General features: G+C 40.2%; 3 protein-coding genes, 1 non-coding gene and 1 pseudogene across 4 annotated transcripts; 3 read left to right on the forward strand and 2 right to left on the reverse strand.

Moving 5' to 3' along the window:
- The first annotated feature begins 16,034 nt into the window (after positions 1-16,034).
- LOC122055815 (intermediate cleaving peptidase 55, mitochondrial-like) lies at positions 16,035-39,265 on the forward strand. The gene is made up of 14 exons (XM_042617453.1): positions 16,035-16,185; positions 18,700-18,807; positions 19,849-20,112; positions 20,730-20,822; positions 21,360-21,566; positions 24,191-24,294; positions 25,053-25,119; positions 25,206-25,313; positions 36,383-36,475; positions 37,134-37,224; positions 38,039-38,109; positions 38,650-38,705; positions 38,787-38,847; positions 38,944-39,265. Exons 1-14 carry the CDS (start codon positions 16,156-16,158, stop codon positions 39,055-39,057), a joined length of 1,467 nt encoding a protein of 488 aa, XP_042473387.1. The 5' UTR covers positions 16,035-16,155; the 3' UTR covers positions 39,058-39,265.
- LOC122054657 lies at positions 38,714-55,055 on the reverse strand (annotated as a pseudogene).
- A 498-nt stretch (positions 55,056-55,553) lies between these two features.
- On the reverse strand, positions 55,554-58,198 carry LOC122054658 (cation/H(+) antiporter 15-like). Its single transcript, XM_042616102.1, has 2 exons — positions 57,850-58,198; positions 55,554-57,782 (listed from the first exon to the last, which is right to left on the reverse strand). The coding sequence occupies exons 1-2, from the start codon at positions 58,069-58,071 to the stop codon at positions 55,554-55,556; spliced, it is 2,451 nt and encodes an 816-aa protein (XP_042472036.1). The 5' UTR covers positions 58,072-58,198.
- A 660-nt stretch (positions 58,199-58,858) lies between these two features.
- LOC122055817 (S-adenosylmethionine synthase-like) lies at positions 58,859-60,456 on the forward strand. The gene is made up of 2 exons (XM_042617454.1): positions 58,859-58,934; positions 59,125-60,456. Exon 2 carries the CDS (start codon positions 59,135-59,137, stop codon positions 60,305-60,307), a length of 1,173 nt encoding a protein of 390 aa, XP_042473388.1. The 5' UTR covers positions 58,859-58,934; positions 59,125-59,134; the 3' UTR covers positions 60,308-60,456.
- A 46,528-nt stretch (positions 60,457-106,984) lies between these two features.
- Positions 106,985-107,056, forward strand: TRNAP-CGG. The gene has a single exon. It is a non-coding gene; the product is annotated as a tRNA-Pro (tRNA).
- The last annotated feature ends 37,123 nt before the right edge of the window (positions 107,057-144,179 follow it).

Genomic DNA, 144,179 nt, shown 5'->3' on the forward strand with positions numbered 1-144,179 from the left:
AAAGGACACTTATAGATACTTTCTATTTTAGCTTTCTATTTTTGTGTTCTCATTGCTGTAAAGAGGCTTTTTAGCCTGAAGGAGAAATTAGTGCGGTTTACTTCCTTGGATTAATAACCTCCTCGGTTGTAACAAAGTAAATTCTCGGTGCCTCTGTCTTTTAGTTTCTTTATCCTTTTTGTGTAAGTGTTCTTTAATTAAGTTATAAGTCCGAGAAAGGTTTTGTTTTGTTTTTGTGCAGGGGCTATTCACCCCCTTTAGTCGGCCGTCAAGGGTCCTAACAAAACTTTTTTCCCCATCGCAACGAAATGTGTCACTTCACGTTCCGGATAATTTTCTGCTCTAGGCGCTTGGGAGGGTTTCGGGCACCCGGAGTCTGGGCGCCTGAACTAGGTCCGGGCGCCCCGAACTAGCTCGGGGCGTCCTAGATTGAAAAATTAGCTTTTGTTAATTTTTCGATCCCGGTCTTCCGCTTTGGCTTCGCTCGCATTGGTCCGGGTCTTCCACTCCAGCTCCGCTCGTTTGGGTGATCTTGGCCATCCGGAATAGAGCTCACTCGAACCCAACTTCCGGCCTTCTCGAACAATCTTCCGCTCCAGCTTCTCGTCCTTTGAAAACGCAACGCGCCTCCTTCTCGTACGCTAGTATACTCTTCTGCAGGACCTCGTCCCTCATACGCACCGAGCCCGTTGCCTCTCTTTCGTGTCGTCCTTCTCTCTAGCTGCGTCTTTCGCTCAACTTCCTGTGCCCCTAAGTTTTTGCACATTTAGGCACAGGGGTTAAATACCAATAGGATCTAACCTAACTTGGTTGATCACATCAAAACTACTTTGGGGTACTAACAAAAAAAAGATGAAGTATTATGTTCCCCTTATTTGGGAGAGAAATAATATTTATCAATGTAATATATGTTATTCTGTTTGGGAGTAAATGGTGGAGAATGAAAATAAAATATATAAATTTATAAAAATACTCTAACTTTTTAAATTAAAATTAATTTGATTTTTTTATATTAATATTCTTATAAATACAAATTAAATATTTTTGAATAAAAATATTAATTATTTTATATTACCATTTAAAATGAATAATTCTACAGTATGTTATATCACTTCATATTTACTTCTGTTATACTTCAATAATATTCAAAAATCCTACCAATAATAATCGAATAAGTTATTAAAGCTCTTTCTATCCATTTATCATCTATTTGGCAGAAAAAATCTACTGGTGTGCCAAACCATCTTGCAACTATATATACTCTGAATTAATTCTCATAAAAAAATATTGTCAATTCATTTTCCGTTAGGTTTCAATGCCCTTTGCCAGCTTAGATCCCTCACTTCATGTAGCAATTAAAAAGAGTAAAAATGCACCATCTTAAAAGCAATATCCATTCCACCATAATAAAAACAAAGTATACACAATTATTAAGCAACAAATCTTATATTAAATAGTAATAGTGTAACAAACATCTAAAATCATCAAGTACATCACATCCAAATACATAATACATAGCATATTAGCATCCAAATATTATCATCTAATTATATATCGCATAACAAGCAACAAACTAATCATGCGGTGGATTCTATCCATCCATCATTTGGAATAAGTTTTTGCGATATTCATAAGGACATCCAAGTAACACTCGCAACATCTTCGGGCATTGAATAATATACAAATAGCATGTAGAAATTTTATGTTGCTCAACACCTAAACTATCAGGACCGAAGGAATTTAGGGAGTGTTTGGTTTAGAGAAATAGGAGTGGGGAATGAGAATGAGAATCATTGATTGTCATTGTTAATGTTTGATTATAGGAATAGAAATACAAATAAGGAAATGAATCCTTGAAATTGGGTAATAACTCATTCCCATATACCTCCCCTTCAATGAGCCATTACTCTATTTTCATCAATCAAAATATTCCCTTATTCCAAAAATACCCTTGACTTAAAACAAAAATTTTCTCCCTTAATATCAAATATCAAAATATATTTTTTTATTTTTTCTTTCATATCACTTCTCTCTCATTGTTCTCTCTCATCATATTTTCTCTCTTATCATATTTTCTTGCTCATTATTTTATCACACACTTTCTCTCTCCTTAATCTCCTCTATCACACTATCTTTTTTCTTTTTTTCTCATTACACTTTCTCTCTCATCATACTTTTGTTGGAACCCCAAGATGTTTTGATGTGATTAAACAAGTTAAGTTAGGTCCTATTTTGTCTAACCCTTGTGTCTAAGTGTGCAGGAGCTTAGGAACACAGGAATTCGAGCGGAAGACGAGGCTAACGAGAAGGACGACACGAGGAGAGAGCTGACAGGCTCGGTGCGTCCGAGGGACGAGGTGACCGTGGAAGAGTACACCGGTGGACGAGAAGAACGTACGCGACGTTCGAGGGACGAGAAATCGGGAAGGAAGGCTGCTCGAGGAGAAGGCCGGAACTTGGGTTCGGGTGAGCCCTATTCCGGATGGCCGAGATCACCCAAGCTAGCGGAGCCGGAGTTGAAGACCCGGACCGAGACGAGCTGAACCGAAGCAGAGCTACCGGACGAAAAAAGTCAACTAGAGTTGACTTTTGGGTTCGGGGCGCCCAGACCGAAGATTTTGACCAGATCGAGTTTTGACTCGATCTGAACGTTGGGGGATAAAATTTTATCCCCCCAGGGCGCCCGGACTCTTCAGGGCGCCCCGAACAGTGTTATAAATATAGCACTGATCTGCACAGTCTTGTTTAATCAACTTGTAATCCATTTTCTCTGTGCTTTACTATTCTTTTGTGCTGTCAACGCTGTAAGAGGCTACTCCGTCCAGAGGAGATCATCAGATAGTGTGCCGTCTTTTCCTTGGATTAGCAATTCTCTGATTGCAAACCAACTAAACCCTCTGTGTCTGATTTCTTTTAATTAGTCTCTTTATTTAAAGTTACAAGTTTTATTATTAAGTTGAAAATCCGAGAAAGGTGTAATTTATTTTTGTAGGGAAATTCACCCCTCCCCTCTTGGCGGCCTCCAGAGGGACCAACAAGTGGTATTAGAGCAAGGCGCTTCAGGAGGACTAACCGCCGATTGAAGCAACGAGATGACTGGACCAAACATTGTTCCACCAAAATTCGAGGGGGACTTCACACACTGGAAGAGTCGTATGGAGGTATTTCTGAAAACTGATTTCGAAATTCGGTTAATTATAAAGTATGGCTTTGTAGCTCCGATGAATCAGAATGGAGAAGAAAAAGAAGAGAGTCAGTGGACAAAGAAGGAGCAGAATGATTCCGTAGCGAACAACCGTGCGAAATATCACCTGCTGAGCGTGTTGCCGTCTCAAGAAGTCAACCGCATCGGAAGCTACTCGTCAGCCAAAGAACTCTGGGAGAAGTTCCTGGAACTCCACGAAGGAACATCCGAAGCCAAGCTAGCAAGGAGAGACATCCTTCGGAACAGACTGACGAACATCCGTATGGAAAAAGGTGAGAAGGTAGTCGATCTACACGCGATGGTAAAGGAATTGATTACTGGTCTTGAGAATCTCAGTGAAACGGTAACAAACCGGGACACCATACGCTACACACTCAATGCGTTTCCCAGAACTCCAGAATGGACATCAATCGTCGATGCCTACTATATTTCAAAAGACCTGGAGGTAAGTACTTTAGAAGAATTGTTCTCTACTCTTGAATTACATGAAACCAGGTGTACAGGAACAACAAAGGAATCAAGCCAGATGATCGCACTAAACGCAACCAAGAAGGATGAACCCGAGTCAGATTCAGAAGAGGATCAGGAAGCATATATGGTAAGAAATTTTAAAAAGTTTTTTAGATCTAATAAATTTAAAGAAATGCAGAACAAAAAGAATCCAAGAAATAGAAGAAGGATGCGTTGCTACCAGTGTCAAAGGGAAGGACACTTAAAAGAAGACTGCCCAGAACTAAAGAAGGACAAAGTCAAGATACCCAAGAAGCACAAGAATCTAAAAGCAACTTGGGACGATAGTTCATCATCTGAGTTCGAGGTTCAAGAATATGCCGGGATAGCACTAATGGTAAGCTATGAAGGGCAAAGTACATTAGAATCCAGCATCGATGAAGGGGGAGGGACGTCAGATGAATGCAACGAAGCAGGGGGAGAATCAATCTTCAAGTCTGATATGGTAAGTGATGTATGCCTCTTACCTCCTGATCAACTTTACTTTGGTATTAAAGTTATGGCAAAATCCATGTATAAATTAGAAAATAAAAATATCAAATTAAAAAATAAAATTTTAGAAACAAAAAGAATTTGGGCAAAATCATGTCTAATAGAGGATTTTGATAAATTGAAACTTGAAAATGAAAAATTAAAAGAAGAAATAGAAAGATTGAGAAAGTCTAACGGTTCAAATATTTCTGATTTTAAAAATTATAGAGGACTAAACTGGTACTATAGGTTTCACCAAAGTGAAATTAGAAAATATCTAAAGCCTATGTACCTAGAAAATACTTGATTAACCCTGTAGGTAGGAATCTCTATGTAGGATCGAAAAGAATTTAGATATCTCAATAATGACATGATATTGTCCACTTTGGGCCTAAGCCCTCATGGTTTTGCTCTTGGGCTCTACCCAAAAGGCCTCATGTCAATGGAGATATCTTTTTCTTATAAACCCATAATCTTTTCCATGTGTTTTCAATATGGGACTATGTTTGCAACCTTGCAACCCCAACAATTCCCCCCTCAAACAAAGGACCATGGGCTTCCCACGTCCGATCCTCGACCCACCAGGTCTTCCTGCCCCTCGGTCTACCCGACCTACTAGGACTTCCTTGCCTAGCCGCAACTAGGACTTCCTGCCCCTCGGTCCACCCGACCTACTAGGACTTCCTGCCTGGTGTCTGGTCCTCTTGATCCGAACATAGGAGCCCCCACTTTCTTTGTTCGAGGTCAATATTGTACTCACATGGTTCAATCAGACCATAGCTCTTGTGCACAGTCGGCGGTTAAACCTTCTGGCAGTCCGGGCTCTGATACCAATTGTAGGATCGAAAAGAATTTAGATATCTCCATAATGACATGATATTGTCCACTTTGGGCCTAAGCCCTCATGGTTTTTCTCTTGGGCTCTACCCAAAAGGCCTCATGTCAATGGAGATATCTTTTTCTTATAAACCCATAATCTTTTCCATGTGTTTTCAATATGGGACTATGTTTGCAACCTTGCAACCCCAACACTCTATTGGGTTCCGAAAACATGTTTAACTTGAGTTTAAAAATTAAACTTAACATTTTCAGCGAAAAAGTTAAACAGATAGTTTCTTTATGAGGCTTTGTCTAAGGAATTGGTTGTTGCTCCAATAACCAAGAAGGCCTAGTGCCTCGCCACTATCTGGAAGTCAAAATATTGAAATCAAATGTTTAATTAACTTTCTGGAAAAAGTATTAAAATTAGAATCAAATAATGCTTAAAAGTTTGTAAATATTTGTTTTGAAAATTTTGTATAACTTAGAAAATGTTTCTGTTGCAAATTAAAAAAAATTAGAAAATTATTTTTGGAAATTAGAAATTTTTTTCCTATGTTTTTAACTTAGAAACTTTAAAAGTTACTTATTCCATTGCATAAAAATTATTTTTAAGTTTTTGCTTAGAATTTTTTTAACTTAAATTGAATTTTTTTGAAACTTAAAAATTATGTTTTCAAAGACTTTGAAAATTATTTCTTAGAAATTTTCTAACTTAAATTTTTTTTTTAAGTTAGAATTTACCTTAGACTTGTTAAAAAAAACCCCAATTTTTTATGTGATCAAAGGGGGAAAAGTATGTTAAGTCTAGGGGGTGGTATAAAATAAACTGAAAATCTATTTTGGGCTTATTTGCAAAATCAGTTATTTTTATTGCATTTGTTTACCCTAGCTCAACTTGAGTTGCTCACATCAAAAAGGGAGAGATTGTTGGAACCCCAAGGTATTTTGATGTGATCAAACAAGTTAAGTTAGGTCATGTTTTGTCTAATCCTTGTGTCTAAGTGTGCAGGAGTTTAGAAACACAGGAAGTCGAGCAGAAGACGCGACTAACGAGAAGGACGACACGGGGAGAGAGCCGACGGGCTCGATGCATCCGAGGGATGAGTTGACCGCGGAAGAGTACACCAGTGGACGAGAAGAACGTACGCGACGTTCGAGGGACGAGAAATCGGGAAGGAAGGCTGCTCGAGGAGAAGGCCGGAACTTGGGTTCGGGTGAGCCCTATTCCGGATGGTCGAGATCACCCAAGCTAGCGGATCCGGAGTTGAAGACCCGGACTGAGACGAGCTGAACCGAAGCAGAGCTACTGGACGGAAAAGTCAACTAGAGTTGACTTTGGGTCCGGGGTGCCTGGAGCGTACCGGGGCGCCCGGACCGAAGATTTTGACCAGATCGAGTTTTGACTCAATCTGAACGTTGGGGGATAAAATTTTATCCCCCCCAGGGCGCCTGGACCCTTCAGAGCACCCCGAACAGTGTTATAAATATAGTACTTATATGCACATTCTTGTTCAATCAACTTGTAATCCATTTTCTCTGTGCTTTACTATTCTTTTGTGCTGTCAACGCTGTAAGAGGTTACTCCGCCCATAGGAGGTCATCAGATAGTGCGTCGTCTTTTCCTTGGATTAGCAATCCTCTGATTGCAAACCAAGTAAACCCTCTGTGTCTGATTTCTTTTAATTAGTCTCTTTTATTTAAAGTTATAAGTTTTATTATTAAGTTGAAAATCCGAGAAAGGTGTAATTTATTTTTATAGGGCAATTCACCTCTCCCCTCTTGCCGGCCTCCAGAGGGACCAACAACTTTCTCTCTCCTCAATCTCTTCCATCGCACTCTCTTCCTTCTTTTTTCCTCATCATACTTTCTCTTTCATCATATTTTCTCTCTCCTCAATCTCTCTCATCACACTCTCTTTTTCCTCATCACACTTTCTCTCTCCTCAATCTCTCTTGTCACACTCCCTCCATTTTTCCTCAACCCACTTTCTCTGTCATCATACTTTATCCCTCATCATACTTTCTCTGTTCTCAATCTCTCCCATCACACTCACTGTTCTCTTTTTTTTTCTCATCATACTTTCTCTCTCACCATACTTTCTCTCTCCTCAATTTATCTCATCACACTCTCTCTCTTCTTATTTTTTCGCATTACATTTTCTCTCACTTCATTCACTCCCATCATACTTTCTCCCACATCATATTTTCTCTCTCATCATGCTCTCTCCTATCACACTCTCTTTTTTCATTTTCTCTCATCACACTTTCTCTCTCTTCATTCTTTCTCATAACACTTTCTCTCTCATCATTATCTTTCATCATATTTTTCTCTCACATTCATCTTTCTCTCACATCTAATTTTTTCTCTTATTTTCCTTTAAGAGTAAAAAAAAATTTGATTTATTCCGATAGAAAATATGTAACTAACCAAACATTACTTATTCTCAGAATTATGAATTTATTTGACTTAACTATTTCACATGTTGAACTTATAATGACTTGAGTTACTTATTCAATTGCATTGCTTATACCGTCATGATCAATTACCTTTCTTTACACTTGTTCTTGGATGATACTCCAACAAAGAGTTAGCTTGTGATTTAGTTAGTTTAGAATTAGGAGTTGAAATTTGGGTATTCTCATTAACTGCATCCGAATTATCCAAATAATTTTCTTATTGAGATATCATAAATTCAACTTCATCATTAACTGCATCTGAATTGTTAAAATAGATTTCCTTTTGAGATATCATAAACTCAACTTCATCATGATTTCAAAATGATTTTCACCAATATGATTCTCCACTTCCATGTTAGTTTTTCTCTTTCGCATTTCTTACGCCATTTTAGCATGTTGCCCTATAGCCCCATCTTTTTCATATGATTGAACTAACTTCTCATAATTTCGAATAGGCTCACTCTTCCATTCGACAACTTCTGATTTTATTTATAAGTTATAATATAATTGCATCAAACATTTATTCATAGATAATATTATAAGAGAAAATCATATATAGTTTTCAAATGTATATTATGAAACACACCTCTATTAGTTGTTGCCAAACTTAAGGTTCAACAATGAACATTTCTGTGGTGGGATTAGGCGTGCCAAAAATTAACCCGACCCGACGACCTAACCTGAGTCGACCCGAAAAAAAATCAGGTTCGGGTTGGGTATTTTTGGGTTCGGGTCAGGTTCGGGTTGACCCGAGTTGACCTAAATATAGGGTTTAGTAGATTTTTTTAGGGTAAAATCGAATTTTATTTTAAAAATTAAGATATTTTTATGTATATTAATATCATGTTTGTATGATAATGATATAGTATTGAGATAAAAGTGAAGAATTATAGGACAAATAGTCAAAAAAAAAAAAGTTATTTTGAATTTGATTTTGGGGTTATCCGGGTTGGGTTAAAAAAAAACTCAACCCGACCCACCCGAATTGACACCCTTAGGTGAGATTCCATGCAAAACCATTGATACCATTCTTGAATAGATCATAATATGAAACCAACATCTTTTAATATGTTTCATGTGATTTTGAATCTTGCCCTTATCGATAGTTTTGTTGGGAAATTTTACTTTCAATTCATTCACAATATTTTCAAATGTATGTGTAGTAAAGGTGTTGGTCCCGTGCGACCGACAAGAGGGGTGAATTCCCTGCAAAATAAAAATAACCTCTTTCTCGATCTTTTAACTTAGTTAGATAACACAATTAATTTAAACAAAAATGAAGTGCATAAAAATGAACAACTAAAGAAAGAAAGTAAGAAGACTATATTTACTTGGTTACAACTTAGATAATTGTTAATCCAAGGCATTGAAAAACTTTATTAGAAATACTTTTTCATTGAAGACGGAGTAGCCTCTTACAAACGTTGACAACTCAAGAAAAAGACTAGAAAAGATTACAGTAGTTGTTATTCAAGTCGTGTTCTAATTCCTAACTCCAGGAGTCTTTTTATAGCTCCTAGAAACGTTAATCAAAACTTGAAGGCGCCTTTAAGGTGGTCCAAGGTGCTTTCAACGAGACAAGTTTTATTGCCAAAGATAAAACTTTATCTTCGTCTAACAGTCATCTGAAGGCGGCTTCAACAGGCTGGAATGCGCCTTCGATACTATTCATATGAGGCGCCTTCCAATCCATTGAAGACATCTTCCATGAGGTAGATCAGCTTTATAGCTGATCTTCTTCTTGTGGGTGATACTCTAGTTATCCGGAGTTGAGATATTCCAAACCAAACTCTGACCTTCTTCTCGAGCAGACTTCCTCTTCAATTTCTTGTCCCTCGAACATTGTGCACATCCTTCTCGTCCATCGATGTACTGTAGCTCATCGTCCCTCGGATGCACCAAGCTCATCGACTTCTTTATCATGTCATCCTTCTCGTCCTTTGCATCTTCTGCTAGACTTCTTGTACTCCTAAGTTTCTGCACACTTAGACACAATGCACCAAATACAAATAGTACCTAACTTAACTTAGTTGACCATATCAAAACTATCACGGAGTACTTACAAAAGGTTCCACCAACCCTATTACCTATATTATGTTGGTTCAAATATGCATCAATAAGAGCATCATCAATTACTTTATTCCAAACACATTGATTATTCGCCTTACTTGCATCTACATTTTCACTTTATAAGTCCTTTTTTGGCATCTTTAAAAATAAAAATATAGTAACAATCAAAATACACAATCACATAAACAACCATATGACATAAAATTCAAATAACATAATCAATTAAAATGTTAACATTCACAATCATCCAATTATAAGAGAATTTGTCCAAAACCACAAGATAAATAGATAAACATAAATATCACATATTATAATCTAACCACATAACAACAATTATGAAATCCCTAAACAATTCTCCCCTTCTTGCATCTTCATGGTTATCTCTATTACTATGATTTTTTTTCTTGATGTTCACTATTATTATTAAGTTCGGCATCAACCTCGGCAATTAATCCCTCATTTGGATAGACATTAATTAAATAATTATAAAATATAACAACATAGAATAATTTCTTTTTGAGTTTCAATGTTATCCCCTCGGGGTCGTGCTGTGGTTAAGGTATGGGGTGTTGCCACATTAGATCATGAGGTCGAAACTCGACGAGTCTGAACATGCCTTCCTCATGTCTTAACCACTGCACTAATGACTAGTAATCACTCGTGATTTACCTCATTCGTGTTGGCCTAGAGACAGATTAGCTGGGGGCACTGGAGGCGAGCAAATCCTTTTGCCATATTTTTGAGTTTCAATGCTTTAATTTGGCTCCATTTAATTGCTTATAATAGAAAATTTCTTCTTAAGGACTTCAAAAGCTCTTTTAATTACAATGAACAAAGAAGAATGTTGAAGATTAAATAACTCCTGAGCATTTCATTGTAGATTACGACTATATTCATTCAAATGATAATGTTCTCCTTGATATAGTGTAATAAAACCGCTTTTCAACTTAAATCTAACATCAACAAGATAATATTTTCCTAAAAAAAAAGTATGTGCTATTAAATTGTAAAAGCAAGAAAAGCCCAATCACAATATAAGTCATTTAATTTACCTTTTATAATTTTAAGTTACTCTTGTTTAGTTAATATATTTTTGAATCGGATGTTGTCCCTTCCCACCCTATTAAGACATAAGTAAATTTGAGATCATATAGATATATATACACACACACATTAAAGAGACTAAAATTCAATAAAACAACACCAAATGATAATGCATTACAGATTGATTGTACTCTAAACCCAAAATAATATGAGTTTGAACAACATAATAGTGAATAAAATCTTCAAAAGAATAGAAAGTGCAATTAACTAGTGAGATGAATTCAACTGACTATTAAAACAAATAATTCAATTCCGACTAGAGGACCCAACATCATAATGCAAGTAGAAAAATATACTAATAAAACAGGTAATCGGGTGTGCACTGCCAGGTACAAGAAAGCTCATTCGTAAAGTGCTTCCGTCTTCTCATTACATGCACCATATGGATCTAGTGAGTCTAAAGACACAACAAATTCAATCTTTATATAAATAGTATCTATTCACATTTAAGAGGAATATTTGATAAATTACCATGTTAAATACCAACGAAGAATAACCTCCGACTTCATTTTCATGAACCTCCAAATTATCTTAAATTAACATTCAATTTTTAAAACTTCGTTAACTTTTATTTTACTTGTAAGACTTATAAATTACAAGAATTCATATTATTAAGTGTATCTCCTTTATACCTTAATCTCTAATCGTTAGGCCAAACGTTTATCCTAGTACTAGGTTGGTAAGGTTCACCAGACCCTTCTTAAGCTGACTTCCCAACCCTCTTTGTTTTGATAAGGTTCACCGAACTCTTTTTAAGCCAGATTCTCAAACCTCTTTAGTTTTAGTAAGGTTTATCAAACCTTTTTAAGACAGATTCCCAAATCTCTTTTGTTTTGATAAGGTTCAATGGACCCTTCTTAGGTCGGATTCCTAAATCTCTTTTATTTTTTCAAGGTTCACCGGACCCTTCTTAAGCTGGATTCTCAAACCTCTTTTATTTTGGTACAACACTTAAATAAATCTACCCTTTACAATTTAATTCCTCAACTATCCATATAGAGCACAAAAATAGTTATTTCAAATAACATGGTAGAATAGTTAAACCTATCAGTTAATCAAAACAATACTAGAATTGAACAAATTTATAACCAGATGGATGTTTCAATATTCTTGCACAAGTTTGAGGGAAGTGTTAAAGAACTAATTGTAAATGGACGAGGGTCTACTTCTAAATATAAAAATCATAAGGATGTAACAGTAAAGATGATAATAAAACAATAATTAGGTAGAGGGGACTACCTAAGGGGGTGTCAAATAATAATTCCCCTTTTAAGATAACCTATTAAATTATTAGATTCTCTAATGATTCATTATTTACACAGGAAGAGTGTCTGAGAGAGTTGCAAAATATTAAGCATAGTTGATTGCAGTGATCAATAAGTTATACTAAACTGGAAGGTAGTTAGAAAATATGATTTACATGTCAAACCATTCATGAACAAACTTAAGCCGGTGAATGTTCAGGCATCATCAAAGCAAAACTATATTACCAAATAATATGTTGATGATAGAAGTAAATTCACTCCAGCTTCAAGCCAATCCTTAAATAACAATAGCTCTTATGGTATTCATTGAGGAAACAATTTCTGATGCAACTGCTAAAAGAAACAAATAAATATGATGTATTGCCCTTTGACAGCACTGGATAAAGATGGACCTTTATAAAATTGTTCACATGGTATCACGTAAAGCCTAACACAATACTGACTCAATTATTTATTTTCCTCTAATCAATAATCAAGAACCGATTAATCTCTTACCCATTGAATCAGCTATAATTTAAACCTAACTAACCTTTTACGAGACAACCAAGCACAACTAACCTGGCCCACATCGAATGGTCATTAAAACTTCATTGATCATCAAAAAAAACAAGCAACATATTCGTTACCAACAATCATGTTTCCTACCTCAAGACACCTAGCATAATCCATATAGTATCAAAATTATATGTATTAACTTGCGACATAGATCAAAATATTATACCACAATCCATATGGCACAGTAAATATCAAAACCCATAAAAAAGGAAACTTTGCCTTGGTGTTTCATGTATGAGAGATCACCCATGAGACATAGGGAAAGATGACCATAAACGTTTCGATGAGATTCTTCCTCTATCTTTTCTAAAGTCACTAGGGTTTGGATGGAGGTGTGGGGAGGCCGATGGCTTGAAAGGTGAGGGGAGGGAAAAAATAAAACTTATATTTAAAAGGGTAAGCCAAGTAGGATTGCTAGCAAATTAAATCGGGTTCGTTAACCTATTAATACATTAATTACTTAAACCCTTTAGTATTAAACCATAACATAAATCTTGGTTTGTTTAAGTGAACTGATTTTTTTTAAACATTATATACATGCTGCTAAAACATTTTGTGTTAGAAATCTTTTCTACTGTGAATTTTAGAGCGTCAAAGGGAGAAACTTCAACATGAATATGTATTCCATCTATTGCTCTAACACAATCTTGATATAACCATATCTAAATTATTAATAATTATAAACATATAGGCATGAATTTATACTAGTCAAAAGATAAGAATAATATTTTTATCTTAAAAAATGGGTAGAATCAATTGCTATTAAAGATTTTTAAAGAAACTTGTAACCCATTCAGTTATTTGATAAATTTATCTTCTTACTTTATTATAATTCTTAAAACATTATGGAAATGACGACTCACTGTTTCTCTCAATTGATAAAAAAAAAAGCCAAGCTCACGATTTATAATATTATGACCTAGCAAATAGAGTGACTTTGCTACTTGTTCTTCTATAGTGATCCTTGTTGTAGGTCGGAAACTACCTTCTTTGACTAAAAATTACATAATCCCACAAACGCAGAAGAACACTTTCTAATTATATTACAATATTAATCATTAGTTAGAAGGGGAGCCTTGGCGCAACGGTAAAGTTGTTACTTTGTGATCAAAAGGTCATGGGTTCAAATCCTAAAAATAGTCTCTTGCAAAAAGTAGGGTAAGACTGTGTACAATGGATCTTTCCCCGGGACCCCGCATGGCGGGAGCTTCGTGCACTGTATTACCCTTTTTTTTAATCATTAGTTAGCACTTTTGTTATTAATTCATTTTATTCACGTTCCCCTTCAATCATACAACATGAGGAATTTGATTATTTTATTTGTGCTTACTTTGCTCATACCAAGTTGCAACCAACCAAACAACTTGGGTCGATGTGAATTGATGCAAAAGATGCAACTTAATTAAATCATTTACATTTACCATTTTGATCACCCATCTATAATCAAATAAATAAAAAAAATAAATTATGAGTAAAAACAAATAATTAAATGAGAAACAATTAGGAAAATAATTTTACTAAAGAAAAAAAAATTAAGCAGAAGATGGGCAAATGTGATAAGCGAATAGTGATGACCTGATATTTTTTTATTATTTTTTTCCAAACAAAACGAAAGAGAGAGTGACAGATGTGTATGCCTAATGTCTTCTTCTTACTTTTTCTGGGTGGTCAGATAGGGAAATGGAATGAAAATTTTCATGGAATAATGATAGTATGACAATTGACCTTAAAAAAAGAAGTACGAGAGGATTGCTTACTGGTGGTTCCTAGTTCACTTCTTTAGTTTTGTCATCTTAATTTACAACATGACAAAAAATTCACATCCATAATTCAACCTATAGTTCAACATGAACGTGTAAGCACACAACACAATCTTTGATTCAACAAACCAAATTATAGAACACAATCCTAAATTCGAACAAACTCACAAGCTCAGCTAAAAAATTAACCTCTAATTAAACTAAGAACACCAAATGACATTAATAAAACAAAGTGAATCAATAAAAGTTGCAACCAAACAAGTGGAACTGAGAACCTTAGAATAAAAAAAATCCAAAAGGAATATGGGTGGAAATACACCTTACTTGTGTGGCTGCAGAACTAGTTCTGACCTCCGAGAAGACAATGAAGTGACCGTGAGAAGAGGAAGACACAATCGATAATAGCAAAAAGAGGAGCAGCTTGTGTCCTGAGAAAAAAGGAAAAATACAAAAAAGGGGAACACTTTAGCAGAAAGAATAAAAGAGCGTAAAACTGGAACAAAGATAATTTTGAAATTAATATTTTAAAATAAGGATAAGATTGAAACAAAAATTATTTTGGGTTTCCTTCCCCTTTTTTACATCCCAAATTGCACTATGTTTGGGAGGAGGTGAGGGAAGGGTAAATAAGGGGAAAGAGAATTGTTTGGGATATAGCAAGTTAAGGAGGGGAAAGGAAGAGAAGGGCAAGCTTTACCCTTGCATGTTCATGAAACGACATAATTTCTTACACCTCGATTAGAGTGTATGGAAGGAGAACTCAAAAATATTTTGTTCTAATTTTATCCTTATTTTAAAATATTATTTTCCAAATTAACTCATCTATTTAGGTATATCGTCTTTGTGTCGTCGCTCCTCACACATCGTGTGTCATCACTGCCTAGTGTCTAACCGCTCACACTCCATGACGTTGACATTGTCACCACCTAGCATCTAACTGCTTGAACTCAATGACGTTAGCTTTGGCCCATTTTTTTTTTCACATATAGGTTTATTTAAAAAAAAATGAGAGTATTTTTATAACTTTATATATTTAACTTTCATTTCTCTTCTGTCTTTCCTCCAAACAAAGTAAACATATTATGTTAATAAACCTTCTCTCTTCCAAATATCAAAATAAGAGAAATATAAATATTTTACTTTTCCTCTCTTTCCCTTCCTTTCTCTCTCTTCCCTTTCCGTTAAGAAAAGGAAAAACACATGTTTTTTCAAAAAAATGAAAATAGAAACGAATTGCTTTGTTAGCTTTACAATTCCTACCTGTCCTTCTCTTTAGCTCACTCCTTTCCAACAAGGTTCAAAGTTTCCTTTCCTCTTATTTATCCTTTCCTCCCATTTCCTCATATCTTCCTTTTTTTTTAGTAAAAAGTTGATTACGTTCACCCAATGACGAATCCAGGAATTTAAGCATGGAGGGACAATCACGATATGAGCTGAGCGTGATCAATTTTTATACGAAACAAGGACAATATCCTCCATCTCTAATAGTGGAATGCCATAATACTACTGGTTACACCGCCGACAAGGGGGGCAACCGCCGATGCCACCCCCTGTTGGATCCACCCCTGTGTTTACCTGAGACTTCTTTCACAATTCGTCTTTAAGTTATGTGAAGAGAGATAAATCATGAAATCAATTTATAACCGATCATAAAATTAACTAAGAGATAGAAGTTTGTTTTTCTCCGATGACATACACCTATCCCTCACCTCCTGGTACGTTGAAATATAATTTCCATTAAAAATAGTATATAAAATATATTTTTCAACACAAAATATAAAAGATGTCTTAATTTTGTTTCGATAATAATGCCATTTATTTGACGGCAAGATCAGATCTTTTTCTGTCTCGCACACGCCGTTGGATGTTACAATCCCTGCGCGGAGTGCGGAGGCAGGCGGCGGCGATACCTGCGCGCGAGGGAAGAGCGTTTCAACATGGCGATGCTACTTCTCCGAAGAAGAAAGGTGGAAAAATCCTCAATTCTCTGCTCTATTTTACTTCTTCCATCTTCTTTGATACTCTTTCCGGGTATTTTGTCACTCGACGATGACTGTGAAACCCACCCTTCAAGATCCTTTTTTTTATTTTTTGGCTATTGCCGGTTCTAGGGCCGGTCGTGATTTTCTTATCACGAAGATAAAAGGTGGAAAATTGCCAATCCTATATTTTGTTATTTTTAGCGCCTTAGTGATGATTTCTGAAGCCTTTTTTATTTTTTTAGTTCTCGCTGTTTGCGAAACCCTCCAAGATCAGTTTTTTTTGCCATCGTTTGTTATTAATCCTCTTAAGAACCCTATAGGCAATTATTATCTCTCGTCTTTGGAGTCTTTGTCTTTTGACAAACCACGAGATAATAATTTGGCGTTGGCGTCACTGGTTAGCCTATAGGAGACCGCTAATAGTTTACTCAGGGAATGGCAAGTTACCAATCTTAAAAAGATAGCAAAATTGATCACCTGGCGATTGACATCCTCAAAAGGATTCTTAGTTGAATCATTATATAGAATTTTTAAAGGACAATAGGATCACACAAGAAAGAGATAAAGTCATATGGAAATTTTCAAAGCAGGAACTTTTGTATTGAATATTATCTGCCCACCGCCTGTCCAGGAGTTATACTGATCAGAAAAAGACAGCAATAGCCCCTTAATGTGCTTTCTGTAACATAGCTGCGGAAACAGAAGAATTCCTCTTTACTATCAGATACAAACAAGACATTAGGCAAAGTCGGGATGAAGAAATAATGAAGGGAAGACAATTAAAGGCTTCTTTGTTTCAATTCTTATCACAATCGAACAGTGCTAGCAAGGAATAGACAACTGATTCGTAAAATGCTATGCAAATGGACTACTTGGTACTTCAATAATTACAAAATTTTCAAAGCTGAGGTGGGTATCTATAATTACTCAGTCTCTTTATGTATCATCTGATCAGATTATTCTGAAAAACTAGATAATTATTTCACTTATTTTACATTCCTTATTGCCTATTTTGAATCCTTCCCTTCTCCATTCTTATATTCATTTCATTCTTGTGTTGAAAATGGATACTTTGGCATCCACTAGATTGCGAAAAAAATGAGGACCCAACCTTTACATCAGGCAATCACTCTCTTTCTCTTCTTAGGTATCTTCTTTGGAAAATCTCCTTTTCCCTTATGTGCTAATGTTCAAGATTGCTGCTTTATAACATTGCAAGTGGGGAGTTTGATCATCATTAATTTTGTTTTATCTGAATCCTTGGGATAAATTCTCTTGTCATTGATGATTCCTTGTACTATTTTCTCTTCCCTTTAATCTGATTCACCTTAAGACTTGCAACAATCTTTGACCAATCACATTGATAGATTATTTGGCTTACTCAAATTAGTTACAACTGTCGTCTTTCTCTATTGTTTTCACCAAGTGTTGCAGTTGTGTAATTCTTCATGTTGTCTTAATGTTTGTCTCATAGGAATACAAATTCTTTTGGGCAAAAATCAAAAGGGTGCCCCTTTTTATTGGAATCGTCAAAAGGGCACTCGCTTTTCATTTATCATCACAACAACACCCCATCTCATCTCACCCTATATTTGTTCCCGAAAATCCCCTTGTTTTTAACACTGTTGTAGCGTTTATAATTCATAGCTACTACAACATGGACACCTCAACTCTGGTCAACACTAGTAATATTATGTAGTAGCAGCTATGAACTATAGTTACCACAAGATTACACTTCATCTTGGTCAACGCTAGTCAACATTATGTTATGGCAGTTATGTACTGTAGCTACTACAATTGTGTAACAGATATGATCCATAGCTGCTACAACTATGTTTAAGTCAATTTTTTTCTATGTTGTAGCAACTATGGCTTTTTTACTGCTACAATATTGCTGAAAACAAGCATATCTTCGGGAACAAAAATGGGGTGAGGTGGGGTGGACCGCTATTTTGATGATAAATGAAAAAGAAGTGTCCTTTTGACAATTCCAATAAAAAGGCTATTTTTGCTCAATTTTTATTGGTAATTGTCTACATTTTTTCTATAACTCTTTCTCCTCTTTTTTAATTTCAGTTTTCAACTAGTAGATGTCTTGATTGCAATACTCAATTTAGTTTCACGTGGATTTATTCATTAATAAGGGGATTTAATTATCGTTATCTTGAGTATAAACGTTTTGAGCTAGAGTTGGATACAGGCTTTGGCAATTATTGTATGAAAGCATGCATATATGTAGTCTTGGTGAGGTGGTTTGGCCTATCAAGTTAATGAATTGGTTCTTTCATTTCAACTTGTTGTGACATTTAGATTTGTTTTATTCTTGATATCCCTGTCTAATTATTTGAGTCCATGTTCTTTCTATTTGCTAATTTGATAGAGAACTAATCAGTACAAATAGCAAATGGGCATTATGTTCCCTTTCTTCTTTTAAGTTAGCTATGATGTTATACATGATAGTTTTTTGCTAACCTTTTAGTGGATTGCACTCTGTTTAAGGCCATTTTTCAAGCTTCCAGCTGTCTACATGTTTTAGTTGGATTTGCGTCATATGGTTCTCAAAGAACTATCAACGTGGGACAGCCAACATCACTATCTCACCCTGAGGTATTAAGCTAAGCGTGTGCTGATTTTTTTCTCTTAGTTTTGCACTTTGGTGACCTCCATCCTCTTATTTTTACTTGTAGTTGCATGTCATTTTTAAGATTTTACTCTTTATTCTTGTGAATGTGATTCTCTTTTCATTATATTATTGTTCTTGTCTTCTTGAGTTGAAAAGCTGTATTGAATTCCAACATATATCAATGTTTCATTGCTATCCTTTTCTCTGCTAACTTTAGTTGCATGAAATGAGCAGAATTCTATAAGAAATAATAAAATATTTAGGCATTGAACTTTTGATGCATTTTTTTGAAAGAAGTTATTATCTAACATTTAAAATTTAATTGACATTTTTTTTAATGTTCCATTTGTATTGAAGAAAATTCCACTTTTAAAGCCTTTATTCATCTTTAGCATCTTTATAACTATATACTGTGTCTTCTCTTTTGGAATACGCTGTTCCTAATGTACCCAAGAATAATAATTTAGGTGTTTCTTTGGGTAGTGCCATGGTCACTTCAGAAAGCAATTTTTTTTTCCGATTAATTTTCGATGTAGTCTATTATGCCTACAGATGAAGGGGAGCCTTGGCGCAACGGTAAAGTTGTTGCTTTGTGACCAAAAGGTCACGGGTTCGAATCCTGGAAACAACCTCTTGCAAAAAACAGGGTAAGGCTGCATACAATGGATCCTTCCCCGGGACCCCGCATAGCGGGAGCTTCGTGCACCGGGCTGTCCTTTTTTCTATTATGCCTACAGACACTTATGAACATATGTAGAATGGTTAAATAGAGGAGAACTTCCCACTTCTAGGTTTGGAGTGGTTCTGGGATGGACCCAAAGGTTCTTAAATCCTCATCCTATGCAACATGCCTAGATCAACTAAGCCAGCCTAATGGAGATATACACGTTGTTTTTATGCTACATTGTAAATTTCAAAATAATTCATTTAAAGTCTAGTTTCAACTATCGTTTGTTCGTTCTTTAGTAATGAGAATGATTCTTTTCTTAGTAGTTATAAATTGGTAACTCCTTTCTCTTTACAAGTTACTAGGTGAAGATGAAATCACACCAGGGATTGCAACCGATGAGTATATTTCAAGAAGAAAAAAACTTGTGGAGTTGCTTCCAGAAAAGAGCTTGGCTATAATTGCCTCTGCTCCTGTGAAAATGATGACGGATGTGGTGCCATATCCATTTAGACAAGATGCTGATTACCTTTATATTACAGGCTGCTTGCAACCTGGTGGCATCGCAGTGTTAGGTGAAGAATGTGGCCTATGTATGTTTATGCCTGATCCAGATCCAGATGTAAGATTTAATATATCTTTCATCATTTTATTCCCATCTTTGGTAGCTCCTTTGGTGCTTTTAACAGAGGTATCTTTTATTGTGCTGTCTAGAGTCATCAACTTTTTGCTGGGTAGTGTGTTGTCAATTGCTCAGGCGCAGAGCTTGTTTGTAATGTAGCTAAGATATTCTTTATTGTATTTGATACATTAGTTCACAATGAAACTGTAAATTTGTCTGATAATTCCACGTTGTATTGTCCAATATATAGCTAGATAGGGTGTAGAGAATTATGTTATGGAGCTAACAAACAGTTTGTTACCTTTAGATTGCAATAGACAAGTTGTAATATTACCTTCTTTTGCTGAATTAATGTTTTCAATGTGTTTCCAATGTTTAGCATTGTTTCCTTATTGAATTTGTCCATTTCAAAGATATGAAATCGATCCATGTGTTTCCTTGTTCAGTTGCAATTGAATCTTTTGTTCATGTCTTGTCACCTGGATGTATGTGTCTAATTGGAAGTTTCCTTGTACCTTGTATTAGAGATTCCATCTATTTTCTGCAGATACAATTATCTGACCTCATTTTCTGGGTTCCTTTTTTGCTTGGTGAAAAATGTATTCAATATTCAACAGGATGCTGCTTGGCAAGGTCCTGTTTCTGGAGTGGAAGCCGCCTTTGAATTTTTTAAGGCTGATAAAGCATTTCCATTGAGTCAGATGCACAAGGTCTGTTCTGCATTGTGTACATATATATTTGTATGATAGCATCTGATAGAATCTATGAATGTATAACATAGAAAGTCACAATTGCTTTACTCTGTTTGGAACATTTGTGAGAAATTATACTGTTTTCTTTGACAGCATCTTCTAGTAAATTTTGTACTTTACCATCCACTAAAGTATTGATGGAGAGCAAATAGTAGTGCATTGTTTGATCCATTCCATATCATAGGAGATTGGAAAATTCCAATAATAGTAATAAAAATCCTGTTGGCATCAATGTCAATTGTATTGTAGTTTTTTTCTCTTGGCATGGAGGCTCAATCTGCCAGAAAAGAGGTTAATGCAGTATGATGCCTTGTGCATTCTGATAAAACTTCTATATTTCCTCTTTTCTCTTTTAGCTTATCTGGTAAATTGAGAAAATGAATTGATGAGGCTATGCATATCCTTGCCTCAAAAGCAACTTCTTCAATATATACATTTACTTAACTGTTAATCACGACAGGGAATCTTTATAAACTTATTGCTTCTTGGTAGCAGATTCTTCCTCAAATGATGGGACGTGCATCAAGATTGTTCCATAACGTGAAGACAGCATCCCCATCTTATATGCATCTGGAGCCCTTCCATAGAGCAACTTCAGAAAACAAAGTTAAAGATCTTTCATTTTATACTCATGAAATACGATGGATAAAGTCTTCATCCGAGCTCAAGTTGATGAGGGCATCAGCCTCGATTGCATGCCAGGTATCCTTTTTTACTTGTATAGATTGATCTTTCAGCAACTTGATTGAGATATGAGCCCAATAACTCTTTTTTTTTATGCGACTTTTTTAACAGTAAGTTCAACAAGTTAATCCATTTGTTTTTTAGTCTATATATTCTGCAACATAGAATCAGTGTGATAGCGGTGACAAGTAATGCAGCAGCTTGTGCAGTGTGGAGATATGCTAGTTTCGGGCCATTGCCAAAGATATAATTTATTTTAGTTTAGAATAACAACCCATCCAAGATCTATATGATCCACTAATCACAATTCATTTTTCTCCATGTGACTATCTTAGATAAGGGTGAGCAAAAATTCCGTTAAACTGACTGAACCGACTGAATTTAAAAATTCAGTTAGGTTATTTCAGAATTTTATTTTATTTTAAAAAAATCAATTATTTCAGGTTATTTAGTTCAGTTTCGGCTTTAAAGTTTCTTATTTGGTTAGACCGAATAAACTGAACTAAGCCTTTAAAATCCCTAATTTGCTAATCCCGTCACCCATTCGCTTGTGATTCCCCTGATCACGACTCCCAACTCCCCTCATCTTCTCTCCCGACCCCCTCCTCTTTGTCTTTCTCGTCGCCCTCCCCTCCTCTCCGCCACTCTCGTCGACAGTCCTAGCGTGTTCGCCTCTTGAAGTCGAAGCGCCCGCCCCTCCCCTCCTCAGCTTGGACTTGATAGCATCGGCGATGCTTGTGCCGCAGGTTCTGCGGTTGAGCTCAAGGTAGTTAGCAGTCGCCCCAGCATAGACTAGCACTGACATCTCCCCTTGTTCAAGCAATCCTCCCAGTAGGGCAGTGCCAGATTCTTTCCATCTTCCCAAACCCTAATCTCATTCTCCCCTCCCCTCACGCTATTTGGTCAGAAGGGATTGTTTGATTGATTAATTTGTTAGTCTTGGTTCTGATTTGTGTGGAAAAAAAATCTTTTGATGATTGTAGTTTTGATCAAAACCGAAATCGATTAGTTCAGAAAAATTTTGGTTTGTTCGATTTTGATTAATTCGGTTCGGTCGGTTTGATTTTGAACCGAATGCTCAGTCCTAATCTTAGAAACCAAAGAATTGCCGTGAATACATGATTGGTTTAAGTTCACTCTGATAATAATTATCATGATCCACTTGGATGAGAGAATCACCCATTAACTTCTTAGGTCTAACTATTAGCACAAAATTCTTAAACCCAAGTTAATAGTAGCTATTCATGTAAACTTATAAAATCTCTTTATTACCTCCACAACTCACCATACAACATCAACAATCAAGCCTTTTCCCACTAGGTGGGGTCGGCACCCCCACAACTCACCATATAAAACTAAATTGAGGTCACAAAATTCAAGCAAGACATGTATCATTTTTTATTTAGTTATAAAGTTCATGTATAGAAAAAGGGTTGATTTGCTGCAAAAGTTTGAAAACAGTAATGGACCAAGGAATTTTTATTAGGAGGTGATTTTTTTTTTTACTATTTATTTTTTTGTTAAACATAAAGTTCATGTATAGGAAGGGGAGCCTTGTGCAACGGTAAAGTTGTTGCCATGTGACCAAAAGGTTTTAGGGTTCGAATCCTGTAAACAGCCTCTTGCAAAAAGCAGGGTAAGACTGCGTACAATGAATCCTTCCCCGGGACTCCGCATGACTGGAGCTTCGTGCACCGGACTGCCTTTTTTTTTTTTTATAAAGTTCATGTATAGAAAGGGGGTAATTTGCAGCAAAAGCTTGAAAACAGTAATTGACCAAGGAATTTTTATTAGGAGGTGAACTTTTTTTACTATTTATTTTTTTTGTTAAACATAAAGTTAGGTTTCTTTTTAATCCTTGCGATCTACTTGATTTGGTCCTAAAAGATTGTTATAGGTAAAAAAAAGTTAACATAAGAAATTCTGTATTTTGTAAATTTATTTATTTATAGTTCACAAACCACATCAAATAATTAAAGAATATTAATCTTCCACTAACTACAACCATATTTTGGTAGCAAAGAATTTTGAAAGTGAGTCTCTCTATTGCATAACGCTTAAGAAAAATTATAATATTAAAAAAATAGGCTTTCAGGCGTCTTTCATTTTTGAGGAGACAAAAATAGAATTATACTAGAATCAATTATCAGAGTTGGAAACAGTGCGGGTCCAAGTTCATGGAATATAAATTAATGGATTAAAACATGTATGCTGAATGTAGTGCAAATATGAATTCTTTTAGAATATGATGACTTCAGTGCCTATTTTACAGATTTGATCTTATGCTTGATGTGCTTTGTGCTATTGTGCAATTTTATAATCTATTTAGGAATGAATTGAACATAATGTTTTAAAGCTTATCTTATTTAATAAGCAAGATTGATGTCTCATTGTGCTACAAATTCTATTTCCAGAATGGATTAATCTAAACTCTGGTCCACTCTAAATTTAATACTATATTCTCTTTTCTGTGAAATGCTTGAGAGAAAAATGTATGATTGCATTATATTATGATCGTTGTTTTAAATCCTTTATCATGACTACTCTGATTGAAGAATGGTTTTCTTCTTGAAACATGTTGACTTGATCTCCAAAAAAAATTGTCCGTCGTCATTATATAAGTATTTTTCATTTTTCTCTAGTCATTATTGCAAACTATGTTGCTTTCAAGAGTATTTCCAGAAGAGAGCAAGTTGTCAGCCAAAGTTGAATATGAGTGCAAGATAAGAGGCGCCCAAAGAATGGCGTAAGCTTTCTTTTTACTAAATTTTCTCGAGATCCATTTATGATTTGCATGAGTGTTAGTGATTATTCATGGAACCCTTTCGAGAAACTAATCTTAGTGCTGATATATCTTGTAGTTATATTATTGCCAATTTGAATTCCTATAATAGCTAGAAAGTTTCTGGTTCTTCTGACTGACGGTTCCTTGTCATATTATTGCAAACTGTCCAATGGTTTCTTTGCTGCTCGTCATGATATCCATTTTAGGAAGATGCAGCAAACTAGGATCTATTGTTTCAAAAGCATGCTCTGTGAATTCTTTTATCTACAAAGTACAAACTAATGCACATTAATCATTCAATCCTATCATTAAGAAGTGAAAGACACCTTTCTCACTCATTTCTATATGTAAGCAAACTGCAGCTTATGCTAAATTAGGATTTTCTACTTTTCAGTCTCTTGAACACATGTAAGATCCAAACTCTCCAGATGTTTAGGCCTATCTATTTAGGGTGAAAGACACCATTGTTTCTCATTTATGTACCTAACAAACTGTAGCTTGTACTAGTTTATGATTTACTAGTTCCATTGGTTTTCAGATAGTTGATGTTTTAGGAAGATGCCTCCTATTCCAGGTGTATTTAGATCTAGAGACTTGTTCTGTATTCATGTTTAGGTACTAGAGGTCTTTACTGCATGATCACATACATCATCATACATGCATAAATGCCTTTTGTTTTCTGGACAGTACTCATGTTTTGTTGTTTCACTATTCTTCAGGTTCCATCCTGTAGTAGGTGGTGGTGCAAATGGAAGCATTATACACTACTCACGAAATGACCAAAAAGTAAGGTTACTTTATTCTCATTCATTGAATATCCACCTGTGTTTCTAATCTTAGTGAACAGAGCTTTAATGTTTAAAGATTGACAGATTAGAGCTGGGGATTTTGTACTAATGGATATTGGTTGTGAATTACATGGTTACTTAAGTGACTTAACTCGCACCTGGCCTACTTGTGGTAGCTTTAATTCTGCTCAGGTAACACTGCATGTACTTTCTAATAATTTAGAAATTGTCTTTATTGCCATTTCTTCTTCCTTCTGGTTTTAATTGTTTATCTTTCTGCATTGATTGGATCTTGTGAGCTTTTATTACTGATATTGTTTCTAGTTGGTGAGTTAGAAGCATCATATCATGACAATAATGATAAGCCATGTTATGGTCAGCTGCATGGACATTTTTCTATGATTAAACTCGTTCTAAGGTCATATTTGTAGTTATGCTGGATTCATTTTAATGGCATCTCTTTATCCTTGTATCTCTATCTCTGATTAACATCATCTATGCACATTTGATTGTTTTCCTTTTCAGTTTGTAGTTGATTTTTTTTACTGCAAATTGAATGTTTTTAAATGATCTTGTGAATCTTTATTACTAAATGTTGCTTATAATGAGTTAAAATTATCATGTCATGACAGTAATGATAAGCCATGTTATGGTCTGCTACATGGACATTATTCTGCAATTTAGCTCAATATAAGGTCATATTGGTAGTTTTACTGGATTCATTTTAACGGCCTCTCTTGACCCTTGTATCTTTGTCTAACTAGTATAAATCTATTCATATTTGGTTGCTTTTCAATATGCCTATTCCATTTAATTGTTGGAGGTGCCTTCTACCGAGATGGTAATCTAACTCAGTATTTTTATTCTGCTACGCTGTTATTATTTATGTCTTTACTACCCACTCACATAAAGCATGGTTGGCCAAAATAATTTTTGTAAAATTGCTTTGGACCCTCAGGATCAGAGGTGATTGCAAATGGCTCCAAATCATTTTTCATTTTAATCATCCACTTCTTGTCTGAGGAATGATATATTTAGTAAAATCCTTTACCATCAAAAGTTTCTAATTTTTTTTTTACTTGCAATGTGTAGGATTGTAGACGTGCTAGAGGAGAGAGGGGTGAATAACACTCGTGGCTAATTCGTTCGTTTTGTAAAATACACATAATACACAGTGGAATAAAGAGACAAAGCGCACAATCGTAAACACCAAGAGTTACTTGGTTCGGAGCATGCGGGGATTCTTACTCCAAGGCCTGCACGTAAGACTGCTTTCGATGGGCAATCGCTATAAGTTCGGAAAGCTTTACAAAGAAATAATACAAGTACGAAGCTTTACAAATATGAATTACAACTTGTTACCGACGACTTGGTGAAATCAATCTTCTGGCTTTGATCGTCGTCGGAGCAGCGTTTAGACGTTCCAGAGTGCGCACAGTTGTTTGTTCTTGATCTCAGAAAGGTGTTCTCAGTGTTGTTCTCGAAGCTGCTAGTCGACCCTCCTTTTATAGCCGAGGTAGACCTGATCCAGATCCACTGATCTTGGGATCAGTCTTTGACCCGACTATGATCGGTCGACCGATCCAGGTGTTCGGTCGACTGAACCCTCTGAACCTGCCCAGCCTCTCGTCCACATGCTTCTGCCGCCTGAATAAATCTTCGTTCGGTTGACCGATCCCGCTTACCTCGCTAGTCTATCTGATTTTATCCACCCAGCTCGACCAGGTCACAACTTATCCTCAGTTCGGTCGACTGATCCCTCGATCGAACTCAGTCTGCTATAATGAGGTTCGGTCGACCGATCAAGGTTGAATCTAACCCTACATAAAATGTTAGTTTTCTGTAAAACAGAGTTAGCACATAGCAGATAATATGTAAATAAATTTTTTTGATAACCTTCGGACTGTCCGGTTTTGACTTTGGATTTTCTCTGGAAATCCTAGGTCTAACCGACGCTTACTGTTCTCTCACAGGGGAACGTGTCCTCACCTACTCCTCTCAGGAGAAGTTACCTGTTGCCAGACCGGTCCTCCAGACCAATTGGACTTTCCGCCTAGGGTTACTACCCCCTAGGACCTAGGGTTATCACCTCTAGGATTTTTCATAACCTAGGGTTACCACCCCTAGGACTTAGGGTTACCACCCCTAGGGTTTCCACCTGCCTAACCGCAGCTAGGACTTTTCATCATCTAGGGTTACCGCCCCCTAGGACCTAGGGTTACCTCATCTAGGGTTTTCCACCTGCCTAGAATCCACTAGGACTTTTGCCTAAGACAACTTAAGGCTTTCCTGCAAGCTCAATCAATCTTATTAGATCACAATACAACTTAACTTTGGACCCTTTGACATAATCAAAACCCAGGTTCGATCGTCTGATGCTTCTCGCACCAACAATCTCTCCCTTTTTGATTATGGCAACACGGTTCAAAGTTAAGTAAAACATAATAATAAATAAAGGAATTTAAGCATGAGCATAAATATAATAATTTGAAAAAAACCTCCCTTATGCTCCCCCTTTCATAAAAATTATGTTTAACTTTTAACTTTTAACTTTTAACTTTTCTCTTCTCGTTTGACATATATCAAAAAGGAGAGAAGGTTGTTTGAAAACAAAGTTTTTTACTTTTAAGCTCCCTTGAAGGGTAGCATTTAAAAAACTTAGTTAAACTTAGCTTTGAAAATAATTGCTTTGAAAAAATACTTAGCTAAATTAGAAATGCTTTGAAAATACTTACATTTTTAACAAAGACTTAGCTAAACTTAAGCTTTGAAAATTACTTAACCAAAAAAAACTTAGCTAATCTCAAGCTTTGAAACTGTCTTAGCCTTTTCCAAAAAATAACTTAGCTACATTTTAGCTTTGAAAATAATTGTTTTAAAAAACACTTAGCTAAAGTAAAAACGCTTTATTAAATATTTAGCTTTTTAAAAAGAAATTTGATAAACACTTAGCTTAAAAACAATTTTGATAAACATTAGCTTTAAAAAGATTTTGTTAAACTAAAAAAAATTGTCTTTTCAAAAGTAAATAAATATTCAAAAATTAGTTAAAAAAAACTGAATTTTCTTTTTCAAAAATATTTTAACTTTTAATGGAAAAATTTAACTTGGAAATTTTGAAAAAGAAATATTTTAATGGAACAATTTAACTTTGAAATTTTGAAAAAGAATACTTTAACTTTCAAAGATATTTAATCCTTAACTTGGCTCCTTTCACTCCCCCTTGATTAATGCCAAAAATTTCTTTTAAGCTTTAGAGTCCTAGAATCCAAGCATGAGTGTTAGAAAGAAATTCAACATAAACATCTTTCTTAATAAAATGTCTAACCTTTAGCTACTAGTTATTTACCATGAGGTAGTAGCTTTCACTAGGTTAGTCAAATTAAGTAGATGGTCCAGTTAGTTTGACTAAACATGGATAACTTAACTTGATTGATTTAACTTGGTATTTATCGTCCAGACTTATGTTGATGCATAGATATAAATATTCTGAAGTTTAGGCAGTACCCTATGCATTTCACACCATTCTAAATGTTTTTCATACACAAGGAAGGTAATCTTAGTGTGCTTGTGAGATACTCTTGCTGAGACTTAGGGGAACTTGCAAAAAATTAGAATTTCGAAAATATTTTTCCTAGAATTTTAAAATCAAACAAAAAAAAAAATATAACTATTGAAATAACAATAGTATAGAGGAATATTTTTGAAAGTAAACTCTATTCTACTAAACACATCCCTATTTGTCTTCTAAGTGCTTTGAACTCAAGTTCAGGTAAGGGTTTTGTGAAAATGTCAGCCAGGTTTGACTTGAACTTAACATAGTTAAGTACAATGTCACCTTTAGCTACATGATTCCTTACAAAGTGATGATTTACTTCTATGTGTTTAGTCCTTGAGTGGTGGATTGGATTTTTGGTTAAGTTAATTGAATTTATATTATCAATTGAATTTTTTGTATTTTTATATTCTAATTGATAGTCCTTTAAGGTATGCATCATCCATAATAGTTGAGATGCACATTCCCTCATGCCTATGTACTCTGCTTTAGTAGTCGATAAAGCAACACAGTGTTGTTTTCTGCTTGACCAATTTACTAAGCACTGACCTAGAAATTGACAGCTTCCACTTGTGCTTTTTCTATCTAGTTTGCACCCGGTATAGTCTGAGTCAGAATAGCCAACTAGGTCAAAAGTGCTAGTCCTAGGGTACCAAAGTCCTACATTTAGGGTTCCCTTAATGTATCTAAGTATTCTTTTAACATTTGTTAGGTGTGATTCTTTTAGACAAGATTGCTACCTTGCACACATACCTACTGTAAATAGAATATCAGGTCGACTTGCAGTTAGGTATAGTAGACTCCCTATTGCACTTCGATAATATTTTAAATCTACTGGTTTTCCTTCTAAATGAGAGTCAATTTTGACATTAGTTGCCATTGGAGTATTTATATTTTTAGAATTTTCCATGCTAAACTTTTTAATTAATTCCTTAGCATATTTATTTGAAAAATATATATTCCTTCTTTTGTTTAATTTGTAAGTCTAAGAAAAAGTTAAGTTCTCCTACTAAGCTCATTTCAAATTCACTTTCCATTAATTTAGTAAAATCTTTTAAAAACTTAGTATTGGTTGAGCAAAAAATTATGTCATCTACATAAATTTGAGCTATAAAGATATCTTTTTCTAAGGTTTTAACAAATAAAGTTTGATCTATATGTCCTTGGTTAAATCCTTTGGATATTAGATAAGTTGATAGATGTTCATACTAAGCCCTAGGTGTTTGTTTTAGTCCATATAAGACTTTCTTTAACCTAAAGACATGGTTTGGGCGGTCCAAATCCTCAAATTCTGGGAGTTGATTTACATACACTTTTTCCTTGATGAACCCATTTAAGAATGCAGATTTTACATCCATTTGGTATAACTTGAATCCTTTATGTGTTGCATAGGCAAACTGCATCCTTATAGATTCAAGTCTGGCTATGGGTGCATAGGTTTCATAATAATCTAATCATTCTACTTGGCTGAACCCTTTTGATACTAGCCTTGCTTTATTTCTTACTATTTCGCCCTTGTCATCCAATTTATTTCTAAATACCCATTTAGTGTTAACTATGGATTTATTTATGGGTTTAGGTACCAGTTTCCAAACTTGGTTTCTTTCAAATGGGGCTAACTCCTCTTGCATTGCTAATATCCAGTCTGGGTCAGGTAAGGTTTCTTTTATAGTCTTGGTTTCAATTTTAGAAATAAGGGCTATTTTACTTAGGTTTTTATAGGATGATCTAGTTCGAACTCTTAGGGTTGGGTCACCCAAAATTTGGTCAGATGGGTGGTTGGAACTTATTCTTGAAGGTCTTATATCAGGATCAACAACTGATTCTTATGATTCTTTAGGTTTAATTTTAATATCTTCATCATGTTCTATGTTTCTTGTATTAATATTTTCTGTATTTTGATTGATATTTTCATTTATTGAATTAGGTAAGTTATTTTCTTTATCAAAAATCACATTAGTTGTTTCTTCAACTTTTAGGGTATCTTTGTTATAGACTCTATAAGTACTACTTGTTGCGGAGTACCCTAAAAAGATTTCTGTTGTTGATTTTGATGTAAATTTTTCTAAGTAGTCCTTAGTGTTTAAAATGTGGACTTTACATCCAAACACCTTTAAATAATTTAAGTTAGGGATTTTATTATAATATATTTTATATGGAGTTTTATTTTGAAATTTATTTATTAATATTTTATTTTGAATGTAACATGCCGTATTTATTGCTTCGGTCCAGAATTGATTATTTAGGTTGTATTCGTTTAACATAGTTCTAGCGGCTTGTAGTGTTCTGTTTTTTCGTTCTACTAGACCATTTTGTTGGGGGGTTTTAGGACATGAAAATTTATGATTGTAGCCATTTGTTTGGCACAATTCATTAAACCTATGATTGTCAAATTCCCCTCCATGGTCACTTCTAATTCTTTTAATTTTAGTATCTTTTTCATTTTCTATTAACTTGCAAAAAGATTTAAAGATTTCGTAAGTTTTATCTTTTGTTTTTAGAAATTTTACTCAAGTAAATATTGAGTAATCATCAATTATAACTAAGCAATATTGGTTTTTGCTTAGTGACTTGGCTCCATGTGAATCAAATAGGTCTAAGTGTAGGAGCTCAAGTATTGAGTTAGTTCTATTTAGGTTGGTTAACTTGTGGGTTGACTTAGTTTGTTTACCCTGTTGACAAGCATTACAGATTGTATTTTCTAAATTTTTTAATTTGGGTAAACCTCTAATTACGTCATTTTGACTTATTTTTGAAATGAGTCTGATATGAGTGTGACCCAGTCTTCTGTGCCACAACTTAGTTTCCTCTTGTTGTGTCAATAGACACTTGAGTGAGGAAGTTGGTAGATTAATTGTGTAGATGTTCTTTTTCCTAATTCCTTTAAGGGTAATTTCAGGATTTTTGACAGTTTTAATTAAATACTCAGAGTTTGAAAACGTTACTAAGTACCTAGAGTCACACAGTTGACTAATGCTAAGTTAAAATTCAATTTATCGACCAATAGAACTTTTCGAATAAAAAAATCAGAACTCAGTTTGATATTACCTGTTCCGATTACCTTAAGTGTTCCGTCGTTGCCGAATGCAACAAATCCTAGATTTTTGAATTTTAAGTTGGTGAACTTCAATCGATCATGTGCCTCGAGCATCCACTATCCAACATCCATTGGTCCAAATCGTTATGTTCCTACACATAAAGTATTTGATTTGGATCCAACTTTAAGGGATTGTAAGATAGATTGATTGAGTTTAGCCCTTTATTTTCTATCTCACTCAATCTATTTTGTCAATCATGTTATACCTATGGGTGATTATGAGATGGTTAATTAAATTAGATTAAGTTTAAATTAAGTTTAAGTTTAGTTAAATTTTAATTTAGTTTAAGTTTAGTTTAATTTTGGTTTAGTTTAAGTTCAGTTTAATTTAAATTTAGTTTAAGTTTAGTTTAATTTAAATTTAGTTTTAATGCAGTTTAAGTTTAATTTTAATGTAGTTTAAGTTTAGCTTAATTTTAATTTAGGTTATGTTTAATTTTAATTTTAATTTTAAGTTAGTTTTAGTTTAATTTTAATTTTGATTTAGTTTTAGTTTAATTTAGTTTAATTTTAATTTAATTTGAGTTTAGTTTAATTTTAATTTGATTTTACTAATTGAAACCTAGATCCATTTCACCCTTTTTCTAAATTATCAATCAAGGAACCATATAGGATTTTGTGAGATGGTTAATGTTATCATCAATTTAGATTACAATTTAAGGATTGATTTATAATTGAGTTAGAATAAGGTTTTACAGTTAGTCAATTAAATATTTATTTCAATGATTGACTCCAGGCTGTGGCGAGACATTAAGCCTTCTTGGGTATGAGATTCTCCACCACTTCTAGACAAAGTCTTTTAAAGAAATTGGATATTTAATTTCCTTTCTGAAACTCCTTGGTCTAACTAGTCAAGTGTGAATCAAGCCTAGGTCCTTATCTACTCTAGTCTAAGCATGTATAGTGAAAGTAGTAAAACAAGCATCAAACAAATCTATCTATCGATAAAAATGGTCTTTTTATCGGCTTTCCCTGGATCATAGCCTCGATAGGGTCTATCAAAGTAGTGGATTTGATCCTTGGAGACCCAATATTGACCAAGTCCAACTTGATTAATTAAGTTTGACTGGGGGACCCATGCTTGGACTAATTTTCTATTTGTTCTATTTACAAGTGATAAGTAAGATCTGTATTTTTGTTTAGCCTTAAATCCAAGTCCAGATCGGTTGTAAATGACTCATTGTTTTTCAAGAATCAGATCAAGATTCTTGGAACCCAAGGTGAACCGTTCCAATGTGTCCTTAAGTCCTTTAACTTGAGTTTTCAAATTGAAATTTTCTTCCTCAAGTTGTTGGACCTGAGTTGAACTTCCATTTTGAACTGACTCAGTCAAAGGACTTAGGTTAGTCTCCTCCTTAAGGATTGTTACCTCCTTTTGGAGTAACTTGACTCGGAGGTTGGATTTGGCTAACTTACGCATGAGATAGTTAACTAAGTTATGAAATTTATCTATCTGAGAAGTTTTTATAGCGGGGTTAGACCATTCGGAAACGGATCCGGATCTGTGACTTCTCTCGGATTCTGTTTCCGACTCTCTCAGTTTCAGATTCATCGACTTGTTCCCGGGCCGTAAGCGTGAGGAAGTTCGTCTGTTTGAACTCTTCGTCAGAGTCCTCTGAAGAAGACTCATCCCATGTCGCCTGCAGTGCTTTCTTCTTCCTTTGCTTCTTCGTTTCCTTTTGGTTCGGATAGTTGGTTTTAATGTGCCCCTTTTTGTTGCAGCCGTAGCAAGGTTACTTCGGATTTCACTTTTGGATTTGATTGCACCGTCTTGGATTGAATCACTTTCTTGATGTCTTTTTTGGTGAATCCTTTCTTCTTTTTGTAGAGTTTTCGTACAAGGTTGACGAGTTCGGCTGTAATTTTATCGTCGTCGTCCGGTTTATCTTCGGACTCGGGTTCAGTTCTGCGCTTTGCTTTTGATTATCGCGTTCTGCTCGTTCCTGCAATCAAAGCAATACTTTTCTCCACCCGAGTAGTATTAATTTGTTCGTGAAGCTCGAATTCAAAAAATAATTCATCTAATTTTATTAAGGAGAGGTCCTTGGATACTTTGTAAGCATCTACCATGGATGCCCACAAAGTGTTCCTCGGGAATGCATTGAGTGCATACCTGATTATATCGCGGTTTTCCACTTTCTGACTGATTGCATGAAGGCCGTTCAGCAGTTCTGAATCCGCGCGTGAAGTTGGCTTGCTGACTCACCTTCCTCCATTTTGCGCTCGATCAACTTCTCCCATAGTTCTTTTACGCTTGAAAACGGGCTGACTCGGTTCAGCTCTTCTTTTGTTAGACCACATTGGAGAGTGCATGCCGCTTTAGCATTGGCTTCGATTTTCTTCATCAAGGTTGTGTCCTAGTTCTAGCATGACACTGACTTTCTAGTGTTGTCGAGTGGGAGTTCGAAGCCAGTTTAGATGATTATCCATATCTCGACTTGCGTCTTAAGATGATACTCCATTCGTCTCTTCCAATAGCTAAAATCCTCGCCGGAGAAAAGAGGCGGGCAGACTGTGCTATAGGCTTCTTGGTGGGCCATTATAGTAGTAAATCTCGCACACAAAAAGAAGCAAATGTCCCGAGACTTGGTCTTGGATTAGTAGTGCGGTAGAAAAATAAAACTAGCAATTCACTAATTTCAAAAAAATAATAAAATATTAATAAAATATTTTTTAAAAAATATTACTGTTAATTTTAGTTTTTCAAAAAGAACCCCCTCTGCTCGATTGATGGTTTTACAAATTCAGAGCATCCTGACTTTGATACCAATTGTAGGATCGTAGACGTGCTAGGGGGATGAATAACACTCGTGGATAATTCGTTCGTTTCGTAAAATACACGGTGGAATAAAGAGACAAAGAGCACAATTGCAAACATCAAGAGTTACTTGGTTCGGAGCTTGTGACGACTCCTACTCCAAGGCCCGTACGAGAGAGTGCTTTCGATGGGCAATCACTATAAGTTCGGAAAGCTTTACGAAGAAACAATGCAAGTACGAAGCTTTACAAATATAAATTATAACTTGTTACCGACGACTTGGTGAAATCAATCTTCTAGCTTTGATCGTCATCAGAGCAGCATTTAGACGTTCCAGAGTGCGCGCAGTTTGTTCTTGATCTCAGAAAGGTGTTCTCAGTGTTGTTCTCGGAGCTGCTGGTCGACCCTCCCTTTATAGCCGAGGTAGATCTGATCCAGATCCATTGATCTCGGGATCAGTTTTTGACCCGACTATGATCGGTCGACAGATCCAGGTGTTCGGTCGACCGAACCCTCTAAACTTGCTCAGCTTCTCGTCCACATGCTTCTGCCGCCTGGATAAGTCTTCGTTCGATCGATCGATCTTGCCGTTCGGTCGATCGATCCCGCTAACCTCGCTGGTCTATTGGATTCGATCCACCCAGCTCGACCAGGTCACGACTTATTCTCAGTTCGGTGGACCGATCCCTAGGTTCGGTCGACCGATCCCTCGATCGAACTCAGTCTACTATACTGGGGTTCGGTCGACTGATCAAGGTCGAATCTAATCCTGCACAAAATGTTAGTCTCCTACAAAATAGAGTTAGCACATAGCAAATAATATATAAATAAAAAGTTTTGACAGCCTTCGGACCGTTCGGTTATGACTTCGGATTTCCTCCAGAAATCCTAGGTCGAACCGACGCCTACTATTCCCTCATAGGGGAACACGTCCTCACCTACTACTCTTAGGAGAAGTTACCGGTCCTCCAGATCGATTGGACTTTCTGCCTAGGGTTACCACCCCCTAGGGTTTAAGATTATCACCCCCTAGGACCTAGGATTACCACCCCCTAGGGTTTCCACCTGCCTAACCGCAGTTAGGACTTTCCATCACCTAGGGTTACCGCCTTCTAGGACTTAGGATTACCTCCTCCTAGGGTTTTCCACCTGCCTAGAATCCACTAGGATTTTTGTCTAAGACAACTTAAGACTTTCCTGCAAACTCAATCAATCTTGTTAGATCACAAGACAACTTAACTTTGGATCCTTTGACATAATCAAAACCCAGATTCAATTATCTTATTTTTCGTTTCGCACCAACACAATGATCTCTTGGTCAAACCAACTTAATAGCCATTCATTTTTTTTTTCTTTTTGAAGGAGCCCAGACCAAAAACTACTAAATGCTTTTCAAACTATAGTGCAGTGTATGTAGAACTTTTCTTTAACTTTTTCTATGACATCGACATCGCACTTGACATAAGGAGGAAAGAACCCAACAAGAAATCTTAGACAGTGCCACTTTGGCGCATCTTGAACAGGCAGTACTTCCTGCTCAAATATTGTTACGCAAAGCTGATTTGGCTGTCATTATTTCATGTTTCTCGGTGGTCATATATCTCATTCTTTTTTTTTTTTAAAAACAGTTATCTATGTCATGTTCTCTCAAGTTTCCTTCTGAACCCTGATATATTTAACTCTGTATAGCAATCTTTGTGCCACTTCCACAATTTATTTTGTGATAAAGCTAGTTCCGATGAGAAAGGAAATCTGATAATTCTCAGCAACTATATTTATGCTAGTTCTTATGTAATTGGACACATTTGGCAGTCAAAATATTCATAAATTCTAGTTTTTCATCTGATCAGGAAACATTGTATAGTCTTATTTTGGAGACGAACAAAGAATGTGTGAAGCTATGCAAACCAGGTGTCAGTCTTCAACAAATCCATAACCATTCGGTATGATTCATGAACCTAAGCATACAATCTATCTCTCAACCTGAGGTCGCTTGATATTGACTTCAGTTATAGTATCACAGTTTAGAACATTAATCAATTGTTTTTCATGGAAGGGAAGGCCCGACGCCTGCTCATATGTTTTGATAATACCACATTCTGTTACATGCATTAAGTGAATTCATCATAGGCATGTTGGATGAGTGACAGCATGGCTTAGTTAGTTTTAACTGATCCAAATTTAATTGAATAATAACTGACATTTATTGTGCCAATCCACCTAGTTGGGTAAAACTTAGTAGTTGTTGTTCTTGTTGTTGTTAACAATACTAAACAATGCCCAAAAAATTAATTCTCAAGTGCCCATCCACCTAGGAAATTTGGCCATAGAGTTTTTAGATTTGCATCACACGTTAATTTGCATTTTAACAAATTTTCTTTTGTGTATTTTTAATTAGTTTGTTCGGACTTCATTTTTCAACATGAATAAGGGGACTGGATAAGTGCTCTATGATCCGCCCAGACATGATCATGCATATTAAGTAATTAGGTGCATTATATCAGGATGTTCGATGTCTTTGGTAAATTTTTTTCCAGCCTCTAAAATGTCTGAGTCGGTCCAAACATTATTATTAAATTTTCCATATTGCAATGCCTACAGGTAAACATGCTCAGAAGAGGACTCAAGGAAATTGGGATTCTGAATGATGAAGCAAGTTACACATACCATCAACTTAATCCAACCTCAATAGGTTACATTCTTTCACCTATTTTTCTTAATGCTCCCATTTACTTTTTCCACCCCTTTGGCACGTATATATCCTCTAATGAAATAAGAGGAATGAAACTTAGGTGTATTTAGGCACAGGCCCTTCACTGAGCTCTCTGTGAAGGGATGCACCAACATTGAAGAACAAGTGCATCTGGTATTGAAGAACATGCACATCAACATGAAATAAGTGCACCTACCAAGTCTCAAAATTTTGTTCCTAGTCGGGGTTTTGGTTCTGACTGAAAGGAGACAATTCTATGTTGTACTGGAGTGTTTTGAGACACATTGCAGGAGGCATTGAGGAGGAGAAAGAAGTGGAGAAGAGGAGGAAAAGGGTGCAAATAGGGGTTAGGAAAAAACATTTACCTTTGAAAACCTATCCTTCGTTGCTTGACGTTGTCACTCAAGGAGGGACGAGAACTCGTGTTTGTTGACAAGAACAAGACAAATTGTGTTCTCAAAGGATTCAGGAGCAACACGGTAAGTATTGGTTGGCAGGGAGAATAGGAAATTTCATCCATGCCTCCTGGCACAGAACAGTTTTTTAAAGCAGTGGGTGCTACTAAAAGTGGTGCACTTAATATAATAAAGTGAGTGCACTTGGTACTGACCTAATATTTAAGAATGGATGAACTCAAACACTTTCCTGAATAGCTCCATGAAGAGGGTTTGCACAGAATTTTTGTTCAAATAAGAGCATATGAGCAATACTCTTGTTATCTTAGAACTTCATAAACTGTTATATATCTTCATAAACATCCTATGGTTTTGATTTATTCTTATTTATGTGCCAGGTCATTATCTTGGGATGGATGTCCATGACTGTTCTTTGATTAACATCGATCGGCCTTTGCAACCGGGTGTTGTAAGTCGCACAGAAAACCAAACTTTCTATACAGTTTCAATTTGTGTTTTCGTTGTTGTTTAAAAATGCTCTTCTAAAATCATATTTGCTAGCTTTCTCTATGATTGATTCATATTCTCACGAAGATTATAGCACCCCAGTTGTGTTTCCTTTTCTTTTCCATTTTGTGAATCATCATACTTTCTTCCTTCAAGTCCTCAATGCTGGCTTCAAAGTTACGAAACTTAGTCGGTGAACCAATTTTTAAATAACAAGTAACCTTGTAAAATTTCTGAACTGGTACTGTTAGCAAACCACACCTTGTCTATTTCAGTAGATATGCTTTGTAGTTTTACTCCTGAACTTGGGACAGTTATGCTCTACGACATTCCATGCCGTTATTCTAAAGTTCGAGTTGAAGTTTTTAGTTGCCCTCATTCTTGTCATTTGATATAATACGGGGCGATCTTCAAAATGACAAGGATTAATATTTAGAATCATACCCCATTGCCTTTCTCATGCTTTACGTGCGATGCAATAACAGTAGCCGCAACTTGTCAGGTAATTACGATTGAACCAGGAGTGTACATTCCTTCATCATATGATGCACCAAAAAGGTCTCATCTGAACTAAATATTCTTCACGATTCCTTTATGAATGTGAAGGATGCATTATTGACCTCTAACCGAACAATGCAGCTATCGGGGCATTGGAATAAGAATCGAAGATGAAGTCCTGATTACCGAAACTGGGCATGAGGTAATATCGATCCTGTCATTCTTCTCATTCGCATCTTCTTGATGTATTTCTACTCACTGTTTTGAGGTTGTTGTGTGGTAATGTGCATCGTAACAGGTGCTGACTGCATCAATGCCCAAAGAGATTCAGCATATCAAGTCTTTGCTAAACTTCAGTCGCGGAGAAGGATCAGAGGCCTCTGATTTGAGAACAGCTTGTACATGGGCATAACCGATACTTTTTATCGAAGAAGATTAGCATTTTTTCCAACGCGAGTCGTTCAAAATTGAATATACTGCATCATCAGCAATTTTGTCAGAAGAAAACTTGATCACCTGCTGAACAAATGTTGTAAAATGATTTCTTATTCCCCTAGTTATTGTTTCATATTTATGAAATCCAGAATTTTGATTGAACTAATCAACGCACTCTTTGCCCATCTTATGATTGCCAGCGGTCAAAATGTTTGTTTTTATTATTTATTCATTTAATTTTTTAATCAAGACACCTAACTCTTGAATTTGATTAATCAGATGATCGGTTTCATCTCATGAAAATTTCTCACCAATTATTAGGTGAAATCAAGAAGTGTTTGTAGATGTCCATTAACAACAGTTTCCATTGGAGAATTTTTACAATGTGCCATAGTTGGGATTTGTACCCTGGGACAAATGATTGTTTTTTTGCTTGATTCCACGGAAGTTTCTCACTAATTATCAGGATAAATCAGGAAGTGCATGTAAAAATTTATTCAAGCAAATCACGGGACCAGCTTATATCCAACCATGTATCAAGTGACTAAAGGGTGGAAGGTATTTTTTTCCCGAGGACATTTGTCGATCAAGAATGGATCCCTATCCTATTGTAATAAATTTGTCAATTTTTTAACCAACTGGATACATACATGCGGAGACATTAAAAGGTTGTTTTAAACTTATATTATTATTATTGTTTGTACAATTTTTATACTATTTTCTAAGTGAAAATGATTGAATTATTCCACGCTACGCAAGTTTTTCATGATCTAATTTGTCGGATGACAATAAATATTAGAATTAATTGTAAAATTTATCATGATTTTTGAATTAAAACTTACTATAATTTATTGGTTAAAAATGCATGCCTATATTTTTAATTTAACAATAAGCATAACATATTATTTGTCAAGATCAGATCCTCTTTCTTAAGATTTCTGTGTTCATCCTCTGTCCCTAAATTTCTGTGTTCTCATATCTCCTCGTTGATTGGACGAGCTAGATCATATTTTAAGGATACAGTGCACATCATGAAAATATCATGACCATTCGATTGACGAGAAAACACGGGGACTCAGGAATCTTGGGACAGAGGATCTGATTTCTTATTTGCCACTAGTTGACGTAGTATTATGTTCATCATGGTATGTTCATTTTATCATATTTAGTATAATTTGTTAAAATAATTTTCAAAAATAAATATTACTTAAATATTATTCGATGAAATCAAAATGGCATGATAGAAATATAAATTTTTAAAACTTGAATAGAAATATTTATAATTTTTTTATTAATTAGAATCTTGGGACAGAAAATCTGATTTCTTATTTGCCACTAGTTGACGTAGTATTATGTTCATCATGGTATGTTCATTTTATCATATTTAGTATAATTTATTAAAATAATTTTCAAAAATAAATATTACTTAAATATTATTCGATGAAATCAAAATGGCATGATAGAAATATAATTTTTTAAAACTTGAATAGAAATATTTATACTTTTTTTATTAATTTGAAATGTTAATTAACTAAAAAAATTTGTTATATGAAAACAAAATTTGAAATAAAAGTGTAATTAGGAGTGCAAAGGAGCCAGCTTAACTTTATTTATTTTTACCAAGCTTATACAAGTTATTTATTGAAAACCTAATTGAGGTTAAGCCAAGCTCTGTTTCCAACTCAACTAACATTTATTGAACACATGAAATAATTTATGATTATAAACATTTATAAATGACTATATAAAATATATAAATTTATACTTAAAGTTTAAATAAGATAACAAATAAGTTCATTTATAAATTATTCATAAATATTAAGTTAAAATTTATTTATTTTATATATTAATTTTTTATTAAACGAATATAAATAAATTTTATCAAATTAAATACTAAATTTGTTCATCAACCTTTTAATATTTCATTAGAGGTAACAATTCTCTAAGTTTTTATTTTTCTGTTAAAATATTTTATTTAAGATTAGAAAATCTATTTTTATTTCCCTTTTTAATTTTTTATTTAAATTATACTTAGTAGTGACTAGAGAATATTAAGACAACAACTAAAAAATTTTTAGCCAATATTTCATTTTTTGACAAATGCATTATTGCTATTAATGTTACGATAGATTTAACATACATATTATACATCATTAATCAGCATAATTTGTTAAAACAAATTCAAAACCAAATCATTATTTAAATATTTTTGATTTAATATATACCATATTTAAATAATTTTAATTAATAATATAAAAGATAAGTAGAGAATAAAATAAGATATCATATGATGTTAAGTAAAAAAATAAAATAAATATTCACCAGTTCTTTTCACTCAAATTTGTTTTAAGATTGAAAACATAAATTGATTACTAAAAACTTGATTTATCAAAACCTCAAAACTTATAGTGACCCAACTCAAGTAGATCTAATTTAAAATAATTTATGAAGATAATTTAATTATTTAGAGCCTTATAAAATTATTTTTTAAAGAAGATATAACTATTTTTGTATATCTATATTTATTAGCTCGAATGATAATTCACTTATAATACAATTTGTCAAGCTAACCTGTTTTGCTCTTCCTTTTCTTTTTTCCTCTTTGCACTGCTGTTCTTGGAGGAGCCATTGCCGCTGTCGGGCGAAGGGCTCTCGCTCTGAGTGGAGATGTTGGTTTCGAACCAAAAGGTTTAAGTTGTGAGATCATTTTGGTTGTGAAGCAATCTATGATATAAGCCAAGAAGCACTGCATCACATAAGAATATCTTTATCGTGTAGCAATGAAAACCAAATAACTCCAAGAAATCAAGCTTGCAGATTTGTATTGCTGAATCTGGAAGGATTTGGTGTGACCTTATACTATCTTATGCTATACACAGTTTAAAAGCTACTAACAATTTTGTTACCTGACAGACGAACCAATCCGTCACCTCGTAAATTTTGCTATTCGCGCACACATACGCTCTTGGAGGATCCACCTTGAAAAGGTCTCATCAGGATAATATGCACGAATTATAGTTAAAAAAAAAAACCAATATCACATGGCAATGAGACAAGGAAGCAAATGGGGAATGAGTTGCAGATACGTTCCGCAACAATCCTAACAAGAGGTTGGGAAGATTGTTCGACTCACCCATCGCCTTCTTTGGCTTGGTGGAGCTCTTTGCAATCCTATGATACAGATATCTGAGAGGCGTCAGAAAAAGAAGTGAGAGAGTACATTGGCCGAGTACAATTTCAAAACCTGGCACCATCTGGCTTGGGATTTAGATTTATCTGTGTGGAACCAGATGTGGAAATCATTGCATTTCTTGTAGGCTATATTCTTCTTGATTCTCCTTTGCACGGACCTTTGTATTCGGCTCCGGTATGACTAAATCCTGGTCTGAAAATACCATGTTTTCCTTTCTGCAGAGAGAATGATTGACAAAATCTTAACACCAACAGATAAGCAATTAATATCGTGACCAAGATTGCCAAACACACTTTCTTCAGATAGCCTAACTAAACCATAACAGATTCCATAAGCTCAGGATCCATAAATGTTAAACCCTACATAAAGCTAATCATGAATCATACATTGAATATTATCAGTCTCATATTAATACGTTCATAAATGTTAAACCTATACTGTAATATATAAGTTCAATTATAATTGCATCTCATGTTAATAAAAACTATAATAAATGTGGTAAAGATCATTTTGATTTGAGTTCATAAGTTACAGACTAAGCTGATTGATACATTATTTAAGATATTCAGAAACAAAATGGAAATATGCTCCTGTCAGTTTAATGCTCGATGAATGATTGTGAGAGTTCAATATGTTTTGTATACCACAGCCATGTCCAGTAACTCCAACTCCTTAATCACATAGTTTAAATTTTAAATAAAAAAGGAAATTAACACCATAGTTTACAGCATTGATATATGATGCTATATATGATATAAAAGTTTAAACCAAAGAATTCTTTTAGCATTCCAAGAAAAAAGCAGAAAACTACAAGAATAAGATGCTAATTTACTACTCACTGTATTTTGTGGAATGTACTATAGAGATGGAACAGATGAATACTAAGGCATATAATGTTGATCACTTTTCCCTAAGCCAAGAGCTCCACAACCTCCTCAGCTTTCATTTTGTACTTTGCCTAGCTAGCTACCTTCACAAGGCAATTTTGATTTAAGAATTACAGTGAATCAACTTGTGTGTTTGGCTGGAGTTTAACATATCCAACACAACTTGCAATCTAACCAGTTCAACTTAATCTTCGTCATAGAAAAGTGCAATCCTACAGTCTAAATAATCAGTCTGAAAAACCTTGGAACTTCATCTGAGAGGTCTGTGCATTGCTGAAACTATATGAACCTCATGCATTAATAATGATCTGCTCTAAACATAATGCCACTCCTTTTTCCTTCCTAAAATTTAAACCATTTTTTCACAAACTATTATGGTTTTTATAGTATAGCTAAGAATCCAACGCCTTGGAAATGAAACAAATACAGATGACCAAATATAGGACGTATTAGAAAGACGTGAACTTGGTCTTAATACTTGATATTTAATGGAATAGGAAAGATAATTAAACTTCTTATCTATTGGTTACTGCCACAGTTTTCAGGTAATTGAACTGCCCAGAAGTATTTCCATTATCCATTCCTTGCTTTACATCCATATTAGTATATTGACACGAAGCTTTTACTAGTGCAAGAGAAATTTCATTTTCACTAGCAACAAATACTTCTAATATGACAGCTGTGGAAATATGTAATCAATTTATGGAGCTAAAATGTTCAAAACTTATAAGCTAAAAATAAAAAATAGATAACCTGTTGGGGGAGATTCTGAAATCTTCGAAAATAGTTCAAGAACTCTTCCTTTCTCAACTCTTCATCATAGGTTTTCCGTTTTCCTCTTCAAAGAAGCTGGTGAGATAAAAATGAACAGGATAGTTTTTTGTTGTTTTTACATTAATGGTTGTTTAGAGAGACTGCTAAGAGGATGAAATATATAGATAATTTGCATTAAGGAAAAAAAGAAAAAGATTTCCACCTCGTATCCATTTTGAAGCTTCTTAAATGCTTCTGCAGCTTTGTCGTTGCCCATATTTTTATCAGGATGAACAAGCATTGCCTGCCAAAGTTTGTGGGCATTTTTAGCACTAATAATAGGATAGTAAATGCACTAGAGTCAGACTGGGTAAGCAGAAAACAATGATTATTGGATTGCAACTATCACCTTCTTTCTATACTCTATCTTGAGTTGAGTAACATCTACATTCTCATAGCACATGAAACCTAGAGCTGAATAGTGATCTGTGCATTTCAACAATCGAGCAACTTCATCTTCCGAGGTGAGTTCCTCAGTTCCACTAGTTGAAGGAAAGCCCAGGCCACAATCAGGTGGCATGTTAGATGCAGAATGAAAAGCATCACTCCCATGTGAAGAAGGAGAAGACTCCCCCATGAAAAAACCTGCCCGACTCTGATTTTGCCGAGTTTCCTCTGAAGGATTGCCAGATTTGTAGTCATTTATGTTATTCTTCAGAAAGTGAATAAGAAAATCACTGGAAATAAAAGAAGCATTGAGGCTGAAGAAGACCCCGAACCATCCTAAGTAGCATCTGGCACAGTGCATAGAATATATTGTGGTGATAAGGAGGGCAATTCGATCATGACGGAGTATAGATGTGACTCCTGTGTAAGAAAGCTAAGTGTAAATAGACAAATTTAACTTTTGCTATAGGCAAGGGTCTTAATATTATTATATGCACTAGAGGCTACCTGAAAGAATCGACACAAACACCGTTACCCAAAAGCTGCCATAGAACCACAAGATCCCTGATACAAAGGCAGTCATAATCAAAATTGTTAGTCCAATACCAATAAAAATAACCAAAGCAGTCGCAATGACCTGTTCATAAAGAATAATTAACATTCTATGATTATACACAATCAGCTACTAAACTCAAGTAAGCAAAAATCTTAAAAGAAACTAGAAAAACAAGGAACACTAAAAAATTTCACCAGTGAGGACAGTAAAGATGAAAAAAAAAACGTGAAGAAGGAACACTAAAAAATTTCAACCATAATAGCAAGAATTTTATGCACACGAACAAACATAAGAATGGTTTAGGCCAATGTTGTCTGGTTTAGATAAAAGGTATGTGGATCTTCCAGTTCTTGAATTTGATTTCTAACTTTGTTAGTTATACTTGATAGCTCATTGAATGTGCTACCCTTGAACTTGTGTCCATCAGGGAGTATAGCCATCATGAGGCAAGTCTAATTTCTGTCAAATTTTATGGATCAAAAAATTTCTGCAAACCTCTGTATCAAGGCAAGGAAACAAACAAAATCAAGGGAGTAGCAAGTAAGTCCCAGATGTGTAGCTAAACTATGCCAAAGGATATGGAGCAACCAGGATGCAGTGCACTGCAAAAAAATAAAACACTATCAATTAAGAGGAATGCAGCAAATATAAAAGGAATACGAAGTGGTGCATACTGTTGCATGCATAGAGTAAATGGATATATGTTTATAATGTAGTAGTTAGTCAAAAGAAGAATCAAATGAACTAACAGTCATATTTTTACCGTAATTATAAGCATTTTCATGAATCCAATCATTGCAGTAAAACAAAGTATGCTGCACCAAACTGTTGTAAGGACAGGTGTTGTTCCCAACCGTAATGGAGAATCAAGACCTCGAATACTGCAGTCTAGCCAAACCATGGATAGAAGCAAAACTAATTTACCACAAAACATAGCCCACATCAAAATGATAGGATAAGCATGTCAAAAGTTTAGCACGAGCATAGCACTGACTCTTGCACATAACAGAATTTATTGCTTTGAGCCATGGTTTCTGTCCTGCAAGCCAATGGGTAGATGCTGTAAAAACATATAAGGTCAAGTATCTTAAGTTCCTTGAAGCCACCACAATGAATGTTGCATTGTTATTTCCAACAGGAAGTTCATCAAAAATGTCTGAAAAAGTTCCATCAGTTCCTACTTTCTCAGAAACATCTGAAGAAGGCTTGCTCCTTCGAAGATCATGTAAATTGCCTGACTTATCCATTAGTTGCGGCAAACTTGGGTTTTCATCATCTGATTTATCTCTGGTAAGAGCATGCCCAGATGGTTGTCTGTTCTTTTTGCCATTTGCTTTGGTCTTATTTGTCTTTGCACCAGGACTACTTGAATGACAAACATTATCAGCATTTAAGTGATCAGTCTCAGCAGCCATTCCATTTTGCATCTCTGATTTTTCTCTAACTGAATCTGAAATTACAGCTTTATGGTCAGGTGCATTACAATTCAGCCCATCTCTTTGCTGGTATCCCTTTTTAGCCATAGAATTATGCTATTAGTGCAACACAAAGGTATACCAGCAGAATCAACAGATCCAACCAGGATCTCAAAATATCAAGTCATGTTTTTCACAAAAGTTAGCACCTGCAGGAGTAATGACAACAAGATTAGACCAAAAGAATACTTGCTCTGAATTAAGATTAAAAAAGAAATCGTGAGTATAGCTGGCTTGGAAAAACATGAAGTTAAGCAAATGAAGAAAAAAAACTAAACAGTGTGACACGATACCATACAATGCTTAAGAAGATCACCCAGAACATCTAAATTAGTGCATACAAGAGCTTCTTATAAACATCTTGAGCCAAACTCATTTAAATGTCAAAAATTTCTAACCTCAATGTTCATAAATAATGTTTCTAAATAAAAAAAAATCTTATTGCTATATTACGTAGAGCATAGCAACAGCAAGAACGAGTTAAGTTAAAAATATTGATAATATTGGGAGGAAATGTTGATGCCCCAAACAAAAACAGAACACATCATTCTATCTAGAGTCTAAGATATCAGCTTCAAGAGAGAGAAATAATTAATACATAAAAGGATGCATGATAACTGTTCCTGTCTGGAGGCTGAGGAGACGAACCTGCCGGTATGACGTGTCTGGAGGGTTGACCGCATCCTCTTGACCCGGTGGTGAGCTGTCCTCTACGTTGACCAGATCATCAGAAGTCCTCCTCCGGTCAACTGTACTTGTATCCAGCGACCGGGTTCCCCCGGTCTCTGGTACCTCGGTGCTCGAGGCGAATCCCACAGACATATAAGTAACCGCATAATAGTATAGCAATAAAATGAACAGATACCGAGTACGAGAACTTACCCTGGCCCAGGGGGGGCGCCCTCAGATGGATGAGTGAGCTGGTCGTGGTGCTGACCGAGTCGTCGCGGCTCTGAATAGTAGATAAATGTCCGCCTGGTGAGTAGCTGTCTCCAGTGGCTCTGAGCCGGACGCGATATAGGTCCGCAGGACGACGCACTGTCCGATTGCAACCTCGACTACAACCTCGGCTCGCAGGCCGGAATACAATAGCGGCTCGAAGGCCGGATACCATATCGGCTCGCAGGCCGGAACAGACAAATAGTACGATACCTGAGCACTCGAACGGTGGCTGCCCGGAGGGCGACGGAGGTTGTTGTCGGGGGGCGACACTCACCGGAGGCAATGCCAGTGGCCGCTGGAAATAGTAGCCGCCTAAGGCGGTGGCGACAGTAATCGCCGGAGGCGGCGAAACTGGACGCCTGAAGAGGCGGCGGCGCTAGACACCAAAAGAAGAGGCAGCGCTAGACGCCAAGAGGGGTTGCGGTGGTCGCTATACACAGCGACGATGGCCGCCGGACTCGGCAGCGACAAAGGCCGCTGGACGCTGCGGCTATGACCGCGAACGGAGGTAGCGGTGGCTGCCGTTGGCAGAACCCACAGCTGCTGAGGGCGGCAGTGGCGGCAGGAGGTACCGGCAACCGCTGGCGACTACAGCTCCCCACGGAGCAGAGCGTGGAGTGAGCTAGAGAGAGAGAGAGAGAGAGAGAGAGAGAGAGAGAGAGAGGTGGCTAGCTGGTGAGGAAGGAGAAGTCGGCGGCGGCGGCGTGGAGGATGGGGTGCTGGTCGTGGCTTTCGCGCGATCATGGCGGCGGAAAAACCCCTCTCTTATTCCTCCCCGGCGATGGCGGACACGCACCAAAGGAGCTCCCTCCTGTGCACAGCGGCCCCCTTCCTCTGCGTGAACCGTGCTCCCCTTATACTCAAAACCCTTAGCAAGTGAGATGACAATAATGCCCTTCGTCTTCCCTATTATCACACTTCGAGCCCTCCTCACATATCCGTATCACAAGCCTTCCCTTTAAGTTTAGTCGAAGGAGGCGCGAGTCCGACTGACTAGACAGTCCATCACCAAGGCTCAACCGTTCTCGATGCCAAAGTCAAATCGATGAACCCAATGTACAAGGTCACGCGAGCGGTCGCTATAATAATGGTGTCGCAGGAGATGGTAACGATACCGAGCGGACCAAGTCTGTAATCGGACCAATGCCGAGTGCGTAGCCGCGAAGATACTGACCGAACGATCGAAGTGCTGTCGATCAGATGGATAGATGCTAGACGAACGCTGTCGTGCGAGCGATCGAAATGATGCCGATCGGATGGATAGATGCTAGACGGACGCTGTCGTGCGTGCGATCGAAAGGATGCCGATCGGATGGATAGATGCTAGACGGACGCTGTCGTGCGTGCGATCGAAATGATGCCGATCGGATGGCTATGAAAGTGCTGACTGCGCAGCCTCAAGAATAGTCAACGGGCGATCGTAAGGTGCCACCCAGCAATCGAGTGAACTAAATGGAATGATGCTGAGTGACCGCATCACTCGTGAGTCGATCGGAAGTGTAGCCCGTGAATCGAAGGCTCGTGGAGGCGAAAGTCACGAGCCGAACGGGCGCATAGCGTATATTCTGGTTTGAAACCAGTAGAGATACTCTTTGTTCGCGACCATCGGAGGTAGCTCGACCCCGATCGGGGGAGATAAGAAATACGATATGCTGATAAACTGGCTCGAGGCCAGTGATAATCGCTCGACCCCGAATGGGGGAGATAGAATATCTGATAACTAGTCCATGCAGCGGTCTTCAAGCCGGGGTTTTTATAGTCGCCGGTTCGACTCTACGGTTTAACGTCTGGGCTAGACGGTCTTCAAGCCGGGGTTTTTATAGTCACCGGTTCGACTCTACGGTTTAACGTCTGGGCTAGACGGTCTTCAAGCCGGGGTTTTTATAGTCGCCGGTTCGACTCTACGGTTTAACGTCTGGGCTAGACGGTCTTCAAGCCGGAGTTTTTATAGTCGCCGGTTCGACTCTACGCGGTTCGACTCTACGGTTTAACGTCTGGGCTAGACGGTCTTCAAGCCGGGGTTTTTAAAGTCGCCGGTTCGACTCTACGGTTTAACGTCTGGGCTAGACGGTCTTCAAGCCGGGGTTTTTATAGTCGCCGGTTCGACTCTACGGTTTAACGTCTGGGCTAGACGGTCTTCAAGCCGGGGTTTTTATAGTCGCCGGTTCGACTCTACGGTTTAACGTCTGGGCTAGACGGCCCTGAGGGCTAATTCAAACCCGGGCGATCGACTCGGGGACTTCAGCGTCGAGTTAACCACTCGGATATAATCCGCCCGGCCGATCGGCTCGGGGGTCTTCGCCATCGAGCGTGTGGCTCGTATATAATCCGCCCGAGGTCTTCGCCATCGAGCCTGTGGCTCGTATATAATCCGCCCGGTCGATCGGCTCGGGGGTCTTCGCCATCGAGCGTGTGGCTCGTATATAATCCGCCCGGCCGATCGGCTCGGGGGTCTTCGCCATCGAGCCTGTGGCTCGTATATAATCCACCCGGCCGATCGGCTCGGGGGTCTTCTCCCGAGGAACTAATGCAAATCATATAACTGACAGAATAAATAACGGGAAAACTGACCGGGGTTATGAGAATGGCAGAACTCTCCGGCATCGTCCATCTTCACGTTCCAGATCAGGCACGTTCTCACAGACGGCGCCAAATTGTTCCTGTCTGGAGGCTGAGGAGACGAACCTGCCGGTATGACGTGTCTGGAGGGTTGACCGCATCCTCTTGACCCGGTGGTGAGCTGTCCTCTACGTTGACCAGATCGTCAGAAGTCCTCCTCCGGTCAACTATACTTGTATCCAGCGACCGGGTTCCCCCGGTCTCTGGTACCTCGGTGCTCGAGGCGAATCCCACAGACATATAAGTAACCGCATAATAGTATAGCAATAAAATGAACAGATACCGAGTACGAGAACTTACCCTGGCCCAGGGGGGCGCCCTCAGATGGATGAGTGAGCTGGTCGTGGTGCTGACCGAGTCGTCGCGGCTCTGAATAGTAGATAAATGTCCGCCTGGTGAGTAGCTGTCTCCAGTGGCTCTGAGCCGGACGCGATATAGGTCCGCAGGACGATGCACTATCCGATTACAACCTCGACTACAACCTCGGCTCGCAGGCCGGAATACAATAGCGGCTCGAAGGCCGGACACCATATCGGCTCGCAGGCCGGAACAGACAAATAGTACGATACCTGAGCACTCGAACGGTGGCTGCCCGGAGGGCGACGGAGGTTGTTGTCGGGGGGCGACACTCACCGGAGGCAATGCCGGTGGCCGCTGGAAATAGTAGCCACCTAAGGCGGTGGCGACACTAATCGCCGGAGGCGGCGAAACTGGACGCCTGAAGAGGCGGCGGCGCTAGACACCAAAAGAAGAGGCAGCGCTAGACGCCAAGAGGGGCTGCGGTGGTCGCTATACACAGCGACGGAGGAGGTTATGGGAAGAGAAGGAGACTGAAGGAGGGAGAGGGAGGCGGCAGCCTCCTCCCCTTAACGACGGCGCGACCATTGGCGGCGAAGAGCTCGCCTGAAGGTGTGCTCTCCCTGGCGGCGACTACAGCTCCCCACGGAGCAGAGCGTGGAGTGCGCTAGAGAGAGAGAGAGAGCGAGAGAGGTGGCTAGCTGGTGAGGAAGGAGAAGTCGGCGGCGGCGGCGTGGAGGATGGGGTGCTGGTCGTGGCTTTCGCGCGATCATGGCGGCAGAAAAACCCCTCTCCTATTCCTCCCCGGCGATGGCGGACACGCACCAAAGGAGCTCCCTCCTGTGCACAGCGGCCCCCTTCCTCTGCGTGAACCGTGCTCCCCTTATACTCAAAACCCTTAGCAAGTGAGATGACAATAATGCCCTTCGTCTTCCCTATTATCACACTTCGAGCCCTCCTCATATATCCGTATCAATAACTTTCATGAATGTCATTTTCACAATTTTGTGAATTATTTCATCAAGAACTAGAAAGGGTTTTCTATATTTAACCATTTAATACATGGAATTCACATATCGATTTTGAAAAGTTTTTTTGTAATTTAATTATTCACATATGCCATCTCTAACCATCTGCAAGTTGTTATTTATGAGGATCTTTACTATTCAAGGGCTTTCTTGTAGTCCATGCAGTCATTTCATTTCTCATGAATGGTTTTTGTTTTTTGGCCTCAACCACATTCCCTTAGAAAAAGAAAAAAAAAGAGAGTGACAGAAGTATATGAAACTTTCAAACATCGAAGCTATGCATAAGTTGTAGGACTCTTGGTGGCCGGCTAGAGGGGGGGGGGGAATAACTTTGCAAAGAAAAACAACCTTCCTCGAACTTTATAGGTTAATACTTATAAAATAATTAAAAGACTAAAAAAGACGAGGCACAAAGAAATTACTTGGTTATAACCGGGGAGGTTGTTATTTCAAGGAAGATGTAAAGCTCACTAAAATTCTCCTCTGGGCGGAGAAGCCTCTTCCAGTAGTTAGATCTCACAACTAGAAAGCTAAACAAAAGAAATCGTTTACAAGTATTCTATCTCTCTTTTGCTTATTGTTTTTAGCTTCTGGGAGCAGGGCTGCTTTTATAGCCCTGCTCGGGGCGCCTGGAACCCTGGAATGGGATAAAAGTTTATCTCTGATGCAGCGGGACGCGCCACGTCGCAAATGGCTAACTTTTGGTTCCGGGCGCTCGGGTCTTCCGCTCCGGTCCCGCTCGCATTGGTTCGAATCTTCTGCTCCGGCTCCGCTCACTTGGGTGATCTCGGCCATCCAGAATATGGCTCACCCGAACCCAACTCCCGACTTTCGAGCAATCTTTCGCTCCAGCTTCTCGTCCCTCGGAAACGCCACACGTCTCCTTCTCGTCCGCCCGTGTACTCTTCCGTGGCACCTCGTCCCTCAGACGCACCGAGCCTGTCGGCTCTCTTCCGTACCATCCTTCTTGCTAGCTGCGTTTTTTGCTCGACTTCCTGTGCTCCTAAGTTCCTGCACACTTAGACACAGGGTTAAAAACAACAGGACCTAACCTGACTTGGTTGATCACATCAAAACTACCATGGGGTACTAACATAAGCTAGATTTAATTTAGAGGAGCAAATACAAATTTATAAGTGGGGAGGATATCATTCCATTAGATTTTTTCTTTCCTTTCATCCATGGACCATGCTGCAATTTCCTACAAGACATGATGGTAGCACACTACCATGTAGTTGTTACATTCAACCAGCTAAAGATAATTTCTTACTAGAACTTTAAGATTTCCTCAAAAGTGAAGTAACAATGAATTACTTAATTTATTCACAAGGCAGTGATCAACATTCTATTCCAATCCTACTGGTAGATTTGTAACACAAGATAATGTAAAACTATGATCATTCTACTGAGGTTCAATGCTTCACTATAGAGTGGGGTTAACTGGGCAGCATGTCACATAAATACATAAATTGTATATATCAAGCAATAAGAGTTTACACTAGCTTGCCACCAAGTATACCCCAAATGCAATCATAACCAAGCAAATGAACTTTCATAGCATCAACAATATAACATATCAAGTTTATCTAATCATTAAATTTTATACAAAGCTGATCAACTACTGGGAGGAAAAAGGTGCAGCTATGACCAACTCAAATAATTAATTCAGAATTGGGCTGAGGCAAAGGAATTCAATTTTTTGTATGACTTCTCTCTGTGTGCCAAACCCATGGTGACAAAAGGCGATTCGTTCGCCTTCGCCCCTAGCGCCTCCGCCAGCCCATCCCCATGAGACCATTAAATGTCTTATGTGCCAAACCCAACAGCAGTAAGAGGTTGTTATGCACTATTATCTATCCCTGCATCTATTAACTCCCTTCAAAGTAAATCTATCATATTTCATGTAGATATGAGATGTAGAGATGCACCACGAGGATGCTCTAGTACATTTCATGCAATCATTCAATTTCTTAAGTGCATCACAATGTTCTGAAACACCTCCTTCATTAAATCATCCCCGTATGCTACTACTGGCACAATAATTCTTGTAAATTTTAACTGCTACCCAAAACAATTGCAATTTTCACATCCTCTCATCTAGATGCCCCAAAATCCTCTTCTCAACAAACAACCTGTTGGTTGCTAAATGGTTACTAAGAATCTCACGGTTTGCACACCATTCTCTCTTAATAAGGTGAACTTGATTCCAGATGAGTTGCTAGCTTCTTTCTTAGGACATCATTTTCAAGCATAAAGAGAAATTGCCTCACCAACTTTGGTTAGCATAGTTCCTTCATTATGCTTAGAAATAACAAGTGAAGAAAGAGGCCAACAAATCATTCAGAATTGAGTTCTCCTTGTTTGGAGAGAAAGATGCACAATCTGCAAGATTCTCAATAAGCATTCATCAATCACCAACTCAGATAATGATGTTTGTCATTTCTCCAACTATGAGGGTGTTGGTAGAGTAAAAATTTCTGGGGCATCCAAATGAGGATGTGAAGGTTGCAGTTGCTTTATGTACCAGCAAAATTACAAGAACTAGCAGCCCTTAGTACCATAAGGGATTATTTGATGGAAGAGGTGTTCCAGTTATTGTTGACACACTTCAAAAATTGGATGACATATCAAGTGGTATCAAAGTGTTCTTGTGTTGCATTATATAGTCCATAAAAGCACAAGTGCACCAAAGAAGTGCAATACCACATACCCAATCTTCCAGCAAAGTGTAGTAACTGTCTTCATCGGCATATATAACATGTGAAAAGTACTTCTCTATTGTTTCCTCAAGTTATATTGGAAACATGGCACCACTCTGTTAAAACTAATAGAAATCAATGTTTTGAAGGATGACAAATAATGTTGAATACTTAATGGAATAGACTATATTTTAGGTGCTATGCTTCATGTAGTTCCCTTCTTCCACATAGAAATAGGTGATTACTATTTCAACAATTAAACAATATAATAAAATTAACAAGATCACAAATTTGGCAATCACAATCATTTATATTAAATACTCCAATTAATGATCCTGCCTAAGTGACCATCCATGAAGCAAGTTTTTCATAAGTATCTTGTTTGAATATTTCTACTTGTAACTAACATCTAAAGAGCACAGAGACCCAACCTTATTAGATCACAGATTTAGACACTAATTTCTTCTACTTTGTACGTGCTCTAAAATTGCTAGACAAAGATAACCACGGAAAAACAAACAATCAGTTTGCTGTGACTTAGCAGACGATCAACTTATCTACAACACCATAAAGCCCGACATAAAAAAAACGGACAAATATATGTAAAAGACCCTAATCAATCAACTTGTAGTCGAATCAAAACTAACAAGCCCCTATCTATCAAGTGTGTCACTGCACAACAGAAGAAAAATATCAACAGACGTAAAAAACGAGAACCTCCACAATAATCTACCAATTCCATTCCAAGCTACAAGGGAAACCAATCAGACATGGAAGAAGGGCACCCCAAAACCGGAATTTGATCGTGAAAAGCAAATTATTTTAAGGTTCGATGATTCCCTGGCACGCTATAAGCAACGCATCCGACGAGAGCGATCGATTTATGACTATTTACCTTTATGAGGTGAACGAGGTGATTGTAGAGAAGATCCAGTGAGTGGAGACTGGGAGAAGAGAAGAAGAGCCGGATTGCGATTGCTGTACCCCTCCCGATTCCTCTGCCCTCGACGTCGTCTGGCGCGGGGAAAAACACTGAGCAACGACGGCGAAGAAAAAGTAAACGTTTAAAAAAAATTAATCTCCGCAAAATACATGGGAGGGGAACGAACCTTTGAACTCACGGGCCTTTTACACGCGTAAACCTTACGCGATGAGGTGGCAGTTCTTTTTCTTGAAACAGTGAGTCCTCACAGTTCATGGCGTAGGGAATACGCGTGTGAAAGACTAGTGAGTATTCACTGTGCGGCAGCGTTTTCGATCCGATGCCCTTTTCTATCACTTTTTTATTTATTAATAAATAAATAAATAAATAAATAAAAGAGTAACTTGATTTTCATAAATTTGATTTTAATTAAAAAATATATAAAATCAATCCTATTCGAAGGGTGGTAGCATGGTTCCCTCACCAATATTGTTTATATTGAGAAGAAATTTTAGAATTAGATGCAAATTGGGTACCTTCCTAACAACAGGGAGTACAATGATAATAGCTAAACTATACGGTTATATTTCAAAAAGGGTTAAAGTGTAGGGGTTAAATAAACTTTTGCCATGTCCATTCTTCCTTGTGGGGCCTCTCAAACTTCCGACTTCATGGCCGCCACCTTGTCCTGCTTCACTTGTTGCACCACCAGCACCGACGCGCTGCCTCCGAAGTCACTGGACGCCAGCATGTCCCCGACCGCCCCCAACTGCGGGCACTCACACCACTCCGTCAGCCCCGCCACCAACGCCGACGACGAGGATCCCTTCCCCACCACGTACAGCTCATGCCAACCCTCCATCCCTCTTATTACCTCCACTGTCTCCTCCGAGTTCCTCACCGCCTTCTCCTTGTACCCCACCGCGGAAGACACATCATGCTTCCGCCTAAACTCCTTCAAACACGCCTCGTCCGCCTCCGCCTCTCCGTGACAGAACTCATCGGCGTTGGTCTCCTGGTCCACTGTCAGCAACTTCTCCGACCCGTGGAAATTTTCAGTATGATGCTGAGTCGTCATCGGGATGAGTGGACAAGAATCGGAGACGAACCGGAAAATAGAGAGGCTGATGGATGGGTGGTCGGCCATCCGCGATGCCAGCGACAAGGCCTCCCTGTCGTCCGCGCCGCCGAAGAAGAGCACGGCGACGCGGTAGGCGGCGTTCTGGCCTTCTCCAGGCATGCGGTAGGGACCGCTGAAGCCGCGGTCGACGAGGATGGCCACGGAACAGGACGCGGTGTTGAGGACGCTCTCGTTGAGGGCGCGAACTGCGGGGTTGGTCACCTGCATGCCGCCGTCCACGGTGGGCTGCTTATGGAAAGGTAAAATGATGAAGGAGATGCAGTTGTCCTCGGCGACGCCGCACACGTCCTCGTGCATGGTGTCGTAGGCGGAGACGGCGGCGAGGGGTTGGATGGTGACCCCTGGTGTGCGTTGCGCGTACGAGTCCAGCGCCTGGATTATTCCCTGCGACCGGTCATCGAAGGAGGGTTTGTGGAGCTGCTTCTCGTCGCCATCGGCGCTGGCGGCATCGTGGACAACGAGCATAGCGGAGGCGCGGCCGGTGAGCTCGACCAGGTGGAGGGAGAAGACGAAGACAGGGGAGCGTCTGCTGGGGTGGGCGGCCTCGAGGAGGCCGAGCATGGACGGCACGTTGCGGACGTTGTGGATGCAGAGTAAAAGGCGGAGCTCTTCGCTATCGTCCGGCCACTGGATCGTCCGCCGCTCGTACGAAACTTGTCTTCTGTTGGTTGTCACCAGTAGCTTTAGAAACGGTGTCACCATCGCCGTCACCATTACCGACATTACCACCAAGATGGAGTACGCCTGCTCACTCAAGACCTCCGAGTCCCTTCCAATTTTGAGGATGACCATTTCAATGACCCCTTTGGTGGTCATTAGTAAGCCCATGGCAAACCCGTCGGCGAGCGGCATCTCGTACAAATGGCCGACGACCATGCAGGCCACCACCTTTGCGGCGGCGGCCAGCACTACCACCGTGGCTAGCACAACTGCCGACCAGAGATGGTTCACCGACCGGAGATCGGAGCGTAGACCACAAAGGGCGTAGAAGAGCGGAACGAGGAGGCCCTCCACTAAGTCGCCCACCCGCTCCACCAGCTCCACCCCCGTCGGGCGGTAAGGGATGATGAGCCCGTAGATGAAGGCGCCCAATATGGCGTTGATGCCTAGGGCATCCCCCACTAGCGCCCAAGACATTGCCCCGACGAGAACGATGCATACGGTCATTTCCTCTGCTTTCTCCTCGTCCCTCTGCGCGAACCAGAGCACCGCCGGCTTCGCCAGTTTGAAGCTACAGAGGAAGAAGACCAGCCCAGAGAGCAACGCCCAGATGGCGGCCGACGGCTTGCCGCTGGTCATGGAGAAGGCGATGGAGACGAGGATCCAGGCGTAGCTGTCGACGAAGACGGCGGATGAGAGGCTCGCGAGGCCGACGGCGGTTTTGATGAGCTTGAGCTCGGTGAGCGTGCGGGCGAGGACGGAGAATGAGGTGGTGGAGAGGGTGGCGCCGAGGAAGGTGAGGAAGGACATTCGGTTGGCCTCGATTTTGAGGTGAGCATGGACGAGGACGCCAGAGAAGGCGCCGACCGCAAAGGGGAAGACCATGCTCGCAGCGGCGAAGGCAGCATACTTGTGCGACCGCTTCAGCTTCGTTGGATCGATCTCGAGGCCGGTGATGAAGACAAAGTAAATGATTCCGAGGTAGGCGACGACCTCCAAGATGGGCAAACTCCGGTAGGGGAAGATGGTCCGGAGATAGCCGGGAATTTGTCCGAGCCCCATCGGACCGAGAACCAATCCACTCTGATCACATCAAAATCGAATCTTTAACAGAGAAATTTTCCAAAAATCGCATCTCGGATTAGCGTACCACGATTTCGGAGACGTGGCGAGGCTGGTGGAGGGGGAGGAGGATGAAAGCGACGAGACGGCTGGTGACGGCGATGACGAGGAGTTGGAGGAGGAAGAGGGGGAGGCTGTGGTCGAGGGGGTTGTCGCCGTCCATTCTGCCAATGGCGGTGCTGATGCCGGTGGAGTAGCAGACGATGGGCGTCGAGTTGACGCTCCTCCAGTGGTAGTCCATATTGCTCATCTTGATAGGTACGGCCAATGGACGACGTGTTTGCGGTGGCGATCGACGACGAGCGTATGTTGCAGAGGAGATTGACAACCGTCAAGGAAGAAGATGATGAGGTGGAGGATTTGGAATAAAAGGGCTGCTATTTTGAGACAATTTTTTTGGTCTAAATGTGGAAAGAATAATGGAAGAATAAGAAAACAAAAACCCCAACTTTTAGCAATTTTTTCTAATTTTTCTTTTAAATGATTCCTCGCTAGTTTATTTTTTTATTTTTTTTATAAAAAAAAATAGCCTTATATAAAATGTAAAACATACTTTTTCAATTTCAATTTTATATTTTATTTAGTTTGCTGTTATGTTTTTTTTTTAAAAAAAATTATTTTAAAAGAGACAAATAGTAATTATAAAATCCTATAAATTTTAATTTATTTTTATATTTTAAAAAATAAATATAAAAATATTATTATTATTTTAGAGGTGCGGTGGTAAAGTACATGCCTGTTCTGTGTTCTAAAACTCACAATGGATCCTTGCCTTTGCCGTGGGCCCCGATGGAGCCCCAGCAATTTGGGGTAGGTGAGGCTAGCCACTAGCTAACGACCCGACCCCTGGCAGTGATGACGCGTCGGCGTCGCTCTCGGCACCTGCCTCGGACGCCCGTCTACTGTCGGATCAGAGGAGTCCTAATCGGACGGTCTGGAGCAAATCTAGGATCGGCGTCAGAGATTGGTGGGCATTCCCGTCGGCACCTCCGTGCCTATAAATAGGCGTCGGGTCCGGCAACTGAGAAAACGCGACGGGAATCAGCGTATAGAGAAGAAGGCAGCGGATATCAGGCTTCAGGTATCTCCTCTCGCGTCGTATACTTCCTTCGGGTGAGTCGTCTCGCTTCCGATCTGAGTCCTCCCGGCGAACTTTTTTGAGTTTGATTTGGTTGGAAGTGATGGGGTTTTTTGGTTTTTCCAAATGAATGATTCGATCTAACCTATTTGGGGATTGATCTGATCTTGAATTCTTGCTTCTTGATGAAAAGTACTCTGATGGTTCTTTTCTTTGATGATTCAGCGAGTCCAAGATGGCGGATACCTTCCTTTTCACCTCTGAGTCTGTCAACGAGGGGCACCCCGATAAGCTCTGCGACCAGATCTCTGATGCAGTCCTCGACGCTTGTTTGGAGCAGGACCCAGACAGCAAGGTTGCCTGCGAAACCTGCACCAAGACCAATATGGTGATGGTCTTCGGCGAGATCACCACCAAGGCCGACGTTGACTATGAGAAAATCGTCCGTGCTACTTGCCGTTCCATCGGATTCACTTCCGATGAGGTCGGCCTCGACGCGGACCGCTGCAACGTGCTTATGTACATCGAGCGGCAATCCCCTGACATCGCTCAGGGGGTTCACGGCCACTTCACCAAGCGCCCGGAGGAGATCGGCGCCGGTGACCAGGGCCACATGTTTGGCTATGCGACCGATGAGACCCCTGAGTTGATGCCCCTCAGCCATGTCCTTGCTACGAAGCTGGGCGCTCGCCTCACCGAGGTCCGCAAGAATGGAACTTGCGCTTGGTTGAGGCCGGATGGTAAGACTCAAGTGACTGTGGAGTACCGCAATGACAACGGCGCCATGGTTCCCGTCCGTGTCCACACCGTCCTCATCTCCACCCAACACGATGAGACGGTGACTAATGATGAGATTGCGGCTGACCTCAAGGAGCACGTCATCAAGGCCGTCGTTCCCGAGCAATACCTCGATGAGAAGACCATCTTCCACCTTAACCCTTCTGGACGTTTCGTCATCGGAGGTCCTCATGGCGATGCTGGGCTCACCGGTCGCAAAATCATTATCGATACCTATGGCGGCTGGGGAGCACACGGTGGCGGTGCCTTCTCCGGGAAGGATCCTACCAAGGTTGATCGCAGTGGAGCTTACATTGCCAGGCAGGCAGCCAAGAGCATTGTGGCCAATGGGCTCGCCCGCCGTTGCATCGTGCAGGTCTCATACGCCATCGGCGTGCCCGAACCCCTCTCTGTTTTCGTTGATACCTACAGAACAGGGAAGATCCCTGATAAGGAGATACTGACAATCGTTAAGGAGAATTTCGACTTCAGGCCGGGAATGATCACCATTAACCTTGACCTAAAGAAGGGCGGCCACAGGTTCCTGAAGACAGCGGCTTATGGACATTTTGGCAGGGATGACCCAGACTTCACCTGGGAGGTAGTCAAGCCCCTCAAGTGGGAGAAATAATCTGCCTAAATTGGATCTTGACCTACTACTTCCGGTGATGTATCCAAACTATGATCTTTCTTTCGACTATGTTGCATGGGAAATAAGGACAAGGGAAATTTTGAATCTTGTTTGTTTGGGAAGGAGTGAGGGAAGGGAAGGGAAGGGAAGGAAGGGTAAGTTTTAACCTTTGTTTCATTTTCTTACACTTGGAATTGGGGTGTAAGGAAAAGGAAGAAAAAATAAAAGATTTTTTGTTTCAATTTTATCCCTATTCTTAATAATTTAAGAAATTTTTCAATTTCTAATTTTGCTATATCGCCGGAGTTCAATTTCCTCGTCTTCTTCTTTGCTGCCAAATCATCAAAGGAGGGATCCGACATGGTCTTTGTCGTCAAAATTTAAGAGCATATCTATTATTTTTTAAATTTTACCATCAAAATTTAATAAGATTTTAAAGAATATAAATTTTTGTTATCAACATTATTTTTCAATTTTTTTTTATTTAAGATTTTTAGAATCATTATTTTCATTATTTATCATTTAATTACTTAATTATCGGTAATTCATTATTTTATTATGAATGGTATAAAAAGATTAATTTTTTATTAAAAAAATAATTAATTTTAATGATAATATAAAAAATTAATTTTATTATTAAAAATATCTAATTTATATTTTAAAAAAATATTAATATTATGAAAAATATCTAATTTAAAAAGTAAAGGTATTTTTATAACTTTATCTATTTAACCTTCATTTCTCTTTCTTTACTCCCAAACAAAATAACATATTATGTTAATGAATCTTTCTCCCTCTCAAATAAGGAAAAGTTAAATACTTTACTTTCCCTCAATTCCCCTTCCTTCCTCTCCCTTCCCCTTCCGTTAATGAACCTTCTCTCACTCCATCTTAATCATTTTAGTTTAGCTTGCTACATGTTTGTACTAGAACGATAATTTGGAGTTTGAAACAAACTTAATAGCTGTAATTGTTGGATAGCTTGCTCTGTCTTCAGTTCATGCTGCCTTTCCAAGTCACGTTGAGAAAACTGATTTTTACATGTTTAATTCCTGCCAAAACTTGATTGCTAGTTCCATGCTGGAAATGAATATGAACGTGGCATAATCTACAAGTCTGGGCATGTCAGATTTGCCGAATCATCCTTTTGGTCCTTTACCCACGTCCTCTCTGAGAAACCTTTCTATCTCAATTTCTTGTTGTTTACTGGAAATTATTTGAAGGGTTTACAGCAGAGTAGAGGTTTTTGGCGTGAAATTTGTCTTCACATGCTCATACAAACATTTGGTGTCTAAAATTTCCACCTTGGCTACGAACAGTTAGGTTGTATGTGATGCAGGGCTCTGGGCTGATCCTAAATAGTCCCCATACAAATACGTTTAATTGAGATAATATTGTTTGTTGATGTGTATTAACTATTCAACCTGATTGATTATATACTCGAGCCTATTTATCTTGTAAATTCTGCAGAATGATAATTTTACTAGTTTCTGAATTATTTGGATCTTGTCAAACAAAAAATAATTGCACAAGACGGCATTTTTTTTTTCGTGTCGATGGATGGTTTGGAGTTTGTTTGATATGAATGATAGTGTATAAAGAATAGTTGCACTGTTTTACACACTGTTGTTACACATGGATTGTAGGGATACATTGATGAAGTGTTGATATGGTGTACCGTGAGTGATTGGGAAGGTAATATAGAATGGATAGTTAAAATAATATGATGATTATGTTAGAACTCCGTAGTATTTTTGATGTGATCAGTTAAATTAAAGTTAGATTTTGTTGTGTTTGAACCTTGTGTCTAAGTGTGCAGGAGCTTAGGAACACAAGAAGTCGAGCGGAAGAAGCAACTAGCGAGAAGGATGACACAGGAAGGGAGCCAATGAACTCGGTGCATCCGAGGGACGAGGTGTTGCGGAAGAGTACACCGGTGGACGAGAAGGACGTGTGTGACGTTCCGAGGGACGAAAAGCCGGAGCGGAAGCCTGCTCGAGGAGAAGGCCGGAAAATAGGTTCGAGTGAGCCTTATTTTGGTTGGTCAAAATCACCCAAGCGGAAGAGCCAGAGGAAGAGATTGCAGTTCGGTAACTGCTGAAGCCTTCTGCTGGAAGGCGTCTTCAAGTAGTTGAAGGTTTCCTTCAATATACATGGAAGGCGCCTTCGATAGGTAGAATTTAGCCATTGTTAAAGGATAAAGTTTTATGCTTTGGTGCCTCGCTAGAGACGCCTTTCAGCCACGGATAAGATTTTCCAAGGGTTATAAAAAGACTTTGGACCTAGGAAATAGATATCAACTCTTGTATTCTTTTCCTAGCAATATTCTGAGCAATTAATGAGTGTAAGAGACTTCTCTGCCTTCACCGAAGGAGAGTTTTAGAACTTTGTTTGTCCTTGGATTAACAATCACTTAGGTTGTAACCAAGTAAACCCAGCGCTTTTTTCTTTATTTTCTTGTTGTTTACTTTAATTATACTATTGCTACTAATCTGAGTTGAACGGACGAGAAAGGTGTTTGTTTTACTTTTTGACAGATAAACTCAACCCCCTCTTGCCGACCCTAATTGGTCCAACAAGTAGTATCAGAGTCAGGACACCTTGGAAGGACTAACCGCCGGTTGAAGAAACGAGACGATGGCCGGTGCAAGCATTCACCCACCAAAATTCGAGGGAGACTTCGCGCAATGGAAACGTCGGATGGAGGTATTCTTTAAAAAAGATTTTGAAATTCTATTAATTATGAAATATGAGTTTGTAGTTCCAAAAGATAAAGAAGAATATCAGTGGACAAAGAAGGAGCAAGCCGACTTCGTGGAGAATGGTAAAGCAGAGTTCCATCTGCTGAGCGTCCTTTTGCCCCAGGAAGTTAATCAAATCGGCAACAACAACTCCGCCAAAGAGCTATGGGAGAAATTCCTAGAACTCCACAAAGGCACTTCAGAAGCGAAGTTAGCAAGGCGAGATATCCTCCGAACTCAGCTAACAAACCTGCGGATGAACAATGGAGAAAAGGTAGCGCAACTCCAAGCACGAATCAAAGAATTGATCACTCAACTGAACAATCTTGGAGAATCAGTAACAAACCGAGATACAATCCGGTATACGCTCAACGCCTTCCCAAGAACTCTAAAATGATCATTCTTAGTAGATGCATACTACATCTCTAAGGATTTCGAGGTAAGTACACTAGAGAATTTGTTTCCTACTTTTGAACTTCATGAAACTCGACATACAGATTCTAAAGAAATTGAGAAGTCAAACTACAATCTTGCCTTGAAAGCTAAGAAGGAATATCCCGACTCCGAAACATCTATCGACGAAAATGAAGCAGCACTGCTGGTAAGGAAGTTTAATAAGTTTATTCAATCTAATAAATTTAAGTCGCAGACAAAAAGGGATTATCAAAACAAAAGGAAGGCCCGATGCTATAACTGCAACGAAGAAAGGCACATCAAAGATAAATGTCCTAAACTAAAGAAAAATGAGAAGGACAAGGGCAAAACACCAACAAGATCCAAGCACAAGAATTTAAAGGTCACATGAGATGAATCATCGTCCTCTAAGTCCGAGATTGAAGAATACGCTGGACTAGCCTTACTGGTCGACCATCGAAAAGAAGATGAAAGAAGCTCAGAAATGAACATCGATGAAGGGGGAGGATCATCAGAGGAAAGCTACGATGAAGGGGGAGCATTAGATCATGAGGTAAGTGAGGTACGTGCACTATCTCCCAAGAAATCTTTCAAATTTAGCAAAATACTTTCTAAAAATTTGTACAAATTAGAAAAAGAAAGCATTAATTTAAAAAGACAATTAGCTAAATCATGTCTCTTAGAAATGTATGATAATTTAAAATTATAAAAATGATAAATTAAAAATAGAAATTGAAAAGTTAAAAAATAAACAGGCATGTTTGAGTTTGAGCAAATCAAAATTTAGAAAGTATGGTAGACTAAACTGGTACATTAAAAAATACCAAGGACAGCTTAGAAAAATCCTCAGAAGTTATGTACCCCCTAAATTTTTAGTTACCCCAGTAGAAAAGAACCTATATTGGGTTCCAAAAACATATTTGAATTGAATTATTTTTTTGGCATTCAGATGAAATTAAATGTTTAATTTCTTTAAGAGACTTTGTGTAGAAAGTGATTGTTGCTACAATAATCAAGAAGGCCTAGTATCTCGCCACAACATAGAAGCCAATTATTAAAATAAAAGTTTAGTTGACTAACTGATTACTGTTATAATCTTTTAACAAGTTAAAGTTTTTTTTAATTAGTCAAAGTATGTTTTTATGGAATTTTTTTTACCTCCCCCCCAAACAAAAAAAACAAAAAAAAATTCAATTTTTTTTAACTTTTTTCCTTTATTGTTTGATGTGATCAAAGGGGAAGGAATAAGTACAAATTTAGGGGGAGTAAGAGACACTTTTTTAAATTGCATTTTATTACCTAATTTAGTTTGCAACTTAATACATGTTAATGCTTAACTTACTTTTGCAATTTCTTTATAAAACTTATGTTATTGCAATTTGTTTATTTTTTCCCTAACTTGAATTTGGGTTGATGCACATCAAAAAAGGAGAAATTGTTGGAATCCCGTGGTAGTTTTGATATGATCAACCAAGTTAAAGTTATGTCTTGTTGTGTTTGAACATTGTGTCTAAGTGTGCAGGAGCTTAGAAACATAAAAAGTCGAGTGGAAGATGCAGCTAGCGAGAAGGATGACACAGGAAGGGAGCCAACGGGCTCGGTACATCCAAGGGATGAGGTGTTGCGGAAGAGTACACCGGTAGACAAGAAGAACGTGCGCGACGTTCCGAGGGACGAGAAGCCGGAGCGGAAGCCTGCTTGAGGAGACGACCAAAAAATGGCTTCGGGTGAGCCCTATTTTAGTTGGCCAAAATCACCCAAGCGGAAGAGCCAAAGGAAGAGAGTGAAGCTCGGTAGTTGTTGAAGCCTTCTGCTGGAAGGCGCCTTTAAGAACTTGAAGGCGCCTTTAAGAGCTTGAAGGCGCCTTCAAGCCTTCATGGAAGGCGCCTTCAATGTACATGGAAGGCGCTTTCGACAGGTAGAAATTAGCCGTTGCCAAATGATAAAATTTTATCCTTTGGCGCCTCACTGGAGGCGCCTTCTAGCCCTCTGGAAGGCGCCTTCCAACCACGGATAAGATTTTTAGGGCTATAAAAAGACCCCTGGACCTAGGAAATAGATATCAACTCTTATATTCTTTTCCTAGCAATAGTCTGAGCAATTAACGAGTGTAAAAGGCTTCTCTATCTTCACCGAAGGAGAGTTTTAGAGCGTTCTTTGTCCTTGGATTAACATCCACCTAGGTTGTAACCAAGTAAATCCAGCGCCTTTTTCTTTATTTTCTTGTTGTTTATTTTAATTATACTATTGCTTCTAATTTAAGTTGAACGGACGAGAAAGGTATTTGTTTTACTTTTTGATAGATAAACTCAACTCGCTCTTGCCGGCCCTAACTGGTCCAATAGATTAAAGTTAAGGTAAGATAACAATCAAAGTTCGGGAATACATATCCGAACGAATCACTTCTTAGAAGTAGGGTTTCCAGCATAAACCCAGACGACCACACAGCCAGTCAAACTTACGGGGCCCGACTCCTGACTCTTCTAATATAAGGTTCTCAGCATAAACCCGGACAACCCTATAGCCGGTTGTGCATACGGGGCTTAGCTCCCCACTCTCCTATGCAAGTCTCTCAGTGTACAACCGGTCGAGCATACCGGGCTCAACTATCCACTTTCTTATACAAGTCTCTCAGCATAGAGCGATTGGGCCCTACAGTCGGTCGGATATACGAGGCTTAGTTCTCCACTTCTCTTATGTAAGTTTCTCGGCATACATCCGCTCGGACCTAGAACCGGTCAGATCTCTTCTAGAAGACAACATTACCAAGGAATCATAACAACTTGTCAAAGAATAGCAACTATCCATCAGAGAATATTCTCTTATTCTGGCATATACACGCATTTGAACCTTCTTATGAGGGTGGTTGTACATCTTCCATTATTTGATGATATGGCATATTGTAAGTGGATCTAGAGATAATGTGTCAGTCAAATTTAAGGTGAACTGGTGGTCAAAGTCATAGTGAGGTGACAGTCAGAGTTAGAATATAAGCAAGCTTCCTCTCGCGCCTTTATTCTAAACTCCCAAGCCATTTGACTGAGTTATAAGCGAACATGCTCTCGTGCTTATATTATAGATTCTGAAACCTCTCAATTGAATTATTCTGCTTGGTTGAAATATAAATGGAATAACTTACACATTTAAGTTCTTGATCTTCGAGGTATTGAACATTTCTTATTAAGAAGCGTTCATGTGGAGTTCATCTTAAACCCCAAAGGCTTTGAGAAAAGAAAGTTGGAGAGCCAGGTATGATATAATAACTGTTAATGCATATTTACAGTTTAGAGGGTTCAATGCATAAAATTATTTACATTACAAAATTAGTCAAGCTTACTAAAAAGGTCTTTCGGGAAACCCTCCAAAATTCACTGGCGATTTATAAATCATTTGGGCGACTCAGAGGTTAAGTATACAGCTTCGCATAATTTTGTGATGGCTCCCTTATCTCCAAGTGTGAGCATCCTTACGATCTATTGGCTAAATTTTAGGCCGAACTCACGAGAATGAAAATAGGCTTGCCGCCTAGTTTCAAAACGCTCATTTTCGCTTACCTTATAAGCTACTAGCTCGGATTTATTAGACTATAACTCGGTCTGCAAAGAATCTATTATGCTCTCTTGAATGTCTAAGTTCCGCTGTTGTTTTAGTATCAACAGATCCTTGATTAATAACTCCTTAGTTTTCTTAGTCAACTCTGAAGCATGAACAATCTTAAGTTCCTCTAGTGTGGCAGTCTTTCGTGCCAGGTTAGATACTATCTTAGTTTTCACTGTCATTTCTGCTCAGAGCTTGGTTTCACTATTTTTTCCAAATGACTCCAAGTTTCTTTTTTTCCACCTATTGGAGGTCTACCATCTTTTGAGACTCTTTTATAGCTCTCTCCATCTCCAACAGTAGCCTGGCCTAGAAGGCTACTTCTTTCTGCAGGCTGTCTATCTCGGGGTTTGGGGTAGACGTAGAGGGAGTTCTAGCTTCTCCACATATTCTTTCAAGATCTTGTTGGCTCGCACTAGATCCACCACCAAGTGACTCAGGTTTAAACCAGCAACACAAATGTAAGAAAGATCAGTGTTAGGAAGCACTCGGGGTAGGGTCAACTGGTTGGGGTAGACACATAGATGTTGACAGTCTCAGGATAGGCTTGATTAGCTTTGGAGGCTTTGTTGGGGTGGGGCACGTCGTCCTCATCGAGGCTTTTCCCCAAGGTGAAGTAGTAGGGGTCGCCGTGGCCCGTTCGACCTTTGCCCGATCGGACGGGTTAGGGGCACCTTAGCAACATCTTTTACTCCTAAAACTAAGAGGTACCTTCGAGTCAAAAGAGTCAGAGTGTGCTGCCGATAGTTGGGGACGACCATGTTGCGAAGTTTCTCGCATGACCTCTCACTTGTCTAGTATTGCCTTTCCTAACCGGTTTAACATGGCTTCATCCATACGAGCAGTCTGGGAGAGGAAAGCCTTAGAGACGATCTCCACTGTGAAAAGAAAAAGAAGGTTTTAGTTAGAAGTAAAAGGGAAAGGAAATTGAAGTTTTTTACTGAAGGAGGAGTCCAACCCAAATCGGATGACGCTCAGTCCGAAGATATATAACATCCCCTCTTAGAGTAGCCCAGGAATGACAAATTTTAGGCCAGACAATTTCTGTATCACTTTGTTAATGTCAGCTCCATTTGAAACTTGCTTAACTCAGGTGTAGGGGAAGAGACAACCGCCAATGGATCAACCAGGATATTGGAGCAGGGAATCGAAGGAAGAAGTACTTGTCCCTCCACTTAGTGCCCTGATAGGGGAGTTTATCGAATAGGGTAATTTTTGGATGGACACGAAAGCAAAAAATACCGTCAACTATTTGCTGGGGGTAGTAGAAATAGTGAAATGTGTGAGGAGTCAAGGGGATTCAAAGAAAATGAAACACGATGGCAATTCCACATAAACGATTAATAGAATTGGGAACCAGTTGTTGAAGTGGGATGCGAAAATACTGACTCCAGCAAAAAAAAGGTGGGAGGGGAAAGCGTAGGTCAGCAAGGATTTGATCCTTGAAAAAGGTTACGTAACCATCAGGAGAGCGATGGGGGCGATCTTAGTCAGTGGTCATGACTATCTGCATAGAAGAGGGAACTTCTTAAGTGAAACGGAGGTCGTCCAGATCCACCTTGGTAAAATCTGAGGTAAGGAAAGTGTACCACACACCCTAAATATTAGTGAAGACTCGAGAGGGACGACTGAAGGAAACTAAAGAGAAGAAGGGTTCAACGGGACTTACAAAAGTAGGAGAGTTGTTAGCCTCGTGGAGAAGAAAGAATTTAAAGAGACGGAGTTGCTAGGATTTTTAAAGAAAATCATTACGAACCCTTTTCAAAAGGAATTGTCGGATTAGGGGGTAGAGTGGGTTGATTACTATCACCATTGGATTATGAGAAAGGTGAACTATCTTGTGTATGAGGAAGTGTGTGTTGGTTGTCATGTTGGGGAAACCGAAGTTGTTAGACACGTGTTAAGATTGGGAAAGGAACATTTATGATCTCGATCAGCTTTTATTTCGGTCGGGCTTTTAGGGCTTCGTCCCCTCTCGTCTCCTAGATGCAGTCCTTGCCATACATTCAATCGGCAATAGAGTCGGCTTGACCTTTGATGTTTGTTAAGTATGTAAGAGCATGCCTAGTCTTCTGAGTTGTGCAACATATAAAGTGAGATTAAGAAACTTCCACTTAAACACATGGAATACTCATGAATACGAAGGAAAATTGGCAGCGAGAAAGGACCAAGTATGGAATTAGATCAAGCAAGAATCCAACATGGAACTTGATTAGACAAAAGCCTAAAGAAATTTGTTTGCATGAAGAAAGTTTTCTTTGCCCATTATAGGGGTTAACATACAATACATGCTATGAAAATTTAGGAAAAACATCAGGCGGAAGCTCCTTTAAATTTCTTCAGCGGTCTAGAAATCGGGTGGGAGGTTTAGAAGCCAGATAGTCACCCTTGCAAAATTGTACAATAACCCCCTTAGCTCCAACAAGAAATGCCTTGTTGATAAAGGTGACGATTGACATGTTGAACTCCCATGATTGGAGGTAGGGTGTTTTCTTTGTTTTAAAACGTTCGTCCTCTCCCACCTGGTAGGTGGTTAGTTGCGCCCGGGAGGCTATCATCTCAGATGTGAGTCCCTCCAGCTCAGATGTAGAGGTAGTGAGGGTGAATTTTGTAGCCTCTAATTCTGTTTGAAGGGACTTTAGTTCAATTCTTTGAGCGCCCACCCTTTGATGCTGCTTAGATAACAGATTGATTTTGGCTATCATCTCAACTTCTTTTGCACCCATCTTCGAGGCATAGATAGCTTTTAACTCCTCTAACTAGGTAGAGAGGCTCTGAACTTCAGCAAATTTTCATCTAGATCAGCCATCACCTTGGTTCACTTGGTTGTTTAGACCTCAATTCATCTTCAGTGGCCTTCAAGGCGGCTTCTGATGTTTCTGTTTTCTTTGCCTCAACAACCTTCACCGGTGCTTGAGCTTCTTGTAATTGCCTTTCTAGCTCACTCAGTCTATTAAGTTGAGCCTGGTTTTCCTATGGTGACCAGGTGGGGGCATAGATAGATCCTGCCTCTGCTAGTCGCCCTTTTAAGGCCTCATTTTTCTAAGCCAATTCCATCGCAGATCGAGATAGGTTTATCCCAACTCACTAAAGCTATAGAAAAAAACATGCTTAGGGGTGTTCTCGATAAAAGAAGATAAAGGAAAGAGGGTAAGGAACCTAAAACCTATCGTGGTCAAATTGTAAGTATACCCATCTGCTATCTCTGCCAGAGTGTGGTCCTCCGATCGAGTCATGGCCAACTCCCAAGCCTTGATTAACTGACCCTATAGTAATATCCAATCGCGGGCAAGTAGTGGAGCTAACAGAGAAGATATCACCTGGGCGGATGGCAAATCATAGACAACCAAAAATTGGTATCGACTTTCGGCTAGCTTGAAGAAGCTTCGACGGGTGGAGCTTCGGCGAATGGAGAAATTGGAAGGAAAAAGAGTGAGTGTGGAGCAGGTGTAATTGGAGAACTGCCCAAATGGAAGGTGGTTTCCTCTCGGGCCGGACTGATGGAAGGAAGAGAGGAAGGTGCCCGCTCGGAAGACGACCTCGGGGTTTCTTCTCGGACAAGTGTAAGACTGGAAGAGGACGCAATGATTGGGGATTCCTGTCACGTAGGAAGTTGAGCGGTAGGGACAAGGTGACACATCTTGCGTCTCCTCTTCAAGGAGACTTTGAGGGTAGAAGAAGAAGAGCCTTCTGGAGTCGGGAGAAGTCGGCAAGCAACTCCTCTGCCATGGTAGGTGCCGCATTGGTATCATCCGCCCGACTATTGGAAGCCTCTCTAGATGGGTCGACCAGTTGATCTCCTCGCTCAGTTAAAAGTGTTTGCTCTAGATTATCCATTTTATCCTCCTCCATTTGAAGAGACTTGGAAGCCAAAGTGGTGAGAAAAGTCTTCACTGCATAAAACAAAAAGGATCTTAGTCAGTGATAACATAATGACCAAGTTAATCAAGTTTTACTAAAAGAACACGGAAGTGCCGCTTGAATGAGGCTAAATCCGAATAAGTAGAGCATGGCTCTATGTAATAATTTTGGAGCCTTGAATTTTAAGCCAGCTAGCTTTCCCGAGGTAGAAATAAAGGTTGCATCATGCTTGTAGTTTCCAAGGTCAGGAATTTTTTTTTTTTTTTTTTTTTTTTGGGGGGGGGGGGGGGGTCAGATCTCCATTCAGTCAGCCAGGAAAAAGACTTAGGCATTTGAATAAAGAAGAAATGTAATTTTCATCCTTTATTCTAGGAAGGCAAGTCCTTAAAGAACACTATCATGGGATGCCACTGGAACAAAAAGACCCTCTACTTTGATTTCTTAAGGTAAGAAAAATAGTCGAAGCTATGGGGAGTCAGAAGAATATTTTACAGGCTTAACAAAATGAACATTCCATAAATAGTGCGGAAGGCGTTGAATATATATTGTTGGAGAGGAATATTGAAGTAGCAACTTATCTCGGACAAAAAATGGGGAATCAGAAAGTGTAAACCTGCGAGAAGTTGGTCTTTAAAGGAGGTAACATAACCAAGAGGGGACAATGAGGACGATCTTGGGAGCTTGGAATGCGAATGTGCAAGTTTTTAGGGATTTCTAAAGTAAGGAAAAACATTTCTAGGTCACAGTTATTAAGTTAGAATGGGTAAAGGTGTACCAAGAAGTGAAGGTTTCTTGAACCATGTATGGATGAAGGGAAGACAAAGGAAGATCGGAGAAGAAACTTACTACTACAGGTCGCAAGAAGGGGAAGAAGCATCATTGGTCCGTATGAAAAGACATGCGTCAACTGTCGTTTCAAAGTATGTGGTAGTAGGACACGTGGCGCTTATCTATAAATAGACATTTATGATGGACGAGACAACCCAAATTGTTTTGCTAAAAGTATTTTTCCATGTATCATCAGTGCATTGCTTAGCACGTGAAGCATTTGACACGCAGTTTTCCAAGGGAAATAATGTTCATTGTAGCATTAACGAGTGAGCAGAAGCACGACTAGCCAATTGAACCAACTAATTGGACGATTGGATGGAAATAAGACTTGAGTCTAGTCGGTCGGCTACAAACCTCCTTCGACTAGATTTTAGGGGAAGACTAGTGATATGGTATGTTGTAAGTAAACTCAGAGATAACGTGTCAGTCAAAGTGAAGGTAAAGTGGTGGTCAAAATCAGAGTGAGGTGATAGTGAGAGTCAGAATATATGCATCTGAACATGTTATTCTCTCTAAGACTCAACTCCTCACTCATCGCTATAGTTCTCAGAATAAAGCTAGTCTGACCAGTAGCTGGTCGGGCTCTTAGAATAAAGACGACCGGCTCAGTAGACTGTTAAACTTAAGGGACTCAGTTCCCCATTATTTGGGTACAAGCCTCTCTGTATATGATCGGTTGACCACAAGGCTCGGCTGGACTAGAAGGACTTATCGCTCCACTTGATGTTAGGATATACAAGATAAACCCGAATGACCCTAAGGTTGAACGGGCATACAGGGTAAAGCTCCCCATCCTCCTGAAGTATTCTATCAGTGTACAACAAAGGCAATCTCCTAGCATACAACCGACTAGGATGATATCCAGTCAGACTTCCAGATCCCAGCATAGCAGTTCAAGGGCAAGTCTTATTACATATGACCGCTTGGTCTAAAGTGCCGAACGCACCTAGGATTGATCTCCCCACTTCCCCGTAAAGCACTCTTAGTATACAACTGGTCAGACTCAGTGCCGTTCGGACTTAGAGGACAGCTCGTTTCTCACTACTATACTGAAGCTCAGCATATAGCCCGGTTGGCCTAATAGTTAGTTGAACTAGGGGGACTTAGTTCTCCATTCTTATTATAGTCTCCTATTACATATAATCGGTCAAATATAGGCTCGGTCGAATTACCTCCGGGAGATAACATTGTCAGGGAATCACAACAATCTGTTAGAGAATAACAACTATTCATCAAGGAATATTCTGATATCTAACATATACATGCAACAGAATCTTCTTATGAGAGTGGATACTCAGTTTATATCATTATTGTGGATGTTACAAAAAATCGTTCATATGCGTGTAACAGAAGATTCCTCGAAGGAAGACTGCACACCTTCCATTACCTGACATTTTTAGCACTGAATATTCTTTGTCTCATTATTACGGAGGTTATGATGGGTGATATAAAAAGGGGAGGGGGGTTCTCTCCGTTGGCGAGGTATGCAACATTATTCTTTAATATGTTACAGATGCACTCACATTTATTGTTCATTTTCTCCACTTTTCACTCAGCCACTATAATAACTTGAGCACGGGAAGGCCTATGCCAAGGACTCCCTCCCTGATTTTCACCCTAACATTCTATTTGCTCTTTTGAGTGTGCACAGAGATGAGCAGGAAGGAGTGCCAGGAGTTATCGTTTCTCTTTAGCAGAGTCACCTATCCAGCGCACCATATCCATTGCTTTTAGATAGGATCAACTAACATAAGGCATTCTCAGTCGCATTATTGTGGAGGATATAAAAGATTATTCATATACATGTAACATAAGCTTTTTTAAAGGATGATTATTGTTAGATTCAGTAGTTAAATAACATTTAAATAATGACATAATTAAGAAAATGTCTTGCAGGAATATTTAGGGATTTTTATCTGAGTTCATATGACATGTTCTATGGGGATAGATCTACTAGGCTTATAGAAAGTCTGTTTGAAATATCAATTAAGTTGAAGTTGATTGATATAATTAAACTAAGTTATTAATTAATTAACCTAAGTATAAAATCAAAACCTAACTCCATTTTTCTCCTCTCTTTATTTTTTTTCCCTAATCCCTTCTTCTCATCCTCTCATCACCACCAACCCCTTTCTCCCTTCCCCAAGACGATCGTGGATGCAGACATCACAGCGAGTGGCCACCGTCGATGCAACGTTTCCACAACCAACAATGCCAGTCGTTGCGGTGGCTAGTGCCATGGCCAACACAACCGACCACTTTGTGTCGAGTTTTCTTGATCTACCACAACCTTTAGACCACCTGATCACACCATTCACCCCATCGTCCGATTGTTGATGCCCTGTGCTCTATCTATCCTTCCTCCTTCCCCTTGTTGTCACGAAGACTCGACTGGAGACACCACAACTATCACCTTCATGAGGGATCGACGTCGCCGACCTCCCATCACGCTGCCACTTTCGACGGTTGATGATTTCAGATAGGGGACCATCAGTGGTTGCCATTGTGAGTGGCTTGAACAGATATATTGACCACTATCCTTACGGTCCCACTGGTCACCGTGAGTAGCAGTTGAAGATCATAGCCCGGGAAAATCTGACGTCGATTGTGCCCTAGTTTGATCCACAACTATTTTCTTGCTCATTTCCATCACTTGCGGAGGAGTCGTGGATGGTCGTCGGAGAACAAGAAATGAAGGGTAATGAGATTCTTGACCTCAACATTATTGTTCTATCTTAGTTCTGATTAAAAGTTGGAGTTCAGTTGTGATATGTTGATTTGGATTTAATTTCAGATGTGAAGTGTAGATTGTGAATTAGGATGTGGGATTTGGTAAATGTTGAATAGGATTGTAGATCCATTACCATGATTTATAGTAGCATTAGTCTGGTGATGTTAATTGGAATCAAATTGTTAAGATAGGTTGAATTACTTTCAAGTAAATGGATAGATTAGATGGATTGATTATGGATGATAAGGTGGTTAATCATAATTTGATCAATGAAGTAGATTATTTGAAGTTAACCAATGATTAGGGTTAACTAATGATAATTTCAATTAAGGTTTCCTAATTATATTTGGGATATTGGTTAGGTAATCAATACATGATGGAATTAGTTAAATTGTACAATTTATTATAAGACTCTGATTCGAGACAAGCACTTTGATGTGGGGATTGTTAGCTCGATCTACAATTAAGGTGTGTACTTCCTGCCTTGTTCCTTTAGTACTTTGACCTTAGTGCATGATCTAGGTTTAGATAGTTGCTATATTTATTTTGACTCTATTCGTTCTTACTTCTTGAGTTTGATATTTTATTTTTGGATCTTGTATATTGATCTATTTTGATATCCATGCAGTCTTATTATTATCCATGCTATTTATGACCATATACGCTCATACTATTATGCTAGTGATACTATATCGTAGAATAGCTATAGAATATTAAACTAAGTTACTAGCTTGATATTTATTCATGTCTGTATTTGTAAGATCATATCGTAGTGTAAGATATCGAGTATTCTACTTGATCTTGTCTGTTATTTAGGCTCATGCCTAAACACTAGTGAGGTTAGACCCTTCTACATATTGTGACATTGCTATACCTTGTCAACTAGTGTATCTCATTTATGGTTGAGAGAGTCGTCATCAATCGTTATTATATCCTATCGACTATTGTCTCCCATTCGTGATTGAGAGAGTCATCATCAATCGTTGTTATATCCTATCGACTATTATCTCCACTCTTGGTTGAGAGAGTGTAACGACCCGCCTCCTACTGACTAGGCTGCGAGCCCGATCGTTACGTAACTGCTGTACTCTATAACGACCCGCCTCCTACTGACTAGGCTGCGAGGCCGATCGTTACGTAACTGCTGTACTGACTGTGCGGAAAACTGAGCTAATTTAAATTTTTGCTAAACTGATCAAAACTTAATGCTCTGGGTGTACCTAGGAGTCGTACACATGCTAAGGGAGATATCCTATACATCTCCAATGACCTGTTAGCTACAATCAGGCATCTCAATCGATCCATGGATCGATTACGCCTGGATCGATCCGTGATCGATCCAAGCCTCCCCGGTAGATTGGGATCGGTCGACGGACCGATCCACAAGCTTTCCCCTTTTTCTTTTGCTCTGATTGGTTCGATCGTCCAGACCTCACCGATCGGTCGGATGACCGATCGGTGAGCCTCCGTCGTCGCTTTCGGTAGCGGTGGATCGATCTCTGGGCCGTTCAGAGCACCACGATCGGTCGGTGACCGATCGATTACCTCCTATGTTTACGTTAGCCTCGGATCGGTCGGTGACCGATCCATAACCCTGCCAACTCTGTTGGTGCAGGGTCGGTCGGTGGCCGATCCGTGACACCAACTCATTCTGATCGGTCGGTGGCCGATCGATCGTGGTTCGATTCGAATCGAAACTCGATTTCAAACCGGTTCGTGCCAAAACCTCCCACTACAACTATCTAATGTATAATAAACATTCTAGCAACATGCAGTAACAATTCTAACTTAAGCTAAAGCAAGGTTTACTAGTTCATGGCATTTTAACAACTTGAAGTGCATGAAGATATGAATTTCTAAAGTTATAATTGCTTAGACTTGCTAAGGTTCAAAAGTGCCTAAGACATGAAAACTGAACTAATAAACTGTAAAGTGCTAAAGTAAATGCTAAATCCCCAGAGGGTCTTTTATTCCAGTTCCTTCCACACACATCCTCATCTGCATTGACCTCCAGCCTCCACTGCTAGTCCATTTTCCTTTTACCTGTATCTGCAGTATAAGGAAAATAGTATCTGTAAGCTTAAAGCTTAGTAAGAAACCATCTACCTCACAAAATCATGCATACGATGCAAATATGATTTTAAATCATGCTGTTTGAAAAATATACTGAATATGCAAGCATGGCATGGCATGGTATCATACAAAGCATGACATAACATAAAAACTGAACATGCTTTAAACTGAACATGGCATACTTATAAACTGAGCATAAAACTGAACTAGTCATGCATATATCTAAATCTGTACATGAACTTAAATCATATAAACTGAACCTGAACTGAACTGAAAGCTAAACTAGTGTTCTCATCACTGGTTTCAAATTTGAAAACTATACAGATAATAGATGAAAATACTAAACATGCTGTTTGGGCCCGGCAACTGTACTTGCTGTGCGCGCATCCCTAACTAGACCCGGGTTTGCAAGTCCCGAATTTAGTAGGGTCTACTAGGTTATCTGAACCTAGCGACTGACTGGGTTATCTGAACCTTACTAGGTTATCTGAACCTAGGGACGACTGTGAGAGTCCAACCCAATGGATATCTGATCCAGTACAGTGCCAACTGAATAAAAGTAAAATACTGAATACTGTTTTATTTTACTTTGCTGTTCTAGGTTATCTGAACCTAGAGCTAGGTTATCTGAACCTAGAGGCTACTGTGGGAGCCCACCCAATGGATATCTGATCCATATAGCTGTAATAACTGATAATAAACTGAATAAAATGTTTCTAATACATTTTACATACTGTTAGGACGCCTACTGGTGCATCCTTCTGAACTGGGCATTCTACCGAACGCTTGGTATGCACTAAAAGCACACCCTAAAACTGTAAAACTACTGAACTAACGCTAAAATTAACAAGCGAGAGCAATTATACTGCAGGTGAGGGGTTTCTTACCTCAATCGCAAGGTTTTCTTACGATTCTAACCACTAGGTTTTCCGGAAAACTGCTCCGTTCGACGAACCGCTTATGTCCTCGCGTTCCTCTCGCGGAGAAGAACCTTTTTCGTGTTGGAGTCGTCGCCGGAAGATGTTCCCTTGACCCTTAGTTTGGTGTGTGCCGTGCGTGAGGAAGAGGGGAGGTGCGGCGGTTTTAGGTTTCGGGTGAGGAAAAGCTACGGTGAGAAAATAATCTAAACTTCTCACTTAAATCCTTATTTATATTTACTAATTAATTCATCCAAAATCAATTATAAATATAATTGATTCCCTCTTCTTTCAGCACGACCCTGCTGGGTTCAATTGGTTACTAGCATTATCCCTTACACCATAGGTCTCGGGTTCGATTCCCGCCTAAGCTATTTTGCGACCTATTTGTTTTTGCTACTTCCGGTACTCCAAAAATTATGTAAAAATATCCTAAAAATCTAGAGAAATCATAGGATATTTCTAAAATAAATTCGGGAATTTTTCGGGCTTTACAATCCCCCATACCTTATAAAAAGTTCATCCCCGAACTTAAAACAATTCTGGGTACTTCTGTCTCATGCTGGCCTATGTCTCCCAAGTCGCCTCTGCTGCTGTGTGATTTTGCCAGCTGACTTTGACTAATGGTACTTCCTTGTTCCGTAATTTCTTTACTGCTCGGTCTATTATCTGAATAGGCCGACTATCATAGCTGAGATCATCACGGACCTGTACCAACTGGGGCTCAATCACCTGGGTGGCGTCTGGAATATGCTTCTTCAGCATGGAGACATGAAATACGTTGTGGACAGCTGACATCTCCTGAGGTAGCTCTAGCTCATATGCTACCTTGCCCACTCTCTTCGTGATAAGGTATGGTCCCACATATCTGGGAGCTAGCTTGCCCTTCTTCCCAAAACGCATGACTCCTTTCATGGGAGCTACTCTGAGGAAAACTGTATCCCCAACTGAAAACTCTAGGGGTCTGCGTCGTGTATCGGCATAGCTCTTCTGTCGGTGTTGTCTCTATCCTCTGGCGAATCTGTTGTACTGTGGTATCTGCTACTAGATCAGTCTGAAGCTCTAGTTCCTTTTGTTCACCACTCATACCAGCAGATTGGTGATCTGCACCTCCGCCCATAGAGTGCCTCATAAGGTGCCATGCCGATAGTGGCCTGATAACTGTTGTTGTATGCAAATTCTGCTAGACTCAGATATTTGCACCAACTTCCCTTGAAATCTAGGGCACAAGCCCGGAGCATATCTTCGAGTACCTGATTTACTCGCTCCGTCTGACCATCTGTCTGAGGATGGAAAGCTGTGCTGAATTTTAACTGGGTGCCCATAGCTGACTGTACCCACTTCCAGAAGTGTGATGTAAATCTGCTGTCTCTGTCTGATATAATAGTTCGTGGGACTCCATGCAGCCTGACAATCTCCTTGAGATACAACTGAGCTAGCTGCTCCATGGAATAGGATATCCGGATAGCTAAAAAGTGGGCTGATTTAGTCAACCTGTCGACTATTACCCAGATGGCGTCAAAACCATTCGTGGTTCTGGGTAATCCCACTATGAAGTCCATAGAGATATCCTCCCACTTCCATTCTGGAATCTGTATCGGCTGTAGAACTCCTCCTGGTCGCTGATGTTCTGCCTTAACCCTCTGACAGGTTAGACAGATGCTGACGTATCTGGCGATATCTCACTTCATCCCGGGCCACCAAAAACGTTTCTTCAGGTCTTGATACATTTTGGTGGAACCAGGATGCATCGCATAGGGAGTCCTGTGAGCCTCGTCTAGAATCTGTTTCCGTAGTTCCCCCTGATCTGGAACACAGAGTCTGTCACCAAAATACAACACCCCACTATCGGACACTCTGAATTCTCCACTTCCTGATTCTGCTTGCCCTTGCTTGATTTTCTGAATTTCAGGGTCCTGCTCCTGAGCTGTCTGGATATCATCAAGCAAGGTAGATGCTAAGGTCATAGTGGAAAGCTGTCCGACTATAAGCTCGAGACTAAAGGCTGTAATCTCCTGCCTTAGGGGTGGTGACATAGCTGCTAAAGATAATAAGGTAGCGTTGGACTTCCTGCTGAGTGCGTCTGCTACCTTATTAGCTTTCCCTGGATGATAGAGGATATCTATATCATAATCCTTGACCAGCTCTAACCATCTGCGCTGCCGCATATTCAGATCTTTCTGAGTAAAGAAATACTTCAGACTTTGATGATCTGTATACACTCTGCACTGAGCTCCGTACAAATAATGTCTCCAAATCTTGAGAGCGAACACCACTGCTGCAAGCTCAAGGTCGTGAGTAGGATAGTTCCTCTCATAATCCTTGAGTTGTCTGGAGGCATAGGCGATCACCTTGCCCTGCTGCATCAGTACTGCTCCTAATCCCAATTTAGAGGCGTCACTGTAGATGTCGAAGCTGTCTGTGTTTTCTGGTATAGCTAAAATAGGAGCACTGGTCAATCTCCATTTTAGTTCGCTGAAGCTGTTCTCGCAGTCCTCTGTCCACTAAAATTTCTTGTTCTTCCTGGTGAGAGCTGTCAGTGGGGAGGCTCTCCTGGAGAAGTCCTCTACGAATTTCCTGTAGTAGCCTGCTAATCCCAGAAAACTTCTGATTTCACTGGCGTTCCTGGGTCTCTTCCAGTTACTTACTGCATCTATTTTGCTGGAATCTACCATAACACCATCTTTGGAGATAATGTGACTGAGAAAGGCTACCTGGTCTAGCCAGAATTCACATTTCGTGAATTTGGCGTACAACTGGTTCTGCTGAAGGATCTGCAAAACTGTCTTCAGATGCTCTGCATGGTCCTCCTGAGTGCCTGAATAGATAAGAATGTCATCGATAAACACGATGACAAACTTGTCTAAGTATTCTCTGAATACTCTGTTCATGAGGTCCATGAAAGTAGCTGGAGCATTTGTCACGCCGAAAGGCATGACTATAAACTCATAATGTCCGTATCTGGTCCTGAAAGCTGTTTTAGGTATATCACCTTCCTTGACTCTAACCTGGTGATATCCTGATCTGAGGTCAATTTTAGAGAACACTGTGGCTCCCTTTAGCTGGTCAAACAGGTCATCTATCCTGGGGAGAGGGTACCTGTTTTTAATTGTGACCTGGTTCAAGGCACGGTAGTCTATGCATAGGCGCATGCTTCCATCCTTCTTCTTCACGAACAACACAGGTGCTCCCCATGGTGAGTGACTAGGGCGTATGAAACCCTTGTCAAGAAGCTCCTGTAATTGTTCCTGAAGTTCCTTCAGTTCTGCTGGAGCCATGCGGTATGGTGCCTTGGAAAGTGGATTTGTGCCTGGACTGAGCTCTATTTCAAATTCAATCTCCCTGTCTGGTGCTAAGCCTGGTAGCTCTTCAGGAAATACTGCTGGGTAGTCACAAACGACTCGAACCTCTGATAGCTGTTGGTTCTTGTCCTGGCTGGTGTTGACTACATTTGCTAAAAATCCCATGCATCCTGAATCCAATAGCTGCTGTGCTTCCAATGCTGAGAGAAACTTCCTGGCTTTGCTCTTTGGCTTCCCCGTGTACTCAAACTGTACTCCTGCTTCAGGTTGGAATATGACCTTCTGTTTACGGCACTCTATAGAAGCGCTGTATCTGATAAGAAAATCCATTCCAAAGATGACATCGTAGTCAGTCATTTCTAGCACTATCAAATCACTAAAAAGCTCCCTGTCTGCTATAATGACTGACACTGCTCTGAGCCAGTGCGTAGATGCCATAATGTCTCCTGAGGGTACTGTCGTCAAAACTGACCACTGAGTACCTCTGGGGGTATTTCTAATTTTTCGGAAAACATCCTGGCTATATATGAATGGGTTGCCCCAGTATCAAATAGGACAGTAGCGCTATACTGTAAAATGCTAATCTGACCTGTGACAACTGTCGAGGCATTGGCTACGTCCTCTCTGGTGAGTGAGTAGATCCTCGCATTCGCCATAGCTGGAGGGGCTTCTAATCTGCCCTGGCTGATAAGTGGACCTTCTAGAGCGGCCTGCATCTGATGTAACTGAGCTGGCTGGCCTGCATACAGGATCTGCTGTGGCTGAGGAAGACCGGTCTTGTTCGGGCACTGCTGGGCCATGTGCCCTTCTTGTACACATTCAAAGCATCCTCGTGTGCCCTTACGACAAACCCCAAGATGGAATTTCTCACAAGTAGCACACTTTGGATATCTGGGCTGCTTGCTGGCTGGTCCTCCTTTTGGGTAACCTCCTGGTTTGCGCTTGTTGCTAGAGTTCCCTTTCCGGTTAGAGCCATGAGAGCTGTGGCCATGTTGTTTCTGAGTGCCTGAGCCTCCTTGACCTTTAGCTTCTGAGAGGACTTGCTCCTGCTGCTGATTAGCCCCGAGGGTGGCTATCTCCTGCTGCTGTTCAGCTAGCTGCTCTGGGGGAGGCACTAAGCTGCCGCCTCATGCTGGGGCTCAGTAGCTGGTGTCCTTCTAGCTGGGCGTCCTCGTGCCATTTCTAATGACATAGCGGACATATGTATAACTAATACTATCACGGTTATCTAACTACCGATATCATGTTTCAACTATCCCATACTAACAAACAGTAGGCATATAAACATGAACTGTAATAAGAAAACAAGAACAATAAAGAGAATAGAGGTATTCTTACTTGGAAGCTGCAGGTACAATGCTGATGTGCGTGTAGGAAGTATGAAACACTGCTCTGATACCACTCTGTAACGACCCGCCTCCTACTGACTAGGCTGCGAAGCCGATCGTTACGTAACTGCTGTACTCTGTAACGACCCGCCTCCTACTGACTAGGCTGCGAGGCCGATCGTTACGTAACTGCTGTACTGACTGTGCGGAAAACTGAGCTAATTTAAATTTTTGCTAAACAGATCAAAACTTAATGCTCTGGGTGTACCTAGGAGTCGTACACATGCTAAGGGAGATATCCTATACATCTCCAATGACTTGTTATCTACAATCAGGCATCTCAATCGATCCATGGATCGATTGGGCTGTCGGATCGATCCAGCTTGACACTGGCACGGTAGAAGGCTCTGGATCGGTCGGCAGACCGATCCACAAGCGTTCCCCTTTTTTTTCGCTTCTGTACGCACCTGGATCGGTCTGCCGACCGATCCAGGACCTCACTGATCGGTCTGCCGACCGATCCAGGACCTCACTGATCGGTCGGACTGACCGATCAGTGAGCCTCCGTGCGTCTGCTTGCTGGGCGCAGCTGGATCGGTCTACCGACCGTTCCAGGAGCACCCTGATCGGTCGGTAGACCGATCAGTGCACTTCCTATGTTTCTGTTCGCCTCTGGATCGGTCGGCTGACCGATCCATAACCCTTGCCAACTCTCTGTTCGTGCCTGGGTCGGTCGGCTGACCGATCCCGTGACACCAACTCATTCCTGATCGGTCGGCTGACCGATCAGGGTTTCTGATTTCGAATCTGATTTCAGCACTGGTTCGTGCCAAAACCTCCCACTACAACTATCTAATGTATAATGAACATTCTAGCAACATGCTGTAACAATTCTAACTTAAGCTAAAGCAAGGTTTACTGGTTCATGGCATTTTAACAACTTGAAGTGCATGAAGATATGAATTTCTAAAGTTCTAATTGCTTAGACTTGCTAAGGTTCAAAAGTGCCTAAGACATGAAAACTGAACTAATAAACTGTAAAGTGCTAAAGTAAATGCTAAATCCCCAGAGGGTCTTTGATTCCAGTTCCTTCCACACACATCCTCATCTGCATTGACCTCCAGCCTCCACTGCTAGTCCATTTTCCTTTTACCTGTATCTGCAGTATAAGGAAAATAGTATCTGTAAGCTTAAAGCTTAGTGAGAAACCATCTACCTCACAAAATCATGCATACGATGCAAATATGATTTTAAATCATGCTGTTTGAAAAATATACTGAATATGCAAGCATGGCATGGCATGGTATCATACAAAGCATGGCATAACATAAAAACTGAACATGCTTTAAACTGAACATGGCATACTTATAAACTGAGCATAAAACTGAACTAGTCATGCATATATCTAAATCTGTACATGAACTCAAATCATATAAACTGAACCTGAACTGAACTGAAAGCTAAACTAGTGTTCTCATCACTGGTTTCAAATTTGAAAACTATACATATAATAGATGAAAATACTAAACATGCTGTTTGGGCACTGTACTTGCTGTGCGCGCATCCCTAACTAGACACGGGTTTGCAAGTCCCGAATTTAGTAGGGTCTACTAGGTTATCTGAACCTAGCGGTGAGTTATCTGAACCTTACTAGGTTATCTGAACCTAGGGACGATTGTGAGAGTCCAACCCAATGGATATCGAATCCAGTACAAGTAAAATCTTATCTTGTTTTATTTTACTTTCTTTTTTCTAGGTTATCGAACCTAGAGCTAGGTTATCTGAACCTAGAGGCTCTGTGGGAGCCCACCCAATGGATATCTGATCCATATAGCTGTAATAACTGATAATAAACTGAATAAAATGTTTCTAATACATTTTACATACTGTTAGGACGCCTACTGGTGCATCCTTCAAACTTGGCATTCTACCGAACGCTTGGTATGCACTAAAAGCACACCCTAAAACTGAAAACTGTAAAACTACTGAACTAACGCTAAAATTAACAAGCGAGAGCAATTATACTGCAGGTGAGGGGTTTCTTACCTCAATCGCAAGGTTTTCTTACGATTCTAACCACTAGGTTTTCCGGAAAACTGCTCCGTTCGACGAACCGCTTATGTCCTCGCGTTCCTCTCGCGGAGAAGAACCTTTTTCGTGTTGGAGTCGTCGCCGGAAGATGTTCCCTTGACCCTTAGTTTGGTGTGTGCCGTGCGTGAGGAAGAGGGGAAGAGGAGAGGTGCGGCGGTTTTAGGTTTCGGGTGAGGAAAAGCTACGGTGAGAAAATAATCTAAACTTCTCACTTAAATCCTTATTTATATTTACTAATTAATTCATCCAAAATCAATTATAAATATAATTGATTCCCTCTTCTTTCAGCACGACCCTGCTGGGTTCAATTGGTTACTAGCATTATCCCTTACACCATAGGTCTCGGGTTCGATTCCCGCCTAAGCTATTTTGCGACCTATTTGTTTTTGCTACTTCCGGTACTTCAAAAATTATGTAAAAATATCCTAAAAATCTAGAGAAATCATAGGATATTTCTAAAATAAATTCGGGAATTTTTCGGGCTTTACAATCCCCCATACCTTATAAAAAGTTCGTCCCCGAACTTAAAACAATTCTGGGTACTTCTGTCTCATGCTGGCCTCTGTCTCCCAAGTCGCCTCTGCTGCTGTGTGATTTTGCCAGCTGACTTTGACTAATGGTACTTCCTTGTTCCGTAATTTCTTCACTGCTCGGTCTATTATCTGAATAGGCCGACTATCATAGCTGAGATCATCACGGACCTGTACCAACTGGGGCTCAATCACCTGGGTGGCGTCCGGAATATGCTTCTTCAGCATGGAGACATGAAATACATTATGGACAGCTGACATCTCCTGAGGTAGCTCTAGCTCATATGCTACCTTGCCCACTCTCTTCGTGATAAGGTATGGACCCACATATCTGGGAGCTAGCTTGCCCTTCTTCCCAAAACGCATGACTCCCTTCATGGGAGCTACTCTGAGGAAAACTGTATCCCTAACCGAAAACTCTAGGGGTCTGCGTCGTGTATCGGCATAGCTCTTCTGACGGCTCTGTGTTGTCTCTATCCTCTGGCGAATCTGCTGTATGGCTGTTGTGGTATCTGCTACCAGATATGTCTGAAGCTCTAGTTCCTTCTGCTCACCACTCTCATACCAGCAGATTCGTGATCTGCACCTCCGCCCATAGAGAGCCTCATAAGGTGCCATGCCGATAGTGGCCTGATAGCTGTTGTTGTATGCAAATTCTGCTAGACTCAGATATTTGCACCAACTTCCCTTGAAATCTAGGGCACAAGCCCGGAGCATATCTTCGAGTACCTGATTTACTCGCTCCGTCTGACCATCTGTCTGAGGATGGAAAGCTGTGCTGAATTTTAACTGGGTGCCCATAGCTGACTGTACCCACTTCCAGAAGTGTGATGTAAATCTGCTGTCTCTGTCTGATATAATAGTTCGTGGGACTCCATGCAGCCTGACAATCTCCTTGAGATACAACTGAGCTAGCTGCTCCATGGAATAGGATATCCGGATAGCTAAAAAGTGGGCTGATTTAGTCAACCTGTCGACTATTACCCAGATGGCGTCAAAACCATTCGTGGTTCTGGGTAATCCCACTATGAAGTCCATAGAGATATCCTCCCACTTCCATTCTGGAATCTGTATCGGCTGTAGAACTCCTCCTGGTCGCTGATGTTCTGCCTTAACCCTCTGACAGGTTAGACAGATGCTGACGTATCTGGCGATATCTCACTTCATCCCGGGCCACCAAAAACGTTTCTTCAGGTCTTGATACATTTTGGTGGAACCAGGATGCATCGCATAGGGAGTCCTGTGAGCCTCGTCTAGAATCTGTTTCCGTAGTTCCCCCTGATCTGGAACACAGAGTCTGTCACCAAAATACAACACCCCACTATCGGACACTCTGAATTCTCCACTTCCTGATTCTGCTTGCCCTTGCTTGATTTTCTGAATTTCAGGGTCCTGCTCCTGAGCTGTCTGGATATCATCAAGCAAGGTAGATGCTAAGGTCATAGTGGAAAGCTGTCCGACTATAAGCTCGAGACTAAAGGCTGTAATCTCCTGCCTTAGGGGTGGTGACATAGCTGCTAAAGATAATAAGGTAGCGTTGGACTTCCTGCTGAGTGCGTCTGCTACCTTATTAGCTTTCCCTGGATGATAGAGGATATCTATATCATAATCCTTGACCAGCTCTAACCATCTGCGCTGCCGCATATTCAGATCTTTCTGAGTAAAGAAATACTTCAGACTTTGATGATCTGTATACACTCTGCACTGAGCTCCGTACAAATAATATCTCAAAATCTTGAGAGCGAACACCACTGCTGCAAGCTCAAGGTCGTGAGTAGGATAGTTCCTCTCATAATCCTTGAGTTGTCTGGAGGCATAGGCGATCACCTTGCCCTGCTGCATCAGTACTGCTCCTAATCCCAATTTAGAGGCGCCACCTGTAGATGTCGGTATGTCGTGTTTTCGGTATAGCTAAAATAGAGCACCGGTCAATCTCCATTTTAGTTATTTGTTCTCATGATCCTCATCACTAAAATTTCTTGTTCTTCCTGGTTGTCAGTGGGGAGGCTCTCTGGAGAAGTCCTCTACAATTTCTGTAGTAGCTGCTAATCCCGAAAACTTGATTTCCGGCGTTCTCGGTCTCTTCCGATTACTATCGCATCTATTTTCGGAATCTACCATAACACCATCTTTGGAGATAATGTGACTGAGAAAGGCTACAGGTCTAGCCGTAATTCACATTTCGTGAATTTGGCGTAAAGCTGGTTCTGCTGAAGGATCTGCAAAACCGTCTTCGATGCTCGCATGGTCCTCTGAGTGCTGAATAGATAAGAATGTCATCGATAAACACGATGACAAACTTGTCTAAGTATTCTCTGAATACTGCTCATGAGGTCCATGAAAGTAGTGGAGCATTTGTCACGCCGAAAGGCATGACTATAAACTCATAATGTCCGTATCTGGTCCTGAAAGCTGTTTTAGGTATATCACCTTCCTTGACTCTAACTCGGTGATATCCTGATCCGAGGTCAATTTTAGAGAACACTGTGGCTCCCTTTAGCTGGTCAAGCAGGTCATCTATCCCGGGGAGAGGGTACTGTTTTAATTATGACCTGGTTCAAGGCACGGTAGTCTATGCATAGGCGCATGCTTCCATCCTTCTTCTTCACGAACAACACAGGTGCTCCCCATGGTGAGTGACTAGGGCGTATGAAACCCTTGTCAAGAAGCTCCTGTAATTGTTCCTGAAGTTCCTTCAGTTCTGCTGGAGCCATGCGGTATGGTGCCTTGGAAAGTGGATTTGTGCCTGGACTGAGCTCTATTTCAAATTCAATCTCCCTGTCTGGTGCTAAGCCTGGTAGCTCTTCAGGAAATACTGCTGGGTAGTCACAAACGACTCGAACCTCTGATAGCTGTTGGTTCTTGTCCTGGCTGGTGTTGACTACATTTGCTAAAAATCCCATGCATCCTGAATCCAATAGCTGCTGTGCTTCCAATGCTGAGAGAAACTTCCTGGCTTTGCTCTTTGGCTTCCCCGTGTACTCAAACTGTACTCCTGCTTCAGGTTGGAATATGACCTTCTGTTTACGGCACTCTATAGAAGCGCTGTATCTGATAAGAAAATCCATTCCAAAGATGACATCGTAGTCAGTCATTTCTAGCACTATCAAATCACTAAAAAGCTCCCTGTCTGCTATAATGACTGACACTGCTCTGAGCCAGTGCGTAGATGCCATAATGTCTCCTGAGGGTACTGTCGTCAAAACTGACCACTGAGTACCTCTGGGGGTATTTCTAATTTTTCGGAAAACATCCTGGCTATATATGAATGGGTTGCCCCAGTATCAAATAGGACAGTAGCGCTATACTGTAAAATGCTAATCTGACCTGTGACAACTGTCGAGGCATTGGCTACGTCCTCTCTGGTGAGTGAGTAGATCCTCGCATTCGCCATAGCTGGAGGGGCTTCTAATCTGCCCTGGCTGATAAGTGGACCTTCTAGAGCGGCCTGCATCTGATGTAACTGAGCTGGCTGGCCTGCATACAGGATCTGCTGTGGCTGAGGAAGACCGGTCTTGTTCGGGCACTGCTGGGCCATGTGCCCTTCTTGTACACATTCAAAGCATCCTCGTGTGCCCTTACGACAAACCCCAAGATGGAATTTCTCACAAGTAGCACACTTTGGATATCTGGGCTGCTTGCTGGCTGGTCCTCCTTTTGGGTAACCTCCTGGTTTGCGCTTGTTGCTAGAGTTCCCTTTCCGGTTAGAGCCATGAGAGCTGTGGCCATGTTGTTTCTGAGTGCCTGAGCCTCCTTGACCTTTAGCTTCTGAGAGGACTTGCTCCTGCTGCTGATTAGCCCTGAGGGTGGCTATCTCCTGCTGCTGTTCAGCTAGCTGCTGCTGTAACTGAGCCACTAGTGCTGTAAGGTCTGGGGGAGGCACTGAACTGCCTGCCTCATGCTGGGGCTCAGTAGCTGGTGTCCTTCTAGCTGGGCGTCCTCGTGCCATTTCTAATGACATAGCGGACATATGTATAACTAATACTATCACAGTTATCTAACTACTGATATCATGTTTCAACTATCCCATACTAACAAACAGTAGGCATATAAACATGAACTGTAATAAGAAAACAAGAACAATAAAGAGAATAGAGGTATTCTTACTTGGAAGCTGCAGGTACAATGCTGATGTGCGTGTAGGAAGTATGAAACACTGCTCTGATACCACTCTGTAACGACCCGCCTCCTACTGACTAGGCTGCGAAGCCGATCGTTACGTAACTGCTGTACTCTGTAACGACCCGCCTCCTACTGACTAGGCTGCGAGGCCGATCGTTACGTAACTGCTGTACTGACTGTGCGGAAAACTGAGCTAATTTAAATTTTTGCTAAACAGATCAAAACTTAATGCTCTGGGTGTACCTAGGAGTCGTACACATGCTAAGGGAGATATCCTATACATCTCCAATGACTTGTTATCTACAATCAGGCATCTCAATCGATCCATGGATCGATTGGGCTGTCGGATCGATCCAGCTTGACACTGGCACGGTAGAAGGCTCTGGATCGGTCGGCAGACCGATCCACAAGCGTTCCCCTTTTTTTTCGCTTCTGTACGCACCTGGATCGGTCTGCCGACCGATCCAGGACCTCACCGATCGGTCGGCCTGCTGGATCGGTCTACCGACCGTTCCAGGAGCACCCTGATCGGTCGGTAGACCGATCAGTGCACTTCCTATGTTTCTGTTCGCCTCTGGATCGGTCGGCTGACCGATCCATAACCCTTGCCAACTCTCTGTTCGTGCCTGGGTCGGTCGGCTGACCGATCCCCAACTCATTCCTGATCGGTCGGCTGACCGATCAGGGTTTCTGATTTCGAATCAGAAACTCTGATTTCAGCACTGGTTCGTGCCAAAACCTCCCACTACAACTATCTAATGTATAATGAACATTCTAGCAACATGCTGTAACAATTCTAACTTAAGCTAAAGCAAGGTTTACTGGTTCATGGCATTTTAACAACTTGAAGTGCATGAAGATATGAATTTCTAAAGTTCTAATTGCTTAGACTTGCTAAGGTTCAAAAGTGCCTAAGACATGAAAACTGAACTAATAAACTGTAAAGTGCTAAAGTAAATGCTAAATCCCCAGAGGGTCTTTGATTCCAGTTCCTTCCACACACATCCTCATCTGCATTGACCTCCAGCCTCCACTGCTAGTCCATTTTCCTTTTACCTGTATCTGCAGTATAAGGAAAATAGTATCTGTAAGCTTAAAGCTTAGTAAGAAACCATCTACCTCACAAAATCATGCATACGATGCAAATATGATTTTAAATCATGCTGTTTGAAAAATATACTGAATATGCAAGCATGGCATGTCATGGTATCATACAAAGCATGGCATAACATAAAAACTGAACATTCTTTAAACTGAACATGGCATACTTATAAACTGAGCATAAAACTGAACTAATCATGCATATATCTAAATCTGTACATGAACTCGAATCATGTAAACTGAACCTGAACTGAACTGAAAGCTAAACTAGTGTTCTCATCACTGGTTTCAAATTTGAAAACTATACATATAATAGATGAAAATACTAAACATGCTGTTTGGGCCCTAGCAACTGTACTTGCTGTGCGCGCATCCCTAACTAGACCCGGGTTTGCAAGTCCCGAATTTAGTAGGGTCTACTAGGTTATCTGAACCTAGCGACTGACTGGGTTATCTGAACCTTACTAGGTTATCTGAACCTAGGGACGACTGTGAGAGTCCAACCCAATGGATATCTGATCCAGTATAGTGCCAATGAAAATAAAATACTGAATCTTGTTTTTTACTTTGCTGTTCTAGGTTATCTGAACCTAGAGCTAGGTTATCTGAACCTAGAGGCTACTGTGGGAGCCCACCCAATGGATATCTGATCCATATAGCTGTAATAACTGATAATAAACTGAATAAAATGTTTCTAATACATTTTACATACTGTTAGGACGCCTACTGGTGCATCCTTCTGAACTGGGCATTCTACCGAACGCTTGGTATGCACTAAAAGCACACCCTAAAACTGAAAACTGTAAAACTACTGAACTAACGCTAAAATTAACAAGCGAGAGCAATTATACTGCAGGTGAGGGGTTTCTTACCTCAATCGCAAGGTTTTCTTACGATTCTAACCACTAGGTTTTCCGGAAAACTGCTCCGTTCGACGAACCGCTTATGTCCTCGCGTTCCTCTCGCGGAGAAGAACCTTTTTCGTGTTGGAGTCGTCGCCGGAAGATGTTCCCTTGACCCTTAGTTTGGTGTGTGCCGTGCGTGAGGAAGAGGGGAAGAGGAGAGGTGCGGCGGTTTTAGGTTTCGGGTGAGGAAAAGCTACGGTGAGAAAATAATCTAAACTTCTCACTTAAATCCTTATTTATATTTACTAATTAATTCATCCAAAATCAATTATAAATATAATTGATTCCCTCTTCTTTCAGCACGACCCTGCTGGGTTCAATTGGTTACTAGCATTATCCCTTACACCATAGGTCTCGGGTTCGATTCCCGCCTAAGCTATTTTGCGACCTATTTGTTTTTGCTACTTCCGGTACTTCAAAAATTATGTAAAAATATCCTAAAAATCTAGAGAAATCATAGGATATTTCTAAAATAAATTCGGGAATTTTTCGGGCTTTACAATCCCCCATACCTTATAAAAAGTTCGTCCCCGAACTTAAAACAATTCTGGGTACTTCTGTCTCATGCTGGCCTCTGTCTCCCAAGTCGCCTCTGCTGCTGTGTGATTTTGCCAGCTGACTTTGACTAATGGTACTTCCTTGTTCCGTAATTTCTTTACTGCTCGGTCTATTATCTGAATAGGCCGACTATCATAGCTGAGATCATCACGGACCTGTACCAACTGGGGCTCAATCACCTGGGTGGCGTCTGGAATATGCTTCTTCAGCATGGAGACATGAAATACGTTGTGGACGGCTGACATCTCCTGAGGTAGCTCTAGCTCATATGCTACCTTGCCCACTCTCTTCGTGATAAGGTATGGACCCACATATCTGGGAGCTAGCTTGCCCTTCTTCCCAAAACGCATGACTCCCTTCATGGGAGCTACTCTGAGGAAAACTGTATCCCCAACCGAAAACTCTAGGGGTCTGCGTCGTGTATCGGCATAGCTCTTCTGACGGCTCTGTGTTGTCTCTATCCTCTGGCGAATCTGCTGTATGGCTGCTGTGGTATCTGCTACTAGATCTGTCTGAAGCTCTAGTTCCTTTTGTTCACCACTCTCATACCAGCAGATTGATATGCACCTCCGCCCATAGAGTGCCTCATAAGGTGCCATGCCGATAGTGGCACGATAGCTGTTGTATGCAAATTCTGCTAGACTCGGATATTTGCACCAACTTCCTTGAAATCTAGGGCACAAGCCGGAGCATATCTTCAGTGCACGTTACTCGCTCCGTCGACCATCATGCGAGGATGGAAAGGCGTCTTGAATTTTAGCGGGTGCCCATAGTTGTACCCACTTCCGGAAGTGTGATGTAAATCGTCTGTCTCATGCGATATAATAGTTCGTGGGACTCCATGCAGCTGACAATCTCCTTGAGATACAACTGAGCTAGCTGCTCCATGGAATAGGATATCCGGATAGCTAAAAAGTGGGCTGATTTAGTCAACCTGTCGACTATTACCCAGATGGCGTCAAAACCATTCGTGGTTCTGGGTAATCCCACTATGAAGTCCATAGAGATATCCTCCCACTTCCATTCTGGAATCTGTATCGGCTGTAGAACTCCTCCTGGTCGCTGATGTTCTGCCTTAACCCTCTGACAGGTTAGACAGATGCTGACGTATCTGGCGATATCTCACTTCATCCCGGGCCACCAAAAACGTTTCTTCAGGTCTTGATACATTTTGGTGGAACCAGGATGCATCGCATAGGGAGTCCTGTGAGCCTCGTCTAGAATCTGTTTCCGTAGTTCCCCCTGATCTGGAACACAGAGTCTGTCACCAAAATACAACACCCCACTATCGGACACTCTGAATTCTCCACTTCCTGATTCTGCTTGCCCTTGCTTGATTTTCTGAATTTCAGGGTCCTGCTCCTGAGCTGTCTGGATATCATCAAGCAAGGTAGATGCTAAGGTCATAGTGGAAAGCTGTCCGACTATAAGCTCGAGACTAAAGGCTGTAATCTCCTGCCTTAGGGGTGGTGACATAGCTGCTAAAGATAATAAGGTAGCGTTGGACTTCCTGCTGAGTGCGTCTGCTACCTTATTAGCTTTCCCTGGATGGTATAGGATATCTATATCATAATCCTTGACCAGCTCTAACCATCTGCGCTGCCGCATATTCAGATCTTTCTGAGTAAAGAAATACTTCAGACTTTGATGATCTGTATACACTCTGCACTGAGCTCCGTACAAATAATGTCTCCAAATCTTGAGAGCGAACACCACTGCTGCAAGCTCAAGGTCGTGAGTAGGATAATTCCTCTCGTAATCCTTGAGTTGTCTGGAGGCATAGGTGATCACCTTGCCCTGCTGCATTAGTACTACTCCTAATCCCAATTTAGAGGCGTCACTGTAGATGTCGAAGCTGTCTGTGTTTTCTGGTATAGCTAAAATAGGAGCACTGGTCAATCTCCGTTTTAGTTCGCTGAAGCTGTTCTCGCAGTCCTCTGTCCACTAAAATTTCTTGTTCTTCCTGGTGAGAGTGGGGAGGCTCTCCCGGAGAAGTCCTCTACGAATTTCTGTAGTAGCTGCTAATCCCGAAAACTTGATTTCCTTTGGCGTTCTGGGTCTCTTCCGATTACTACGCATCTATTTTCTTGGGATCTACCATAACACCATCTTTGGAGATAATGTGACCAGAAAGGCTACTGGTCAGCCGAATTCACATTTCGTGAATTTGGCGTACAGCTGGTTCTGCTGAAGGATCTGCAGTCTTCGATGCTCTGCATGGTCCTCCTGAGTGCTGAATAGATAAGAATGTCATCGATAAACACGATGACAAACTTGTCTAAGTATTCTCTGAATACTCTATTCATGAGGTCCATGAAAGTAGCTGGAGCATTTGCCCGAAAGGCATGACTATGAACTCATAATGTCCGTATCTGGTCCTGAAGTTGTTTTAGGTATATCACCTTCCTTGACTCTAACTGGTGATATCCTGATCCGAGGTCAATTTTAGAGAACACATGGCTCCTTTAGGCGATCAAGCGGTCATCTATCACGGGGAGAGGTACTGTTTTAATTGTGACTGGTTCAAGGCACGGTAGTCTATGCATAGGCGCATGCTTCCATCCTTCTTCTTCACGAACAACACAGGTGCTCCCATGGTGAGTGACTAGGCGTATGAAACCCTTGTCAAGAAGCTCTTGTAATTGTTCTGAGTTCCTTGAGTTCTACTGGAGCCATGCGGTATGGTGCCTTGGAAATTGGATTTGTGCCGGGGACCGAGCTCTATCTCAAATTCAATCTCACAGGTGCCACGTTCTTGAAATACTGCTGGGTAGTCACAAGCGACTCGAACCTCTGATAGCTGGTTCTTGTCCTGGCTGGTGTTGACTACATTTGCTAAAAATCCCATGCATCCTGAATCCAATAGCTGCTGTGCTTCCAATGCTGAGAGAAACTTCCTGGCTTTGCTCTTTGGCTTCCCCGTGTACTCAAACTGTACTCCTGCTTCAGGTTGGAATATGACCTTCTATTTACGGCACTCTATAGAAGCGCCGTATCTGATAAGAAAATCCATTCCAAAGATGACATCGTAGTCAGTCATTTCTAGCACTATCAAATCACTAAAAAGCTCCCTGTCTGCTATAATGACTGGCACTGCTCTGAGCCAGTGCGTAGATGCCATAATGTCTCCTGAGGGTACTGTCGTCAAAACTGACCACTGAGTACCTCTGGGGGTATTTCTAATTTTTCGGTAAACATCCTGGCTATATATGAATGGGTTGCCCCAGTATCAAATAGGACAGTAGCGCTATACTGTAAAATGCTAATCTGACCTGTGACAACTGTCGAGGCATTGGCTACGTCCTCTCTGGTGAGTGAGTAGATCCTCGCATTCGCCATAGCTGGATGGGCTTCTAATCTGCTCTGGCTGATAAGTGGACCTTCTAGAGCGGCCTGCATCTGATGTAACTGAGCTGGCTGGCCTGCATACTGGATCTGCTGTGGCTGAGGAAGACCGGTCTTGTTCGGGCACTGCTTGGCCATGTGCCCTTCTTGTCCACATTCAAAGCATCCTCGTGTGCCCTTACGACAAACCCCAAGATGGAATTTCCCACAAGTAGCACACTTTGGATATCTGGGCTGCTTGCTGGCTGGTCCTCCTTTTGGGTAACCTCCTGGTTTGCGCTTGTTGCTGGAGTTCCCTTTCCGGTTAGAGCCATGAGAGCTGTGGCCATGTTGTTTCTGAGTGCCTGAGCCTCCTTGACCTTTAGCTTCTGAGAGGACTTGCTCCTGCTGCTGATTAGCCCTGAGGGTGGCTATCTCCTGCTGCTGTTCAGCTAGCTGCTGCTGTAACTGAGCCACTAGTGCTGTAAGGTCTGGGGGAGGCACTGAACTGCCTGCCTCATGCTGGGGCTCAGTAGCTGGTGTCCTTCTAGCTGGGCGTCCTCGTGCCATTTCTAATGACATAGCGGACATATGTATAACTAATACTATCACAGTTATCTAACTACTGATATCATGTTTCAACTATCCCATACTAACAAACAGTAGGCATATAAACATGAACTGTAATAAGAAAACAAGAACAATAAAGAGAATAGAGGTATTCTTACTTGGAAGCTGCAGGTACAATGCTGATGTGCGTGTAGGAAGTATGGAACACTGCTCTGATACCACTCTGTAACGACCCGCCTCCTACTGACTAGGCTGCGAGGCCGATCGTTACGTAACTGCTGTACTCTGTAACGACCCGCCTCCTACTGACTAGGCTGCGAGGCCGATCGTTACATAACTACTGTACTGACTGTGCGGAAAACTGAGCTAATTTAAATTTTTGCTAAACTGATCAAAACTTAATGCTCTGGGTGTACCTAGGAGTCGTACACATGCTAAGGGAGATATCCTATACATCTCCAATGACCTGTTATCTACAATCAGGCATCTCAATCGATCCATGGATCGATTGGGCTGTCGGATCGATCCCGTGATCGATCCAGCTTGACACTGGCACGGTAGAAGGCTCTGGATCGGTCGGCAGACCGATCCACAAGCTTTCCCCTTTTCTTTCGCTTCTGTACGCACCTGGATCGGTCTGCCGACCGATCCAGGACCTCACTGATCAGTCGGACTGACCGATCAGTGAGCCTCCGTGCGTCTACCGACCATTCCAGGAGCACCCTGATCGGTCGGTAGACCGATCAGTGCACTTCCTATGTTTCTGTTCGCCTCTGGATCGGTCGGCTGACCGATCCATAACCCTTGCCAACTCTCTGTTCGTGCCTGGGTCGGTCGGCTGACCGATCCCGTGACACCAACTCATTCCTGATCGGTCGGCTGACCGATCAGGGTTTCTGATTTCGAATCAGAAACTCTGATTTCAGCACTGGTTCATGCCAAAACCTCCCACTACAACTATCTAATGTATAATGAACATTCTAGCAACATGCAGTAACAATTCTAACTTAAGCTAAAGCAAGGTTTACTGGTTCATGGCATTTTAACAACTTGAAGTGCATGAAGATATGAATTTCTAAAGTTCTAATTGCTTAGACTTGCTAAGGTTCAAAAGTGCCTAAGACATGAAAACTAAACTAATAAACTGTAAAGTGCTAAAGTAAATGCTAAATCCCCAGAGGGTCTTTTATTCCAGTTCCTTCCACACACATCCTCATCTGCATTGACCTCCAGCCTCCACTGCTAGTCCATTTTCCTTTTACCTGTATCTGCAGTATAAGGAAAATAGTATCTGTAAGCTTAAAGCTTAGTAAGAAACCATCTACCTCACAAAATCATGCATACGATGCAAATATGATTTTAAATCATGCTGTTTGAAAAATATACTGAATATGCAAGCATGGCATGGCATGGTATCATACAAAGCATGGCATAACATAAAAACTGAACATGCTTTAAACTGAACATGGCATACTTATAAACTGAGCATAAAACTGAACTAGTCATGCATATATCTAAATCTGTACATGAACTCAAATCATATAAACTGAACCTGAACTGAACTGAAAGCTAAACTAGTGTTCTCATCACTGGTTTCAAATTTGAAAACTATACATATAATAGATGAAAATACTAAACATGCTGTTTGGGCCCGGCAACTGTACTTGCTGTGCGCGCATCCCTAACTAGACCCGGGTTTGCAAGTCCCGAATTTAGTAGGGTCTACTAGGTTATCTGAACCTAGCGACTGACTGGGTTATCTGAACCTTACTAGGTTATCTGAACCTAGGGACGACTGTGGGAGTCCAACCCAATGGATATCTGATCCAGTACAGTGCCAACTGAATAAAAGTAAAATACTGAATACTGTTTTATTTTACTTTGCTGTTCTAGGTTATCTGAACCTAGAGCTAGGTTATCTGAACCTAGAGCTAGGTTATCTGAACCTAGAGGCTACTGTGGGAGCCCACCCAATGGATATCTGATCCATATAGCTGTAATAACTGATAATAAACTGAATAAAATGTTTCTAATACATTTTACATACTGTTAGGACGCCTACTGGTGCATCCTTCTGAACTGGGCATTCTACCGAACGCTTGGTATGCACTAAAAGCACACCCTAAAACTGAAAACTGTAAAACTACTGAACTAACGCTAAAATTAACAAGCGAGAGCAATTATACTGCAGGTGAGGGGTTTCTTACCTCAATCGCAAGGTTTTCTTACGATTCTAACCGCTAGGTTTTCCGGAAAACTGCTCCGTTCGACGAACCGCTTATGTCCTCGCATTCCTCTCGCGGAGAAGAACCTTTTTCGTGTTGGAGTCGTCGCCGGAAGATGTTCCCTTGACCCTTAGTTTGGTGTGTGCCGTGCGTGAGGAAGAGGGGAAGAGGAGAGGTGCGGCGGTTTTAGGTTTCGGGTGAGGAAAAGCTACGGTGAGAAAATAATCTAAATTTCTCACTTAAATCCTTATTTATATTTACTAATTAATTCATCCAAAATCAATTATAAATATAATTGATTCGCTCTTCTTTCAGCACGGCCCTGCTGGGTTCAACTGGTTACTAGCATTATCCCTTACACCATAGGTCTCGGGTTCGATTCCCGCCTAAGCTATTTTGCGACCTATTTGTTTTTGCTACTTCCGGTACTCCAAAAATTATGTAAAAATATCCTAAAAATCTAGAGAAATCATAGGATATTTCTAAAATAAATTCGGGAATTTTTCGGGCTTTACAGAGAGAGTCGTTAGTGACCGTTGGTATGTCCTGTCGACCATTGTCTCCTACTCGTGGTTGAGAAAGTCGTCAGCGATCATGATATATATATGACTGCCCAATAGATCATTCATGGTTGTGAGTTCGCATGTGGTTCGTAGCTAGACAACTATGGTAGTGAGTTCACTCGCAGATAGTGACGTTTACTCACCCTGTCTGCCCACGAGACTTCATGGTAGTGAGTTCTCCTATAAACAGTGACTATTTATTTACCCTGACTGTCCACGAGATCATCTGTAGTAGAATGTTGTCCTACAGTCAGTGCTTGTTATATATTTGCTATATGTTAGTCATGTATTTGATCGTGCAGGTTGGGATGTACTGTATGTACTCTCGATTTATTGGTCACATTTGGTTAAGCAAGTTAGTGGAGGATTATTATTGTTGGTTATACTTTAGTTAGCAGACGATTATAATAGCACACTTACTTTTGTAGTAAATATTTTTCTGAGACTGTATACCTTTGCTCTCCTTATGTTATTATTATGCACTATCTTCTATTACATGCGAAGTTATTTGGACTTACTACCTATTGTATTTTTCTTCCTTCAGGTAGCAGGTAGAGGAAATATGTATGAAGTTGCTTGGAGGATCCTGCCTGCCAGTCCTACTTTGCATCGAGAGTTTTGTTTCTATTGTTGCTTTTACTCATATTTTAGTTTTTCGAACATGCTCATGTATTAATTAACTTGTGTATGTATTTTTGTCTTGTGTTGGTCTTTTGTTTGGTTTGATGGTTGTTGTGTTAAGTCGGGTCGACTCACAATTTGTATTGTTTTCACATCTAGAGTGGATCGAGTAGATCCCACTATTGTCCAGGTTGGACACTTTTGTTTTTTTTCCGCTGTGTGGTTGATCCAGCCATGTGGGTTGTATATATTATTCTTGTATTGCTTTGTGGTCATGTATCCAGGTTTCAATTGTTATTGTTATAGGGGAAGTGCTATCTGATTTTTGTCGAACAACCTTACTCTCACGACATGACAACTGTACATCTTCCATCCTCCGACATAGACATTCTTTACCTCCTCATTAATTACGGGGATTATGATAGATTGTATAAAAAGGGGGTCATCTCCGTTAGATATATAAGCTCACGTACGTGAACACATCCAAAGGTACCCAAATTCTATTGTTCTACTATTTATCTTCTTCTCCATTTCGCTCAGTTACTGTTCTGACTTGAGTGTCGGAGTGCCTGCACTATGGATCTCCTCCCTAGTTCTCACTCTAACGTTCCCATTGGCTCTATCTGTGGTATGCTCAGGTCCACAACTCCTAGCTCTCAGTCCATAACTCCCAGCTCAAAGTCTGTCCTCCACCAACCCCTCTATCCAGATGTGATCAAATTTAACGTCGTCTGTGGGAACTTCACCTATTCTAGCATGTAAAGATGGACGCAGCTGGTGTAATCAACATCATCATGACTCTGGAGGACTTCAACAAACGCATCACTGCTACAATGTAGGAGTGGTGAACTGGAATTTCTTGGTCTCTCCCCGACTCCGTGAATATTTGGGAATCGAGGAACTGAGACAAATATTTTAAAACATAGTACAATTTGATCCGATCGTCAGTCCCCATCAAAGACAATTAAATTTAAACCCGAGCAGATTCATCCAACTTCCAAATGATAGTTCAATCATCCCGAGTAGCTCATTTGTCCTACTTGACTGCTTGAGATTATCTGCTCAAGTCATCTCGATAGATAAGTCTAAAACTTAAATTTTAGAGTTTAAATTTAGACTATATCCCTATAATTATCAGGTAGGAGACTCTTCTCCAAATGGCCACACGACCGGTATCTCCAAATGACCACATGGTCGGTATTTCTAAATGGCCACTCGGCCAATATTTCCAAATGGCCACAAGGCCATTATCCCCAAATGACCACTCGACCGATATCTCTAAATGGACACATGGTTAGTATTTCTAAGTGGTCACTCACCAATATCTCTAAATGGTCACGCGGTTAGTATTTCTAAATGGCCACTACACCAATATCTCCAAATGGCAACACAATCAACATTTCTAAATGACCACTCAATCAGCATCTCCAAATGGTCACATGGTCAGTATTTCTAAATGGTTGCTCGGCTTGTAAAAAGGCAAATTTTAAATCAACGGTCAACCAGATTCTCATTATAGTCAAAATAAAAAAAGGACAACCCGGTGAACGAAGCTCCCACCATACAGGGTCCAGGGGAAGGATCAAATGTACACAATCTTAACATGCTTTTTACAAGACGTTGTTTTCAGGATTTTAACCCGTGACCTTTTGGTCACAAAGCAATAACTTTATTATTACGCCAAGACTCCACTTCATTATAGTCGAAATAATAAAGGCCAAATTATCCATAGAAATGAAAGTGACAACAGCTGGTCGACTCCAAGAAATTTCTATCAAAATTAGCTTAGCTTCAATTGACCGTTCAACAGTTTAATCAGTAGTGTTTAAAAGCTTTATCAGCACCAATCAGTAATTCTTAGTCAACGAATTTTTGACTTATGAAAATTCATACCCTCATAGCCATTGCGAGTTATAAGTGAGTCTATACTTCGCCTATGTCCTAGACTCTCAGCTGCCTGGTCGAGTTATAAGCGAGCTTGCCCTCGTGCCTACCACAGACTCTCGTGTCGCTCGGCCGAGTTATAAGCGAGCATGCTCTCGTGTCTATATCCCAGACTCTTACCTAAGCTGTGAGTTATAAGAGAGCATGACTCTCGCGCCCAACGACCATCAGGTGGCCTGTCCTAGACTCTCGCCTCTATTGTGAGTTATAAGCGAGTATGTTCTTGTGCTTATATTTAGATTCTCAAGTCGCTCGGCCGAGTTATAAGCGAGCATGCTCTCACACCTATATCCCAGACTCTCTAGTTGCTTGACTGAATTATAAGCGAGCATACTCTCGTGCATATATTCTAGACTCTCGAGCCATTTGACTAAGTTATAAGCAAGCATGCTCCGTGCCTATATTCTAGACTCTTGAGCTGTTCGGCTGAGTTATAAGTAAGCATGCTCTCGCGCCTATATTTCAGACTCTCTAATCTCCTACCTATATCCCAGATTCTTGAGTTGCTCGGCCGAGTTATAAGTGAGCATGCTCTCGCACTTATATTCCAGACTCTTGAGCCGTTTGGCCAAGTTATAAGTGAGCATGCCCTCATACTTATATTCTAGACTCTTGAGCCATTCGACCAAGTTATAAGCGAGCATGCCCTCGTGCCTATAGTCCAGACTCTCAAGTCATTCGACCGAGTTATAAATGAGCATGCTCTCACGCCTATATTCCAAACTCTCGAGCCGCTCGACCGAATTATAAGTGAGCATGCTCTTGATCCTATGTTCCAGATTCTTGAGTCGCTTGACCGAGTTATAAGCGAGTATTCTCTCGCGCCTATATTCCAGACTTTCGAGCTGCTCGATGAGTTATAAGCGAGGGTGCTCTCATGCTTATATTCCAGACTCTAGAGCCGCTTAACCAAGTTATAAGGGAGTATGCTCGCGCCTATATCCCAGGCTCTCAAGCTACTTGACCGAGTTATAAGAGAGCATGCTCTCATGCCTATATTTCAGAGTTTCAAGCCGTTCAACCGAGTTATAAGTGAGCATGCCCTCACGCCTATACTCCAAACTCTTAAGCCGTTCAACCGAGTTATAAGCGAGCATGCTCTTGCGCCTATATTCTAGACTCTTGAGCCACTTGACTGAGTTATAAACGAGCATGCTCTCGCACTTATATCCCAGACCCTTGAGTTACTCGGCCAAGTTATAACGAGCATGCTCTCGTGCCTATATCCGAGACTTTCAAGCCATTCGACCGAGTTATAAGCCAACATGCTCTCACACCTACATTTCAGACTCTCCAGCCGCTCGATCGAGTTATAAGCGAGCATACTCTCGCACCTATATTCCAGACTCTCAAGCCGCTCGTCTGAGTTATAAGTGAGCATGTTCTCACACATATATTAGACTCTTAGGCCATTTGATCGAATTATAAGCGAGCATGCTCTCACTTCTATATTCCAGACTCTCTAGCTGTTTGACCAAGTTATAAGTGAGCATGCTCTCGTGCCTATATTCCAGACTCTCGACCTATTCAGCCGAGTTATAAGCGAGCATGATCTCACACCTATATCCCAAACTCTCAAGTGTCTCGGCTGAGGTATAAGCGATCATGCTCTCGTGCATATATCCTAGACTCTTGAGATGCTTTACCAAGTTATAAGTGAGCATACTCTCGTGCCTATCTTCCAAACTCTCGAGCCACTTGATCGAGTTATAAGCGAGCATGCTCTCATGCCTATGTCCTAGACTCTCATGTCACTCGACTGAGTTATAAGCAAGTATACTCTCACCCTTATATTCCAAACTCTTGAGCCGAGTTATAAGAAAGCATGTTGTCATGTCTATATTCCAGACTCTCGAGTTGCTCGGCTGTTCTAGATTCACTTGGGCATGACTCCTTAAGACATTTAGTTCATACACTATACCTCCAATCTTCAAGGCATTCAAGTCATACACTATGCCTCCACTCTCCAAGACATTCAGATCATATACTGTGCCTCTAAGATCTAAAGTATCCGGGTCATACACAGTGCCGTCACTTTCCATGGAATTCGGGTCATATATTGTGCTTCCAATCTCCAAGGCATTCAAGTCCTATACTGTGCCTCTAAGCTCCAAGGCATTTAGGTTATACATTATGCCTCCACTCTTTAAGACATTCGGGTTATACACTGTGCCTATGTCCAAGACTCTCGTTTCATTCTGCCAAGTTATAAACAAGTATGCTCTTGCGCCAATATCCCAGACTCTCGCTCTGCTCATCTGAGTTACAAGTGTGCATGACTCACGCGAATTATTCACTTGGGCATGACTCCCAGCGCTAATTCACATGGGCATGTCCCCATCATCAACTCACTTTGGTAGGACTCCCAACTGATCGACATTTATATATCACCGTCCGCTCGGTATTTCTTACATATTGCAGCCTGCTTGGTCCTTACATATCGCTGCCTGCTTTGCCCTTACATATCATCGCTTGCTCGGTAATTACATATCGCCGCTTGCTCAGTACTTACATATTACTGCTTGCTTGATACTTACATATCGCTGCCTACTCGGCATTTACATATCGTTGCTTGCTCAGCACTTACATATCGTCGTTTGCTCGGCCCTTACATATTGCCACTCGCTCGACATTTCTTATATATCGTCGCTAGCTCAATATTCCTTAAATATCACCGCCAGCTCAACATTCATTAAATATCACTCGACACCATTACTGTTGCTCGTTCGGTCTGCCTCAACTACTCATTCAAAGTTATACGATAGACCCAATGGTTTAAACTTTGTGGTCGTGAGCGATTTAGCCTTGGCAATAGGTTGCCTAGTCAGTTGAACTCACGCCTCCTTCTAGTAGATTTGAAGAGAAGACTTGTGATACGACGTATTGTGAGTGACCTCAAAGGTAATGTGGGGTCAATAGTCAAGATAATGTGGTGGTCAAACTCAAGGTGAGGTGGTAGTCAAAGTCCGGGTATACGTATCCGAACGAACCACCTCTCAAAAGTAGAGTTTCCAGCATAAACTCGGGCGGCCACAGAGTCGGTCAGACTTACGGGACCCAACTCTCCACTCTTCCAATGTAAGATTTTCAGCATAAACCCAGGTGTCCCTATAGCCGGTTGGGCATATAAGGCTCAGCTCCCCACTCTCCTATGCAGGTCTCTTAGTGTACAGCTGGTTGGGCCCTAGAGCTAACTCAACATATGGGGCTCAGCTCCCCACTCTCTTGTGCAATTCTCTCAACATACAGTTAGTCGAGTCCTATAGTTGGTCGGACATATGAGACTTAACTCTCCACTTCTCCTGTGTAAGTTTCTCAGCATACATCCACCCAGACCTTGGGTTGGTCCGATCTTCTCTAGGAGACAACATTGTCAGGGAATCGTAACAACTTGTCAGAGAATAATAACTACTCACCAGAAAATATTCCCTTATTCTGGCATATACACACAATTGAATCTTCTTATGAGGGTGATTGTACATCTTTCATTACTTGATATTATATATTTTCAACCATATTATTGTGGAGGTTATAAAAGACGGTTCATATACATGTAATGTATGCTCCTTCAGAGGATGATTGTGTTGGAACCCTAAGGTTATTTTTGGTGTGATCAACCAAGTTAGGTTAAGTCCTGTTATGTTTTGATCCCTGTGTCTAAGTGTGCAGGAGCTTAGGAGCACAAGAAGTCAAGCGAAAGACGCGGCAAGTGAGAAGGATGACATGGGAGAGAGTCGACGGGCTCGGTACGTCCGAGGGACGAGATGCCGCAAAAGAGTACACTGATGGACGAGAAGGACATGTGCGACGTTCGAGGGACGAGAAGCCGAAGCGGAAGCCTGTTTGAGGAGAAGGCCGGAAATTAGATTCGGGTGAGCCCTATTTTGGTTGACCGAAATCATCCAGGTAATCAGAGCAGCGGAAGAGCTAAAGTGGAGCAATGGAGCTGCTAGAGGCGCCTTCAACAGGAGTTGAAGGTGCGTTCAATAGCTGAAGGCCCCTTCAACTAGCCATGGAAGGCGCATTCGACCAGGCAATTTGATCATTGTGGAAAGGATAAAGTTTTATCCTTTGGTCTCACTGGAGGCGCTTTCCTACCCTATGGAAGGAGCCTTCAACCTGCGGATAAATTTTTCTAGGGTCTATAAAAAGACCCCTGGACCTAGAAAAGATGTAACAACTTCTGTATTCAGTTTCTTAGTCATTTCTGAGCTTTCATTGTGTGTAAAAGGCTTCTACGCCTTTAACGAAAGAGATTCTCAGTGAGCTTTTATCTGCCTTGGATTAACAACCATCTAGGTTGTAACCATGTAAATAGTGACATTTTACTTATTTATTTTAATTTGTTAATTCTATTTTAATTGCTTTATTAATTTGAGTTGAAAGTCGAGAAAGATGTTTTATTTTAGTGTTTCAGGTAACTCAACCCTCTCCAGTCGGCCTACCCGGACCAACAGATTGTACATCTTCCATCCCCCGACACATTTTAACACCAGACATTTTTTGATGCCTTATTAATTACAGAGGTTATGATAAAAAGTATAAAAATGGGTCCTCTCCGTTGGCCAGGTAGACTCACTTACATGAACGTAACTAAAGGTACTCAAATTCTATTGTTCTACTATTTTATTGTTCATCTTCTTCTCCATTTCGCTCGACTACAGTTCTAACTTAAGCGTCTTAGTGCTTGTGCCAAAGACCCCTCCCTAGTTCTCACTCTGACGTTTCCATTGACTCTGTCTGTGATATGTGGAGGTCTGCAACTTCTATCTCTCGGTCCACAGCTCTCCACTCAAAGTCTCTCCTACGTCAACATTTCTAGTCACATCACCGACCCCTCCATCTACTCAACTTCTGAATGGATCAATATATTCTTTTTGGAAAAAGACACATATGCCTTTACCCATTGCTGGATGAAGATGAACAGAGTTAGATTCTCGGCAACCCTATTTGGAGCTACCCAAGCCATGTGCTTCCATTTCAGGTTTGCTCCGTCTTTCTCGCCTTATATTTGTCTTAACTATTAGGAATCGATTATATGAATCTTATTCTTGAATTAGTGGTCTCTGCAAGCAGTGTGTTCCACAAGAATAGTGGATGAAACATATAGGATATTACTAGTACATCCTTGCACCAAATGAATGAAGAGAGGAAGTTAGAGACCAACATAGGAGACAGCAAGCCAGGGAAGAGGCAGTGCATGGAAAGATTGTTGTATGCCTCATCCCATGCTTTGCCTCATCCCTATCCTCCTCCCGCTCACTAGTAATTGACATGCATTTACCTCCTCTTCTTCATCGTCTTCTTTTGAGCTCATTTGCACACTACCTTGTTTCCTATGTATTGGTCATCCACTGTAAAAACTTGAGGGTTAGATATATTTTTGGTGGCTCATGGTACATCAATTTGAATTATAAATGGAGTATTTTTAGGTTTTGCGGCCCTATGAGTACGACCATGTCACATATTCTTTAGATCTTAGTTTTACCTTTCCTATCATAAAATTTTAATGGGATAAGGAAGCAACGTTATCTACTTTATCAAGTTAATTTTTGTAGGGAATTGTTTGTAATGGTAGGAGAAACTATTGGAAAATCATCATGCCGTTGTGGCACTGCATAAGTTTCAAACTATTTGAGCTCGTCTACATAGATTTTAGTCTCTCATAGTTGTTGAAAAATCTATATGTCTACTAAACAAATGAGCTAGACATCTATATTCTTGAAAAAAAATACAAGACTTTTGGTTATTTTTTCACAGTTTGTAGGAATAGACTCAGAGCTGATGGTCCCATTGAGGAACTAAAAAAGAAGGATGAGTTGCAAGGAGGAACATAGTAGAATAACTTTATAGAACAATAGAGACTGATATCTGAAACAATGTCTTTGCAATAAAAAAATAGGAAAGAAAATGAAATCTTGCACAAAGAGAAGTAGATGTATCTTTTACATGTCTTATTGTCTATATTCACCTGAGTTCTATTTTTTTTAAACCCTTTTCAAATAAATTTTGTATTTAAAAATTTTCAATAAGAAGAGATGACTTTGGTTGCTGATTCCCTCTTTTATATGTATCAAAGTCCTGATTTAAAATTCATTTTGTGTTGTAGCTCGCTCAATTCATGGTGACATGTATTGAACATGATAGAGGTTTATGAGCTCACACTAAATAGCTCATAATTTGGTGGATTTCAATTCATCCCCACAAGGTAACCAAACCATAACTCATTAGCCTCACACTTAATTCTTCCATAGCAGACACATTTATTTTCTTATATTTTGTTTGAGCGTAATCACCTTTAACTACAATGAATAAATATTTTGTAAATGGGTGTTTGGTCTAGTGGTATGATTCTCGCTTCGGGTGCGAGAGGTCGTGAGTTCGATTCTCGCAACACCCCATTTTTTTATCCAAAAATGAATAAGTGATCTTTGTAGAACTTGATTGGACATAGTGAGTGTTGTGTTTTTAAAATTAGATTGGACTAACCAACTCAATTGATTAACTTAACAACTAAAGACAAGCCAACTTGCTTAGATCCATGGAAGCATATATCCTTTGAATTTTAGGATTTTAGCAAAATATCAAATTGATTAATCTCATGCCATTCTCTCATGGAAAAAGAGGAGTTACCTTGATAAGGAGAAATAACCATGCCCCCTTCCAAGAAATCCATTATCAATTCAACTCAGTATGATTCACATAATTATTTGGGCTGATCTCTTAAAATAAACAAATGGTGGAATTATTAATTAAGAATTGGATCCTAAGGATTCACATTGTTGCACCAAGACTATCTTTCCATCCTCGTTCCCTCTTAGGAAGTCCTAAAATTCTTTCAGCCCTCTAGCCATCGTAACACATAGGGCATTGCTAGTCGGGGTTGCCCAAGCAATAGTTAGAACTACAACATATTAGTCACCTTACATTTAGCGTTATACATTGTAACGAACTTGATTTCTAGCTAAGATAAGGATGACAATGAACTCTCCTAATATGCATCTCATGGAAGGACATATAATCGAATGTCTTCTAGTTGTCAAAGGCTAAGAAATTATTAACCTTATCGAACCAATATATAGAATGCTACCATGGACGGTGTTGTGATCTCTACGTTGTTGCTTGGTAACTATGACAAACTAAAACATATCATTATAGGATTATCAGCCCTGTCGATCGCTAGGTGAACTTGTCTAGTTAGTATCAGTGTAAACCTCCGAAGTTCGTCTGTCTGTCTTTCTAAACATGGGTCCTTTTACTAGGTCCCTTTTATATTCTAATCATAACATCCATGTGATCAACTGAAGGATATCCCATAAATTGGCTAACATAGCTGACAACAAATTTTATATCTAGATGAATGTGAGTTAGGTAGATAAGTTTACCTACCAATCATTGATATCGTCCTTTATGAGCTTCCATTTCATCAACCCGAGACCATAACTTGGTATAGGATTCATAGGTGTATCAACTGGCTTACATCCACTCAACCTAGTTTTTTGTAGTAGGTCAAAAACATACTTTCTTTGAAACACAAAGATTCTTTGTGACTTCTAGCTTCCTCCATTCCTAAAAAGTATTTGAGTTATCCAAGATCCTTGATTTCAAACTCCTTAGATAGGAGTGACTTAAGCCTTTTGATTTTTGGTTCATGATTTTCTTTGAGGACAACATCATCAACATATACAGTTAGTACTGAGATTTTTCCCACATGGAAAATGTTTCACAAATTGCATGTAATCAGCTTGAAACTGGGAGTAGTCATTTCCTTTAAGGACTTTAGCAAATCTGTCAAACCAAGCTTTGGGTGATTGTTTGAGCCCATACAAGGCGCTCCTTAGTTTGTAGACTTTTTCTTTTGTACTATTTATCTCAAATCCTATAGGGACATCCATATAAACTTTTTTCACAAGATCCCGATTTAGAAAGACATTCTTCGCATCTAGCTGGATCAAGGGCCAATCTAATTTAGCAGCAATAGGCAGTAATACCCGGATGCATTAATTTTGCAATCAGTGCAAAGGTCTTCTGATAGTCAATCCCATAAGATTGGGTGTAACCTTTTCCCACTAGTTGAGTCTTGTATCTATTTATGCTTCCATTTAGGTTCTGCTTGACTCAAAAAATCCACTTACATCCCACAGTTATTTTCCCTTGAGGTAGCTCAGATAGTATCCAAGTTCATGTATTTCTCTAGGATTACTTTGCGCCATTCAAGAACTTTTAGAGCTTCATACATAGAACTAGGAATACCAATCTTGTCAAGTGATGTCACAAATGCTTAGTACCCTAGAGATAGACGTGAGTAGGACATATAGTTGTGTATCGAATGAAGAATACAAGATCTAATACCTTATCTGTGTGCAATAGGTTGGTCTAATGTGGGATTTGTATGCCGAACTTGTTCTATTAGATCTTGCTGCTTTTCATGTTTAACATGGCCTCGAGTTGACTTATGATACAGATGAGTTTCATGCAAAAACGCAAGATGTTTTCTCCTCACATAGACTTTCACTATGTTATGGGAAGGTGGTGTATTCTTTTGTGATTCTGGGATAGATGGTACATGTGATTGTGATGTAATGGAGAGAAAGAAGTTGATGGGGATAATGGAGGGTTGAGTGATGATAATGGTAAGATTGAGAAAGGACTTGGTTCAAGAAGGAATTCCTAATCCGCAATTTAATTTTATTTTTCCCCTGAATTATTGTATTGGAGTAGTATGGAATGTGTTCAAAGAAGGTGATATTCATAGAGTGATAAAAATTCTCGGTGATAGGAGAGAACTATTTATAACCCTTTTTGTTGGCTGAAAATCCCAAGAAAATGCACTTAAGTGCACGTGGATCAAACTTTCGTCGATATTGAAAGTGGATGTGGACAAATGCAATACATCGAAATAGTTTGAGAGAGATGTTGGAGACAAGTTGGAGTGTAGGATACATGTTTTATAGAACTTGAAATGGAGTGCTGAACTTAAGAACATTGGAAGGGAGACGATTAATAAGATAGATAGCGGTTATAACTGCTTCCCCCCAAAATTTGGTTAGAGTATGGGCTTGGAAGAGTAAAGAGCGGGCTACCTCACCATTTTGTTGGGGTGTATCAACACATGAACTTTATTGGACTATGCCATTGGATTAGAGATAGGAGCTAAGGCGTGAATTAAAGAAGTCCTTGGCATTATTGTTTTGAGAATTTGTATGTTACCTAGAACTGAGTCTTGATCATGGTATGAAAATTCTAAAAGATTTGTGTGATCTCAGATTTTTCTTTTATAAGAAAGATCTAACACAACCTTATGTGATCATCAACGAAAAGTAAGAACCATCTAGAGCTAGTAAGACTTGGATTTTTGAATGGTCCCCAAATGGCCGCATGAATGAGAGAGAAAAGTTGTGTTGATTGATATTGATGAGATGCATAAGTGTGTCTGGTATGTTTAGTGTACTAACATACACCGAAAGAAATTATGACTTTTATTGATAAATAATGAAGAAAAAATTTATTTCAAATACCTAAAATTTGGATGACCTAATTGATAGTGTCACATCATAATTTCACTTTCATTATTGGATAAACCTAAAACTATGGATTGGCTAACAGTTGAACTCAGTAGACTGGCTAGATGTAGGGGAGGATTCAAGAAGGCAAAGTCCTGCACGAAGTTTAGCACTTCCAATCATCTTCTTGGTACTCAAGTCCTAAATAATACAACAATCATTACAGAACTTTGTTTCATAGTTAAGGTCTTGATTGAGCCGACTAACCGACACAAGATTATACCAAGTCCACAAACACAAAGCACAGAATTGAGATTGATACTGTTGAAAATTTTAACTGTTCCTGTTCCGACCGCTTTGGTACAAGTGTCATTTGCTATACGCACCATTAGATATTTTCCACATAATGTAAATGTTGAGAATAACATTCTGTCACCTGACATATATTCAGATGCTCTTGATTGATGATCCAAGAGGAGGACTTGCTTGTGTGCATTGCCATAGGATTGCTCATTGACGAGTTGAAATTTGAACTGTTAAACAGATTGCTCTACTGAAATAACACGCTCTTTGGAGAAAAGAGAAGTCACAATTTTTGAATTTTCAACAGATGCATGTGTTGGTGCAATCGACCTCTAGGGTTTCGATTTTGACAATATGACCAAGGGTTGACCCAAACATGACTTGATGTTTGGGAGAGATGACTAGCAAAGGTAAGTCCTAAACAATGGTTAGGCAAAGTGGAAGTCCCGGTGAGTGAAGCTGGGCCCTAGTGAGTGAAGCTAGGTGGTGGAAGTCCCGGTAAGTGAAGTCGGGCCCTACTGAGTGAAACTACGTGGTGGAAGTCCCGATGAGTGAAGCCGGGCCCTAGTGAGTGAAGTTAGGTGGTGGAAGTCCTGGTGAGTAAAGTCGGACCCTAGTGAATGAAGCTAGGTGGAGGAAGTCCTGGTGAGTGAAGCCTGACTCTAGTGAGTGAAGCTAGGTGGAGGAAGTCCTGGTGAGTGAAGCCAGACAATGGAAGTCCTAGTGAGTGAAGCTAGGCAACCCTAGGAGGTAACCTTAGGTTATACTTGAATTCTGTTAATACTGTGCTAACTCAGTGTTGTAGGGAAGCTTAGCTAGGTCGACAGGCTGACCAGGTAGCTGACACGAAGTCCATATGGGTCAAAGGGCTGATCAGACGTCTGACAGGTAAGTTAAGGTAAGTCACTAGAGGAGAGTGACTGCGAGGACGTGTTCCCGGGAAGGGAACATTAGCCGTCGATCCAACTTAGATCTATTTCGGATATCTAATTCGAGATCGTGACTAGATTCCGGTCTCGAGGAGATGGAATCTAATTACTATCCTGTTTTTATCATTAATTGTGCTAACACTCTATTTTGCAGGATATTTTGCATTTATGCTTCGGACTAACATTTTCTTGCAGGGAAATGAAGTTGCTAGAAAATGGAGTCCGGGCGCCCGGAAGGGATTCAGGCGCCCGAAATGCAAAATCTATCACTAACGTCACTTCGTCACGTGGAGATCACTGGTTGGCTCGACTACATCATATTCAGGGAGCCGGAAAGGATCCTGGCGCCCCGAACATCCTATATAAGGAGGGTAAAGGTTCGAGCCAGAGAACAACAACGAAACAACTCACGCTCTTCTGTGCTTCTGCGACGTTGCGAAGGCTCTCCGACAAAGCTCTGTTTTTCTGTCTTATTGTCTATTGTCGGTATTTTCTTTCTAGCATTTCTGTACCTAACTTTTTGTAATCAAATATTCGAATTACTAGTGTTAGGACCAAAAGTAGCTAGAGGGGGGGGGGGGGGGGGTGAATAGCTCGTCGCGTTCGCTCGTTGCTCAGCGTTGCTTGTTTCTTCAAAGATGTGCAGCGGAAATACAAAGAAACAATCACACAACGCTAACACGGTTGGTTTACTTGGTATCCACCTCACAAGAGGTGACTAGTCCAAGGATCCACACCACGCACGCACCCTCCACTATGATAACACTCCTTTTCGGTAACTACCGAGGGCGGAGAAGCCCTACAAAACTCTCAGTACAAGAAGAAAGGAAAGGGAAACAAAATACAAGCGCAAAGCTTACAATGAGTACAGAAAACCCTAACCCTAGCTTCTCTTCTTGCCTTTGATCCGCCTCTTGACTTGGAAAGCTTCCAAGATCCTTCAAGAACTGGCGATCTGATCTTTGAGAGCGCTGTGGAGGAGTTGGCGAGAGATCTGGAGTGAATCGGTGAAGAGATGCCGAAGGAATCGTGCGCCTGCGGCCTTTATCGACGCCAACGGTCGGATCCCGATCGATTCGAATGTTCCCAATCGATCGGGGAGGCTTTGGATCGATCCACGGATCGATCCAGAGCGCCTCTGTGCTCTGGGAAAAATGCCTGGATCGATCGCGCGAAACAGCCGCGTCCCAATCGATCCACTGATCGATTGGGACATCTGGATCGATCCACGGATCGATCCAGAGGCTCTCTGTTCGCTAGGAAAGGCTTGGATCAATCCACTAATCAATCCAGCTCCTGGATCGATCCACTGATCGATCCAGTACTTGGTTTTTGCCCAAAACCAAGTCCCAAGCCTACCAAACCAACACCCGGTCAACCTTGACCTATTGGTACACCATGCCTAGCATCTGGTCACTCCTTTGACCTGCTAGGACTTCCCACCAAGTGTCTGGTCAATCCCTTTGACCCACTTGGACTTTTCTATTCATGTCAAGTATCTGGTCACTTCCTTTGACCTACTTGGACTTCCATCAGATGTCTGGTCAATCCCTTTGACCTATCTGTATTTCCTCGTGCCAAGTATCCAGTCAACCCTTTGACCTACTTGGACTTCCCAACACCAGATGTCCGATCATCCTTGATCCATCTGGATTTTCCCTTGCCTGGCTTCACTCACCAGGACTTTCACCTAGTTTCACTCACTAGGGTTTTCCATCTGCATAGCTTCACTCACTAGGGCTTTCACCTGGCTTCACTCACCAGGACTTTCACCTAGCTTCACTCACTAGGGTTTTCCATCTGCCTAGCTTCACTCACTAGGGCTTTCACCTGGCTTCACTCACCAGGACTTTCATTCTACCTAACATCCCAGTTAGGACTTCCCAGTCAAGTGTCTGGTCAACCTTGACCTACTTGACTCTTCTTCAATCAATTTCTTATTGTCAAACATCTAAACTCAAACCAAGACTCAGCTTGGTCAACCAGGTCAACCTTGACCTGAGGGATGTTGCACCAACAATCTCCCCCTTTTTGATGTTTGACAATACCACAATAACACTTACAATACCACATGTAAGTTAGGCTAATCCTATAGCCTTAATCTTCATGCCACTAGGCAATGAACACATAAATTAAGCTATTCATTCTCCCCCTAAGAGGGCACACTCCCTCTAGGTAATGAAAGCCTAACTTACACCCATTCACAGGTCCTTTCATTCTCCCCCTATTGGCACACATCAACCCATCTTTGGGCATACATCAACCCATCTTTGGGCACACATCAACCCATCTTTGGGCACACATCGACCCATGCCCCAATTTTGGGTACACATCAACAAATCCGTTTGTTGACGACTCTTCCCCTGAAGAGTTGCTCATCGTTGTTCACAACATCACTCGTCATGATCAACACGATAATGAAGGTCCCATACCCTTCATTTATCCTTAACTTCTCCCTCAATGTAGACAAATACCCAACCTTGAGTATTTTCTAACCACTTGAGTTCCCACTTGAAATAATGAGGATATCCATTCCCCATTTCAAGTTCAAAAGCTCATACATGAGCATTTTCTTTAAAGAAGGTTAACCACCTTCCAAGGTTCATGAAAAATAATTTTTCATGTCTTTAAAGAGTCCCTCCCCCTAAAGACATGGTGGTAACTTCTGTCATTGCACCAACAATGACTTGGAATCCCTAAACCTTCAGGAAACCCAAATTTAGAAGTTTTGAGGTTCAAATACTCAAAATTTGAAACAAACCTCAACCTAAACTTCAATGAAGCCTTCCTTAACCAATCCATCCTTGTTTTCACATGAAAACACCCTTTGTATGTATACACATGTATTTTAGGGGTTTGGAATGGTTACCTAGACTCAAAGAGGTTCAAAGATGCTGAAATCAGGCCTTCCCAGCCAAAATCAGCAACTTGGATCGATTGGAGTTGAGTTCCAATCGATTGAACCTTTCTGAATCGATCCACTGATCGATTCAGACTACCTGGATCGATCGGCTGATCGATCCAGCGAGCTTCTGCTCGCGGGGGACTTGCCTTCTGAATCGATCCACGGATCGATTCAGGCACTCCAATCGATCCATGGATCGATCGAAGCTCTGATAGTTGCTGAAATTCCATTTCAGTCAACTTCAGAAACCCCTAGAAAATTCTACAAAAATCTAAAAATCATGAAATTTCGTGTAGACATTATTTAGGGCATACCTAATCATGGAAAAATAGTTTTCTATGAAAATACATCATATTTTCAAAGATTGACACAAGATTGAAAACTTGCTAAAACTTTAGCGTTTTCTTCAAGTTTGTGTCTAACTATTTAATGGTGATTACTATCAAAAGATAGCCTTCACCATGGTTTTCCAAAAGAATTTTTAAAACATTTTTAAAACCAATATCCCATCATGTTCCTTGGGCATAATGCACATGACTTGTACATTAGCTTTCCCAATGATGGGAAAACACATAACTATGTGTTTTGATGAACCTAAAAACTCAAAAGAATGCACTAAATCAACATCTTGAGCTTTGTTCATCATCCTAACATCTCACTTGTATCTAATGTGCATTAAACCACATACAAGTCACCTTATAGTCTTTGTGAGATGTAGATTTTGCTTTTTGCCCTAATCTAGGGATCATGCATATCTATCTAGGCATTTTAAAGGTATTAGACATCCACCTAGGATGTCACTTGTTAATAAGTGTTGATAAATGTCATTTGTCCTTAATTACAAGGAATTAAACTAATGCATGATAATGTTATGGCATACATCAAAATAGAAATAATTTTCAAAAGAAAATATCCTATAACTACATGATGTATGAATGTCATGACATGATATTTTTGGATTTTTCATAATAAAACATGAATGCAAAAATAAACATGATGTCATGGCATATGATGGGCAAACAATCATGGCAAGATTTAGCATAAATAAAATATACCTAGATTAACTATCTAAGTATCCTTAAAACCTTAGCTAAACTTACAACTTAAACCTAGATTGCCCTAAAGTGCTTCAAGAAAAATGCCAAAGCCTAAATTGGCATTTCTAATTCCCTTGATTAATTTATGCCAGTCGAAATTAAGCATATCCTCAAATGTTGGCATATTTCATTTTTCACAAAAGTAGCACTTTTAAATTAAGGCCCGGATTGCCTTAAATTTCCTAAGAACATACCAAAATCCCAACTTGGTAGTTCTTATGAATTTCCCAATATGTGCCATTTAAGATTAAAATCAATTCTTCCACCATTAGGCACATTTTACTCTTTCAAGGAGTAAATAATACTTCCATTTCATTTTCAAAGGTTAACAAAACCTTGAAAATGCTCCTTGAGTGTCAATTTCCTCAAAGTTGGGTTAACTACCCTTCTAATCGGAGTTGACACTCTCTAACCCATTTATGGAGTAGAGAAAATGCTCCTAGGAACCCAACACCTATTGGTGCTCCTTGGATGCTCTAGGTCCTCACTAGGGATAACTTCCCTAGATACCTTCCTAGTGACCTTGTTGGGCTTCTTAGAAGCCTTGGTCACATTTTCTAGGTCAACTCTAGGGATAGCCTCCCTTGTGACCTTGTTAGTGACTTTCTTAGACTTCTTAGAAGTCTTAGTCACTTTGGTTGCAAAGAGACTTCTAGGGATATCTTCCCTTGTATCTTTGACTTGACCTCTAGACTTAGGGTTTGTTCCATAGCTATATGGAACCCTATGATAACTAGGCACATCCCTTTTAGCTTTAGGTTTATATCCCAAACCTCTATGGCCATTGGATGACTTTTGTACCCCTAAACCTAGGTCATGCTCATTTTGCCCTTTTAGGATATTTTCCATCCTTTTTAGGGTCTTTTCCATTTTATCAAGTCTTGATCTCAAGACTTGATTTTCTATCATTAAATCCTTAGTTTTTGATTTCTCATTACACCCATGAGCATTTTTGTTTTTGGGCTTGTATCTATTATCCTTAGTGTTCTTGCCCAAGTGTCCATCTACCTTCCTAACCTTAGGTTGGGTAGTTTTGGCATGTAGGGCCACATGCTTTTCCTTAAAGCCCTCATGCTTCCTATTCTTATGGTAAATTGCATTAAAATGATAAAAGTTAGAACTATCATGCTTTTTACCATAATGTAAAGGGGTAGGCTCAATAAAAGATACCTTCTTCTTTACCTTGGAGGCTCCCCCTTGACTAGTGCCTCCTTGAGCCTTGACCACCTTCTTCCCCTTGGGGCATTGACTTCGGTAATGCCCCTTTTGATTGCAAGAGAAGCATATAATATGCTCCTTGCTCTTCTTTGTGTTGGGGATGATCTCCTTGGGCTTCACCTTGCCTTTTTGTGCCACTTGGCCCTTCTTCTTGGCCAATTTAGGACACTTGCTCTTGTAGTGCCCATGTTCCCTACACTCAAAGCATATAATATGATTTTTATTATTAATTGAAATATTTATACCTTTGCTTGTAGGGGTGGCATTTTCTTTGGATCCGGAGGTAGAAGCTTCCTCTTGATCGGACCTTGATTCTCCTCCATTTGATTTTTCTTGACTTGTGGAGGTAGAATCTTCTTCCTCCTCTTTGTCTCTTGACCCGGATGTAGAAACTTCTCCTTCTTCTTGATCCGACATCACCAAGGATTGCTCCCCCTCAATCCTAGAGGTGGAGGCTTCATCATCTTGAATATGAAACAAGGAGTATGCTCCCTCCTTGTTCCCTTCGTTGCATTCCCTTGAGGATGAAGCTTCTTTGATTTCCTCTTCGGAGGTTGAGTGTCTCTCAACCTCGGAGTCCTCCTCTTGGTCTTGCTCCAAAGAGTCACCCTCTCTGGATTCTTCATGATCTTGTACAGTGGAGGGGATCTCTTCATGAAGCTTGTCCAATTTGCTCCATAATTCCTTTGCATCTTCAAATTCTCCAATTTTGCAAAGGATGGTGCTTGGCAATAAATTGACCAAAAGCTTGGTCACTTTGTCATTGGCCTCGCACCTTTGGACTTGCTCTTGGCTCCACTTGCTCCTCTTGAGAACTTTGCCCTTTGAATTTCTTGGAGCCTTGAAGCCTTCCATTAGAGCAAACCATTGCTCTATCTCCATCATAAGAAAATTTTTGATTCTTGATTTCCAAGAATCGAAGCTTGTGGATGTGTACAGTGGAGCCACCCTTGTGTCAAATCCAAGTCCATCTTGGAATTGCATCTTGAAGTTGAGCTTCTTGAAATCTTTTACTTTTGATGAATTTGCTTCAACTTCTTCACCCTCTAGCTGTTCTTGTTATGCTTGACCCTTCCGGTGATGATTCCGGTGAAGAGCAACCTTGCTCTGATACCACTTGTTAGGACCAAAAGTAGCTAGAGGGGGGGGAGGGGTGAATAGCTCGTCGCGTTCGCTCGTTGCTCAACGTTGCTTGTTTCTTCAAAGATGTGCAGCGGAAATACAAAGAAACAATCACACAACGCTAACACGGTTGGTTTACTTGGTATCCACCTCACAAGAGGTGACTAGTCCAAGGATCCACACCACGCACGCACCCTCCACTATGATAACACTCCTTTTCGGTAACTACCGAGGGCGGAGAAGCCCTACAAAACTCTCAGTACAAGAAGAAAGGAAAGGGAAACAAAATACAAGCGCAAAGCTTACAATGAGTACAGAAAACCCTAACCCTAGCTTCTCTTCTTGCCTTTGATCCGCCTCTTGACTTGGAAAGCTTCCAAGATCCTTCAAGAACTGGCGATCTGATCTTTGAGAGCGCTGTGGAGGAGTTGGCGAGAGATCTGGAGTGAATCGGTGAAGAGATGCCGAAGGAATCGTGCGCCTGCGGCCTTTATCGACGCCAATGGTCGGATCCCGATCGATTCGAATGTTCCCAATCGATCGGGAGGCTTTGGATCGACCCACGGATCGATCCGGAGCGCGCGATAACGCCGGATCGATCCATGGATCGATCCCGCTCGCGAAGCAGCCGAGTCCCAATCGATCCACCGATCGATTGGGACATCTGAATCGATCCACGGATCGATCCGGAGGCTCTCTGTTCGCTAGGAAAGGCTTGGATCGATCCACCGATCAATCCAGCTCCTGGATCGATCCATCGATCGATCCAGTACTTGGTTTTGCCCAAAACCAAGTCCCAAGCCTACCAAACCAACACCCGGTCAACCTTGACCTGTTGGTACACCATGCCTAGCATCCGGCTCCTTTGACCCGCTAGGACTTCCCACCAAGTGTCCGATCAATCCCTTTGACCCACTTGGACTTTTCTATTCATGCCAAGTATCCGGTCACTTCGACCTACTTGGACTTCCATCGGATGTCCGGTCAATCCCTTTGAGATTTCCTCGTGCAAGTATCCAACAACCCTTTGACCTACTTGGACTTCCCAACACCAGATGTCCGATCATCCTTGATCCATCTGGATTTTCCCTTGCCTGGCTTCACTCACCAGGACTTTCACCTAGTTTCGCTCACTAGGGTTTTCCATCTGCCTAGCTTCACTCACTAGGGCTTTCACCTGGCTTCACTCACCAGGACTTTCACCTAGCTTCACTCACTAGGGTTTTCCATCTGCCTAGCTTCACTCACTAGGGCTTTCACCTGACTTCACTCACCAGGACTTTCATTCTACCTAACATCCCAGTTAGGACTTCCCAGTCAAGTGTCTGGTCAACCTTGACCTACTTGACTCTTCTTCAATCAATTTCTTATTGTCAAACATCTAAACTCAAACCAAGACTCAGCTTGGTCAACCAGGTCAACCTTGACCTGAGGGATGTTGCACCAACAACTAGTGGATTGTCCAACGAAAGCACTCAACGAGTGTGGGCCTTGGAGTAGGAGTCAATAAAGGCTCCGAACCAAGTAAAAAATGACTCTGGTTAGCGTTGCCTTATTCTTTTGCCTTTACTTTTCCGCTGTGCGCTCTACGTTTTTTTTATCGCTATTCACCCCCCTTTAGCGAAACTCTTCGATCCAACAAGTGGTATCAGAGCAGGTACCGCTCTGATTTGGTGCAACCACCAATCAGACAAAGGGGGTCCTTCGATTTGGTGCAGGTACCGCTCTGACTCATCTAATTAATTCAAAATTAAAAACTTACAAATTAAATAAAAATATACAAAAATCTTAAAAAGAAAATCAATGATTTAGGGGAGGCTCCAAACTAGTTGGTACCTCTAAAAATAATCTACCCGATAGGGTAACCGAAATTAACCTACCCGGCAGGATAATTAGGATTAAAATAAAAAAAGGACAAAGTTTAACTTGGACTACGGTATCAGTGGATAGGACTATTTGGAAAACCTCGAAGGGATGATTACTCTAATGATGTCCAAGTGACTCATCATAGCCCAGAAATTTATCCAAAGAATGTCTATTTGTTGAGTCCAAAGCTAAACCTGAATCTAACACAAAAATAAACTAAACCCTAAAACTGAACCTAACTCATCTCACAAAATTATAAGATTCCCTGATTGAAAACATATATCGGGTGAGATGACTAAGGACATAAATTAAATTAAATTTTTAAAAAATAAAAACTTTAAAAATTATTTTAAAAACTATAAAAATCCTTTTAAAAATTATTTATTTTTTTTAAAAAAACTTTAAAAATCTTTTTAAAATTATTTTAAAAACATTAAAAATCTTTTTAAAAATAATTTTAAAAATTATTTTTAAAACTTTAAAAATATTTTTAAAACTTTAAAAATATTTTTAAAACTTTAAAAATATTTTTAAAAATTCTTTTCGAAATTATTTAAAAATTCTTTTAAAAATTATTTAAAAATTCTTTTAAAAATTATTTAAAAATCCTTTTAAAAAATATTTTACAAATCTTTTAAAAGTTATTTAAAAATTCTTTTAAAAATTATTTAAAAATATTTTAATTTTTTTTTAAAAATTATTTTAAAAATTCTTTCAAAAATGATTTAAAATCATTTTAAAAAATTATTTAAAAATATTTTAAAAATTATTTAAAAATTAATTTAAAAATATCATTTTAAAAATAATTAAACAATCATTATAAAAAATCATTTGAAAATATTTTATTTTTTTAAAAATTATTTAAAAATTCTTTTTAAAATTATTTGAAAGTTATTTTAAAAATTCTTTTAAAAATTATTTAAAAATTCTTTTAAAAATTCTTTTAAAAATTCTTTTCAAAATTATTTAAAAATTCTTTTAAAAATATTTTAAAATATTATTTAATAATTAATTAAAAATTCTTTTAAAATTCTATTAAAAATTATTTAAAAATATTTTAATAATTCTTTTAGAAACTTTAAAAAATCATTTTAAAAATTATTTAAAAAGTTCTTTTAAAATATTATTTAAATATCCTTATAAAAATTATTTAAAAATTATTTTAAAAATATTTTAAAATCATTTTAAAATTTATTTAAAAATTCTTTTAAAAATATTTTAAAAAATTATTTAAAATTTATTTAAAAATTGTTTTAAAAATTATTTAAAAATTATTTAAAAATTATTTTTAAAATTATTTAGAAATTCTTTTAAAAATTATTTTGAAAATACTTTTAAAAATTATTTAAAAAACACTTTAAAAATGATTTAAAAATTATTTAAATTATTTTAAAAAAATTATTTAAAAATATTTTAAAAATTCTTTTAAAAAATATTTAAAAAATCTTTAAAAAAAAATTCTTTAAAAAATTCTTTTAAAACATTTTAAAAAGTTATTTAAAAATCTTTTAAAAATTATTTTAAAAAATCTTCTAAAAATATTTTAAAAATTAATTTTGCTTAAAAACTATTTTAAAAATTAATTCAGCCTAAAAATTATTTTAAACTTAAAAAGTATTTTAGTTTTTTTTTAAACTTAAAATTATTTTAAATCCTTTTAAACTTAAAAATTATTTTTAAAATTATCTTTAGTTTAAGTTAAAAACTATCTTAAAAATTATTTTAAACTAACTTAATGAAAACTAAAACTAAAATTAAAAATCAAATTTAAAATCAACTTAACTAAAAATTAAATTAAATTAAATTAATACTTATTAAATTAAATTTAAAATTTACTAAACTAAATTAAACTTATTAAGTTATGTTAAACTTAAAACTTAAATTATGTTAAAAAATTTTAAACTTAAAATAAAACTTAAATTTAAAATTAGAATTAATCTTTGAAATTAAATTTTAATTAAGTTAAACCTAAACTAAACCCAAACTTAAAGTTAAATTAAAATTAAAATTAAAATTAATTCTAAGTCGATGTTACTTAAATATAATTTAACAACTTAAAATTAACGACTATTTAATTTACCTAATTCCTAATCTTATTTAAAAAATAAAAGATTATTTAAACTACTAATTTATTCAACTTCGAATTAATACTGACTACAAATTTAATTAATCCTACTTCAATTATATTTTAAAACAAAAATTTAAATAAATATTATAACTAAGTTTTTCATTAAATTAACTCCACCAGTTATTGCAAAATTTAAACTATTTTAATCAAATAAGTATTAAATTATTGAATTAGTAACAAATTATTCTAATACACCTAAATTTAAAATTAATTATCTTTTAGACTAGTTGTTTAATAAATGAACAATTATACCAAGTATATACAGATAATTATGTAGGAAAATATTGCTAAATTGCCTAGAACACTTAGGTACCCAAACTCTAGTGTTGACTTCAGGGGGAGTATTGACGTCAGGGGAGGTATTCTTTAGAATTATGTAAAAATATTTGAAAAATCTATAAATACGAAAATATTTTTAATAAACTTCTCACACTTTATTTGAAAAATATTTTGGATTTTTTTTCATTTTGAAAACTATTTTACAAATTTATTTTATACAAAAAAAATACTCTATGCTTTTCAAAAACTGTTACATATTTTGAAAAATTATTTTATTACTTAGTAAACATTTAAAAAACTTAAGTTGACAAGGTCTTCTTAAAAGGTGTTGATGCACAATATTTTTTTTTTAAAAAATATTTTGAAAACTCACCTTCAATTTGGACCAACCCCCTAGACACATAGGAAGTTTTCCTCGTGGTTAACAAGAAGTCCTAAGAATGTGTCAGGTTAAGGGGGAGCCCTGATTGAAAGACTAAAAGTAATCTTTAAAAAATTACTATTGTAAATCTTTGAAACCAAGTTTGAAAAATTATTTTCATAATCTTTTACAAAATTACTCTCTGCTTTACAAATTTTTGTGAAAACACTTTGAAAAATATTTTGAAAATACACTATCAAAAAGTAACTTAAAACTTTCAAAAGTCACTTTTGTCACTTAGAAAACTCACTTTCAAAAAACTTTTCGCACATCGTTGGTGCAAAACCTAATAGAAACTAACCCTTAAGTTCATATTCTTTTGATGTGTGTCAAAGGGGGAGAGTGATATCTGTTAGGATCGATGATCGCGGCTAGAGAGGGGGGATGTGAATAGCCGACCCCAAATCTTCGCGTTTCTTCCTACGATTAGGGTTAGCGCAGCGGAAATAAACAAAAGAAACGACAACGGAGAATAGCAAACCTCAAACTCGTCGATGTAACGAGGTTCGGAGATGATACTCCTACTCCTCGGCGTGTCCGTAAGGTGGACGAAGCCTATCAATCCGTCGGTGGATGAGACCCCGGAAAACCGGCTAATAACAACTCCTTCTGGGTGGAGAAACCTCGCCACAATAACTTGCAACAACAAGATAGAAATACAGCAAGAAATACAAACAATATGAATGTAAAACACCTTGCTTGCCTTCGACTGGTTTCCGTTGACGAAGCAGCAACTTCACGGAAGAACAGCAGCAGCTGACCAGCCGGGGAAGCTCACACGAAGCTTCACGAAGCAGAGAGCTCAGCAAAGCTCAAGTGCAGCAAGAAGCAAGGGCAAGAAGGAAGAAGTAACTTCTTGAACAGTAGCTCCTCAACCCCTTTTATAACCTGCGAAGAAGACACAGAAGAAACTAGCCGTTGCTACGCAACGGCTAGGACGTGGACCGATCAGGCTTCATCCTGATCGGTCCACAAGGGTCCTGATCGGTCACAAGACCGATCAGGCCCTTCCCTGATCGGTCATGTGGACCGATCAGGTCCTTCCCTGATCGGTCCCATGACCGATCAGGACCTTTCCCTCCCGAAGGTGATCTCCTTCTGATCGTCTCCTGATCGGTCTGCAGACCGATCAGGAACTTCACTGTATGCTACTGATCGATCACTGATCGGTCTCCGACCGATCGAGATAAGCACAGTATCACGTTTGGTTACTGATCGGTCACCAGACCGATCAGATAACCCAGCGTATCACTGGATCGGTCACCAGACCGATCCAGGTTTAGAGCTCCCAGCCCTAAACCCTACTTGGTCCTGAGAACGAGCTACCGAGCCCTCTCCGACTTCGTCCGGTCCAGAGAACGAGCTACCGAGCCCTCTCCGACCACAGTCCGGAGAACGAGCTACCGAGCCCTCTCCGACCACAGTCCGGAGAACGAGCTACCGAGCCCTCTCCGACTTTCCGTGCCAAGTCTCCAACTTGGTCTTCTCCGTGCCAAGTCTCCATACTTGGACTTTTCCCGTGCCAAGCTTCTTGCTTGGACTTTTCACCAGATGTCTGGTCAACCTTGACCCATCTGGATTTCCCTTGCCTGGCTTCACTAACCAGGACTTTCCCACTGCCTGGCTTCACTCACCAGGACTTTCCCTCTGCTTGGCTTCACTCACCAGGACTTCCACTTTCACCTAGCTTCACTCACTAGGATTTTCACCTGGCTTCACTCACCAGGATTTCCTGACTGCCTGGCTTCACTCACCAGGACTTTCCGAATTGCCTAACATCCCAGTTAGGACTTCCCAGTCAAGTATCCGGTCAACCTTGACCTACTTGACTCTTCTTCATTCAACCTGATCAGACCCTGATCAGTATCTCTCCGCATGGACAACTGCACCTGCATTGTCCATGTCTACATGTCTTTCTGTATTGTCAAACATCGAAACCATGACCAAGGTTTACGCTTGGTCAAGGTCAACCTTGACCTACTGGAAATTGCACCAACAATCTCCCCCTTTTTGATATTTGACAATACCTTTAAGTTAGGCTAATCCAATAGCCTCAACTTTCTTCATGCCACTAGGTAATGAAACATAAGTTACAACCTTACATTCTCCTTCTAAGAAGGCAACCTCCTTCTTAGATAATGAAGGCCTAACTTAAACCCTTCATTCTCCCCCTATTGACACACATCAACAAACTCTCCCCCCGAAGAGTAAGTTATCGTTGTTCACAACTTCACTCGTCGTGATCAACAAACTCTCCCACTAACTCCAATGTTCTTCCTTGAACATTCTCTAGACATTCTTCCCCTTTTTGACACACATCAAAAGGAGAGAATTAAGGTCAAGAGGTTCTTCCTAATGAAAGTCCCATACCTTTCATTGAAACCCTTAATTTCCCCCTTGATACTAAATTCAATAATTAGTGATAATCCCATATCACTCTTAGGAGTAAAAACTCCCCCTAAAAGTCAACTTCTCCTTGACTAATAGGTAAAACTCCCCCTAAAGGTCAACTCCCCCTTGACCATTGCACCAACAATGTCTTGGAGAGTTCCAAACCTTTAGAGCTCGAAAACACCACCTCCCGAGCTGCAATTTCAGGCAAACAGTCGAAATTTAGCAGGTTGGCACGCGCTGATCGGTCACCTGTGGATCGGTCACAGTGACCGATCCACACAGACCTGGACAGATCAGGGAACCTCCTGATCGGTCCACGACCTCTGATTCTGATTTCTGAATTTTTCTTCTCCTGAAATTCAGAAACCTCTAGAAAATCATAGAAAATTTCAAGAATTGTGAAATTTTGAGGATACATTCCTCATAACATATACTATCATGGAAAAATAGTTTTCTATGAAAATAACTTCCATTTTCAAAACTTGATACAAAGTTCGAAAAACTTTGAGATAGTTCAAGTTTAACTCAACTTTGTATCAACTTGCTCAATGATGAATGCTATCACTAGAAAAGCTTCATCAAGGTTTTTCAAATCAATTTTAGAATGATTTTAAACCCTTTAATTTGGGACCACAATCTTAGGGCTAAATGTACATGAATTGTACACAAACTTTCCCTATGATCCCCAATTTAGAATTAGGCTCATCTAGGTACAAGAACTATGCACCTTGATCCTAACTCATGATCCTAATATCTCACACACATCTAAGGTGTATCAAACACATCCAAGTCAATTTTGATGTGAGATATGGGTTTAGGTTATCTTATTCTAAGTTCTCATGCATTTTTTCTAAACAACAATTTGATCTCCATATCAAATTGTGTTTCTTATCCTTAAATCAAGTTAATTGATCATTAATGCACAAGGTGATGACATGGCATATAATTGTATCATAAATGGAAACATGTGCCAATGTCATGATGTCATGGCATAAAGTATGAAACTTAAATAAAGCATGACATTTAACTAACCTAAGCATTATCATGACATTTTAAATGATCATGAATTAAATATGATGTCATGACATGACATATGGCAAGCAATATATGGCAAATAACATGTCAAGGTATAGAAAATACCTAATTCTAGCCTTAGTTGCCATTTTTGATAATTTTGATCATTTTGCCATAAATTCTATATTCCTAAGTGTAATAGACCTAAAATCACATACCAAGGATGTTTAGATCACTATGTGCCAATTAAATTGACCTAAGAGAACTCCTCAAAATGTGATTGGCACATCCTAATCACCTTAGGAATAATTTTCAATTTCATTTTCAAGGCTTGATTGCACCTTGAAAATTCCTAAAGTGTCACCTTTTTCCATGATTAGGTTAACTACCTATTCAAGTAAGGTTGGCACACCCTAACTCATCTAGCGTAATGAAATCACGCTCCTAGGAACCCAATACCTATTGGAGCTCATTGGGTTCACTAAATATTCACTAGGGATGACTTCCCTAGCAACCCTTCTAATGACCCTCCTAGGCTTTAAAGCCTTGGTCATTTGGGACTCATCAAGATCAACTCTAGGGGTGACTCCCCTTGTGACCTTGGTGATGGTCTTTCTAGCCCTAGATTTTGTTCCATAATCGAATGGAACATTATGATAAGTGGGCTTGACCACTTGGGACTTAGGTTTGTGACCCAAACCTTTCTTGTCCTTGGACATTGGTTTTTGACCCTTAAACCCTAGAGATGACTTCTCCAAGTTCTTAAGAGCCTTTTCCAAAGTATCAAGTCTTGACCTCAAGACTTGATTCTCCTTCTCTAATACCTCAATTTTTAATTTTTCATTTTTCTTTGAGGTATTCCTAGGCATGTGTCTAGTTGTTTTGGGGTTTCTACCTAGATTTTCCTTATCCTTAGATGAACTAATCCTAGGGTTGGTATTTCTAGTGTTATCCTTATCTAGACTGACATGTTTGACACCTAAGCATGTGTATCGATTTCTAATGTTATCATGCTTACCATTATTAACAATAGCAATAAGGCTACTAGCATGTGTTCTATTTGAATTGCAAAAATGAGCCTTAGAGATTACCTTAGGGTTTGCCTTAGCTCCCCCTATCGATGTGTTCGTCTCCTTGTCCTTGTGAGGTTGCCTCCCCCTCGGACATTGACTCCTATAGTGTCCCCTTCGCTTGCATTGGAAGCACACCACGTGCTCCTTGCTCTTGCGTATCGGGACTCCGGCTTCCTTGATCTTTGGCGCCGGTGGATTTTTTCTAACCCTCTTTGGACATTTACTCTTGTAATGTCCAAATTCCCTACACTCAAAGCATAATATATGCAATTTACTAGAACTTAAATTGCTTGAGTTACCTAGGGTTGAGGTGGGATGAACGCTCTCTCCTTCATCCCTTCCGGAGGTAGAAGCTTCTTCTTCTTGCTCCGAACTTGAAGAAGAACTCTCCTCCTCTTCTTCTTTAGATGTTGAGTGACCCTCAACTTCTAAATCCTCTCCTCCATGATGTGAGCTACTTGGCTCACTTGACTCCTCTTCATGGCTTGAAGTGGAGTTCCCCTCATGGAACTTAGCCAAGTTGTTCCACAACTCCTTGGCATTGTTGTATCCACCTATCCTACACAAAACATCATTAGGTAAAGAAAATTAAAAAATCTTCAATACCTCATCGTTGACTAGGGATTGGTGGACTTGTTCCTTGGTCCACTCCTTCTTCTTTAGGGTTTCTCCTTTCTTGTCCGTCGGAGGCTTGAAACCTAATTGGACACAACTCCAATTTTCAAGGTTAGTCATAAGAAAGTACTTCATTCTTACCTTCCAAAACGCGAAGTCGTCGCGATCGTAGAAAGGTGGAATTGTGATGTCTTCTCCGAGTTGATCCATCTCTAGCTTGTGCTCCCTCGGGTGTTAATCCGGCGAAGAGCGACCTCGCTCTGATACCACTTGTTAGGATCGATGATCGCGGCTAGAGAGGGGGGGTGTGAATAGCCGACCCCAAATCTTCGCGTTTCTTCCTACGACTAGGGTTAGCGCAGCGGAAATAAACAAAAGAAACGACAATGGAGAATAGCAAACCTCAAACTCGTCGATGTAACGATGTTCGGAGATGATACTCCTACTCCTCGGCGTGTCCGTAAGGTGGATGAATCCTATCAATCCGTCGGTGGATGAGACCCCGAAAAACCGGCTAATAACAACTCCTTCTGGGTGGAGAAACCTCGCCACAATAACTTGCAACAACAAGATAGAAATACAGCAAGAAATACAAAAAATATGAATGTAAAACACCTTGCTTGCCTTCGACTGGTTTCCGTTGACGAAGCAGCAACTTCACGGAAGAACATCAGCAGCTGACCAGCCGGGGAAGCTCACACGAAGCTTCACGAAGCAGAGAGCTCAGCAAAGCTCAAGTGCAGCAAGAAGCAGGGGCAAGAAGGAAGAAGTAACTTCTTGAACAGTAGCTCCTCAATGTTGATACAGTCTGACCTGGATGTTGTTTTGCTGTTGACACTGATTTAAGTTTGTATCAGATAATTAACTCAGATTAATTACTAATCCAGGTTGACTAGGTTGACCTGATTGAAGCAGTTGGAAAGTCCTGGTGAGTGAAGCCAGGTGAAAACCCTAGTGAGTGAAGCTAGGTGCAAGTCCTGGTGAGTGAAGCCAGGTGAAAACCCTAGTGAGTGAAGCTAGGTGCAAGTCCTGGTGAGTGAAGCCGGGCAAGGGAAAATCCAGATGGATCAAGGGTGATCGGACATCTGGTGTTGAAAAGTCCAAGAAGGAAACTTGGCATGCGGAGTCAGAGAGGGTTCGGTAGCTCGTTCTCTAGGACTAGATGAAGTCGGAGAGGGCTAGGGAGCTCATTTCTCCGGACTAGGTCAGAGAGAGCTCGACCCTCTGTCGGATCGGTCCGCAGACCGATCCGGAAACTTTATACCTGATCGGCCCGCCGACCGATCGAATTGATCGATGGCGATCGCATCGATCGGCACCGATCAGAAATCGATCGAGCCCATGATTTTACCGATCGGTGCGGACCGATCGAAATCGATCAAGAACCCATCGGGATTTTACCGATCGGTGCGGACCGATCAAATCAATCAATAACCCATCAGGATTTTACCGATGCGGACCGATCGAAATCAATCGAGCTCATCGAGATTTTACCATCGGCCCGAGACCGATCGAGGTTTTAAGCTCGAAAGAGCGACGCCGATCGGTCCGGGACCGATCAGATAGTGCCCGATCGGTCCGCAGACCGATCGGTCGCGCACCTTCGAAAGAAGCGACGCCGATCGGTGCGGGACCGATCGATATTCTCGATCCCCGCACCGATCAGAGATGATCCAGAAAGCGTGGTTCGGTCTGCAGACCGATCCACGGTATTGTTTGCTTTGCATGCACTTTTTCTGATTGCCGTATTTGTATTCACCTATCTGTTTTTAACCATTTGCTGTGAGTCTTTCTAGCTTGCAGGTTGCAGGTCACATTCTCATGTTTGGATTCAAATTAAGCTTCATTAAGAGAAGGAGACAAGTACCCGTTTCACTGTAATTTGCTGCAACAGATGCATTTGAGGCATCAACGTTCTCTGACGAAATCTGATTAAGATTGGGCTGCTCAGTTTGACCTCTAGCTATTGGTTCGTATCCAGAGACGCCAGTGATTTCCATTGGCATGGGTTCAGAGAATCAGAAGAGGAGGAGGTGTGATTGGATACGCCTGGCTGGCAGCAGCGATTCTGCAGACGGCGGTGATTCGAGCCAGTGAAGCAGAGAGACATAAGAAGGAAGAAGAGGAGTTCAGAAAGGTTATTCTGAATTCTCTGTCTTTTGTGATCAAGCCTTCGAGAAAGCAAGTTGGTGAAGCTGTGAGCTCTTTGCTGAGAAGGTTGATTGTGTGCTCTCTTCTCCGCGTGGCTGTAAGCTCATCTTAATATTTTTCTCAGCCAACTGTAAGTCTTGTGCTTAAATCTATAATCATCCGAGACTTTGTTGAGAGGTTGCTCCACCGAGAAGGAGACATCTTTAGCCGGATCTTGTCCGGGGTGTGATCTACCGAAAGATCAAGGAGTCGTCCTCCTTACGGACACGCCGAGGAGTAGGGGCAAGTTATCCCCGAACCTCGTATATCCTTGTGTCTGCTGTGTGTTTGTTTTCTTTCGTTTTAGTTTTTCTAATTCCGCTGTGCTGTGCTAACAAAGTTCTTGAAGAAATTTCTGTTTAGTGTTTTTCAAAGAGGCTATTCACCCCCCTCTAGCCATCTAAGATCCCAACAAGTGGTATCAGAGCAAGGGGCTCTTTGATTCGGATTAACACCCAAAAGAGCAAACAAGGATGGCTATGAAGGAAGACTTTAGCACAAATCGACCACCCTACTTCGAAGGAGCAGATTTTCAATATTGGAAGGGCCGCATGGAGTATTACCTCAAGACCGACATTGCCATGTGGTTCTCAGTCAAGGAAGGTTTCACACCACCAAAAGATGAAGAAGGTAAGGAACTCGACTCATCAAGGTGGTCTACCGAACAACTCCGCAAAGCACAAGCCGATGCCAAGGCTATGGTCACCTTGCAATGTGGAATCGCCAAGGACCAACTCATCAAGGTAGGTCCGTTCTCGAGTGCAAGAGACCTATGGAACAAACTCATCGAGCTCCAAGAGGGAACTCGAGATTCTCGGATTGCCAAGAGGGATCTATTCTTGAATCAGCTCCAAAATCTAACCATGAAGGACAATGAAACGGTAAGTGAACTTCATGGGAGATTCAAGGAAATCATCAACGGTCTACACTCTGTGGACGAACGAGTGGAGAATCGCGATCTAGTAAGGTACGCTCTTAAATCTTTTCCTAGGAATGCCTTGTGGTCATCTATGGTAGATGCCTACAAGGTATCCAAGGATCTTTCCATTGTTAAATTAGATGAATTTTTCTGTGAGATGGAACTTCATGAGCTTGCTAACAAAGGTCAAAAAGAGAAGGGTATTGCTTTATTTGCAGGACCAAAGAGCAAGGATGGAAGAAGGAAGAAGGAAAAGAAGAAGAAAAAGGAGATTTCCTCATCCACCTCTTCTTCTGAATCTGATGATGAAAGTGGGTCATCGTCAAGAGAGATGGCAAACTTCGTAAGAAGGATTATGAGAAGAAGCCGAAGATACAAAGGAAAAGGTAAAACTAATGATCAAAATTTTGATAAATCTAATGTTACATGTTATGAGTGTAGCAAAAAAGGACACATTCGGAGCGAGTGTCCGAAGTTAAAGAGGAAGGAGGAACAAACCAAAAAGAAGGAGGAAAGAGCCAAGAAGAAGAAGACTCTCAAGGCTGTTGGTGCAACCTTAGGTCAAGGTTGACCTGGTTGACCCGACTCGAGTTGACGTGACTCGAGTTATATTTTGATGTTTGACTTGGGAAGATTGTCGGTGCAACCTTAGGTCAAGGTTGACCTAGTTGTGTTGCATGTTGATGTTTGACACTCGTGAGAGAGTCTTGATGTGGGACAAGAATAGATGTTTGGGAGATTATTGGTGCAACCGTAGGTCAAGGTTGACTGGTTGACTGATTCAGAAAAGTCCAAGTATGGAGACTTGGCACGGAAAAGTCCAAGCAGGGAGCTTGGCACTGGAAAAGTCCAAGTATGGAGACTTGGCATGGAAAAGTCCAAGCAGGGAGCTTGGCACGCGAAAAGTCCAAGTATGAAGACTTGGCACTGGAAAAGTCCAAGTATGGAGACTTGGCACAGGAAAAGTCCAACTGGGATGTTAGGCAGTTGGAAAGTCCTGTAAGTGAAGCTAGGAAAGTCCTAACTGGATGTTAGGCAATGTGGAAAGTCCCGTGAGTGAAGCCAGGGAAAGTCCCGTGAGTGAAGCCAGAGGAGAAAGTCCTAACTGGATGTTAGGCGGTTGAAAATCTGGTGAGTGAAGCCGGTGAAAGTCCCGTGAGTGAAGTCAGCAAGGAAAATCCAGATGGATCGGTGATGATCGGACTTGGTGTTGAAAGTCCAAGTAGGTCAAAGGATTGACCGACACTTGGTGGAGTTCTAGCAGTCAAGGGAGTGACCAGATGCTAGGGATGAAGTACCAATAGGTCAAGGTTGACCGGATATTGGTTTGAAGTCTTGGGACTTGGTTTGGGCAAAAACCAAGCTCGGATCGATCACCGCACCGATCCGGTGATACTTGTTTGCTCGATCGGTCCGTGACCGATCGATATCGAAGTTTCGTTGATCGATCGGCCCGTGACCGATCGCAGTAACGAGGCGAAAAGAAGGTGCCGATCGGTCCACGCACCGATCAAAGATGTCCCGATCGGTCCGGGACCGATCGGAGATGATGTCGCCGAATGAAAGCTAAGAGTAGGGATCGGTCTGTGGATCCATTCAGGTATTCGATCGGTCCAGTGATCCACGATTCTCACGTAGGTCATTTGATCGGTCCGGGACCGATCAGTAATCGAACTGATGCTTCTATGAGATCTAGCCGCTGCGACGCAACGGCTAGTTTCTTCACCGTCTTCTTCGCAGTATAAAGGGGTCGAGGGCTGCTCCACTGTTTCTTCCTTTTCTTCTACAGAGCTGCTGTTCGGTGCTTGAGTTTTGTTGAGCTCTTCGAAGCTTCGCGTGAGCTTCCAGGTGGGTTCCTGCTGTTGTAGGCTCCAGCCGACAAGAAGGCAAGCGAGTGCTATTGTATTCATATTGTATTGCTTTTCTTACTGTTCTTGTACTCTTTGTTTGTTGTTGCAAACGTTTGTGGGCAGGTTTCTCCACCCACAAGGAGTATATTGTATTAGCGGTTCTCCGGGACTCATCCACCGACGGATTGGTCGGACTCGTCCACCTTACGACACGCCGAGGAGTAGGAGCCCTAATCTCCGAACCTCGTTACATCCTCGTGTTAAGGTTTGATTTCTTCTCTTTCGTTTCTTTGTATTTTCCGCTGCGCTAACACGTTTTGTAGAAAGAAACGAGAGCGATTTGGGGGCTATTCACACCCCTCTCTAGCCGGTCAAGGATCCTAACAAGTGGTATCAGAGCGAGGCCGCTCTTCGACGGATCAACACCCGGGGGAGCACGGGCTAGAGATGGATCTCTATGGAGAAGATATCACGATTCAACCCTTCTACGAGTCTCACGACAACTTCACGTATTGGAGGGTAAGGATGATGTATTTTCTTAGGACTAATATGTTAAATTGGTTTTGTGTACAAGAAGGGTTTTCCCCTCCGATGGATGAGGAAGGAAAACCTATCAAGAAGAAGGAGTGGACGAAAGAGCAAATCCGACAATCCGAAATCAATGACGAGGTAACAAAAATTATTGAATTTGCGTTACCTAATAATGTTTTGTGCAAGATAGATAGGTACAACAACGCCAAGGAATTGTGGAACAACTTGGCCAAGTTCCATGAGGAGAGCTCCACTTCAAGCCATGAAGAGGAGTCAAGTGAGCTAAGTAGCTCACACCATGGAGGAGAGGAATTAGAAGTTGAGGGTTACTCAACATCTAAGGAAGAAGAGGATGAGAGCACTTCTTCAAGATTGGAGCAAGAAGAAGAAGCATCTACCTCCGGAAGGGATGAAGAAAAGAGCATTCATCCATCTTCAAACCTAGGTAACTCAAACATGTTAATTTCAAGTAAATTGCATATAATGTGTTTTGAGTGTAGGAAATTTGGGCACTACAAGAGTAAGTGTCCAAAGAGGGTAAGAAAGACTCCACCGGCACCAAAGGTCAAGAAAGCCGGAGTCCCGATACGCAAAGGCAAGGAGCACGTAGTGTGCTTCCAATGCAAGCGAAGGGGACACTATAGGAGCCATTGTCCAAGGGGGAGACAACCTCACAAGGACAAGGGATGCACATCGATAGGGGGAGCTAAGGCAAACCCTAAGGTACCTTTTAAGGCATACTATTGCAATTCAAATAAGAAACATGCTAGTAGTTTTATTGCTATTGCAAATAATGATGAGCATGTTAACACTAGAAATCAACACATGTGCTTAGGTGCTAAACATGTCAACCTAGATAGGGATACTACTAGGAATGCCAACCCTAGAATTACCTCATCTAAGGTTAAGGAGAACCTAGGTAGGAATCCCAAATCAACTAGACACATGCCTAGGAATGCCTCAAAGAAAAATGACAAATCAAAAATTGAGGTATTAGAGAAGGAGAATCAAGACTTGAGGTCAAGACTTGATAATTTAGAAAAGGCTCTTAAAAACATGGAGAAGTCATCTCTAGGGTTTAAGAGTCAAAAACTCAAGTCCAAGGACAAGAAAGGTTTGGGTCACAAACCTAAGTCCCAAATGGTCAAGCCCACTTACCACAATGTTCCATTCAATTATGGAACAAAACCTAGGGCTAGGAAGACCATTACCAAGGTTACAAGGGGAGTCACCCCTATAGTTGACCTTGACGAGACCCAAATGACCAAGGCTTCAAAGCCTAAGAGGGTCATTAGGAGGGTTGCTAGGGAAGTCATCCCTAGTGAATATTTAGTGAACCCAATGAGCTCAAATAGGTATTGGGTTCCTAGGAGCATCTTCTCTACCCCATAAATGGGTTAGAGAGTGTCAACTCCAATAAGAATGGTAGTTAACCCAACTTTGAGGAAATTGACACTCAAGGAGCATTTTCAAGGCTTTGTGAACCTTTGAAAATGAAAAGGAATTATCGTTTACTCCTTGAAGAGTAAATTGTGTCATATTTGAAAAATATCGATTTTAATCTTATTTGGCACAATTTAAGAAAACCTAGAGAAATATCATAATTGGGATTTTGGTTTTCTCTTAGGGATATATGGGCAATCTAGGGTTAGATTTTAAGTTAGCTAAGGCTAAGGATACTTAGATAGGGAATTTAGGTATTTTATTTGTGCTAACTTGCCATGATTGGTTGCCATATGCCATGCCATGACATCATATTCATTTTATTATCATTTGAAATGTCATGATAATGCTTAGGCTAGTTTATATGTCATGCTTTATTTAAGTTTTCAAACTTTATGCCATGACATCATGACATTGGCACATGTTTTTACTTATGATATCATTATATGTCATGTCATCATCTCTTGCATTATAATCAATGAAATTGATTTAAGGACAAACATATAATTTGATATTGAGATCAAAATTGATGTTTAGAAAATGCATGAGAACTTAGCCTAAGTTGACCTTAACCCATATCTCACATCAAATTGACTTGAATGTGGTTTGATACACCTTAGATGTGTGTGAGATATTAGGATCATGAGTTAGGATCAAGGTGCATAGTTTTTGTACCTAGATGAGCCTAATTCAAGAAAAGGAGGATCATAGGGAAAGCTTGTGTACAAGTCATGTACATCTAGCCCTAAGATTATGGTCCTAAATTCAAATGATTTTAAAAGTATTTTAAAATTGATTTGAAAAACCTTGATGAAGCTTTCCTAGTGATAGCATTCATCATTGAACATTGTGATACAAAGTTGAGTTAAACTTGAACTATTTCAAAGTTTTTGAACTTTGTATCAAGATTGAAAAATGGAAACTATTTTCATAGAAAATTATTTTTCCGTGATAGTATATGGTATGAGGAGTGTATCCTCAAAATTTTACGATTTTTGGAATTTTCTGGAATTTATTAGGAGTTTCTGAATTTCCGGGAAGGGAAATCAGAAATCTCTGATTTCAGAGTGTGGATCGGTCACCGGACCGATCCAGGGAAGTTCTGATCGGTCTGGTGACCGATCGAGTGCGATCGGTGAAGCGTGGATCGGTCCGGGGACCGATGATCGGTCTGGGGACCGATCAGTGCGTGCCAGTTTCTGATTTTCAGCTGTTGGTCTGAAATTTCAGCTGGAAGTTGGGTTTTGTGGATTTCTAAAGGTTTGAAACTCGCCAAGACATTGTTGGTGCAATGGTCAAGGGGGAGTTGACCTTTAGGGGAAGTTTTACCTAATTGTCAAGGGGGAGTTGACTTTTAGGGGGAATTTTTACTCCAAAAGACTTTTAAGGATTAGTGATATGGGATTATCACTAAGTTGATTGTTGAGTTTAGTATCAAGGGGGAAATTAAGAGTTTCAAATGAAAGGTATGGGACTTTCATTAGGAAGAAACTCTTGACCTTGATACCCTCCTTTTTCTTTTTGATGTGTGTCAAAAAGGGGAGAGTGTTCATTGGAGAATTATTGAGAACCCAAGTTAGGTTATCGGTTAACCTAAGCTAGGAAAGAATGTCAAGGAATGTTCAAGGAAGAACATTGGTAATCTTTTGATGTGTCAAAAGGGGAGAATTATTGGAGAACCCAAGTTAGGTTATCGGGTTAACCTAAGGGGAGAATGACAGAATGTTCAAGGAAAGAACATTGGACATTGGAAGATGGTTGGAAAACCTAAGTTAGGTTATCGTTAACTTAACTTGATTATGGTTTTGTCAAACATCAAAAAGGGGAGATTGTTGGGGCAACCTTAGGTCAAGGTTGACCTGGTTGACCCGACTCGAGTTGACGTGACTCGAGTTGTATTTTGATGTTTGACTTGGGAAGATTGTCGGTGCAACCTTAGGTCAAGGTTGACCTAGTTGTGTTGCATGTTGATGTTTGACACTCGTGAGAGAGTTCTATTCTTGATGTGGGACAAGAATAGATGTTTGGGAGATTATTGGTGCAACCGTAGGTCAAGGTTGACTGGTTGACTGATTCGGAAAAGTCCAAGTATGGAGACTTGGCACGGAAAAGTCCAAGCAGGAGCTTGGCATCGAAAAGTCCAAGTATGGAGACTTGGAAACGGAAAAGCATGGCACGCGAAAAGTCCAAGTATGAAGACTTGGCTGGAAAAGTCCAAGTATGGAGACTTGGCACGAAAGTCCTAATGGATGTTAGGCAGTTGGAAAGTCCCGTAAGTGAAGCCAGGAGGAAAGTCCTAACTGGGATGTTAGGCGGTGTGGAAAGTCCCGTGAGTGAAGCCAGGCGGTGGGAAAGTCCTAGGTACTTGAGGTAGAAAGTCCTAACCGGGATGTTAGGCGGAATGGAAATCTAGGCAGGTGAAAGTCCCGTGAGTGAAGTCGAGGCAAGGAAAATCCAGATGGATCGGGATGATCGGACTGGTGTTGGAAAGTCCAAGTAGGTCAAAGGGATTGACCGGACACTTGGCGGGGAGTTCTAGCAGTCAAGGGAGTGACCAGATGCTAGGGATGAAGTACCAATAGGTCAAGGTTGACCGGATATTGGTTTGAAGTCTTGGGACTTGGTTTGGGCAAAACCAAGCTCTAGATCGATCACCGCACCGATCCGTGATACCTTGTTTGCTCGATCGGTGCGTGACCGATCGACATCGAAGTTTCTGTTGCCATTCTTGTCGACGCCGTGACCGATCGCCAGTTAACAGAGGCGAAAAGAAGGCAGTCGATCGGTCCACGCATCGATCAAAGATGTCCCGATCGGTCTGGGACCGATCAGAGACGATGTCGAATGAAAGCCAAGAGTAGGGATCGGTCCGTGGACCGATCCATACTGATCGATCCACGGATACACTGATTCTCACGTGGGTCATTTGATCGGTCCGGGACCGATCAGGAGGCCGATCGGTCCCTAGACCGATCAGGGTTCTAGCCGTTGCGACGCAACGGCCAGTTTCTTCGTCTTCTTCGCAGTATAAAGGGTCGAGAGTTCGCTACTTCTTCCTTTTCTTTTCGCTCTGAGCCTGCTCGTGCTTGAGTTTTGTTGAGCTCTTCTTCGCAAGCTTCGCGTGAGCTTCCTAGGCTGAGAAGCGCCGTGGCTCTGTCCACCGACAAGAAGGCAAGCGAGTGCTATTGTATTCATATTGTATTGCTTTTCTTACTGTTCTTGTACTCTTTGTTTGCTGTTGCAAACGTTTGTGGCGAGGTTTCTCCACCCACAAGGAGTATATTGTATTAGCCGGTTCTCCGGGGACTCATCCACCGACGGATTGACGGGACTCGTCCACCTTACGGACACGCCGAGGAGTAGGAGCCCTAATCTCCGAACCTCGTTACATCCTCGTGTTAAGGTTTGATTTCTTCTCTTTCGTTTCTTTGTATTTTCCGCTGCGCTAACACGTTTTGTAGAAAGAAACGAGAGCGATTTGGGGCGGCTATTCACACCCCCCCTCTCTAGCCGAGTACGAAGGATCCTAACAAAGGCCACTTGGGATGAGTCCTCATCAAGCTCATCGGAGGAAGAAGAGAAGATGGAAAAGAGCACACGACAACTAGCACTCATGGCAAGGGAGGTTTCGGACTCCGAAAGTGAGGGAGATTCGAGTGACGCTTCAACCGCGGCTTCATCATCGTCGGATGATGAAGAGGTAACCTCTTCTCATATAGAAAAGTGTTATAAGACTATCACTCAATTATCTACATTGCTTAAAAAGTCAAAAACAGAAAATAAATTGTTAAAAGAAGAAGTAAAAACCTTAAGGACCCTTAGGGAAGATGAGGTCGATGACCTACATCTAGAAGTCCTTGAGGATGAGAACAAGGCTTTAAAGGGTGAGGTTGAGAAACTCAAGAAAATGCTTGAGAAGTTCTCAACTAGCTCTAAGACTCTAGACATGATTCTAAATGCCCAAAGGGCAGTCTACAACAAGGCCGGGCTAGGGTATCAACCCAAGGAGTCGAGTTTCATTTCCCTAATGTCTAGAACTCAAAATAGTAGATCACATGTTTCTAGAGATCATGGAACTAGGAAAGGTATGACCAAGGCATGGGTTCCTAGGTCTTTCGTTGTAGAAGCATTAGGTCCCAAGATTTGGGTACCTAAAACCTCTATCTTCCGTGTCTTGTAGGCATTGGTCGAGGGGGAGCATCTATCAACTTGGTTTGTTGATAGTGGATGCTCCAAGCACATGACCGGGGACAAATCACTGTTTACAACCATTCAAAACAAAAGTAGAGGTAATGTGTCTTTTGGTAATAATGGTAGCCTTAAGGTTGTAGGAGTTGGAGACATTCATATATCCGAATATCTCCATATCAAGAATGTCCTTCTAGTCAAGGGGATGACTTTTAATCTCCTAAGTGTCAGCCAATTGTGTGATACGGGTTACACAATTGAATTTCATTCAAGTCAATGTTTGGTTAAACACATTGACACACTTGACACGGTACTAGTAGGCACAAGGGTTGATAATATTTATCAAGTATCGTTTAAAAGTGCTACTAATGCTTTGATTAAGTGTTTCATGTCAAAAGAAGAAGAGTCTTGGCTATGGCATAGAAGGTTGGCACATGTCAATATGAAGAACATCCGGAAGTTGGCCAACCAAGGATTAGTGCGAGACTTACCCAGCATCAAGTACCACAAGACCAAACTATGTGATGCATGTCGAAAGGGTAAGCAAACAAAAGGTGTTCATAAAGGTAAAAGCATTGTAAGTACATCTACTACTTTAGATTTATTGCACATGGACCTATTTGATTGCAGTAGTGTAATATCATTGAATGGAAGTAGATATTGCTTGGTAATCGTTGATGATTTTACTAGATACACATGGACTTTCTTTTTGAAACATAAGGACCAAACTATAGATATTTTTATTTCCTTTTGTAGAAGAACTGAAAATGAAAAATCGACAACAATTAAAACCATTAGAAGTGATCATGGTGGGGAATTTCAAAATCATAGGTTTTTAGAGTTTTGTCAAGAAAAGGGATATAGGCATGAGTTCTCTACTCCGAGGACCCCACAGCAAAATGGGGTTGTGGAGAGAAAGAACCGAGTCTTACAAGAGGCTGCACGAAGCATGCTCAATGAGTACTCACTACCGAGTTACTTGTGGGCTGAAGCTGTGAATACAGCTTGCTATGTGCAAAACCGAATCCTGATACATAGGTTTCTAGGAAAGACTCCCCATGAACTTTGGTTTGGGAAACCACCTACAATTAAACATCTTAGGGTGTTTGGTTGTAAGGTGTTTATTTTAAATACCAAGGACCATCTTGGAAAATTTTCGGCCAAGGCTGATGAGGGGATACTGGTTGGGTACTCGCTCACCAGCAAAGCCTATCGAGTCTACAACAATAGGACTAAATTGATTGAAGAGTCCTTTGATGTAGCTTTTGAAGAAATCCCTAACTCAAATGATCAATCAAGGGCTATAGGAGAAATTCAATTTGAACTTAGAAATCTAAGTTTGAATGATCAAAATGAAGAACGAGTCGAAGTTGACTCTGATGTTGATGAGCAAAGGCAACAAAGAACTCAATCTGATCCTTTGCCAGATATTGAGTCTTTGCCTGTGTCTAGTGAGACCATTCATGAGGCACCATCAACACCAAGACAATCTAGGATAGCCTCTAGTCATCCCCAAGACCAAATTGTGGGAGACATTCAACAAGGGGTTAGGACTAGATCATTCTTCAGAAATGAGTCTAATGAAGTCGCATTGATTTCAGAGATTGAACCAAAATTAGTTGATGAGGCATTGCACGATCCTGATTGGATCATAGCTATGCAAGACGAATTAGGTCAATTTGAAAGGAGCCAAGTGTGGGACTTAGTTCCTAGACCTAAGAAGACCACCATTATTGGAACTAAATGGGTCTTCAAAAATAAGTTAAATCAAAAGGGAGAAGTTGTAAGAAACAAGGCAAGACTTGTAGCCAAGGGCTATAGTCAAGTCGAAGGTCTCGATTATGATGAGACTTATGCTCCCGTGGCTCGATTAGAGTCCATTCGTTTGATGCTAGCTTTTGCTGCACATAGAGGTTTCAAGCTCTATCAAATGGATGTTAAATCTGCCTTCTTAAATGGTTTCATTAAAGAAGAGGTCTACGTTGAACAACCACCGGGGTTTGTGAGTACCGAAGCTCCAAACCACGTATACAAGCTCAAGAAAGCTCTCTATGGGCTTAAACAAGCACCACGAGCTTGGTACGAAAGGTTGTCAACATATTTACTAGAAAAGGGTTTTGTGAGAGGCCAAATAGACCCAACACTATTTCTGCGTAGAGATGGTGACAATATTTTTGTAGCCCAAGTATATGTCGATGACATAATTTGTGGCTCAAATAACAAGGGCTATTTGAATGAATTCATTTCTCACATGGAAAGTGAGTTTGAGATGAGTCTAGTAGGAGAGTTGACATTCTTCCTCGGACTTGAAATCAAACAAACTCGAGATGGAATTTATGTCCATCAGGCAAAATACACTCAAGAGATGTTTAGAAAATTCAATATGAGTGACTCTAAGGAAGTGTCCACTCCAATGGCGACAAGCACTCGCCTTGACAATGATGAGAGTGGAAAACCAATTGATCTAACGTAATATAGAAGCATGATTGGTAGTCTTCTATATCTCACAGCTAGTCGACCGGACATACTCTTTGCTGTGGGCATGTGCGCTAGGTATCAAGTCTGTGCCAAGGAATCTCATTTAATTGCAGTTAAGAGAATATTGAGATACCTTAAGGGCACAATTCGAGTAAGTCTATGGTACGCTCGTACAGAGTCTTTTGACTTGATAGGCTATACCGATTCCGATTATGCTGGATGCAAATTGGATCGGAAAAGCACTAGTGGGGGTTGCCAATTCTTAGGTTCATCATTAGTTAGTTGGTCAAGTCGGAAGCAACATTGTGTTGCTCTCTCCACGACCGAGGACGAATATATTGCCATGGGAGAGAGTGTATCACAGTTGTTGTGGATGATACACACCCTAGAGGATTATGGACTTTCTTATAAGGGTGTACAAGTGCTATGTGACAACATTAGCACGATCAACCTAACTAAGAATCCAGTCCATCATTCAAGGACCAAGCACATTGAAGTGCGTCATCACTTCATTAGAGATCACGTAGCTAGGGGTGACATTGTGCTCACATATGTGGAGTCAAAGTCAAACCTAGCCGACATTTTCACCAAACCCCTTTCGGAAAATGAATTTAGTCATTTAAGGAGGGAGTTGGGGATGTGTTTGGCTCCTTAGGTCCTTAGGACTTCATCATGATCAATAAGGGCAAATTAAAATGACAAAAGAAATTGGGAATGATTTTGGGCAACTTGGGAACATCTCACACAAACTATAAGGTTTAACAAAATATTTTTGTTTGCTAGAAATGGGGTGAGATGCTAGGAACAACCAAATTATTCAAAATGTATCATGCATCTCTTGAATAATCAGGTTGAAGAGACATTAATTGAGTATGGGGAACACCATTACATAATTTATGTGTAATTGGTTCCTAGATCTTACTCATATATTCCAACCAAGGAATCTTGGTTGGACATTTGCCTAGAAATTTTTCTAATCATGGTTGATAGTTAATGTGTTGATTGGTATTGTTGTTTGGTTCATGTCATGACTTTTGATTGATAAAACGATAGGTTATTAAAGGAAATAATAATAAATTGGATATATTTTGACAAACTTGAAACTAAACAAGAATCAAGAATTTCAGCTTTCATGCCTTGATTGCAAATTAGGACAAGTTGTCTATTTTGACAAACTTGAAACTTGTCTGAAATCTCAGTGTTTGTAGTCGAATATGAAAGTCTCAAATTATAAACAAATTCACACCATAAGAGCCCATCGTTAGGACATAGTTATGCTTGTAGATTCTCAGGGTTCTAGATATTGATTTTGAAAGTTTTACTGGAGAAACTTCTACGAACTATCAAACATATATAAGGATTTCGGTTACTGAAATCATTGAAAATTTCAGTATACATCGATCGGGCTACAGCCCGATCGGGAGAAGATGGATCGGTCGACCGATCCAAAACTTCTTCCAATCCTCTGATCGGTCCAGGACCGATCAAGTTATTTTGTGCGGCTCCCGATCGGTCCGAGGACCGATCAGGATAACTGATACAGGGAACCTCCCGATCGGTCCATAGACCGATCGGTGGTTCCATTGGTTAAGTCCGTGACTTAGGGACTTAGGGGCTTATCGATCGATCTCGATCGGTCACGGACCGATCAGAAGTTCCTCGATCGGTCCGGGACCGATCACATTGAATGCTATCGATCACCTTGATCGGCCTACGATCGTCAGAGGTTCCCTGATCGGTCTGGTGATCGATCAGGGGGCTTCGGATACCTTCTGATCGGACAACCGTCCGATCATTTCTTCACTGTACACCCATCTTAACCCTTAAAACCTCTCGATCCCTTCTTTCCCTCATTCACGCGAACCCTAGCCGACTCTCCCCATCAGTCCTCCCTTTTTCTCTTCTCTTTGCACGCCGAAGCTCCAGCCCTCGGAAGCCCTAGCCTAAAGTTCGAATGGCACCAAGGTACCTTCTTACCTCTATAGAATTTGGCATTGTGTTTTCATTTCTCATCTTCTGTTGTTGTGTTTGTCTCGGTTCTTGATTATTGGTGGCTCCGTTGCTCACTCTTTGCCCCATTTTACCACATTGCTATCCCCTTAGGAAGAAACCCACTGATGGTGAGGGAACCTCTAAGGAACCAACCAAGACATCCAAATCCAAAACTCCTGCTGCTTCTTCCCGACCCCAACCAGCTAGTTCCAGTAGATTCCCAAACCGCCAGTCTGAGCAAGCTTTTCAACAAAGGACATTCAAATTACTCCCTTGTAGGTCCGTGGATAGAAAATTCATGGACGAATTTTGCCCACAAGTGTCCGAAATCATAGCATACTACAAACTCGATTCACTAGTCTACTTGGAACGGGAGATCAACTATGACTTGGTCTCTGAGTTCTATAATAACCTTCATGAGACTAATGATCAAGGCTTTAAAACAAGAGTTGCTAAGCGGACTCTTGATTTCAGTATCTCATCTTTCTTTGAGTATCTCAATTGTCGGAGGTGTTCCGGTGATGTCTTTTCGATATTTCCTGACTTACCATATCAGTTACCTCCACCGTTTGATATCTCACCTGACGATATATATGAGTACTTCTTCAGACAGCCTAGACAAGGGCTAGATGAGATAGATGTTGACTTCCCTACTTTTGCAGCCTTGAGATTATCTCCTCAAGATTACATTCTTTTTAAAATTGTCACGAACTGCCTTCTACCTATCACATCTAAACCATTATCTGAGATCCGATCATATCATTGTCTTATGCTTTATGGTTTGCGTCGGCGTCTCGATTTTGATATCATGTCGAGCATCTACTCCTCGATCATATCATATTCTCAGCCTAGCGGTTTCACTATTTATATGCCTTATGGGCATATAATTACTGATTGGCTTGAGACCCTTCAGGTTGATGTCTCTAAGGGTAGAATAATCAAAATGGTCAGGCAGGATTGCCGACTTGGGAAACGGGCATTTTCCAAGTCTGGAATCATAGGGCAAAATGGGGATGTTCAGTGGAAGGATGGGAGAGCTTTAGGTGAGTTGCCACGGGGACCTCC

This window comes from Zingiber officinale, chromosome 3B, assembly GCF_018446385.1.
Source record: "Zingiber officinale cultivar Zhangliang chromosome 3B, Zo_v1.1, whole genome shotgun sequence".
Lineage (NCBI taxonomy): Eukaryota > Viridiplantae > Streptophyta > Magnoliopsida > Zingiberales > Zingiberaceae > Zingiber > Zingiber officinale.

Excerpts from the sequence above, each read along its gene's own strand:
- LOC122055817 (XM_042617454.1), top strand. The coding sequence starts at position 59,135 with ATGGCGGATACCTTCCTTTTCACCTCTGAGTCTGTCAACGAGGGGCAC.
- LOC122054658 (XM_042616102.1), bottom strand. The coding sequence starts at position 58,071 with ATGAGCAATATGGACTACCACTGGAGGAGCGTCAACTCGACGCCCATC. Across the intron at positions 57,783-57,849 it reads GCCACGTCTCCGAAATCGTG|AGTGGATTGGTTCTCGGTCC; the intron begins GTACGCTAATCC and ends TGATGTGATCAG.
- LOC122055815 (XM_042617453.1), top strand. The coding sequence starts at position 16,156 with ATGGCGATGCTACTTCTCCGAAGAAGAAAG. Across the intron at positions 25,314-36,382 it reads GTAGCTTTAATTCTGCTCAG|GAAACATTGTATAGTCTTAT; the intron begins GTAACACTGCAT and ends TCATCTGATCAG. Across the intron at positions 38,706-38,786 it reads TCATATGATGCACCAAAAAG|CTATCGGGGCATTGGAATAA; the intron begins GTCTCATCTGAA and ends CGAACAATGCAG.